Source organism: Adiantum capillus-veneris, chromosome 19, assembly GCF_014529385.1.
Source record: "Adiantum capillus-veneris isolate H3 chromosome 19, ASM1452938v2, whole genome shotgun sequence".
In the NCBI taxonomy this organism is placed as follows: Eukaryota; Viridiplantae; Streptophyta; class Polypodiopsida; order Polypodiales; family Pteridaceae; genus Adiantum; species Adiantum capillus-veneris.
Window position 1 is genome coordinate 35,851,254 of NC_140949.1, and position 144,179 is coordinate 35,995,432.

The window sequence follows — 144,179 nt, forward strand, 5'->3', positions numbered from 1 at the left end:
AATTGTTGAGCTTTTATTAGAGCACAACATCTTGTATACATATCATGTTGCCAAGTGTAGTAATTTTTTCCTAGGAATCCTTGTCTAGAAATCTATTGATGAACTTGTTCCCCCAAGTCAATATGTTCTACACTGCCACATGCTTTTAAGTAGCTGGAAAAGGTCACCCTATTCAAGGAGAAGCCTTTTCGATGCATTCATTCTAAACACATTAAAGCATTGATTCTGGCCAATTTGGGCACATCCTGTTAGAACTGCATTCCAAAAGATTACATTTTTTCACCAAAAGATTTAGGTGTTTTGCCAAGGGCATGGCAATTGGCATGCATGTCAACCTACAAAAGTTCCCAACACTACATCACTTCCAAGTAGCTCTTATGTATAGCTACCTATGCCTCTGAAACACCTCATCATGATTGCTATAAAATGTTTTTATGGTAGACAACACATAATAGTATAAAATTAAAACCTTAGATCACACGGCCTCCTCCCTAATTTGTACACCAATTATTGACATGCTGTTTTAGATATTTGAATATTGCTTTTTGTTTTTCTCTCCCTTGACTGCTCGAGCATACAAGACTATAGTTGCCTATGCCTCTAAGACACCTCATCATGATTGGTGTAATAAATTTTTAAACCAGACAACATATAATAGTATAAATTCAAACCTTACATCACACTGCTTCCTCCCTAATTTGTACACCAAATATGGGGCATGTTGCTTCTAAATATCTGAATAATGTTTTTGCTTTTGCTCTCCTTTGATTGCTAGAGCATATAAGACTAGGAGCCTTTGGAGGCAACAATTTCTTTTCAGTCCCTCGCCATACCATATGACCATCTCTAAAACAAGTTGCTCATGAAATTCATCTTTCAAAAAAGTACAACAAGAGCAATGCTTCATGTCAAACTCCCAAATGTTGTAGCTAGTAGCTTCTACTTGACACATTTTTGTGCATTCATAATATCCCTTTGGAACATCTGATGCGCATTTTACACCTTGTAGTTCACAAAAACATTCATTATTGATCTTTAATCATACATAAAAGAATAAGGCTAAGTCAAGTCTTTATTTGCACATTGGACACATTCCTCTTGACCCTAATACCTCCACTCTGTGCCAGGTCTCTCCTCTCTCTTCATTCCTGACCTCCCTTCCCCTATGCTTCAAACTCTCAATTGACTAATATCCCCTCTTTTTGAAAAAAAAAAAAGCATGATATTCACTCGAAATGCACACAATATCAAAATGATCTCTAAAGTATGTTGTTTGCTATTCTTTAGAATAAAAAGCTCAATCAAAACTTAGCAGAAATGGTTCTTTTTTTAAAGTTACATTTCATGCTAATAAGAGATGTGCCACAAGCAAGGCAATGCATGCATTTTACATTTGATTGTTTGGTGAGTGATTGAATAATTTTACAATCTATTGAAGACTTTTTTCATTCGACACTAATATTTGAAGATATCATTAGTATAATATGAGCATTAAAAAGATTTTTAAAAATGTTTTAATTCCAAAAGCTCGAAAACGAAAGCTCGCAAATATACAATCCCCCCAAGGGGGGAAGCAAGTAAATGGAGCTACCTGTAAATATAAATAAAGGGAAAGATCAGCAAAGGGAGGAATTAAAGACCGACAAACCATGACAATAGAGAAACAAACCACTAGAGTGTAAATAAGAAAAATTGGACCCCAAAATCTGCAAAGAGGTGGTTTTTTCGCTCGCCAATGCAAATCAGGGCATATCTTGAGTTGTACAAGTTCAAATCAACATCTAAAAAGACCAACAAGATATTAAAGACCAAAGCAAGCCCTTTGGGACAATAATTTGGTTGAAGGGCTACTAGTGCACAAAACAATCTAAGAACTTCTTGACCATTTTAAGTGGAAAAAACTCATGCCACAAGCACATGATTGGACTCCCAGACACTTGTACTACCCATTTGGGCACAAAAAGGCCAAATGTGCACAAAAAAAATTGAGCAATAGAGTGGGATTTGGGGGTCAAATTTTGCTCAAAGATGAGAACCAAAATGTCCAAAGGACTTATAGAATTGGGAAGGCAAAAAAAAGACACAAAATTCAATGTGTGTCTAGATTTATTTGAGCCCATTGGGGAATTAGAGGCCAAATTTGAAAAATATGGCCACACCATCAACTTCAATAGGCCCATTTTACCCTTGGGCAAGTGCCAAACTGCAAAAATTTGGTCAATGTGCCAAACCGATCTAAGTGTACAAAAGCAATAAGAGCATGCCAAAACAATTTGAGCCACAGAGAATGATGTAACATGAGTGCAAAAACCAGTGAAGGGTTTAAGGACCCAGTACTTGGTAGATGAGTACTTGGAGAAGGAGAACAAAGGGTTTTCTCACCATTTTGATGCCTACTGCTCATGGTACAGGGGTCCTTACTCTGCATTGGAAAGCTCTACGCGTTCCTTGCATGAGAGAATAAGGGGAGGTTAGAATTCCAATATTCAGCTACACAATCAACATCTTCACTTGGCATACCCTGATAAGTTCACCAACCTTGAAGTGCAGATCACCAATCAGTATACAACCCGAAACTTGGACCAAAAAGCACATACTTTTGACATGGGTATGACCCTATACTATGACCTCCTGTGGATAGCCTACAACATTGTCATCACACTCTAGAGAGAAGCTAAAAGCAAGAATAAAAGCTTCCTTGATGGATTCTTGGATTTGACAAGATTGGATTATGCTACACTTGAGCAAGTAAAGAATCTCCCACTACCCATTGTATTCCCAATGCAATATTCCAAAAGGAAGCTTAAAAGAGGAGCTAGAAAGATTAGGGCCATCCTCTTAAAGATCCCATATCTCCAAAGAAGCCGGGTCGGAAAGAGTTGATAGCCAACAAGAAGAGGTTTCTTCACAATCCAAAAGGAAGGTTGTCTCTTGATAGATGAGGAAAAATTACGAAGAGAAATTTGGGAAGACGCGGGGGGGGCGGGGCGGGGGGGGGGGGCCTAGAAGTCTTTTACTCTCTCCCAATTTGAAAACTCCCACCACTTTGAGCACTTTGGTGAACAAGTAAAAACCAACAAAGAGCCTCAAACAAATGAGGAAGCAAAACCATTGGCCACAATGACCAAATTACTTGTGGAAAGTCCATGAAAATTGTCGAGCAAAGGGGCACAATTAGTTGGTAGTGCTAAAGTCTTATGTCCATTGCATGAAGACAAGGAGGATGGTCTTTCAAGCTCTAAAAACAAGTGTGATTTAGTGCTAGATAGGGAGAATTCACCCTTCAACACTGTAGTGCCTACAAGCCTTTACACCCTAATGTTAGACTCCAGAAATGAGGGGAGGATGACTCTTTTGATGAAGAGCCCAAAGACCAAGCAAAAGGAAAAGTTTTAACACCACCACCAAGCCCTCAACCTAAAGATGAGCACAAGGGACCAAAAGAGGTGGAAAATGAAGCCCAAAAATACATTGTCGAAGAGTCAGCCAAGGAGTTGTCCAAAACTATCCATGGTGAAAATTCTAGATAGTACCACCTCTTACTATAGAAAAAGATAAGGGAAAATCCATCTTAACACATGACCTTGAAGGCTTGGCAAGAACAAAGAGATCAAGAAGCTGCTAGATAAAGAAGGTGAAAACTCTGAGCTGAATACAGGATAAGAAGGTGTAAGATGCCATGGGAAAGCTGATATCCACTCCTCCTTGTTGAAGAAGCTCTCCTACAAGCATGAATTCAAGACTTGTTGAAAGATGCAAAGTGGGAGAAGCTAAATACCTTTGGGGGAAGGATAGCTAGAGAGCTGAGGGAAATGGCGTACAAAAATGTTTATCTCTAAGGCACCACCCTCTCAAGAGCAACCATGAATTACCTTGGATACTACCCAAAAGGAGGGATCAATGCTAGCTCCCTAGTGCTGAAGGAACTACAAAAAGGATCATTAAAAACCTAAAGTGAAAATTGAAGAGACAAAACAATTTGAAATGGAGACATTAATAGACAAGCACACACAAATGCCAACTGTGGAAGAAGTCCTAGAGTTTCTAGTGCATATGGACTTCAGAGTCCAAGAGCTAACAAGAAAGATTTCCAATGTATTAAGGATAGCTTCCGAGGGAAAAGGGCAATTTCTATTGACTCCCCATTCAAGGGCCATCAATCTGGTGGTAGGAAAGATCAAGCCAGTCACCATTGGCAGAGGCCCTATTCTTAGAGATCTATTATCGTATGCTCAACCAAGAGTGGAAACACTAGGCCTTGTTTTGCTTGAATAGATACAGCATGCTAAAGAGGATAAGACAATATCCCTTACTTTGACTTTCCCTAAGGATGCGGGTGAGCTAGAGCGGCCAAGCTTACCAATGAGTGTTTCAATGACCACACAAAGCAGGCTATTTCCCTCGGTGGTCCAAAAGTACAATGATGCTATTGCACTCCTTTGAGTTGAAAAGGAAGTGGCCGTCACCGTAGAGAACAAAAAATTGGAAGCTGAAAGACAAAGGGAAAGAATAAAAGGTAAAATATATCATTGAGAAGATGTACAATGTTAGCAACAAGCATATGCAGTTTGATGAATGTCAAAAGCAGATCATGTTGGACAATCTGAAAGAGCAATTGGCGGCAGCTTTGGAGGTTGAAGAAATTTCTAAAGAGGATAACACATTACTGCAAACACAATTAGCTTCCTCACAACAAGTGTTGCTAAAGGTCTTGGCTATGAGAAGATGGAGGGACACAACCTACTCTACCAACGGTCCCTCTGAGTGAGATGTTGGCTTTGCGATAGTAGGTGGTTACCAACACTCAAGACCTCACCAATGTCCAACAAGAATTTGCAAGGCTTAGACAAGAAAACAAGGATCTAAAGGACAAGCTCATGGCAATGGAAGAGGCTGTTGGACCCAATAAACCAAGATGAAAAACTTTGCAAGGTGAAAATTACTACCAGAGTCATTGAGGCTGAGGTAGAGCTAAAAATACTGGCAGATGAGTGTAACCATCAAATCAAAGAGGTCAAGGAACTTAGAAATAAGATACAGTCTAATCAACTTTAGGTGAGCTCAAACCACCTAATATCCACTCAAGGATTTTCACTAACACATGAAGACCCTCTCACATTGGACCAAGAGGTAGTGGACCCATAGGAAAACAAACATCCATGGAAATATGTAAAAAAGGCATTTGATTCCCTTTCAGGACCCTATAAGGGACAAGTGGTAGTGGCACAAAATCTTGAGGACACCATGAAAGATCTACCCCTCTATCGGCTTGAGGATGACATACTTTTTTGGCCCATGGACATCCTTTGCATTGAAGATTAGTAGGAATGGAAAGATTTGGAAATAGACCATGCCATTCCCACTCGAAGCAAGTATGAGAGGCTAGCTGATCCAGCCAAATGTTATTCTAAATATCTCTATGATGGCCTGCTTGAGTGGAGAATGGAGTGGTTCTATTGCTTTCCTAAATATTAGCAAATCTCTTCTACTCTACTCAAAAACAGTGGATGGATCCCACATATTTCCCAAATCCCCATCACCATACATGGGAAGATTTGAGGGTGCTCGTACAGAAATTCCCCTTGGCACAATACTTTTTTGCATTTCCATCTGTACTACCTAGGAAAGTTCTCATTGAAGAACGGTTTCCAGAAGTTGATAGGGACATGATGTGAATGTATTCTTTTGGTACTAACATGAATTGTTGAAGGAGGCCGAGAGCTCATGCTGATGCACCCATGTTGTATAGACTAGCAATTGGAGAGCAAGGCATGGCCTTCAATCTCAATGACTTGATTGTAGAGGAAAGGATAGTGCAAGGAATATTACCATGGGTCCAATTTTTTCCAAGTCACTATCTCTTGGCCGTGGAAGAAATGGTACAAACATGCTCCCACACTATTTTGGAAGTCATGCTTCATTTTGTAAAGATACCAAGCCCATGCACCATCTAAACGCTTTGAAGAGGCTTTAGAAGAATGACCTCTCTATCTAGAATGGAAAAAGAATAAAGAAGATAGCAAAATATGTGGTGCATACTAGAAAGAAAGATGAAGAACACACTAAAATACATGATGAGATCAATCAGGCTCTAGCTTGAGTGTGCAGTGGCAATACCTACTCAAGCCGCTGCCAAAATTCGCAACAAGGCTCAATCCCAAATGCAAAGGATTGAGCAAGGAGAAGTAGAGAAGGCAAGGATCAGAGCAGAGCAACTGGATCCACGTGCTGCACTAAAGAGAGAAGACTACATATCTAAATTGGCCAAACTGGTAAATCCACCAATGAAGACAATAGTGGAACCACATGAATCTACCACCCAACAACAAAAGACATTGTCTCTACCACCTCCACCTCCATAAAAAAGGCCACAAATACTCGTTGAAGATCCTTTTTCTCTCCTACAACCAACATCGGAACCTACGACAAGCTTACACACATCACAAACATGAGCAAGGAGTGCAAAGTTGTAGCCTCCTCCAAAGGTTTAACAACATCCAAGGAATAAAAGCATCCAAGCACAAGAAGAAATGCATGGAAAAGTTGTGGATCAACTGCTAAGAGGACTGAAGCTGTAAGAAATGGACTAAAGCGACAAGAAGGTCCAAAGATGGCCACCATTTTTGCATCATTTTGCCCGCACGCCACTATGTGGTTACAACTTATCAAGCCAATGTAATTATGATATATAAAATCCCACTTTTTGGTATACAAACCCTTAAGAGTTAATTGGGGAGCTAGGAAAATTTTATTGTAATTATTTGGTACTCACAAAGCCCAAAACTAGGCACCAAAACCATAATTAATTGATTTTGACCTGCCAAAAGTGAACCCTAGGTTTTGAGCCCCATTATGATAAATATTAACTTTTAGCTCATTTTGGGGGTTACAAAGTTAGAGAGCTAATCACATCAAGCTTGCTTTGTTAACACCAAGGAGATTTCATAACTGCCTCATCCACTCGAAGGAGCTGTTTACTTGTATTCTTTTGCTCGCACATGCTTCCTTATGAATAGAACCAATGCTTCTCCTCTCTCTTTTTCTTTGTGAAAATATAGAGGAAGTATCTAATCAAGTTTTTTTTGTCATTTTGAGTGCTTGATCATTGTGTCGTGCTTCTTGATTAATATGTAGTGCCATAGGTTGTGCATAATACTATGAAGAAGTGGGTGACGGGCTTGTTTAGTCATTTGTGCACACACATTGCTTTCTTAGTGCATACATGGAGTAGCCACATCATTTTCATCTTGCATTGAACAAGGACCATTGAGCATTTGACGGTTTGAGAGTTTCACAAGTAGGAAAGAGTAGGTATAGTTTTCCAAGGCGGTAGGTATAGGAGTAGTAGGTGCGGTTGACCTTACAATGTTGCCAATATGCATCTCTCAAGACCACCATGTAGTGGCGTGTGTAGATAGTGTTTTCTCTCTAGGCTAGGGTCAACTTCCAAGTTCGTCGGATTGACAATTTTGTCAGTTGCAATGCTATACTACTATGGCTACAAAACCTTCTTTTGGCACCGAAGGACAAAGCTTAAGATGTTGCATGGTTGCTTGCATTGCATGCTTCTTGGATTGCATATTATCTCGACATGTAATTGCTTATGCCTACATTTTTTTAGGCATTTGGTGTGTTGCAAAAGGTTTACACGGTCAATCATAGTCACGATGAGATTGTTAGTAAAGAGCTTTTTGGAAAAGAACGTTGTGGCTGCTACATTGATGAATATGTGAATTATTCATGAAAGCACAAAAGTGCTTGGCAAGCTTCATTGAAGTTGTTGTCTCTTGGAGTGCATTGATTGTAGGATAGGAAGTATGAGTAGCATGAGGGCATTTTCAATGAATGCAGAGTGAGGGTATCTCTATAGATGCAATCACCTATGCTTGCCTCTTGAATGTAGTGACATCGTTCAAAAAGTTGACATGAGAAAATACTGTTACAAAGTAGAATGCTCTAATAATTTTTTCTAAAAATTATAAGATATTGTGGATTTGTACTACATCTGTCATTTCAACAATCATGGTGACTTTTTGAACATGTAAACGTTCTTTTTGTTATTTTTTGTAAAAGTAACACACACACACACAAACACACACACACACACACGCAAGAACAAGGTTTTGAGAAATATGAATAAAGAGAGCCTCATGCAGATTTGCTTTGTAAGTTTGTCTCTGCATCTTTATTTCAGGGAAGTGAAAGGAGCAAAACAATGGCTTAAATAACTTAAAATATGAATGGCACCCAAAGTATCTTCAACATAGATGGAGACACAAAATGAGCAACAAAAGACCATCTTGAACTTATTTCCACTCTTTTCTTTTTGTTTTGTGCATTTGTAGATACCATCGATAGACCACATGGTTAGACTAATCTTAATCCAAGAGTTTTAAAAAGTGTCTCCCAAACCAATAAAAGCAAGAATCATGGATCTATTACAATTTCCTACCCCCCCCCCCCCCCCCCCCCCCCCCCCCCCCCCCCAAGGTCATGGGCTAGTGTGAAGTAGGGCTTGGGGGTTGCTTATATATATGCATATGGTTGGGTGGAGAGCCAAGGCTTCAGTACCCTATGCCTTAGAGTGGTATCAAAGCTATTTTTAGAAAAAGGATGGTGTGGCCTTGGGCATGCACATGCAACCATGGAGAGGAGGATATTGAAGAAAAGCTTGGTAAGGACCCTCACACACACACACACACACACACACACACACACACACACACACACACACACACACACACACGGTTTGTTCGACCTCTGCCATAGCTCGCATGGATGGGCATGCTGGTTTCGTGCTAGCCAAAGGAAGAAAAAAAAACACTTCTACAGCATAGCCATCTGACCCTCTTGCAGTGTATTGGCTCTCTTTTCTTCTTTCCCTTGTTGCCTGCACCAGAGTCCATAGCCATATCTCCATTGGGTTCACACATAAACCCAACTTTGGGCCAAAATTTGGGCTAAGGTATGGTTCCCACTGATCAAAGGTGTCGCAATAGGGGTCGATCAAAGGGGGTCGGTCAAAATCCATTAATCTTGTACTTGTATTGGATTTGAGCTCGGAATCAAAGAAGTAACATTGGAAAATTTTCAAAATTTTTAGAATTTATATGAAAATTACTATACGCTATTACTTGTGCCACACATGACTTTGAGCAATAATCAAGTGCCGCAAGGATCATCGTTTGGAGGAATTTTGCAATCGTAATAAGCAATTTCGGTGAATTATTTTGACTAGTTGGCGCGATAAATTGCCACCTAGTGTTGCGGTTGATCTTCTACTACTTTTACTAGTGCAGTTTGCGAGGAGGGTCTTGATACAAGGTATTACTTTTTCCATTGCTCGCACAACACATGGATTCAGACATAGACATGCATCATACTTTCAATTTTGAAAACCCTGCACCAGTTCGCCTCCTGTTGCCCTTCAATTGGCTACTCTCATGGAGGGTGCACACACGACAATTGGCCAAGAAGATAGCATAGAACCATGTGATATGCAAGAGCATAACAAATATGCATGTCTGTTTCAGAGTCAAATTCTGCATAGTTGAATGCTAACATAAGCAAAATGTTTGATTTGCTTGTGCAATTCATACAATTGTTGGCCAAGGGCCCTGTTAATGAGAAAACTAGGTTTTCTTTGGCCCGAGTCTACAGGAACAAGGTTCCAATTTGGATGTGTTGCCCCTTCTCTCTTAGAAAGAGATGGATGATTTGTTAAAAAACACCAAGCCACTAACTTTTTGAGGGGAGGAAAAGGAGCGCAACAAAGATACGGTGAGCATATTCATGAGCAAATGGGATGCTATTATGATCTTAGACGAACATTGGATGCAATCAAGACACTACAAACAATTCACACTAGAGGATAAAGACTATGAATGGTGGATGTCATTCAAGGAGAAGGGCATGATACCATGGACATGGGCAACCTTTGAGGACGTGTTTAGAAAAGAATTTTTGCCCACCAATGAAAACGGACATAAATTGGACTACATTGGACAAGTGCTCTATGCGTTAGCATAAGACACTGCTTCAGTACATTTCACACTACCGCGATGTGATCCTCAAGGTAGAGGGTTTAGACACCTTCCGAAAAGTGCATGCGTTCATCTGTGGGTTAACACTAGAACTTAAGAAGTACGTTAAAACATAAGATCTCAAGACTCTTGAGGAAGTTATAGTGTAGGCTCATATCCATTGCTTAGCACACACATGCTTGACACTTCACATGCAAATGCACGAGCATCTCATGGTCATAATAAGAGAAAATTTGTGGTACTTGGATTTTATGCATCCAAAAACCCCAAGCATCTGTCCAGTGAAGAGTTTGAGAAAACAAAGAAAGATAAGCTATGTTTTAACTGCTTAGGAAGTGGACACAACAAAAAGGATTGGCGCAAGTGGAAATTTAGTGCCCAAGGTAAGTAAAAAGAAATACACATGGTGCAATTGCTTCCCCTAGAGTCCTCTTCTTGCTTTTCCAATGTGGAAGTAACACATACCAAAGTGGTGCACTTGTGGTGTCTTACGGGCTCCATGTGGCACCCGACCTTTGATCCACACTTGCTGGTGCATATGTATGGGTTTGTCCAAGGTCAAATGTTGAGAACCTTGGTAGACGACAGTGTGTCGCATAATTTCATTTATAAGTTAGTGAAACGGCTCAATTTGCGCTAGACCCCTGGTTCCCACTGCTATAAGATAGGCATGATTAACGGGCATGATGTTGAGGTGTGGGATGCACAAGTAATGGGCGTACTGTTGAAGATTCAAGGGCATGTCCTTAGATTTTCAATTCATGAATATGTATCGAACAGATGTGGTACTGAGTCGAGAGTGGTCATACGGGTTAGGTCCTCATGAAAGCTTAGCTGTGAGCATAATAGTTTGATGTTTGAATCCAATGGTGTGCATGTGCTATTGTTGGGGGGAAAAGATGTAGATTCCTCACCATTTATTTGTACGGTCAAGCTTATGAAGCTCTCTTCTTAAGATGAAATAGAAAGAACTCTTTTTGTGCTACTCACTGTGTCTTTTTTGTTGAATATTGATAATGGTTTAATAAATAATGCTTCCTCAATGTTGCATTGTTCTCTCTCTTCTCTTTTATCTCTTGCTACTTTTCTATCACGAGAATAGGCAAATGCTGCTAGTTAATTAAAATTACTAGTAATGGAATACAAAGATGTGTTTCCAGAAGATCTACCACTAGGATTACCGCCGACACGTTCTGTGAAACATGGCATAGACATGGTTGCAGATAGTAAGCCTGTTAGTAAACAACCCTATATAATGAGTTATTGCGAGGCTATTGAGGTGGAATGTTAGCTTTTTGACCACCTCAATAGAGGGTTCATTCAACCTAACTCTTCACCATGGGCCTCTCCCATTTTGTTGTTGTTGAAGAAAAAGGAAAATAGTATGTGCATGTGCGTAGACTATCGTGGCACAATCGTGGTTACAATTAAAATTAAGTACCTGCTACCACGAGTGAATGAGTTTTTTGATAAACTTACCCATGCTCGTATCTTTACACAAATAGATTTGCGATCAGGGTATCATCAAGCACGCATTAAGCTTGCTGATATACCTAAAACTATTTTTAAAGCAAGGTTTGGTTACTAGAATTTTTTGGCTATGCCCTTCAAGTTGACCAATGTGCCAGCTACTTTCATGACACTTATGGATAGTGTCTTGAAACCGTATTTGAGCAATTTTGTTATTGTCTTTCTCGATGACATCCTAATGTATAATGCCTCTAGGAAGAGCACTTACAACATCTGAAGCATGTGTTTGAATTACTACAGCAAAACAAATGATATGCAAAGGAATCCAAGTGTGACTTTCTATACAATGAGAATCACTATTTGGGGCATATAATTTCAGTTTTGCCGGCCCTCATATGGATAAGTCAAAGTGGATGTCATTTGTTAATGGCCTTCTTCCAAACATCTGGAAGAACTTTATATTTTCTTGAGATTTGGAAGTTTTTACCGCCGGGTTGTTAACTATGCTCGCACTGTTGTTTCTTAGTGAAAGTCAAGGGAAAAAAACTTTCAGTGGGGAGAAGTTGAGTTTTGATGCTCTCAAGGTTGCACTAGCTACAACGGGAAGGCTAATTGCATTTGGAAGCAAGAGATTAATTTTTGCACAAGATAATTATTTTGCTTATGAAAGAAACTCTATGCAATAGTGTCCGCTTTGAAAACGTGGCAACATTTTTCGTATGGGGCTCAATTCAAAATTGTGTTTGACCATGAGAGTATAAAATGGTTTACACAACAACTTGATTTGAAGGGTCAAAAAGCCAGATGGGCTGAGATTCTTTGAGAGTATGATGCAAAGCTCCGATATCGCAAGGGACAATACAACGTGATAGGTGATACTCTTAGTCGTATGTTTGAAATCAACTCGCTTCTCTTTAGAGAGCTTCAAAGAATCTTTAAAGGGCAAGTATAAACATTATGAAGCATATTTCAACGTGCCTAGCCATGTCAAAACGAGAAATCCTTGTCACTGGTAGAGTATGATGTAAAGCTCCAGTATCGAAAGGGATGACTCAACATGATAGGTGATACTCATAGTCGTATGTTTGAAATCACCTCTCTTCTCTTTATAGAGCTTCAAAGAATCTTTAAAGGGCAAGTATGAATGTGATGAAGCATATTTCAATGTGCCAAGCCATGCCAAAATCAAGATTCCTTGTCCTCACTGGTAGTGTTTCTCTTTCCACCACATCTAATTCTTTTGAGGAGGATATGCAAAGATGGAAGAATTTTTCATAGATGATGGGTACCTACTCCACAGGGGGAGAGTTTGTGTACCAATAGACATAGACAAAAAGCAATCTTTTACCTTTGCACTCTGGTAGTCATCCGGTTTTTCATGTAAGTCGTTTATGTAAACGCTTGTATAGGGACGACAATGTCATTGACCAACAAATTTTGGGTTGAATTCATTGAACCTCCAACTCAGTCGCATGAACCCGAGTGCATTTAAAACTATCATGATTTATGTACTCGTCACAATGTGTGTCACGATTTATGTACTCGTCATAATGCATGCCGTAAAGCATTAAATAAGTGGAAAGACCAGTCTGAAGAAGGTAAAAAACATTAGTTTTCTTGAGAAGAAATTTCCTTCCTTTGTTTTTGAGGATGAAAACACTTCTCTAAGGGGGAATAATGTTAGGCCATGAGCTAGTGTGAAGTCGGGCTTGGGGGTTGCCTATAGAAAGATATAGGGTTGGGTGGAGAGACAAGGCTTCATCATCCTATGCCTTAGATCCCCACCCCTCTCACGCACACATACACATCCCCTTCTAGTTTTTTGGATTATCCTAATTGTGGGCTAGATGAAGGGACACACAATCAAATCCGTGGAATAAAACACCCAGGGAACAGACCCTTATAAAGCCCAACCTCTTTTGGGTGACACTAACATGTTTATACCTTTGGGACTCTAGAATAAAAAACTACTAAGACATCCCCCTTAATGGCTTACACATCTATAGTGTACCATGCAAGAAAGAAATGTCCCACTCTTTATAATCATACTACCCCACTCACAGGAGTGTATATGGGCAAGAAGAAACCTTTTTCAAGAAATGGTGGAGCCATGGCACCCCAAGAACTCGTATTCAAAGAATTGGCGAAAGAGGAGCGCTATTACTTAAGGGTTGTCACTAGGGATGCGTCTACTTGCATAATTTATGAAAAGTTGCTTGGCCCCTATGCCTTCTCCGATGAAGATTTCCAATCATGTTTTCCATGAAGTCTTCGTTTTTCTATGCATGTAATTGGTGTACACTTGCTAGAACATATGGGTAGGGCTCTTGACACTTGCCTTTCACAAACATAACCAGACTTTTTGTGTCTAGTTTGTGATAGTGGTAAGGATGCATCTACTTGCATAATTTATGAAAAGTTGATTGGCCCATATACCTTCTCCGATGAAGATCTCCATTCAGGTTTTCCATGAAGTCTTTGTTTTTCTATGCATGTAATTGGTGCTTGCTGGAACATATGGGAAGGGCCCTTGACACAAGCCTTCCACAAACATAACCCGACTTTTTTGTGTCTAGTTTGTGATGGTGGTATGTAATAGGCCCCACCCTTGCTTCGTGCACGAGTCTCTCTCTCTCTCAATCCCCAAAGTCATGTCTCTTTCTACCTTGGTGATCTCTATTCTCCACAGGTGCCTTGTTCATGTGTGTGGGATTGTAGGTATTCGACATTGGAATCGAGGTGTCCACCAGATCATGAGCTAGTTCTTGTCTTCATTGCATCTTTTGCTGCCACCTTTGACACTGCCGACCAAGTCTTTAGGAAAAGCTACTTAATTTTTAACATTTGTAAACGACTCTACTTGGAAGGTGTGGGTTTACCCTCTAAAACATAAGGATGAGGTATTCTTCACATTTGAGAAGCTACTTGGAAGGTGTGGGCTTACCCTTTGGATGAGGTATTCTCTACATTTAAGAAGCTCCTTGCACTTGTTAAGAATCAACTAGGTAAAAAGCGTAAGGGCTTGAATACTGATAATAGTGGGAAATATGTCTCAAAAGACATGATAGGCTTTTTGGCCATGGCTTTGTACACCCTTGTTTCTTAACAAATGATATGCTGTTTGGCTTCTATAGTGTCTCTTGCCCCTCATCCCCAGGTCTGTATAAGAGTGCATTTAGTTCACAAACACACACACGCACAAAACCTTGTAGGACTTTAAACTCACTTCATTGGGTCTCAAGTTAGTGTTCCATCAAAATCCACATCGAGTGAGTGGTTTAACCTGTATTCTGAATTTCAAACAAGTTGCTGGTACTCGTCGCCATCGGAATCCAACTCGTCCGTAGGTTGAACGCGAGCGCTCGTTTTTGCTCCATTACTTCCATGCACAGCTCAGCCATAGTTTATTCAGAAGGCAGGATAGTCTTTCAATGCGGATCCAGGCAAAGAGGGTTACTGCGAAGCTTCTTTGTGAGTTTTTTTGTAAAGAGTAGGTTGTGCTCTTCGGGTTAGCTTGCCAGAATGCAGAGCAATACGAGCAATGCAGAGACGCAGGAGACACAAAACATACCCACTTCATCGATGCTGTGGGTTAGAAACCTCAAGAAGTATGTTGGGTCTGGAACAGGATTGGGTTCGGAAGCGCTGATGGGTATGCTCATTCTCGCTCTTCAATTATCAAATCACGTTTTTTGTTGTCATGGTGAGTATAACAGTTTGGAAATTAACCTTTAGAAACATCTCCCCAACATTTAAGTTGTTATTGGACAAATTTAAGTGTCTTTGAAGAATACAATGGGACACACAGATGCGTGTTTGTGTGCATTCCTTGGGCCTTCCTTCTCTTATTTAGTCCAGCATAATTTCATATATTGTTCCAATTTTCTTACACAGTTGGGCTGAGTAAAGCTGGAGTATTGAAATTTAAAGGATGAAATTCTGTGAATCATTTACATTATTAGGCAGGGCACTTCTTCTTGGTGTGTGGTTACCGATCTATGATACTCATGTATGCATCTTAAGTTGTGTTCCATTGTTATAATTGGTTATTGTTTTGTGACTTCCCGTGAAGGTGAAAGCCATTCAGAGAACTTTGATACTTCTTCGAACTTATGAAATCTTTTCCAGTTACTTATTATCAGCCATGTAGTTTCAAAGTATCCCTAGCATACCCAAGCTCTGTTCTTTTGCAGAGCTAGAGACAAAAAGGATACTGCTGGAGGTTTTTAAAGAAAGGCAACAAAAGAATGCACAATCAGGGGCTCTTCCTACTTTTTATAAGAAGGTGCCCATTGCTAATTTTGCTTAGTCAAGCATCACCCAAATGTGTGCCTTTTTTTGACTGTTTTTCTCCTAGCAGAAACCAGCTGAGGGATCCATAGGCGGTAAAGTTCAAAGGTTGGCCAGATTTTCATTTTTAAAGGTAAGTTTCATACTTGCTGTGCTCTAAGATATCTGAAAATCTTAAGCCAATAAGCTTTTATTGTGCAGAAACAAACAGAACAACTTCTAAATGCGGATGATTTGGATACTATGTGGGTCTGTTTAAGGGAAAACTGTGTGGTTGATGATTCAACTGGTGCTGAAAAGGTCAATTTCTCAAATTTGAAATGCTCTCTCTTTATGTACATGCCTAGCATGGTTTTGTCCTTTAGAGTGTGGGCATGAAAAGTTGCAGGGTCACAAAATGTAGTCTATGCTCCAGCTTAGACATGCTGTTGGAACTATGTATCAGGGCCATGTTCTAAAACATACATACCTTGAGATTGATGACAAATCCCCCCTCCCCCTCCCCCTCAAAATGTTGCTATGAGAGGAAGGTTTTGGCGATCGACCTGACTGTTTTGAATGTGGGAAATTGGAAGAATTTCATTTGTGTGTAGCACTCTTCATCTGCTGTAGAGGCTGTAGCCTGTTTCAGCCAAGAGATCTGTTTCAAAACGAGTAAGCAGGGCTATATCCATCGGAATGTTCCTCAAAGAGTAAAGAGCGGAAGTGAGGTAGCAGAAAGAAAGGCATCCGGAGTCCAAGGCTGATTTTATGTGGGTTGCGGATGGGCACCATGGGGTAGATTTGGGGCTGATTTGCACATCTGAAGTGAGCCGAATGTGGGTTGCAAAAACTGAGATATGAGACACAAAAACGCAGCAGATTTTACACTTATAGCAGGCTGAAAATGATGCAACCAATGTGGCAAAGATGGGCAGGAGAGGACTCAGAATGGCTAATGGGGGTGCCATATGGAGGGATGCGATGGGCTGCCAATGCTGCCAACTATGGCTGACATAGGGCTAAAAAACACTGGGCCAGAGAGGGTGCGATCAATCTTTTAAACACATTAGCTCTTACACTTACAGCAGGCTGAAAATGATGCAACTGATGTGGCAAAGATGGGGTAGGAGAGGCATGGCTCCGAGAGGCTAATGGGTTAGATGGAGGGATGAGATTGGCTACCAATGTCGTCAGAGATGGTTGATAGAGGGCTAAAAAACACTGGGCTAGAGGTGGTTCGATCAACCTTTAAAACACAAGCAGATGGGCTGGCGACAAAGCAAGAAAACGCCCTAAATGGGTAGATGCTAGGCGTCTTGGAACTTATGTGAAAAATGAGAGGTCAGGAGCTGTTTTTATAGTGCTAATATGGCCTAGATGTCTATAGCCAATTGCCATCCGGTCATAAAGTGATGACGTGGCGTGCCCAACTGGAAGGAAAATGGCTGTGAGGACAAGAAGAAACTGATCCTAGAAGAACTTGCAGAAGGTTTGGGCATAGGGTCTAAAAAGGGATTGGGATTTAAAACTTCTAACTCAACAACTTAAAGATCTTGTGTAGCACCGGCCGAGGTGCCAAAAATCAAAAGCTTGATCTTTGGAGGAGATTTCTATAATTGCATTGACAAGGAAGCTGTATGAAATTTTGCGTTTTGCGCTGCTGTGATGATGTGGCAGGCTGTACAGATTTCCGCGATTTTGTTGTTGGCAAATTTTGGGAGTTTACGTGAGCTATTGACAGGAGTTGCCTTTGGGGTTTAGTGCTTTTGGCTTTTGGGGTCTGCTTTTGGGCATCCCTTGTAATGTTCATAAAGACCCCTAAGTTTCACACTGTGGCAAGCTGATGATGTGGTGACCGTACGGATCCCCGCAGTTTACATTTACTGCTAACGTGGCATCACTGTACGGAATTTCCGCGATTTGTGTTTCTGTTGCTGATGTGGCAGTGCTGTACGAGTTTCCGCTTTTTGCGCTGCTGACTTGGGCAGTTTCAATGCTAGCTTTTTGGGTGCAAGTGCTCTTAGAATTAAGTGCTTTTGGATATAATGCTTTTGGGCATCCCTTGTACTCTTTATAAGTGTCCTATGGGCTAGTCTTCAGGGCATTTGGACGCAGAGCTTGAAGAGTTGCTCCATCGGGAGTTGTACCCACTTGAATCAATAAGAAAGAAATACCGAAAGGGGCGTTAGTCTTTGGGGCCAACGCGTCTTGGCTCGGAACTCTGTCGCGTCGTGTCGTCTCTCTGAGATATGAATTTTTTTAAAGTGTTAAAGTGTGTAGATTGCCGCTTTGTTTGTCTTTCCGTCCGATCACTCACCGAAAGTAATTACAGTGGTATCAGAGCGTCAGAATTGTGCTTTTCTGAAAGCATACCGGTCCTACCAAAGAGCAGGCGGAGCAAGATTCTACATAAATTTTCTCTATCAAAGAATCTTAGTGTCCCTGCCCCGGACTTACTAGCCTCTCCCACTCTTAGTCCATTGTGCATCGGGTGCGCTCTTGTCTTCATCGCTTTGTCTTAAAGGGCATAAGCCATAAAGAATCCAAGATCTTATCGACATGGACGGAGAATAGGTTGACCACAGTGCTCAACAAGAGAATCCTTCTAGCCTTTCTACGCAAAGGCAACGAGATGAGACCCATGCGCAGTATGTGGTCCGACAATTGGTGTACTTGGCAGAACAACAAAAGAAGAACCCGACAGATGGTCGAATTGATTTAGAAGCCCTGCACAATTACTGGGGCTCTTTAAATCCTCCAGTGGCCATAGTTGTCTCTCAACAGGTTCCCCAAATGTATTCTTCTATACCACAAAATCCTCTGGGGCTTCGTCTCAACAGAATTTTGGGGATGCCTCTCAATTTTTAGGAGGCATTTTTAAGCATATGGCTTTAGGAGAACGTTCTCGTGCTGCTACGGAGATTTTATCCATAGTTATCGGGGAACGCCCATTTTTTGGGGGGGGGGGGGGGCACGGGGACGGCGTTTTGGGATCAAGTCAAGCCAAGAACGTTTCGGAACGGCTTGCCGTTTCGGATAAGCAGTTGATACCGGAACGGACTGCCCGGAACGGTTCGGAATGGGCGAATTTTCAGGTTTTGTTCTTGTGAGCCAAATTTTCGGGTTTTGGTTTTCTATCTTGTGAGCCTCTGTCTTATAAAATGCCCCTCCCTCCACCCCTTGCCTTCACAATGCACACAAGGCTCAAGCTTTCAAGGGCCAAGCAGAATGTTCTCGTGCTGCTACGGAGATTTTATCCATAGTTATCGGGGAACGCCCATTTTGGGGGGGGGGGGCACGGGGACGGCGTTTTGGGATCAAGTCAAGCCAAGAACGTTTCGGAACGGCTTGCCGTTTCGGATAAGCAGTTGATACTGGAACGGACGGCCCGGAACGGTTCGGAATGGGCGAATTTTCAGGTTTTGTTCTTGTGAGCCAAATTTTCGGGTTTTGGTTTTCTATCTTGTGAGCCTCTGTCTTATAAAATGCCCCTCCCTCCACCCCTTGCCTTCACAATGCACACAAGGCTCAAGCTTTCAAGGGCCAAGCCTCAAGCTCTATCCTCTCGAGTCTCGACTCTCAAGCTCTAGCCTCTTTCAAGTTCTCAAGTCTACATAGTACAAGCTCTTTCCCTATCTCTCTCGAGCTCTCCCTTTGTCTCTCTCTCCCTCTTAAGCTCTCAAGTCTACACGGCACACGTCGTGCCACGTTTGCCATAGTAATGTTGAATTGTCTTCAAATCAAGGTTTTTGTCAGTATTAGAGTCAAAGGAGTCAAGGACTCTAATACTACTAATTTTCAATCACACAAAGCTAAAAATTGCATTATTTGGGTGTTTTTAATGCCTCCCGTTGTGCGCCATTCCCGTTCCGAACCCCTCCCCGTTTCGCAGGGAGGCCCGTCACCGTTTTCGTCTGCGTTGCGGGTAACTATGATATTACCTTTTGTCCCTTGGACGTCCACCTTACACTACTACTCCCCCTCCACCACCCGTGGCCCATGTCCCACCTACATATGCGACAAATTGCCACGAAGTGATGATGTGGCATGACCAACTAGAAGAGAAATGGCCAAGTGAATGAGAGAAATTGAACGGACTAAGGTATGGTTCATACTACTTCAGTTTTCAGACCTACCACAGCTATGGGCGGCCTTTCCCCCTTGGACGAGAGGGATGTCCGTGCACTTTTGCGTCGATTGTGGGCAGGCTTCGAAGCTTTGTCCCCACCATTCGGCAACCAATGGGATTCACTGCAGGCTTTGGCACATTGTTGCTTCTTCAGCTGTAGATTTTGCTTTCGTTAATGGGGGCTGTCCTGTGTGAATCAAACTGTGCTGGAAAAGGCAGTGTCTATGCGCGCGCTGCGGTAGTTTGAATGCACCCTAACTTGAAAAACTTATGAAGCACCGGCCGTGGGGCCTGAATCCCTAAAAGATAGAAGCTTGAACCCTGAAAGAGATTTTTGTAAAATGCATTGACATGCTGACTTGGCAAATTGTACGGGCTTTGCTAACGTGGCAGATTGTACGGACTTTCGCAACTTACCTTGGTAGTTTTTTTGCAACTTCAACGCTAGCTTTTGGGGACTAGAGCTTTTGGGGTTTAATGCTTTTGAAGTGATTGCTTTTGGGGCTCTGCTCTTGGGCATCCCATGTACTGCTTATAAGAGCCCTTGGAGCCTCACTCTGCGGAGCATTTGGACGTTGAGTCTGAGAGCGGAGGACCCTCGGGAGTTGTACCTTGTTGGGATCAATCAATAATAAAGAAACATCGAAAGGGGCGCCAATCTTTGGGGCCAATGCTTGTGGGCATGGAACTCCCTGTGCTGTATCGACTCTCTCTCTCTCTCTCTCTCTCTCTCTCTCCCTCTCTCTATATTAAAGTACAGTGGTTTTGAAGTTTCTATTCGTGTGTTGCTATTGATTTCTCGCTTGGATTGTCCAAGCCTGTAACACAGATGGATAGCATCACCACTATTACTACTATTCGGCACCTCAAACTATGGATGCTGGGCCAAAACCATTTAAAGATGGGGGTGCTCCAATAAAGTTTTTCGCATTCTCAGGCGTCCAGGATGCTCTCAACACTCTCAAATTTCTATAGCAATTTGACATCTTGTTCAGTAATGGGAACTTTACTGAAGAATCAAAGTTTCTCAGAGTTACATCTTTTCTCAAGGATAGTGCATTGTAAGGTGCAGCGGAATGAACGTTGTATTTTTCTCAAGATTAGTGATCTTTATTTGCTCAAGGTTCCTTTTAGTTCTTAGGGAAGGAGAGAGCCTTCCGTCTTTATGGAGAGTGCTATGATCACGAACAAAGTGAGTGGATATTGTGCGTGCAAGTGAATGAGACTGAGAGAAGGAGAGAGAAGAGATACGACACCCGAGAGGTTGTAAAACCCTCCTCCGAAGGCCCACTCTCGTCGGTGAGAGTGGTCTACTTGATTGCACAAAGGTGTACAATGCGTATGCATGGACTATGCGGATGACGACGACGACTTGGTGGCTGAAATCTGAGATCTTCAAATCGCTGAATTTTGGACTGTTTCGGTGGCTGAAAATGACTGTTTTGGTTGCGTTTCCTTGGGCTAAAGATGGGGGAACTTCTGCAACCGATCTGGGATGTATTCGCTACCTTGCTAAAGGCTGAAAATGCTGTGTATCTGCAGGTTGGGGCTAAAAGTCAAAACGCTGCAGCAAGGCAAAAACGCCAGCAAAAACGCTAGCTTGGCTGAAATTGCTGATGTCAAAACGCTGATTCTGCTGATGCTTTGCAATCCCAAAAACGCTGGGCTTTGGGGGTTGCCTGAAGGGGACACAAACGCCATGAAATGGGCTGATCTGGCGATGGCCGATTGTGGACAAAAACGCCAAGAGAAGGGGACCTTATGGCGATGGGTCTGATGCTGAGGGGGGTACTGCTGAGAAGTTGCCTGTTGAGCGGGAAGCTCCTGCTGCCTCTTCTGCCAGAAAGTGCTAACTTGGGTTTGCTTATATATTAACTTAGCAAAATTGCCCTACCTACTTTTGTAGGAAAGTCACTTAAAAATAATAAGTGAAAATCCCAATAAATAGGAAAATAGGCTAAATGCACTGGAAAATTCCCCTAACTGATGCTAATGGATTCTGATGGGAATTCCGATGATCATGCTGTGTGCAACCGGAGGATATGCATCTATGCTAAGTGACTTGGCATGCACGGTCTATGAATAGACTCACAAAAGTGCCAGATCACTGCTAATCTAACTTGACGGAACTGACTGAATCCTGCTGTGGTGTAGCTTGTCCACGGACAGTCACGTGACATGCATTGTCAAGGTTGGCTACTTTGGCAAAGAAACAAGACCGGCCCAAAACCTAGATCGATTTCAAGTTAGCATTCTATCCAAGCTTTCTTGATGAGACATTCTAAGTAGATATAATTGCAGCATGGTACTGGTCTCAGGATGTACCCCTCGGACATGCTTCCAATTTAGAACCAAAGAGTTTTGGATGCCTATCTGTCACAAAGTGATGATGTGGCGGATAGCAGAGACCCTAATTTCTGCTAGAAACCCTAAAATTCTTGCAAATCGTAATTTATGCCAAAAACCCTAATTTTTGGAAATCGTGGAGCTGTAAAAAAATAAATATATTTTGGAAATTTTGAGCGACGCAAATCTCAGCTTTTTTGCTATGATTTGGGAGAAAGAGAGAAAAAGAGAACTTGCTTTTTACGGACTCTCATTGAGAGAGAGAGAGAGAGAATCTGCTTTTGCTTTCAAGCTTTTGGGGCTTTGCTTTTGGGCATCCCTCGTAATCTTTAAATTAGTGGTGAGGGCCTCACTTCTCAGAGCATCTGGACGCAAAGTTTGAGAGTGAAACCCTAACCGATCTCTTGTACTTTGATGATTGATTAATACAAAAAGAAATATCGAAAGGGGCGCCAGTCTTTGGGGCCAATATCTCTAGGCACGGAACTCCGTCGGGCCAATGAAAAATCTATTGTGATTTGTGAATTGTTTGAAGTGGTTATTTGGTGCTGTCGTGATTGATTCTTGACTTGGAGTGTCCAAGTCTGTTACAGTGGTATCAGAGCACGGCCGATTTCTCTACTACGGGAAATCCGATCCCCAATTTTTTTTCAGTGGCACCTATGGCTTCACGCAAGGATTAGTCGACTCCCTCTGCATCTGGAGATGCGGGTAGGGATCACAACGAAGATTCAGACAGAGAGTATGGCATGCCTCGGCCTACTCAGGCGGAGCAAAGAGAGATGAAGCGTCGTCAATTGATCGGCAATGCAACAAAGATGATGCTCAATTTTGCGAAGGATCCGAAATTGACAAAATATATGAGCGAGACTTCTTTTTAGGAAGTGCATGCACAGTGGCAGAAAACCACTACACCACCCCCGAAACCCACTCTCAAGAAACCTTCTGCTCCGAAGAAATATTCAGAGAAGGAATTAGAAGAGGTGGTTGATGCACGGATTGCCCAACTTTTTAACGTGCAAAAGAAAGCCAAAAAGCACGGCAAAAAGCAGAAAAAAGGACTGACTTCCCGGGATATTTGGGTCGTCAGCCAACTTTTGATAAGGCAAAGAAACAAAAGAAGCGTGTTCGATTTGAAGGAGTACCCAGTTCTTCTTTTTCTTCTTCTTACAGTTCTTCTAGCTCTTCAGATTAAGCGAAGAAGACAGAAAAGGTAAAAAGCGAAGCAAGAAACAAAGCTTCGGAAAGGGCAAGAAAAAGGCAAAGAAGGCTAAATCTCGCCCAGAGCCTGACAGTTCTACTGAGGACTCGTCTACAGACAGCTCAGATTCTGATGACGGAAACTTTTATGCGAACAAGAAGAATTTTTACAAAGCCAACCAGTATGACTTTCTCGAAGATAAAAGCAAGAAAGTCTGAGAGTTTAAGGAAGGTGGCCACTCGATCAAGTTTGATACTTTCTCAGAATACTCAGATGCTTTGAAGTCTTTGTCTTTTATACAACAGTTTGACATCGCTTTCACGGGAGGACGCTATGTAGAGCACTCCAAGATTCGGAGAGCTACCTCTTACTTTAATGGGAATGCTCGTACTTGGTGGTCCACTCTTCTTTTAAACAAGACTGTGCCAGTTAAATGGTTGAAATTTAAGAAGCTTTTTATTTCTTCTTGGTATATGAACGAGATGTACGAGCTGCTTGGAACCATCTTCGGATGACCAAGAAAGATACAATCAATGCTTATTGTGAAAGATTCTGGAGCTCTTTTCTACCCGCCTCTTCATCTTGTTCAGAGAACAGATTGAGCGGTTTACCTTGGGTCTACCTACAGAGATCCGAGATCACTGCTTGGAACAGAAGTAAGCTTCTATTCAGGATTTGATGAGTCATGCGAAGCGGGGCTTTGCCATTCACTCTAGCAGTCTGACCTACCCCACAGATGAGGCCGTGACACAACGAGCCGAACAGACTTCTGGTAATGAAAGTAGAAAGAAAAAGAACCCAGAGAAAAAGGATGCACCACCCAAGCTTATTCTGAGGAGAGAGCTCGCTTCATTAGAGAGGGGAAGTGCTTTGGATGCGGGGAACATGGACATATCTCCGCGAAGTGCCCTAAAAAGGCACAGAAAGAACATAATGATAAGAACGACAACAGGTGTTGCTAAATTGGCTTTATCTGACATAAAAATAATTCAAAATGAATTATTGGATTTATAAGTGAGAGGGTTTTCTCGCTTGGAACACCAGGAAAAATAATTCTAAATGAATTATTGGAATTTTAAGTGAGAGGGTTTTTCGCACCGGAGACATCCGAGTACAGAGTATTCCTAGTGCGTCATTCAAAGTAATGATGGGAGCACTGAGAACGGGAATATCTGTAAGGCCACCAGGAATGGGTACTTCTGATGCGTCACATTGGATGGGTGACAGGGAGCATCGGAAAGAAGTATCCGACCATCCGGGAACGGACATCTCTGATGCGTCATAGGATGGGTGACATAGAGCATCGTGAAGGAGATTGTACCGTAAGTTCGAAGGAAAGGACTAGGTAATGGGTATTCCTGATGCGTCACAAGGTGGGTGACGGTGCATCGGAAAGGGGATATCCATAGTCAAGAGGAAATTCCGAACTGTGTTGGAATTGTGCACAAGGAAAAAGCAAGCACTTGAATGAAGATGGGTTCAGAGGAAACTTTGAGGAAAAACAGATGCTTTCTGAGAAAGCGGGATTGCTTTTCGGGAAAGCCACTGCTTTCCCGCGAGGAAGTCTATGTCTGCATTGCAACTGTGCATGTGATTGCATCCAGGGACGCCTGGGAAGTGCTGTGAAAGCATTGTTTTTAACTTATAAGGTTTTATTGAGTTTTTGGGCAGGTTCAGACTATTTTTAAAATACGCCGGCCGCCCACTTAATCAGTGGGTAGCCATCTGTAAATAAGGCAACAGATCAGCCAGCGTTTTCTCTCTCTCTTTTTCTGACAGAACAGGGAAAAAAAAAAGAAAAAAGAAAAAAGCAAAAAGGAAAAAAAAAAAAAACGGCCGCGATCTCTACCGAGCAGCTATTCGTGCCCGTGGCTAGGAGCTATAAAAGCATCACATGCCCTCACTCAGAGGGGAGGACCAATCTTTGCAAGGAGGAGATGCTGCAGCAGATTTCAGCCGTAAAGAAGACGTTGCCGGTGATGCCCATGGCTGCCCCAAGTGTACCAGATGTCGCCAAGACCCAGTGCGCGAGTTCCCTCGCGAAGAAGTGCCTACGAAGCGTGTTTCCATCGCGACAAGTTGCTGTTTTTCTCTGTTTTCAGCCCATAAACGTCGTAGACGGGGCTGATTTACGAGAAGGAACCCGAGAACACACCTCTTTTGTGTGTAGGATTGGAAGAGAGGATTTTCTATGTAGAGATCTCTTCTGGGGAATTTCTTTTTTCGAGAACCGAGTTGCGTTTCGAGCGTCGAGACTTTGAAGGTAACGATTTTCATGTTATGATCTTTGAGTATTTGATTGCAGGTGTACTTCCTCTTTGTGAGGGAGTAGGAGCAGAGGAAGGCACGAGCCTCTGCAGGAGAAAGCGCTCTTAGGAACTAGAGCCAGATCAGCCCAAGGGTTTCGTACCCGAGTTGGGAAGTAGATCCACGGATCGGAGAGAGGTAGTCTCTCAAGTTGCGATCCGGAAGTTGGGATTCCCAAGTAAGGACTTCGTGTCCGGGAAAGCAGAGTTGTTCTGTGGGAAGAGGACTCTGGAAATAGAGTTCTAAAAGAGAGTTGCAGGGATGTCATGCCTTGAGTTTGGAAGGTGAGATCCAGAGACGAGAACCTTGATTCTCGAGGAATTGGAATAAGGAACGGAAGTTTCTTGGAATAGGGTTTTGCCCTAGGAATCGGAAGTTGAGGCTTCCGGGAACCATCAAGTCTTATTCTAGAATGAACGTGGTAATACGTTCGGTTCAAGTGCTTGTATAGACTTCTCCTCAATAATAAAGATACTATTACGGGGGGGGACCAGTCCATCTTCTCGTCCCCAGTACTGTGTCGATCTTCTCACTTTATCTCTTTCTCTCTCTCTCTATCTATTTCTCTCTATGTCCTCTGGCTTCAATATTAAGTGATAAATTTTATTTATTCGAGTATATTTTATATTGCTATGCGCTCCCGTTTGTGACATTGGTATCAGAGCATGGTCTCCTCTCTTTCTTTGTAAAGGAGGACGACTCTGGGAAGATACGGGAAGAAGCCATGACAAGCCAAGAGAGAAGTAAGCAGGCGGAACCCTAAGTCCTGTTAGGAAAAGCTCGCAGAGTTGGAAAAAATTTTTCTCTCTATAAGAAGTCGACACAAGACTTGGGATTCTCTGAGAAGGCGACAAGAGCATGATGCTCAAGAACCTAGAGAATCCAAGGAGCGGAACGCTTGAGATCCTTCAGAATCCAGAAAATAGCCATGAACGTCAATCAAGAACTATAGCCATGAAATCCCGTCATTTCGGGAACTATATGAAGAAGGTCTCTAGAGTCTAGACCTAGGAACACTCCAGTGACCAGTCAAGTTTGATACTTTTGACGGAAGGGAAGATGTCCTGAAAGCTACTTCTCTCATTCGACAGTTTGAAGTTGCCTTTGCAAACGGCAATTTCTGATAAGCGTCGAAGGTGAGGCATGTGACCAAACACCTCAAGGGGATTGCAAGTACTTGGTGGTATACCAAAGCTCTGCAAGGAACTTACAACAAGACTTGGATTCAATTCAAGGCTCAATTTGCGGACAATTTTTTTTTTCCTCTACACTTTGAGGAAGGCATCTAAGAAGATTGGGATCGGTTTGCCCAATAGGAACACGAGCGAGTCAAAGCAAGCAGTGGTTCACTCTTGCGAAGGTAGCTCCATTCTTGATCCTCTCTAAGGAAGGAAAGATGAACAAATTTAACGAGACTTTTGCCCAAATTTTGTAAACCCATCTGCAAAATACTTTGCAGCAGACGGTAGAGTCAGCAATAAAAGCGGAAAGTGTATACCTTAGTGTACATAGAATCCAATCCCCGTAGTGGGACGGGAACCATTGAACACAGAAAGTTTGGAGTAAGGGAATTCAATCTAACTCGTGGGTTCTTGAATAGAAGACCCTCGAACTTTAATTGAGAGGGTAGGTTTTCAATCAAAGTTACATCCTTGCGGAAATCATAAAGTGCATTGTGCTTGTTTGCTCTTTTGCACGAGGTATGGTTATGTCTAATCGGGACTACTTACTCTTGAGTGTTTATGAGAGCAAGATCAAATTGAAACATTGTTTTTGGAGATGAATTGGTTTGCTTGACTAGCCGGAAGGTCAACTATTGATCTGGTATCCGGTAATTCTTGAACAGATTACCTGCTACTGCGGGTAGGAAATTATGAAGGAACTATTATGAGCTTTCTAGCAAAGAAAAGCTTTCATTAAGCTTGAATAGTCTTTAAGCCCACACCCCCTACCCGGTAAGGGAAGATATGGTAGTGCTTTTCGCACAAGTGAATGAACACTCTCTTTACGAGGGAAGGAACGAGTGACGACTACGGCCTGTGCTCGAGGAATCCAAAGATTGAAATCCTAGATTATTTGATGAGCAGGTTTTGCTCTAAGATCGAGCCAAGGGATCGTCAAGTTGAGCGTCTTCTCTCTAAGGATCTTACGAAGGGAAGGTAATTTCCCATGTTCACCGAAACTCTAACACAGCTTAAGAATTATGTACACTTTTGAGTACATGGAATAACACACGAAGATGCAGACCTATGCCAAGGAACTGGATGAGAGTTTGTTATACTCTCTTGAGCGCCTTTTTGCGCGCAAGGATATTCCGACACGAGAGTCTCTATTTGAGATGTGTTCGATAGAAGGAATTTGAGTTTCTCTACGGAGAAGAGGTTTTTTGATGGTTGTTAATCATTGAGTACGCTATGTGCTTTTACCATTCCAGTAGCAACTTTTGGTTGCGGTATATGTTTCTCCATGAGCAGGTCAAGTAGCATTTACACGCTACTGGAATAAATTTGAACTATTTTGTTCGTAAGAATATAATTCGCCAACCGTTTCAAAATGGTAAGGATTACAAATGGGAGAATATCCCTGAGAATCAAAGAGGGTTCGCTCTATTGTGAACCGGGTTTGAACGTACGTTCAGAAAATGCTATGGCTAGAATCCTATCTACCTGAGGTTTTGCAAATCGTCATTGATGCTCGTAAGGTGAATCATTTATTATGATTTTGTAAGGAAGAGACGCTAATGGGCGTCGGGAAATCACTGTTGGTGGTAATAACTCGCAGGAGGAAACGATTGGAAGGAAGTGCTGTCGTGCACAAGGAATCTTCGGACTGAGCGACGGCCTAGAACAAGAACCTTCTTTAAGGTGATCGCAAATTGTGGAAGAAAGACATCGAACTTAATACTCTATGACTTGGCCATTCCCTATGTGGGAGGACACAAGAGGTTTAATACCCTCTGGACTAACAACGTAGGATTATGTGCAAGGACAAATACCTAGATTGATTTCTAGGAAGATTATTCTTCTCGAATTTGTTTGAGAAGATAGAATCAAGTTAACAGAGTCTTAGATAAGGAAACTTTGGATCAGAACAATTGGCCTACCCAAAGCCAAGGCCCGGAATAAGAACTTACTTTGGTAAGATGACACACTTGTTCTGCCATAGGAAGATTCACATGAGCTTAATGCTCTGGACATGCCCTATGCGGGAGGACAGAAGAGGTTTAATATCCTCAAGACTAATAGCGCAAGGTTATGAGCAAGGACATAGACCTAAATTGATTTTTAGGAGGATTATTCTTCTCGGGATTGAGAAGGTGGAATTGAGTTCACAGATTCTCGGAAAGACGCGAATGATGAGTTCTTACATGGCTCGTAAGTTTGATGAATGGTGAAGGATATCCTCGAGGTACTAGAGGAAGCATATGAACTGGTAAGGTAAGTATTGAATTATGAATTTTTTTGTTTAATTTACTTTTTACGTTCTCTACTGAGAAAGGACCAGCTCAACTCACCATCGAGCAAGATTTGGAATTTGTTCCAGTTTCTCCCCGCCAGTTCAGTTAGACCTCTACAGTTGAGGACAACTGTTTATAAGTGAGAGGGATGTTGCTAAATTGGCTTTATCTGACATAAAAATAATTCAAAATGAATTATTGGATTTATAAGTGAGAGGGTTTTCTCGCTTGGAACACCAGGAAAAATAATTCTAAATGAATTATTGGAATTTTAAGTGAGAGGGTTTTTCGCACCGGAGACATCCGAGTACAGAGTATTCCTAGTGCGTCATTCAAAGTAATGATGGGAGCACTGAGAACGGGAATATCTGTAAGGCCACCAGGAATGGGTACTTCTGATGCGTCACATTGGATGGGTGACAGGGAGCATCGGAAAGAAGTATCCGACCATCCGGGAACGGACATCTTTGATGCATCATAGGATGGGTGACATAGAGCATCGTGAAGGAGATTGTACCGTAAGTTCGAAGGAAAGGACTAGGTAATGGGTATTCCTGATGCGTCACAAGGTGGGTGACGGTGCATCGGAAAGGGGATATCCATAGTCAAGAGGAAATTCCGAACTGTGTTGGAATTGTGCACAAGGAAAAAGCAAGCACTTGAATGAAGATGGGTTCAGAGGAAACTTTGAGGAAAAACAGATGCTTTCTAAGAAAGCGGGATTGCTTTTCGGGAAGGCCACTGCTTTCCCGCGAGGAAGACTATGTTTGCATTGCAACTGTGCATGTGATTGCATCCAGGGACGCCTGGGAAGTGCTGTGAAAGCATTGTTTTTAACTTATAAGGTTTTATTGAGTTTTTGGGCAGGTTCAGACTATTTTTAAAATACGCCGGCCGCCCACTTAATCAGTGGGTAGCCATCTGTAAATAAGGCAACAGATCAGCCAGCGTTTTCTCTCTCTCTTTTTCTGACAGAACAGGGAAAAAAAAAAGAAAAAAGAAAAAAGCAAAAAGGAAAAAAAAAAAAAACGGCCGCGATCTCTACCGAGCAGCTATTCGTGCCCGTGGCTAGGAGCTATAAAAGCATCACATGCCCTCACTCAGAGGGGAGGACCAATCTTTGCAAGGAGGAGATGCTGCAGCAGATTTCAGCCGTAAAGAAGACGTTGCCGGTGATGCCCATGGCTGCCCCAAGTGTACCAGATGTCGCCAAGACCCAGTGCGCGAGTTCCCTCGCGAAGAAGTGCCTACGAAGCGTGTTTCCATCGCGACAAGTTGCTGTTTTTCTCTGTTTTCAGCCCATAAACGTCGTAGACGGGGCTGATTTACGAGAAGGAACCCGAGAACACACCTCTTTTGTGTGTAGGATTGGAAGAGAGGATTTTCTATGTAGAGATCTCTTCTGGGGAATTTCTTTTTTCGAGAACCGAGTTGCGTTTCGAGCGTCGAGACTTTGAAGGTAACGATTTTCATGTTATGATCTTTGAGTATTTGATTGCAGGTGTACTTCCTCTTTGTGAGGGAGTAGGAGCAGAGGAAGGCACGAGCCTCTGCAGGAGAAAGCGCTCTTAGGAACTAGAGCCAGATCAGCCCAAGGGTTTCGTACCCGAGTTGGGAAGTAGATCCACGGATCGGAGAGAGGTAGTCTCTCAAGTTGCGATCCGGAAGTTGGGATTCCCAAGTAAGGACTTCGTGTCCGGGAAAGCAGAGTTGTTTTGTGGGAAGAGGACTCTGGAAATAGAGTTCTAAAAGAGAGTTGGAGGGATGTCATGCCTTGAGTCTGGAAGGTGAGATCTAGAGGCGAGAACCTTGATTCTCGAGGAATTGGAATAAGGAACGGAAGTTTCTTGGAATAGGGTTTTGCCCTAGGAATCGGAAGTTGAGGCTTCCGGGAACCATCAAGTCTTATTCTAGAACGAATGTGGTAATACGTTCGGTTCAAGTGCTTGTATAGACTTCTCCTCAGTTATAAAGATACTATTACGGGGGGGGACCAACCCATCTTTTGGTCCCCAGTACTGTGTCGATCTTCTTACTTTATCTCTCTCTCCCTCTCTCTCTCTCTCTCTCTATCTATTTCTCTCTATATCCTCTGGCTTCAATATTAAGTGATAAATTTTATTTATCCGAGTATATTTTATATTGCTATGCGCTCCCGTTTGTGACAACAGGCCTGAGAGTTCGAGAGCAGCTGAGGAACGTGGCAGAAAAGGCAGATAGAAAAGCAGAACTGGTACCACATGGCGTGGGACTTGCACCGAATCAAATGATTGAAAGTACAAACTTTGCCGCTTTTTGGGGCAATGTGAAGGATCAGGAAGCTCTTTTGAAGGATCCAAGGCCAACTTCTTTTCACTTGGAATTGGCGGCTCGATTTGGAATTACGCCTGACAGACTGACGCCACAGGCGGAGGTAGTTCGACTGGCACCCGGATGGGATGGTACCATTACACCGAGCATTAGCAAACTTCATTTGCAATGACAGGGGTGTTCAGGGCACGCGAGTGACGTTCTACTCGGAATCCCTTGGTACCACCAGAACTACGCCTAGAAAGCGACTTTGACAAATGAAGGGCTCAGAGATTGTACTTGATGAACTTCAGATTCTTTACTCATTCTCTTGGGAGAGAACTGAACGATGGATAAAGGTTGAATATGTTTTGACCTGATCAAAAGAACGCCAAGATTTTTCTCCACACTCATGCCGATTGCTTTTAAGAGGGCCTGAAGATCATACCATTGACCTGATACCTGGAAGCACGTCACCGAACCGGCCACCTTAACGTGTGAGCCGAGTACAGATTGAAAAGATTATGAACCAAGTGAAAGACCTCTTGGAAAAGGGTCTTGTCCAGCTTGGTACTTCACCGTACTGCTCTTCACTGTTGTTGGATTTGAAGAAAGACGGATCTTGGAGAATGTGCATTGATTATAGAGCTCTCAATAAAACCACCATCAAGAACAGATTTCCGATTCTTAGGATCAATGATATACTCAACAGGTTACAGGGATCCTCGTGCTTTAGTAGGATTGACTTGAAGAGTGGATATCATCAGATCCGAATCGCGTCGGAAGACATCTACAAGACAGCTTTTCGGACGACTTTTGGGTTATTTGAGTTTTTTGTTTGGTGATGCCTTTTGGTTTAACCAATGCTCCTGCGACATTTAACCGGATGATGGACATGATTTTTCGAGAGTACATGCTATTTGTTGGCACTTTCTTTGATGATATCATTGTTTTCTCCAAGAATGAGGCAGAACATAGAGATCATCTGCTTCAGAGATACACTTTTTGGGACACTTTGTCTCAGCAGCAGCAGGAGTGCAAGTGGATTCAGTGGATTCGGCCAAGATAGAGACTATACGTGATTGGCCCGATTGGAAGAATGTCCATGAAGTTGGAAGCTTCTTGGGACTGTGTTCGTACTACAGGCGGTTCATACGAAAGTTTGCAGAGGTTGCTTCCCCTTTGCATATCTTGACACAGAAAGGAGTCCCTTTCTCGTGGGGATCCACAGAAGTGACTGCCTTTCAGACATTGAAAGAGAAATTGACTACGGGACCAGTTTTGACTTTGCCGGACTTGCAAAAGTCATTTGAAGTATATTGTGATGCTTGTGGTTGTAGTCTGGGTGCGGTTTTGATGCAAGAAGGCCATGTCATTGCTTACGGGAGCCGATTGTTCTCTAGGCCGGAGATGACAGCACAGATATATGAGAAAGAGCTTTTGGCAGTGATCCACGCTCTTACTTAGTGGCGGCACTACCTACTCGGAGCGGATTTTACTGTCTTTACAGCCCATCAGAGTTTGCGCTACTTCTTGTCACAGAAGCAGTTTTCGGAAAAGCAGATGCGGTGGGCAAACATCTTATCACAGTTTCACTCCAGATTGTCCATGAGCAGGGACAAAAGAATGTGGTGGCAGATGCTTTGTCTCGAAAGCCGTTGGATCTGGCTATTTCCGCGATGCATCATAGGAGCTTCGAGGAAATGGTCGATCAGTATGCCACAGATACAGATTTTGCAGATATTTTCACACGGATACGGGATGGGGAGACAATAGCTTGATACTCCCTTCGGGAAGGCTACTTGATGAAAAAAGACTATGTTGTGCGTTACACAACTGTTGAGGGAAAAGGTTATGACTGAATGCCACTATCCACCTTTTACGAGTCACCGCGGCATTGCTACCACCATGAAGGAGGTAGAGAGATACTTTTTTTGGCCGAGACTCAAAAAGGATGGGGAAGAGTTTGTGCGCAGTTCCTTAGTATGCCAGAAGGTCAATTTTGACAGGCATAAGGCACAGGGATTGTTAAAGCCTTTACCCATACCCACCTGCCCTTGGAAAAGTCTTGAAATGGATTTCATTTTTAATATCCCGAGAACACAGAATGATCACGATGATTTTTCGATTACATGGCACGTCTGAGACGATTGTCTTCGACAGAGACCCCAGATTTATGAGTTTGTTTTGGAAGGCAATTTGGGAGAACATTGGCACGCAGTTGCAGTTCTCGTCATCGTTCCACTTGCAGACTGACGGGCAATTTGAGATTGCCAATTCAGTGATTTTAGATTTATTGAAGTCTTGTATCTCGGATCAGAAGACTCATTGGGAAAAGAACTTACCTTTGGTGGAATTTGCCTACAATAACATGATACACTCTTCGACGGGGAAGACGCCATGTGAGATTGTTGAAAGTGCTGCGAAGGTTCCATCCTTCCTGAGCACGAAAGATTAGATATTTGAAGCGACTTGAAATTGAAGGAGGATGATTGGGTGCTCTTACGTTTTGAGAAGGCACGCCTATGAAAGAAAAAGGGAAAGGAGAGGGTTTTTTTCCAAAGCTTAGTATGCGATAGATACTACGGACCTTTCCAGATCACTGAGAAGATAAATGATGTCTCCTTCCGATTGAAACTGCCAGATCTTGGAGGATTCACAATGCATTGTGTGTGAGTGTCTTGAAACCTGTTAAGGGTGATGTGCCTGATGAGCAACCCGAAGTGGAAGAAAACGAGGAGATCCTTGTTCCTGAACAGATTTTGGCACATAACGATATAAAGAAAGGTAAAGTCCGAAGGCGGTTCTTGGTTAAGTTCAAGAACTTTCGTGCATTTGATGCGAAGTGGATGGAGGAGGAGGACCTAGCAGATACTTCCTCGGATTGTGAAACTTTATCTCGATGTTTTGGTTTAGCATAGTCTACTCCAAACGGAACCTAGAAATTCAGCTTGGCCGAAGATTTGGTGCAGTGGATGCACAAGAGGGGAGTTACTCCGCTCCTTTGTCAACAGATGCCTTGATTTTGATACTAAAGTCACTGATGTTTCTTTGAGCTTCAGGGATACTGAGAGCTGACAGTATTCTGCTGGATGACTTTATGAAATGGAATTCCTGATTATGATACACTGATTTGTTCTTGACTTCTTTTGAGTGCAGGAACTGATAGACGAAATGACTGCAGCATTTTGGTCTACTTGATCTCGAATAGACATGGTTGCAATAGGGGTTAGTCAATCGGACATTGATGAGGTCCCGATTGGGCCTAGATGTGATTGCTAGCTACATTGCTGATAAATCATGGTCTAAGATCCGTATGAATGTTGAATGTCATGTGATGTCCTGTGATGTCATGTGATGTGACTGTCGATTTGGTACATGTGCTAGATGTGTGTCCCTAGTACGTAGGTACTAACAGTCAGTGTTTGCTAAGACGGTGTTGGGCGCATTTCTGACACCCCGTTTTTTGTAAATTTGTATATACGGACATGACGCCCGATGTTAAAAGGGCGTGTGGGCTTTCTTATTGTGGGTTTTTTAGCTTGCTTTAGCAAGCACATGTACATGCACTGCAAGTCGCTAGTCTAGTGATAGCTGTCGGGCTACTGTAAGTGCCCGTGAGTGAGTTTTTTGAAGTGAGCCTTGTATATAACTTAAACTCATGTACAAACTAAAAAAAGTTCAGCCAAAGATCAGAAATTTGCAGGTTTTAGCTCGTTCTGTCTCCTTGGTGCTCTTGGATGCAGTTTTTTGCCCCGACTAGCCTTCTGTACATGTAGTCGTGCTGGGACAGCTCTCTGTTCGCGTCAATTTTGCTCATGGGGGTGTATGGAATCAATTTTAGTCATCTTCAACTTTCTCGCCAGTCATTTTTCAAGCTTTCTCTCAAGCTTTAAAGTGCCCCAATTGGAGTTGTGCTCATCAGGTTACGGCTAGTTCTCTGCAGGGTTATGGCTATGGCAGCCTAGTGGCAAATTGTGTGTAGACAGATTCGGAGGGCATGTATCTATGAATTGTGGAATTGATATTGAAGTTGTGGGTTTGTGATGTTTGATTGTGAAAGGAGAGGCTCTTGTCTTCATATGCATTGGTCGGCGTGTGCTGTAAATCCGTGCTTTGACAGGGTTTTGTTCCTATGTGACATAGTCTCTTGGGTGGGCGACGATTAGTAAATTCCCAAGGGTCTACTCCTATTGGACTTGTGGTGTTTCAAAAGGATTTTTCGAAGATTTTGGTGTCTTATAGTTCTCTTTCAACGCTCTTGGGTGACATCGCTATAGAGGTGTTCCAGTTTACTTGTTTCCCAACAGTGTTTTGGTGCCCGCCACCGAGGAATCGCTTCAAGTTACCTTCAATTTACAGGTTTTGAAGACATGGTGTTTAATTTTCCGGAGTTTAGTGGGAAATCAAATGAAAGTTCTAAAGGTTTCATTGAGAGAATTGAGTTTGCTTGCCTTCTTGCTGACAAGCAAGACCCAGCGTTGGTGCTACGAATCTTCTACTTCTGTTTGAAGGGAGATGCTAGGGAATGGTTGGAAGGCTACGAAAAGGAGCTACAATCAGCCCAACCTCCTCAAGTCATGACTTATGAAATGGTAAGGCATGCTTTTCTTACACACTTTCAATTGGTGGAAGACCCACAAAAGGTATGGCAGTCTATTCAAGACTTAGTACAAGATGAAGGCCAAACCATAGAAGACTTTGTCAAGGCATTCAATGCGTTATGGGCAAAGTGGTGTACATCTTTGGGGGCTGAAATTCCTCCAGCCATGTTGAAGAAGGACAGGTTTCTTGCAAGCTTGAGGAGTAACCTACGCTTGAAGGTAGAGCTTAAGCAGCCAAGGACCTTTGAGGAGGCAGTTGAAATTGCAAAGAATAAAGAGTGGAAAGCAGAGCGTCTTCATCAACTTGGAATCAACGTGGAGCCAAAGCTTGAAGTGAAAGCGGTAGAGCAACTAAGGGTCTCATCAGGGAGCCAGGTTATGATCAACAAGCTTCTCATGATGTGAATGCCTTTCGCAAGGAGATGCAAGAGGTTGTAGGTCTTATGAAGAATCTTAGTGTGCATATGATGGGAGGTGGAAGAGGTCAAAGTTATGGATATGGACGTGGTTATGGAAGCAATGAGGGTTATACAGGTGGTAGAGGAAGAGGCATGGCTGGAAGAGGGGATATGTTTCAATGCTACAATTGTGGTGAATGGGGTCATAAAAGCCCTCAATGTGACAAGCCAAAGAGAATGGGTGGCGACATGTTTCCTCTTCCTCCACAAATTCCTTCTCGAACTCAAGATTATGGTATTGAGATTAAAGGGGAAGCAGGACCAAGTGGATTGACAGCAGAAGAGAAGGGCAAAACAAAAGTGGTAAGCATAATCCGTTTGGAGAAGAAAGAGGATGATTTGGGAGCTATGGTCATGCCTGTAGGTAAGAGGGTTACAAGAGATCATGACATGAGTGATGCAAGTCCCAACCATAAAAGAGGGAAACAGGTTGAAACAGGTACAGGTAAAGAGAAGAAGAAGAGAAAGCCCAGGAAACATTACAATGCATCCGACTTTCCTTTGGGAGAAGGGCAACCAAATTATAGTTTAAGGGCTGATTTGGTGGGTAGAAAGGCTGATGTTACCTTTGGGCAACTCATGGAGATGTGTCCCAAGTTAAAGAGGCAATGGAAGCACGTAGTCAACCCCATGAAGAAGGAGCCTGCAAGGGGGTCAGTGAGAGTCTTGTCTTTGAATGAGCTACCTGATATATGTCCTACTATGGATGCATGGCATAAGAGGAAGTGCATTGGAGAGGCTTATATTGATGGAGGTGCACAGGTATGTGTTATTACTCAAGCTTGTGTATCAAAGTTGGGACTCAACATGGTGAAGAATTCAGGTTTTCGCATAAAGCTTGCCAACCAATCAAGGGTGAGGTGCTTGGGAGTTGTAAAGGACTTGGAGGTGGATGTATTTGATGTTAAAGTGCTGGTCAATTGCCATGTTATGCCCGCGGGTATTGGTGCTTTCCCTCTCATCCTTGGAAGACCATGGTTACAGGCAACCAAAGCTATACAGGATTGGGGAAATGGTACTATCACTCTCTACAATAGAAGGGGTGATAAGAAGAGGTTTGACATGGCTAGCAAGCAATCTTTGGATGCTGATTTTGATGAGAAAAGTGATGAAGAAGAGTACTCAAGTGAAGAAGACAATGGGGATGAGGGTAGTGAAGTGGAAGATAGCAGCGATAGTGATCTAGATGTTTCCTCCTTGTTTCTTGAAGAAGATCATGATGAGAAACAAAGATTTCCTGGCCTTATGGAGAATGAGGATATCTCTGGTCCTGATGAGCAAATTGAAGAGTTGATGCAACCCAAAGTTCAACCTAATGTCAAATAGGAGCTGATACAAGGTATGTTGTCTTCCGACTTGACTAGTCATGAGAAGGGTGAGTACCTACATATGATACAACATTTCCCCATTTATTCATCACTTCTTATGAGGAAATTAGAGGCTTTAAGGGAGAGGAAATCCACATTCCAATCAAGGAAGGAGCTCAGCCCGTACGCCAAAAGCTAAGGAGAATGGGACAGGTACAACTTAATGCTTTAAAGGAAGAGGTAGACAAGCTTCTTGAAGCAGGTTTCATATGTCCTGTGAGCACTGCAGAATGGGTGAGTCCTGTTGTTGTTACACCCAAGAAGGATGGAAAGTGGAGGATATGTGTTGATTTTAAGCCTCTAAACGCAGCCATGAAGAGGGATCCATACCCTCTTCCTTTCATAGATGACATACTTGATTCTATTGCAGGGCATGAGAGGTATAGCGTATGTGACGGATTCTCTGGATATTTTCAGCTCACCTTGGCTTTGGAAGATCGAAAGAAGACCACATTTATCATGCCATGGGGATGCTTTTGTTATTGTGTGCTTCCTTTTGGTCTTATGAATGGCTGTGCGTGGTATCAAAAGTGCGTCAACAAGGTGTTCTCTTCCTTTCTTGGCAAGTTTGTGAAGGATCTTATTGATGACTTTTGTGTTTATAGCTCTAGAAAGGATCATTGTGCAAAGCTTGGGATGGCATTGAAGCAATATGATGAAAGTGGAGGTCAACTCAACCCAAAGAAATGTCATCTTGCTCAAGTAAGAGTGAAGTTTTTGGGGCATATGATCTCAGAGAATGGGATTGAAGCGGATCCTGACAAAGTGAAGGCTTTGGTGCTCCTCCCATCACCTAAAGATACAAAGCAACTTTCTACTTTTATTCAAAAGGTGAAGTATATGGCAAGGTTCATTCCTTTGTCCTCTCAACTTCTTTATCCTCTACAACAAGTAGCAAGGTTGGATCCTCTACAATGGACAAATGAATGTGAAGAGGCTTTTCAAGGTATCAAAGAGGCTCTTGGCTCTCTTCGTGCTATGCAAGCTCCTAATTGGGATAAGGAGTTTTATGTGAATCCATCAGTAGGTGAGGATGCTATTGGAGCTATGCTTCTTCAACGAGGTAACAATTCCTACTACATGAAGCCTATCTATTGTGCTAGCAGGGTGAAGCTAGAGGTGGAGAGAGGCTATACTGAGGTGGAGCTCATTATGGTGAGTGTGATTTATGCATGTAGAAGGTTTAGGCACTACCTTCTCCCTAAACCATTCACATTCCTCACTAGCTACACTCTTCTACCTCAATTGGTGAATAGCCCTACTTTGTCAAAGAGGCTCATGAAGTGGATTGTGGAGCTACAGGAATTCCAATTCTCTTTTCTTGTTGAGGAGAGTACAAGGGCTACATTGGCTGATTTGCTTACCTATAAGGAAAGCCCTCTTCTTCTTAAGGAGGATGGAGTGAAGAAGCAACACATGGAAGCTCCTGACATAGACAATGCCTATCTATTGTTTTTTGATGGCTCTTACAGGAAAGCGCATGGTGAAGCTTCAGGAGGTGTGGTAGTTTATGATCCTCAAGGTGCTTTTGTAACTAAAAGGATTTTGAAGCTTACAACACAAAGCAACAATGAAGCTGAGTATGCTAATTTGGAGAAAGGTCTCAACCTTTGCCTTGAGCTTGGCATCCGTCGTGTGAGGGTAAGAGGTGATGCTCTCTTGGTGGTGAAGCAAGTACTTGGGGTGTGGCAAAGTAAGAATCCAAGGCTGAAAAATATGTGTTTTCAAGTGAAGAATCTGCTTAAGCATTTTGAAGCTTGGAGTTTAAGGCATGTGGACAGGTCTCAAAATGAAGAAGCACATGGTGCAACGCAAGCTTCAATTGGGCAATTGTATGTGATAAGGGCTGATTCTCCTCTTTATTTGCGAAGGGAAGCTTTAGAGAGGGAGGAAGAGTTTCTACAAACAGGTATGGTTCCATCAGAGTTGGAAAAGCCAAAAAAGTACGCCTTCTTACGTCGTGCCAAAAGGTATGTGCTACTTGGTGATGCCTTGTATATGAAGGGGGCTGATCTTGTGATGAGAAAAGTGCCTTGGAAAGAGGAAATTTACAAAATTTTAGAGGAGAATCATGAGGGTTCTTGTGGTGGTCACTTTGCTGCAAAGATCACTTTGCATAAAGTCTTGCAGGAGGGTTATGTGTCGCCAAGTGTTCAACGTGATGTTCATCATTGGTGCAAGTCTTGTAAAGAGTGTCAAAGCATGGCAAATAGGGTTCTCAAATCAGAAATTAGAGGCACCATTGTGGCTTATGATGTGTTTGAGAAGTGGGGTATTGATGCAATAGGTCCTCTACCTATGACAGCTAGAGGCAAATGTTACATACTTACTGCTGTTGACTATCTATCCAGGTGGACCGAAGCCAAAGCTGTTAAGCACATCACGAGTAAAGATGTTTCCTTATTTATATATGAAGATATTTGCTGCAAATTTGGCATGCCATTGGAGTTACTTTCTGATAAGGGTCCAGGTTTCAGGGGAGAGTTGGTGGATTATCTATGTGAAAAGCTTCATGTGCATCGCAGGTTTACTACTCTATATTATCCCCAATGCAATGGCATGAATGAAAGGTTTAATGGAGAGCTCATAAGGATGCTTACAAAGATGACAAGAAACAATGTGAAGACTTGGGATTTAGAGCTACCTTGTGCTCTATGGGCTTATAGGACTGCCATCAAATCAGGTACTGGTTTTTCTCCCTTCCATCTAGTTTTTGGCAAAGAGGCTTTACTTTTTATTGAGGTGGAGATACCATCCTTGAAGATGATGCTAAAGCTTGAAGAAGAGCCCAAGGATGCATTCAAGGAAAGACTTTTATATTTGCAATGTGTACAATTGGATAGGGTGTTAGCTTTTGAGCATTATGAGCAGGTCTTGAAGAAGAGTCAAGCAAAGGCAAATGAGAAGGTAAAGAACAAGGACATCAAGAAGGGTGACATGGTGCTTCGTTACAATAGTAAGCTTGATAGCACTTTTCAAAAGAAATTTCAAATCAAGTGGCAAGGTCCTTTCTTGGTCTTAAACAGGTTTCCGAATGGCACATATCAACTTGCTGACTTGGATGGTACCCCGCATAAAGCACGTGTGAATGGCTACAGGTTGAAGAAGTATATTGCAAGGTTGATGACTGTGATTGAGGATGAGCCTTCTTTTGAAGAATTTGCTGATCATGTGGTTAATGATGAAGATGAGTTGAAGACTCCCTCATGTGGTTTAAAGGATCTCTTTTGTGCTGCTGATCATGAATGATCTAGCAGCCTGGGGTGTGGCAAACTATGTTGGGCGCATTTCTGACACCCCGTTTTTTGTAAATTTGTACATACGGACATGACGCCCGATGTCAAAAGGGCGTGTGGGCTTTCTTTTTGTGGGTTTTTTAGCTTGCTTTAGCAAGCACATGTACATGCACTGCAAGTCGCTATTCTAGTGATAGCTGTCGGGCTACTGTAAGTGCCCGTGAGTGAGTTTTTTGAAGTGAGCCTTGTATATAACTTAAACTCATGTACAAACTAAAAAAGGTTCAGCCAAAGATCAGAAATTTACAGGTTTTAGCTCGTTCTGTCTCCTTGGTGCTCTTGGATGCAGTTTTTTGCCCCGACTAGCCTTCTGTACATGTAGTCGTGCTGGGACAGCTCTCTGTTCGCGTCAATTTTGCTCATGGGGGCGTATGGAATCAATTTTAGTCATCTTCAGCTTTCTCGCCAGTCATGTTTCAAGCTTTCTCTCAAGCTTTAAAGTGCCCCAATTGGAGTTGTGCTCATCAGGTTACGACTAGTTCTCTGTAGGGTTATGGCTATGGCAGCCTAGTGGCAAATTGTGTGTAGATAGATTCGGAGGGCATGTATCTATGAATTGTGGAATTGATGTTGAAGTTGTGGGTTTGTGATGTTTGCTTGTGAAAGGAGAGGCTCTTGTCTTCATATGCATTGGTCGGCGTGTGCTGTAAATCCGTGCTTTGACAGGGTTTTGCTTCTATGTGACATAGTCTCTTGGGTGGGCGACGGCTAGTAAATTCCCAAGGGTCTAGGGTTTAGGGTCTTGTGGTGTTTCAAAAGGATTTTGCGAAGATTTTGGTGTCTTGTAGTTCTCTTTCAACGCTCTTGGGTGACATCGCTATAGAGGTGTTCCAGTTTGCTTGTTTCCCAACAACGGTTTATGGCTTTTGTCAGTTTTGCAGGTGTAATTGCGGTCGATTACAATGCTTCCAAGAGGGGGGTATGTCACAAAGTGATGATGTGGCGGACAACAGAAACCCTAATTTTTGCTAGAAACCCTAAAATTCTTGCAAACCCTAATTTATGCCAAAAACCCTAATTTTCGAAAATCGCAGAGCTATAATTTTTTTTTATAAATTTTTTTTGAGCGACGCAAATCTCAGCTTTTTGCTATGATTTGGGAGAAAGAGAGAAAAAGAGAACTTGCTTTTTACTGACTTTCATTGAGAGAGAGAGAGAATCTGCTTTTGCTTTCAAGCTTTTGGGGCTCTGCTTTTGGGCATCCCTTGTAATCTTTAAATTAGTGGTGAGGGCCTTACTTCTCAGAGCATCTGGACGCAAAGTCTGAGAGTGAAACCCTAACCGCTCTCTTGTACTTTGATGGTTGATTAATACAAAAAGAAATACCGAAAGGGGCCCAGTCTTTGGGGCCAATATCTCTAGGCACGGAACTCCGCCGGGCCAGTGCAAAATCTATTGTGATCTGTGAATTGTTTGAAGTGGTTATTTGGTGCTGTCGTGATTGATTCTTGACTTGGAGTGTCCAAGTCTGTTACACTATCTGCCAATTTTCACCTTTTGAGACATTACTTTTGCAGAATAGATTGAGAAGTACACTGTAGGCCTACCTTTTTCACTAGGAGACGAATGTATAGGAAAAGCGGTCTCAAATATGCGACAACTTATGTCACATGCAAGAGTGAGCTATCTCATTATGAAGAGAGAAATCCAAATCCTGGCTCCTCTACCCAAGATACCCCACAACCTAGAGTAGGTACAATTTCCAACACTCCTATTGGAAGGCTCACTTCTGAAGAGATGGCACAGTACTGATCATACGGAAGGTGTTACAAATGTGGCCTTCACGGTCACATTACTTGGGATTGCCCAGAAAACCCCAATAACAAAAGACCCTCTACGTATGAAAGCACAAGAAATAGGAAGTCTCGACCTTCAAGTGGATTGATTTCTGACTTGATAGGTGTTCTTCCCGTTTATGCATCCAATGAACCATGCAGAGCGATGGGGAAAGTTAAAGATGAAGATGCCCTTATCCTCTTTGACTCAAGATTTGCAAAATTTTATCTCCCCGGAGTTAGCTGCAAGATTAGGTATGAAGAATATGCCAAGGGGGCATAAATTGAAGCACAAATGGCTAATGGAACCTATACATCATAGACATTGCTGATTGGATCACTTCGATTACAAGTGCAAACATTTACAAATATAGTTAACTTCTTACTTATGGATTTGGGAGGATGTGATGTTTTATTGGGCATGCCATGGTTTTACAAATACCATGGCCGATTTGACGCCAGAGAACGAACTATCCAATTGAGGTACAAGAACAAGGAATTGGTGTGAAACTTCTGAAATCAAGCTACTTAAGGAGCGACAACAAATTAAAAGAAAGAACTATGAATTTAAATTAGAATGAACTTGGAATTTGGTTGTATGAATTTATGATTAATAAAGATTAAGATTATGATCTTGGAAGTGAATAACATTCAAGCAAGATAGAGTGTTCTTCTATAGACATTGGCTAAGATCTTGGGGGTGTGATCGACATCCAAGCAGGATCCAATCCTTTTATAGGCGTTGGCTAAGATACCGGTCTAAGACAGTTTTTCAGACGCACTCGAGGTGTCTGTAGCTAGCTTTTATGTGTGCACGGCCATCATGATTATTTGTGAGATTTTAAGTTGCACGAATGTTAGAAGTCTGAACATTTTTGTATTCTGTAATCAAGGACGATTGCTTCTATTTTAGAAGGCGGTATGTGACGGGTTCTAGGGCTAGTGTTTCTGCATCAAGGTCATAGACGCATCTGATCCATGCGTTCGTTTTGCCAGTCACAAATTCACTCTCCCAAGGAACGTGGTACATGCTAATCTCTTGGTCAAAGCCAAAGTCTTCCGTGTCGTGAATAGTTCTCTCTATGTGGTATTTGCATCCATGATCATCTGTGTGGCAGTAAGACATCTACTTGACCTTCGGGTCGAGGGACTAACTTGAGTGTGTTTTGCAGACTTTGGTCCAGGGGCCTAAACCCTAGAGAAAGTATAAGCTATTTCGCAGGTGTAATCCTTTGGTCAAAGCGAGTCTTCTATGTTGTGACTAGTTCTCTCTATGTGGTATTTGCATCCATGATCATCTACGTGGCACGAAGACATCTAATTGACATACGGGTCGAGGGACTAACTTGATTGTGTGTTGCAGATTTCGGTCAGAAAAGGTAAGCTGTTTCGTAGGTGTGATCAAGGACGATTACTTTTCTTTAAGAGAGGGGTATGTGACAAGTTGATGACGTGGAGACCATACGGATCCCCGCAGTTTACGTTGGCACCACCCTACGAAATTTTCGCGATTTGCGTTGCTGTTGCTGACCTGGCACTGTTGTACGGATTTTTGCTTTTTGCGCCACTAATTTGGGCAGTTTTAGTGTCAGCTTTTTGGTGCAAGTGTTCTTAGTGCTTTTGGATATGATGCTTTTGGGGCTCTGATTCTGGCCATCCCTTGTACTCTTAATAAGTGCCCTATGGGCTAGTCTTCAAGGCATCTGGACGTAGAGCTTGAAGAGCTGGTTCCATCGGGAGTTGTACCCACTTGAATTAATAATAAAGAAATACGAAAGAGGCGCCAGTCTTTGGGGCCAACGCGTCTTGGCTCATAACTCCGCCGCGCCGTGTCGTCTCTCTCAGATATGAAGTGTGACATACCCCCCTCTTGAAAGCATTATAATCGCCCTCGATTACGCATGCAAAACAGACAGAGGCCATAAACTGTCTTAGCAGACAATGATTGTTAGTACCGACGCACTAGGAACAACACATCTAGCACATGTACCAATTGACAGTCACATCATAGGTCATCACAGGACATCACTTGACATCACAGGACATCACATGACAAATCACAGTCAAAATTCATTCCAAATCTCATACCATGATTAATCGGCAACGTATTTAGCAATCGCATCTAGATCCAGTCGGGAGCTGACAAATGCCCAATTAACTAATCCATATTGCAATCATGTCTATAGACCGAAATGCTACAGTCATTTCGTCTATCCGTTCCTGCACTTACACAAGTCAAGTACAAATCAATTAGTATCATTTTCATTATCGGGACTTCCAATTTATAAAGTCATAGAGCAGAATATTGTCAGTCTAGCAGTATCCCTGAAACCGAAAGGGACATTAGTGACTATATCAAAATATCGGGGCTAAACCGAATGCTTCAAGGTAAAGTTCCACAATGTGAGGAGTATCTGCTAGGTCCTCCTCCTCCATCCACTTCGCATCCAATGCGGGATAGTTCTTGAATTTAACCAAGAACCGCCTCATCACTTTACCTTTTATCTTTTTATCTTTATGTGCTAGTATCTGTTCTGGAACGAGTATCTCCTCGCTTTCCTCCACTTCGGGTTGCTCATCTGGCTCTCCATCATTGGGCACATCGCCTTTAAAAGGCTTCAAGAGACTCACATGAAAAGCATTGTGAATTCCAAGTATCGGGAACTTCAGTCTAAAGGAGACATCATTTATCTTTTCTTTTATCTAGAAAGGTCCATAGTATCTCATGCCAAACTTTGGAAAAAGCCGTTTCTTTGCCTTTTTCTTTCTTAGGCGTGCCTTCTCAAAATGTAAGAGCACCCAATCGTCTTCCTTTAATTTCAAATCGCGACGGTGTCGATCTGCTGCCTGCTTGTGTCTTTCCTGGACGAGGGAAGAGGGTTCCTCTTCGCAAGACAGAGAGGAAATTCCTTATGTTCGCCCTGCCAAAAAGTGGTCAAATTAGGGCTGATTTTTTGCTGCGTTTTTAGGGGTTGCAAGTATGAACCAAGTTGAGATAGGAAGAGGTCTCACGGTGGTAGATTGGCCACTAGATCTCCTGCGGGAGTGATGTGGGTTTGCTAGGTGACACATGCTTGCCGATTCTCTGAGGTGATTGCTTGGATTCTATAATGCATAGGTAAATCATCTTGAATTTGAGTTTACTTGGTTGTGGGTGGTACATCACAGTGTTGTGGAATTATGCTCGTTTGCAGAGGCAAGAGCCTTTTGCACACGTAAAAGTTAAGGGATAGGTTGCAAGATGCTATCTGGTAAAGTTCAAGAACTATCCATCTATGGATGCAAAGTGGATGGAAGAGCATGAACTGTCAGAGTCACCTAATGTATTGCAACCTTACCTTGAGGCCTTTGGGTTACAACCTACGTATGTCCCAACCCAACGTGGGGGTAATGATAGAGCTAGCACATCAAATGTACTCATGGATTCAGTGCAATAGCTGTTTGACAAAAGTATGAAGGTCTCATTAAGTCATTTGTACACATGTTTTGACAGTCTTTCTTGCGGATACATGCGATGATAAAAGGGTGCTTACCACAATAAATCATCTATGGCATGTATATATGGTACGCAATCGAGGACGTTTGCGATTTTAAGAGGGCGGTATGTCACGAGGACGTGGCAATTGCTAACTTGAGTTGTTGGTTTCTTTCCGATGATTTTTGTTTAGTTTTTGGGACCCTCTTTTTGAAGTTGCAATTGGTCGAACATTGTATCGCCAGTGTGGAACGGCCGACGGCCGAGAGTTTCACCTGCAGTCGAGAAGGGCAAGTCACCACAAGTTGGTTGGGCCAATTGGCACTAGAATCCGAGCAATAAAAGGGTGTCTAGGCTCAGTTCAAAGTCATTTAGGCCCCTCTCTACACTTATAAGTCAGCGGGTACGGAAATTAACTCAAAAGGCATAAGGGACACATGGTGGCTCCAAATGATTCTGCCAGATCTGCATGAAGAGGGGGCAAAATTGGGAGAGGAGGCTGATTTTGTTAAAAAGTGCTATTGTGTGTGTGACTAGTGGGTGCAGGTGATCACAGCTTTAATAGAAAGCTTGCCTTCTCCCTTGCTCCACGTAGCGTGACGATTTGCTCTCGCGCATCTCTCCCCCCCCTTTGCACATATGGTAATGCCCCACTAGTTGGGCTTCTCAAATGACCATGTACAGTTCTGGGGGTTTATGCGTGTTTGCCAAGTCAAGAGTCTTCTGTACAGGAACCGGATTAGCTAATTGCTAATCCCCTTTAGGTACGCACAGTTCCATCGCGAACGAGTGCGAAAACGGAGAGTTTTCTCGCGTGAAAACTCGTCTGATTTGAAATCGAACTGTCCCACTTCGTGCGGGAGCACTTGAGACACGCGTAGGCGTGCTCGTTCAGCTCAAAACAGTCCAAAACAGAGAATTACAGCTTGCTGTGTTTTTCAGCAGGTTTAGGGTTTCGCACTTAAACTGCAGGGAATCGCCAGGGGAGCTTCAGAAAGGCCTTGGGATGCGTGTATAGGGCAGTAGGCACCTAACAGTGGCAAAACATAAAATTAGAGCATGCTGAAATTGACTTGCAGCTCACTAGAAAGCTTCCATACCGCAAGGTAAAGTGACCTTGATGTGTACTTTTGGCCTACAGGGATTTTTGTGCCGTTATGTTGGCGAAATTGGGTCAAAAAACTTGCAATTACAGCCATGGACAGGTTTGAACAGCTTGGTGAGGGTTAGGTGCAAGCGTTCGGATCGTTTATTTGCCAGGGGAGCCTTGGGAAAGCATTGGGTGCTTGTACAGGACAGCTTAGAGAGATTTCTTGCGAGGAATCTCGTCTAATTCAAGGGGCAAGTGACCCTACAGGTGCAAGAGCTCGAGTGTTGTCCACGGAAGTGATCAACATGCGGATTAGAGCGTCAAACACAGAATTCAGCGAGCTGTAATTTCTTGCCAGGTTTTGCAAAGTGCTCTAAAGTGCGTGGAAAGTCAATGTTTACTTGGGATTTTGTCCGTGGAGACTTCTAATGTGGTTAAGTTGCCGAAATCGGGTTAGAGTAGAGGAATTTCGGCCCGATAAAAGTGGGACAGCTTGTAGAAGTTTATAGGTTTTTCTCAAGTATAAGCTGTCTGCTTGGTAGCGCTCTAGTTGCCAGGCAGTGGTTTGTCTTGAAGTGTTGAATTCCAGTCACATGCTTATTCATGAAGTTCCTTTGTGTCCTAAAGTCTAAAGTAAAGAATTTTGGGTGAATGCCAAAGTCCACCGTCCTTAGAGAGAGAGAGAGAGAGAGAGAGAGAGAGAGAGAGAGAGAGAGAGAAATGAAATGAAATGGAATGTTATATTAACGTCTTCAAAAGGCCAAAATGACAAGTGAGACCAAAATGTTACAAGCCGGTGAACCTGATACAATGTCTGAGTATCAAAAATAAAAAGGTATTGAAAACGGGGTACTATACAATCCTAAACTGCCATATGTGAACTAAGCAGCTAGTTGGAACTGTGTAGGATATGAATAGAGAGAGAGAGAGAGAGAGAGAGAGAGAGAGAGAGAGAGAGAGAGAGAGAGAGAGAGAGAGAGAGAGAGAGAGAGAGAGAGAGAGGATCCACAAGGTAGACACGGAGTGGCGAGTTCCACTTCAAGAGAATTGACCCCAAAATCTTGGCGCCCCTTTCCGTATTTCTTTTGTATTGCTTCACAAAGGTACAATTGCTAGGGCTCAAGTTCTGCTTCCACAAACCCTAGAATACAAGAGTGAACCCCCAAAGTACATATTTAGTCATCAACTTCCTAGAATTATTGCTTGAGATGCCACGAAGGTTCTAAAGTGCGATTTCCTTTAAGGGTGAATGTGTGCCTATCCTGGATTCATCTAGGTATATATGTTCTATATCCACAAAGCTAACTTATGAACTGTAAAAATCTTGGAGTTTATTTGGGCTATTGGTTCTGCCTTCATAGTTTGGTTTGAATTACATTTTTAAACCTAACTTGAGCCAAAAAAACGTGTGTTGTTTTTGGTTATTTCTCATAAAATTGGCATTAGATCACCCTAAAGTACATCTTAATGACCTCTAAAATTCTACATAGCTAGCATAGGTAGTTCTAAAGGTATTGTTATACTTCTAAAAAATGGAAAGCCTATGTATTGGAAGCTATGGCCCATTTTATGAAAAATTCTCTGCGCTGATTTGCTAGTAAAATTTACATTTTGATGAATATTTTGGAAGTTTTTTTGTAATCAAAAGGCAATTTTGAGTGTGCTTATGGAGTGCTCAGTATGTAACCTTCTTCCTTGAGTTTTAGGGCACCTAACACCCTAAATAGCAAACAACACACAGATGGGAGTGGGTTTCTGTTTTACTAGAACTGGACTCATTTTAAGTGAATACTATGTGGTCTTCAAATTGCTAAAATTCACTCAACAAACATGGTACATTTCAAGCTTAGGTCCATATATAAGCGTATAATTCCAATTTGGCACCAACTTGACAGGTTTATATGCCATACTGAAGGCCCCATTATGGAAGTTGTTTTTTCCTGAGTGCAGTTTTTGTACTTAATAGGTGTGCTCCAAATTGTCTTAGGGAGGCATGTTTTGATGCTTTCTATACTTGAAGATGAAAGTAAAGAACCAAAGTGTGTAAAGTGGAAGCATTTATAATGGTAATGATAGGTGTACATATAGAAACATTGATGATAGGCTAACAAATGTGAAAAATGCACTTTTTTTGTACTTAATTCTATGTGCATAAGAAACTTTTTGTGCCTACAACAACCATTGACTTTGGTGAAGAACTCATTGATGTTTATGGGAAAAATAGGCTTGTTGCCTAGGTATTTTTGTACTTTGTGTTGTAATGGGAGGGCACTACATGCGAACTAGAAAGAACAGACTGGAACATACTTTTAGCACTTCAAGACAACTAAACACACACAAACTTTTTTTGTAATCTATTTGATTGATTTACTAGTGGGAAACCTCAAAGTGAGGAAAACCCACCGTAATGTACAAGGGGAAGAACACAGAACTACTCAGTTGTACAGAGTAGCCAGAAGCATTCATAGGAAAGCCGATGTATCACTGCGGTGATATCACCAACTTCCAAAGCAAACCGTAACGATTGCCTAAGGGAAAGCTTGAAGAGTGGGAACTGGTCTGCATGAGTACAATGAAACATGTAAGCATTACGCTGACTCCACAGGGTCCAATAAGCCTAGTATCTAACCCACATAAAGAAGACCGCAAAACGTTGTAGTGTCGGTGAGAAAATGCCAAATACCCAGAACCTTTTGTGAAAAACAACCCCAAGAAAGCAGAGCCGCATACAGGCCAATGCACGGCGAAGGAAGTCTCTAGTAATGCAGCAATCCCACAGCAAGTGGCAATTATTCTCTTCTGCAGTGGAGCAACTGTAAGGTGCAGCGGAATGAATGTTTGAACTTTGCTCAAGATGAGTGCTCCGAAATGTGCTCAAGGTTCCTTTTTGTTCTTATGGAAGGTAGAGCCTTCCGTTCTTAATGAGAGAGTGCAATGATCATAACAAAGTGAATGGACACTGTGCGTGCAAGTGTATGAGACTAAGAGATAGAGAGAGACGAGAAATACGACACCAGAGACGTTGTAAAACCCTCCTCCGAAGGCCCCACTCTCGTCGGCGAGAGTGGTCTCCTATTGATTGCGCAAACTGTTACAAAGTGGATGCATGTGACTGATGCAAGTCTAGGCTAGATCGACGACGACGACGGGGATGGCTAAGCCGATCTAAGGGCTGAAATCTGCTACTTTTTATCTGCTGTCCAAAAACGCTAATGGGCTGAAATCTGCTGCGGCTGAAAACGCAGGAGAAAACGCTACCCTTGCTGGTCTTTATGGCTGAAAATTGTCGGTGCTTATCTGCTGAAATCTGATGGTTCTTAGGGCTGAAAATTGATGATCTTTACCTACTAAAAATCGCCATGGTTGAGGGCGATTCTGACATGCTGAAAACGCTAAGGCTGCCGATGCTTGGTATGATGTGACTGAAGCAAAAACGCTTGGCTGAGGTCTTCTTGCGGTGGAGCTTGTTGATGGAAACGCCTAGGGACTGAGGTTGATGAAAACGCTAGGGGTCTTTGCTTGGAGGAGGAACATCCACCAAGGTTCTTGCTGAGAAGTGCTTGTTGGGCAACGGTGCTCCTGCTGCCTCTTCTGCCAATTAGTGCTAGTCTAGGTTTGCTTATATACAAACTTACTCAATTTGCCCTACCTACTTTCCAACAAAAGTCACTTAAAAATAATAAGTGAAAAATGTCAAAAATAGGCAAAATAGGCTAAATGCACTGGAAAATTCTCCTGAAGGATTCTGATGGGAATGCTTATGATCATGCTGTGTGCAACCAGAGGATATGCATCTACACTAAGTGTCTGGACATGCACGGTCTGCGAACAGACTCACAAAAGTGCTAGATCACCTCTAAGTCTAGACTGACTGGACTGATTGAACCCTTGTCGTGTTGTAGGTTGTCCACGGACACATAGGGTTGGATGTGTCACGTGACATCCCCTCCTTTTCAAAGTCAGGTATTGGTACCGAACTTTATGGCGTCGAGGGAGATCGCCAATAGCATCCGGAATCTTGGAAGGGACTCGTCGCCGGCCCACTCGGATGTGTGGGTCGTGCGGTACTTGAACTTCATAAAGGTCTGCAACGCTTGCTTCTTTGGGCCGCGCCGAAAGCGACACTAAGTCTTCTGTGGCTCTTTCGATGCTTCAACTTCGTGAAAAGTCATGCTTGTGTTTTCTTCAAGAATCTCCATGGCGGAAAATTCCTGAAACCATTTCCAACACAAAACCATGAACATACCTATTCCATGGAAAGTGACTGGAAAAAATCTTGTCTTCCTCAAAGATTGTGCATGCAATGTAGATGAACAAATAGACGGAGTGCCAAACCGTTCACCACACACGCAAACAATGAGATCGAATCTTTCTCTTCTGATCTAAAGCAATCAACTGTGGCAATTCACAACGGAAATGCCCTTGCTTGGTGCTCATACTTTCATGTGTTCGTTCTATGAATGTGGCATGTCAAGGAAGAGACATAGAATGTGACTTCCTTACATACATACTTTTCAGCTTTTCATGAACAATCCGCATACATTCGTGCTCATTCATGAGTGAGACGAGCTCAACGTACAATATGTCATGCCTAGTAAAAGGGATCACATAAAGACGCTGACTAAAATACAGGAAACGATCACGAAAGAAACACTTGAACAATGCGTGCGTATCAATCATGCGAACACATAATACTTCCCGTGAGGGTACTTTGGACCTAGGCTCGAGAGCCATGATCGATCCTTCGTGATTGATCGAATCTGCAACGAGGTTAGCTTCGTTAGAAAAAGCATCCACTAACACATCATCCTTGTGAACAGTCACATCATCTTCATGAAAATCCTCATGCTTGTGAGAAATCACATCTTGATCATCATGGAAATCATCATGCTTGTCATTGCCAACCAAATCATCATGCTTGTCATTGCCAAGCAAATCATCATGCAAATCATTGGCATTCAAATCATCATGCTTCTCATAATCATGCAAATCCTGTGTGTCATGCTTTGGAGAAGGAGAGACTGAGAGAGTCTCCTTCTCCTGAATCCGTTCAATCTTCGCCTGCACATTATCAATGAGAGAGGGAGAGTGAACAACTTCCTCTCCACGAATGACAATGGGAGAGTCACTTTTGGCATTGAGAGTGAAAGTGTTAGCCTCCCAATCAATGAGAGGGTTAAGCTCACGAAACCATTTAATGCCCAAAATCATATCACATCCTGTGAGAGGAGAGACAAAAAAATTTCTACGGTAAGCAGCTTGTTGAACTGTAAACAACACACCAAGACACTCTTGCGTGATGAGAGAGTCCATACCGGGAACAAAGCCAGAGACCTCGAGAGGAGATTTCTGACTAACCTCTAGGCGGGCTCTCTCAACAAGAGAGAGACTGATCACATCATGCATACTACCTGGGTCAAACAATATGACAAAACGTTGCCTCGTCATATGACCATAACATTTAATGAGAGAATCATCAATGGGAGGGTCAGGAGAAACTTGGGGCACACTCGTGTTATCAATAATTGCATTGACAGAGGAAGTGGGTTTTGTGGATTCTTTAGATTCATTCGATTCAAGCTTAGGACATGTTCTTTTTATGTGACCCTTAATGTGACAATGAAAACAACGACCTTCCTTAGAATAAGTGCTTTGCTCTTCCGACGTGATGTATCCTCCTAAAATTCCTTGTGCTACCTTTTCATTTGGAGTGAGCTTAGGTTTAGCAATTGTGTTAACCTTACCCTTAGGTTCATTGGAAGAATTCTTTTCTGAGAGACTGTTGGAAGATTGGTTAGAAGAGTTACCATTCTTACCATTCTTATTTTGAGGGTTCTGAGGGTTTGAGAGGTACTTGTGGAAGTCTTGTTCTCCTTAGGCTCTCCCTTGTTGTGCTTCATCTCCTGTGCGAGAGCAATCGCTACCGCCTTGTTGAGATCGATTGGGTCGAAGACTTCTACATCAAACTTGATGTAGTCGTCTAACCCAAAAAGGAATGCCTCTTTGCGTTCATCATCCGACTTGCGTAATTGGGTACCTAGTTGCAAAACACGATTAGAGAAAGACATAACCGGCATCCCATTTTGCTTGAGAGCGCGCCGATCGTCCTTCAATCGTGCGAGGTACTCAGGTGGCATAAACCGCGCCTTGAGCTTGTCCTGGAAATCAGCCCAATTAAAAGAAAGGGGCGTGAATTCGTCGGCTTCCTCTAGGTGCGCGGCTAACTGTGTCTCTTGCCATGCGTGGTACCAATTGATGGCATCATCGACAAGGTACATGGTTGCCGTCAAAACTTTGCTATTTCCTCTCTTCTTAGTTGTCGCAAAATAAGCATTAAATTGATGCAACCAAGAATGAATAACCGTAGCATCCATCTTACCATCATACTTACTGAAAGTCAATTTTTTTGTGAGGACTGGGTTGTTGGAATCCGCATCGTGGCTTGCGCCACTTGAGGAACTCCCACGATCTTTGGTTGGTTCGGACTTCAAGGCAAGTACTTGTCGAACAAATTCTTGAGTGCGGAGTTCTCTTTGAGCCTTACGCTCGGCCTCCAAGGCCGCTCGTCTTGCTTCAGATTCCTCTTGTCTTTGTGCTTTCCTTTCTTTTCGTTTAACGGGCTCGCGTTCCAAGGCAATGCGAGTCGCTTCTTGTTGTATGGCAATTCTTTCGTTGCGTTATTCGTGCTCGCGTTCCAAGGCAATGCGAGTCGCTTCTTGTTGTATAGCATTTCTTTCGTTTCATTCTTCGCGCCCGCGGTCCTTTGGTTGTCGTTCTACTTTTCTTTCTAGTTGTGCCATCATCTCCATCATTGACTTGACCATCACCTCCATAGAATTTGGTACAACTCGTGGCGTAGATGGGGAAGGGGGAGGGTCGGGAAAGCCTCCTGGTGGGGAAAACTCTTCTTCGCCACTCCCATGCTCATCACCTGTATGTGAAGTATCCATTCCGCTTCGGGTGATGACCATGCACTATGATCTTTGGTTCTTAAGTTCACGAGGAACTTAGGTTGTTGAGAGTCTGGGGTTCTTGAGGGTCTTGAGGTTCGTGCGGGTCTTGAGGTTCGTCTTTCGCTTGCAATCTGTGTTAGAGAAGGATCTTCTCTTCACCCGAGTTCTGCTCTTTTCCGCTGGTGCACACCTTGGTGGCCTTGCCCTCACACCAAGGTTGCTTTTTCCCACCTCACGTCGATTGGCCGGCCTCTAAGTGCACGGTCCGCTCTTAATGAGTGAAAAGAGGCACAAGGGGAGGCTGGACAAGCCCTTTTTTCCTGGGATTCCTGTCACTAAACAAAAACACGATATCGACACGCCCAAGCGAACTTGGGTTCGTGCGATTGCAACAAGCAAAAAAATTCTTGTGATTCTTGTGGTTCTTTCCTTGAGTGATATAGAACACTGCCAAAGCTCTGATCCCAATGTTAGGTGCAGTGGAATGAATGTTTGAACTTTGCTCAAGATGAGTGCTCCGAACTGTGCTCAAGGTTCCTTTTTGTTCTTATGGAAGGTAGAGCCTTCCGTTCTTAATGAGAGAGTGCAATGATCATAACAAAGTGAATGGACACTGTGCGTGCAAGTGTATGAGACTGAGAGATAGAGAGAGAAGAGAAATACGACACCAGAAACGTAAAACCCTCCTCTAAAGGCCCCACTCTCGTCAGCAAGAGTGGTCTACTTTTGATTGCACAAACTGGTACAAAGTGGATGCATGTGACTGATGCAAGTCTAGGCTAGATCGACGACGACGACGGGGATGGCTAAGCCGATCTAAGGGCTGAAATCTGCTACTCTTTATCTGCTGTCCAAAAACGCTAATGGGCTGAAATCTGCTGCGGCTGAAAACGTAACCCTTGCTGGTATGGCTGAAAATTGTCGGTGCTTATCTGCTGAAATCTGATGGTTCTTAGGGCTGAAAACTGATAATCTTTACTTGCTGAAAATCGCTATGGTTGAGGGCGATTCTGACATGCTGAAAACGCTAAGGCTGCTGATGCTTGGCGATGATGTGACTGGAGCAAAAATGCTAGGCTGAGGTCTTCTTGCGGTGGAGCTTGCTGATGGAAACGCCTAGGGGCTGAGGATGATGAAAACGCTAGGGGTCTTTGCTTGGAGGAGGAACATCCACCAAGGTTCTTGCTGAGAAGTGCCCGTTGAGCAATGGTGCTCCTGTTGCCTCTTCTGCCAATTAGTGCTAGTCTAGGTTTGCTTATATACAAACTTACTCAATTTGCCCTACCTCCTTTCCAACAAAAGGCACTTAAAAATAATAAGTGAAAAATGTCAAAAATAGGCAAAATAGGCTAAATGCACTGGAAAATTCCCCTGAAGGATTCTGATGGGAATGCTTATGATCATGCTGTGTGCAACCAGAGGATATGCATCTACACTAAGTGTCTGGACATGCACGGTCTGCGAACAGACTCACAAAAGTGCTAGATCACCTCTAAGTCTAGACTGACTGGACTGATTGAACCCTTGTCGTGTTGTAGGTTGTCCACGGACACATAGGGTTGGATGTGTCACGTGACAACAACTGACGCAAGAGGAGTGGCGAATATGACGCGTCCTAAGAAAAGGCCAACAGGAAGCACTCCAAGCAAACAACGCCAAAGAAACAGTCGCTCCTTGAAAGGCAAATGGCTTTTCCACAAGGCAGAGAGAAGCTTCTTCCACCAGTGATCAGATTTGTGCATGTGCCAAAGGGCATTGCAATGATCAGCAAGCCACGATTGTGGTAGAAGAAGAGCATAAATTCGACCTGCAAAAATATCTCGAAAAGGCGTTTCTCGAAGATCCCAATCAGACATGCGATCACCATCAGGTAAAGGTGAAACTGACAAAAAGTCAAGCAACATACTTTGAAGTTCTCTCCAAAACTGACGGTAATGCATGCCCCATCCAAAACGGCAAGCGGCGAAGGGAAACTCAAAAGTATATCTAGCCTCATTGACTACATCCTCAACCACACAATTACCACGGCCAGAGAGAAAGTAAGCCTGGCGAGGGGAGCGGTCGACCAACGTAAGAGAGAATGCTCGGCTCCAATGGAGACTCTCCAAACGAATCGAATCACCTTCTTGCCGAAGATTCCATGAAAGATGAGTCGTAACCTCTTCCAGGCAGACACTAAAGTGGAAGCAAGAGGACATCCACGAATGTACCCTTCCATCTTGCCGAAAACCACCTCCCAGATAGATGGTTGCCAATGGCCAAAAGAGGAAGTAACGACATGCTGACCAAGGTGTGCAAACATAAGAGTCCAAGGCTGAATTTGTTGCGCAAGTGTAGGCAACAACATAGCTTTTCGAGCAAGAACATGCCTGCGCAAATCCAAGATGTTAAGGCCACCCAGGTGTTTAGGAGTGCAAAGCTTCTCCATAGACATCAAGCGCAAGCCTTTTTTCTGAGCATGGGTCCCCCACAAATGGGACATAATGTTCGACATAAGAGAATCAAGACAACGACGAGGCCAATTCATCAGTGGCAAAAAGAACTGAGCACTAAACACACACACACACACACACACATGTCACAGAGAGAGAGAGAGAGAGAGAGAGAGAGAGAGAGAGAGAGAGAGAGAGAGAGAATCCACACGAGACACGGAGTGGTGGACTTCCACTCTGAGACACCACTGGCCCCAAACCCTGGCACCCCTTGTGGTATTTCTTTATATTGCTTGAGCAAGGTACAACTCTATGGCTCTTCTTTGCTTCTCTTGTGGTTAGAATGCCAGAGAGAGAGAGAGAGAGAGAGAGAGAGAGAGAGAGAGAGAGAGAGAGAGAGAGAGAGAGAGAGAGAGAGAGAGAGAGAGAGAGAGAGAGAGAGAGCCCAACACACTTGCTTGGCCTACCAAAACCATTTCACATGAAAGCATTGAATCCAAAAGCATCTGGTCTAAAATCTGGCGCCAAAAAGGCTGATCCGTGTTTGCGCTGGCACATCAGCATGCTCACGCAATTTCTCTGAGAGTGTGTGTGTGTGATGTGCTTTATTTTAGGGTTTAGAGGGCAATAATTGAATAACTCAAAGAAATCCTCATGCAACTTAATAATCTGAATGAGGAATGCAGAAAACCGAAAAGAGTTTGTAAAAGTTACCAAAGGGCTACAAGATGTTCTGAGTAGTGACAATGTCTCTCTTGCATTCAATGATTGTTGAGTGAGGTTCAGTATTTACTTTTTTATTGGCTGCTGTACGTTTATTTGTATCATTCAACTGTCTTTTTTTGACAGATGAACTATGAAGATTTTTGCCATATTGCAACAGTTTGTGCAGAGCAAATTGGTTCAAAGTGCCGTCGTTTTTTCTGCCCATCCAACTTCATGAAGTTTGAAAAGGATGAATTTGGAAGGATTGCAATTTTGCCATTCTATCTTTATGTAATGCGCACGGTAAGTAAAAATATGTCTTTTCTGAATCTTTTACAAACAACTTGAAGCCTTAAAGTCCAAAAAAGCATATGCTTAGCAGATGATTGGTCCATTTCCTGATAGGTCTCATTAACCCAAGCGCGTATTGATATGAGTGAGCTTGATGAGGATGCAGATGGTTTCTTACAACCTCAGGTATTAAACTTCTGTTTAGAAATTTTTCCATTTTCGCTGGAAAGATAGCGAAATGTTTTTGGGGCTAGTTACAATGGATTATGGACTTCATACAGACTCCATAAAGTAGCGTACAAGGAATTTGACTTTTGGTTGTATGTTAATTAAACATTTGGTTAATCTCTAAAGACTAGCTATGTAAGAATGACATAGAGATAAAAATCTAGAGTCATGTTCGGAGTCTGAACTAACCATGTAGATCCTACAATGCAGATGTTTTCTTATTTATTCTGCTTTTGTATTGAAGCAAATGAAGTTATGAGACGTTCACACTATGTAGTTTTACATTATCAAAGTTTGTGGTTTAGGCTGCTATCAAAAGTTTTAGCGTGCAAAGAACAACTTATGAATCTATACAGGCTGGTTTTTGCTAGCAAATTGGGCAAAGAGGGTGTGGAAGGATTAAATTGTAAAATATAACTGCAAACTCGACAAAATGTTGCTTTTGTGTTGAAACGTTCTGAGTGTGCACATCATTAGAGCTATGTTTATGGAGGATGGATTGGGTTAGGTTCAGTTAAAGATCAGCAGGAAATCCATGGCTATGATGGCATAAAACATGCTTGAAATATAATCTTACTATAAAAGTAAGTATGGAGAGAGAAATGAAATGTTATATGAAATGTCTTTAAAAGGCCAAAATGACCTATGAGACGAAACTGATCCAATCCTCGTGGATCTAATCCAATGTCTGGGTACAAAAATAAAATTAAGTAAAGTGAAAGACTAAAACTAAAAGAGTAAAGAGAGAAAGGTGTGTACGTACGAGGACTCCAATGTATGCTTGAAACAGCCGCTCATTCTGATGTAATGATAGCGTAAGTATATGCGTGCTTTACATTGTTGGTTTGCACTCGACAGTGCCACCTTTCCAATTTTGGATACCTATAATTTACCTAATAGGCCTTAGCATCAAATGTTCCCCCCTTTGTGCTTGGCCTGTCATCACTAATTTTAATGTAATTAGGGATCTGATGATCCAGGCAAATTCCCCATTCAGTCTCCTATCAAATTATACGTTGTGGTGCAACAAGGGTGTGGGAACTAAGTGATTCCCATGTTACAATATGTGTTGCAAGTAATGAGCTATTGCAGCAAAAGATGCAGATGCATCATACTTTTCAACTCGATTTAGTTATATGGTGGATTTGTGACGATTGACTTGACAAGATTTTTTTTTCTTCCCTCGTTTCCAAACTCTTGCAAATTGTGTATCGATGTTTGTGATTTTTTCTATAGTCTCTCCCTTTATGCTTTGTGATTCGGCACCACTTTCTTGGACAATTCATGTTCCTTGGAGGATTTGCTCTTATGCTTACAAAGATTGTGTCTATGGAGACAACTTTATCTCCATTCTGGCAATGCTTTAATGTTATAATGAAATATTTAGTTTTAATTTGAGTTCCATACACTTTATAATCACAAAATTGACTATTTCATTGATTAGCTTGTTGTGTTTATTGAATTCTTTTTGCTTCTTGAGGATCTAAATTATGCTGTATATAATACATACATGATTTTGTAGAGCTGCATTAAAACTTTACTTTTGAGTGTCAGGTGTTGTTGTAAAGTCATTGCTAAGCTCCCCCCTAAAATGCATGGCGTTTTGATCACCGTCAATGACCTTCTCATTGTTGGCCTTTGGGGTGTCACCAAGGCTTAACTCTGTATCCCATTTCTTATAAGGTTTGCACAGTATCGAATACATTAGATTGTATTCCGAGTTGACCCTTGAAGTTTTTGAATAGACCTTGTGATGTCATTGTGACCTGTGGAGTGTCTTCTTATGCAACAATGGATCCCTTAATAGTGTTTTTCTTATCACAGCTGAGTGTCTCTTTTTGTGCGGGAATATGTCACAAACACGTGGCATGGCATGGCCTTGGACACAATTACAGTGGGGCAGCAGAGCACACACACACACACACACACACACACACACACTCCCCGGTCGGCAGACATTGCTGGAAAAAGCGCTGACATGCTGATGTGGCATATCGTACGAACTTCCGTGATTTGCAGCGCAAAAGACGGCAGCAGGCTGACGTGGCATGGCTGTACGGAAATCTGCTTTTACGCCAGCTGAATTCTACGCAAGACAATTTGAGAAGCTTTTGGACTCAATTGCTTTATTTTGAAAAGCTTGAAAGCTTTTGGATTACTGCTTTTGGGGCTCTGCTTTTGGGCATCCCTTGTAAACATATAAATAAGTGGGCAGGGCCCTCACAACTCAGAGGATCTGGACGCAGAGTCTGAGAATGAGAACCCTCCCACTCTCTTGTACTTTGAACACGGATTAATACAAAAGAAATACCGAAAGGGGTGCCGGTCTTTGGGGCCAACATCTCTAGGCACGGAATTCCGCCGGGCCGTGTCAAATCAATTGTGAATTGTGAACTGTTTTGAAGTGAATCTCTGCTGTGTCGCGGTAGAATCTTGACTTGGAGTGTCCAAGTTGGTTACAGTGGTATCAGAGCGCGGCCGATTTCTCTTCTACCGGAAAATCCGATCCTTTTCTCGTTGCACTTATGGATTCCAACAAAGAACAGTCGACTTCCTCTGCATCTGGGGATGCGGGAAGAGATCACGAAGAAGATTCTCACGAAGAGTACGGCCCACCTAGGCCTACTCAGGCAGAGATTGAAGAGATGGAACGTCGACAATTGGTTGACGACGCGACAAAGATGATGATCAATTTTGCGAAGGATTTAAAATTTGCAAAATTTTTGACTCAGACGTCCTTCGACGAAGTGCACACCCAGTGGCAAAAAGTCATAGAGCCACGCCTCAAACCGGCACTCAAGAAACCTCCTACTCCGAGGATGTTTACAGAGCAAGAATTGGAAGAGGTGGTTGATACATGGATTACGCAACTTTTTGACTCGAACAATAAAGCTAAAAAGCACGACAAAAAGCAGAAGAAAGGAACTGAGTTCTCGGGTTATTTGGGTCGTGAATCTACCTTCGCCTCGGCAAGAAAGCAAAAGAAGCATGTGCGATTTGAAGGAGTATCCAGTTCTTCTTCTTCTTCTTCTGACAGTTCTTCTAGCTCTTCGGACTCGATCAAAGAAGACAGAAAAGGGAAAAAGCGAAGCAAAAAGCAAAGCTTCGGAAAGGGCAAGGAAAAGGCAAAGAAGCCTAAGTTTCGTCCCGTTTCTGACAGTTCTACAGAGGACTCATCTTCAGATAGTTCGAACTCCGACGATCACAGATTTTACGCAAAGAAGAAGCATTTGTATTAAGCCAACCAATATGACTTCCTCGAAGATAAAAGCAAGCTCAAGAATTTAAAGAAGGTGGACAGTCAATTAAGTTTGACACTTTTTCTGGATTTCGAGATGCTTCAAGGGCTTTGGCCTTCATATAGCAGTTTGATATAGCTTTCTCTGGAGGGCATTACTCAGAGCACTCCAAGATTCGGAGGGCTACCTCTTTCTTCAAGGGAAATGCTCGAACATGGTGGTCCACCCTTTTATTGAACAAGAAAGTGCCAGTTAAATGGCTGAAATTTTAAAGGCTTTTTATTTCTTCTTGGCTAACTTGGGAGTACGAACGAGATATACGAACTGCTTGGAATCATCTTCGGATGACCAAGAGAGATTCTTTGGACGCATATTGCGAGAGATTTTGGAGCTCTTTTCTACCCGCTTCTTCATTTAAGAAGATCTCGTTTAAAGAATAGATTGAGCGGTTTTGTCGCGGACTTCCTACAGAGATCCAAGATCATTGCAGAACTCACATTCTATTCAAGAATTGATGGGTCATGCGAAACGGGGTTTTGCCATACATTCAAGTAATCTGACTTACCCCACTGATGAGATCTTGACTCAGAGAACCCAACAGACTTCTAATAATGAAAGTAGAAAGAAAAAGAGCCCACAAGAAAAGAAAGACAAGGATGCACTACCCAGCTCACTCTTCGAGAGCGGGCCAACTACATCAAAGAGGGGAAGTGTTTTGGATGCGAGGAACATGGGCACGTCTCCGCGAAGCGCCCCAAAAAGGCACAACAAGAACAGAATGAAGACATGCCAGAGAGTTCGAGAGCATCCGAGGAACGTGGACGAAAAGGCAAGATGAAAGCAGGACCTTCCTTGGACGAAAAGGCAAGATGAAAGCAGGACTGGTTCCTGATTGCATGGGTACTGATCCAAGCACGATTGATGAAAGTACAGAACTTTGCCGAGCTTGGGGAAATTGAAAGATCAAGAAGCCCTGATTTTCTTTGATGGAGGAGCCAAGGCCAACTTCATTTCACCTGAATTGGTCACGCGGCTCGAGATTACACTCGATCGGATGGGACCACAAGCAGAGGCAGTTCTAGCGGCACCCAGCAGGGACGTGGCCATTACACCTGTCGTTGGCAAACTTCGGTTGCATTGTCAAGGGTGTTTGGGGCATTAGGATTTCTACATAATGCCCTTGGAAGGTTGTGATGTCCTCATGGGAGTCCCTTGGTACCATAAGAACAACGCGGTGGTCGATTATCGGGCAAAGAAAGCGACATTGACTACTGAAAAGGACCGAATCATTGTACTTGATGTGAAACGTAAGGGCGAGTCTGTCCCTATTGTATTGGCTTCGGTCATTTCGAAATTAATGAATTCCAGTCTGTTTGTTACTCGATGTTTTTGAAAGAGTTAAATGATGAACATAGGACAAATATGTCGAAACTTGATAAGGAACGCCAAGATTTTCTCCACACTCATGCCGAGTGCTTTTCTGAGGGTCTGTCAGGCGAGTTGCCACCAGCTTGTCCTGAGGATCATACCATTGATCTGATACCTGGAAGCACACTACCGAACCGGCCACCCTATCGTGTGAGCCAAGCCCAAAATGAAGATACGATGAACCAAGTGAAAGACCTCTTGGAAAAGGGTCTTATCGAGCTGAGTACTTCACCTTACTGCTCTCCGGTATTGTTGGTTTGGAAGAAAGACGGATCTTGGAGAATGTGCATTGATCATAGAGCTTTCAACAAAATCACCATCAAGAACAGATTTCCGATTGCTAGGATCAATAATATTCTAGACCGAATACAGGGATCCTCTTGTTTGAGCAAGATCGATTTGAAGAGCGGATATCATCAGATCCGAATCGTGCCGAGAGATGTGTACAAGACAACTTTTCGGACGATCTTTGATTTATTCGAATTTTTGGTGATGCCTTTCGGCCTTACCAATGCTTCAGCGACCTTTAACCGAATGATGGACACGATTTTGAGAGAGTACGTATCTTTTGTTGGCACTTTCTTTGATGACATTATTGTCTTCTCCAAGGATGAGGCAGGACATAGAGAACATTTGCTACAGGTCTTTCAGGCATTGCGAGATCACAAGTTGGTGATTAATGCAAAGAAGAGTGAATTTTTCCTACTAGAGATACACTTTTTGGGACACATCGTCTCAGCAGCAGGAGTGCAGTGGACCCGACCAAGATTGAGACTATACGTGATTGGCTCTATTTGAAGAATTTCCATGAAGTTAGAAGCTTCTTGGGCTTATGTTCTTACTACCGGCGGTTCATTAGAAAGTTTGCAGAGGTTTCTTCCCCTTTGCATATTTTGACACAGAAAGGAGTCCCTTTCTCGTGGGGACCCACAGAGGTGACTTCCTTTCAGACTTTGAAAGAGAAATTGACTACATGACCAGTTTTGGCTTTGCCGGATTTGCAGAAGTCATTCAAAGTATATTGTGATGCTTGTGGTCGTAGTCTGGGTGCATCCTTAATGCAAGAAGGCCATGTCATTGCCTACGAGAGCCGATTGTTTTGAAGGCCGGAACTTACAACACATATATACGAGAAAGAGCTTTTGGCGGTTATCCATGCTCTTACTCAGTGGCGACATTACCTACTCCGAGCCGATTTCACGGTCTTCACAGATCATCAGAGTTTACGCTGCTTCGTGTCACAGAAGAAACTATCGAAAAAGCAGATGCGGTGGGCGAACATCTTGTCACAGTTTCACTTCCAGATTGTCCATGTGCAGGGACATAAGAACTTGGTGGCAGATGCTTTGTCCGGACGCCATTGGTTCTGGCTATTTCTGCGATACATCATAGAAGCTTCGAGGATATGGTCGATCAATATGCCACATATAGAGATTTTGCAGATATATTCAGTCAAATATAGGATGGGAAGGTAGTAGGGGGATATTCCATTCGAGATGGCTACTTGATGAAGAAAACGATGTTATGCGTTACACAGCCGTTGAGGGAAAAGGTTTTAACCGAATGCCACTGTCCACCATTTACGGGTCACCGTGGCATTTGATATCACCTTGAAAGGTGTGGAGAAATACTTCTTTTGGCCGAGACCATAGTCACATGGGGACGGGGACGTGGCGGGTCCCGAGGACGGGGACGTGGCAAAATAGGAGATGGGAGACGCGATAGGGGACGCACTTCAAAAAACATTAGGTAGTAGGCAGGCTTTAAAGTTTAAGGGCCAAGGTTCAAGGCTCAAGCCTTCAAGCTCGGAGAGAACGAGAGAGGGGTAGGCTCCAAAGTTTCGACTTCGGCTAGAGAGAGAGAGAGAGAGAGAGAGAGAGAGAGAGAGAGAGAGAGAGAGAGAGAGAGAGAGAGAGAGAGAGAGAGAGAGAGAGAGAGAGAGAGAGAGAGAGAGAGAGAGAGAGAGAGAGAGCGGGGGGGGAGGGAGGGAGGGAGGGAGAGAGAGAGAGAGATGGCCCATGGATGATGGGACTCAGGAGAACTTAGAAAGCTAGAAGGGTAGGCTTGCCAAGGCTAAGGCTTGTGTGCCCTTAAATAGGAAGCCCCCCCCTCAAAACTGGCCATTGACACTTGAGTTTGAATTTTGAATTTTGAAAAAAGTTGCCGCCCTCGTCCGTCCCGCCCCCTGCCTGCGTCCCATGCTGCTCCGTCACCCGGGACCCGCGTCCCGGGACGCCTCCCGCTCGCGTCCCTTGTGAGAAAACCCCCGCGTTTGAAAAACACATCCCGTCCCCCGTTCCTGCGTCCCCCGGCACATCCCAGCAGTTCAGGGCGTGGACGATTTTGTACGCAGTTGCTTGGTATGCCAGAAGGTCAAGTTTGACAGACATAAAGACAGGGATTGTTATTTACCCATTCCCACCCGTCCCCGGGAAAGTATTGCTATGGATTTTATTTTTGATCTCCCGAAGACACAGAGTGGGCACGATGGTGTCTGGACTGTTATTGACAGATGTAGCAAGCAAGCTCATTTTATTCTAGTGAAGAAAACAGTCAAGCCAGATCATTTAGCGAGACTGTTCATTGCTTGGATATTCAGATTACATGGCATGCCTGAGACAATAGTATTTGACAGAGATCCTCGATTCATGAGTTTGTTTTGGAAGGCTATTTGGGAGAACATTGGCACACGGTTGCAGTTCTCGTCATCTTTCCACCCGTAGATAGATGGGCAATCGGAGATTGCAAATTCAGTTGTTCTGGATTTATTGAAGTCTTACATTTTGGATTAGAAGACTCAATGCGATTTGCCCTTGGTGGAATTTGCCTACAATAACACGATTCACTCTTCGACGGGGAAGGCACCATTTGAGATTATTGAAGGTGCTTCGAAGGCTCCACCCTTCTTAAGCACGAAAGATAAGATTTTTGAAGCCGGCCAATACAGGAGGGACTTGGACACAATTTTTGCCAACGTCCGGGAGGCTTTACAGAAATCTCAAGAAAGACACAAAAAGGCAGCAGATCGACACCGTCGCGATTTGAAATTAAAGGAGAAGAATTGGGTGCTCTTACGTTTTGAGAAGGCACGCCTGAGAAAGAAAAAGGGAAAGGAGCGGCTTTTTCCAAAGCTTAGCATGAGATACTATGGACCTTTCCAGATAAAAGAAAAGATAAAAGATAAATGATGTCTCCTTCAGACTGAAGCTACCGGATACATGGAGGATTCACAATGCTTTCCATGTGAGTCTCCTGAAGCCTTTTAAAGGCGATGTGCCCGATGATGGGGAGCCAGATGAGCAACCCGTAGTGGAGGAAAATGAGGAGATACTTGTTCCAGAACAGATATTGACATATAAAGATAGAAAGATAAAAGGTAAAGCGATAAGGCGGTTCTTGGTTAAACCCAGGAACTATCCCGCATGGATGCGAAGTGGATGGAGGAGGAGGACCTGGCAGATACTTCTCAGATTGTGAAACTTTATCTTGAAGCATTCGGTTTAGCATAGTCTACTCCGATAGAACCCCGATTTCAACATGGGCGAATCTAGTGCAGCGGGTGGTAAGCACAAGAGGGGAGTCACTCCGCTCCTTTGTCGACAGATTTCCCCTATATTTTGATTTGATATAGAGTCACTGATGTCCCTTTAGGTTTCAGGGATATTGCTGGGCTGACAGTATTCTGCTGAATGACTTTATGAACTAAAATCCCCGAAAATGATACTGATTGATTTGCACTTGACTTGTTTGAGTGCATGAATTGATAGATGAAATGACTGTAGCATTTCGGTCTGATAAATCTCTATAGACATGATTGCAATAAGGATTAGTTAATCGTGCATCTGAGAGGTCCCGCTTGGATCTAGATGCGATTGCTAAATACGTTGTCGATTAATCATGGTCTGAGATTGGAATGATTGTTGAATGTGATTTGTCATGTGATGTCGTGTGATGCGACTGTTGATCAGTACATGTGCTAGGTGTGTTGTTCCTAGTGCGTCGGTACTTACAATCAGTGTGCTAAGACAGTTTATGGCCTCTGTCTGTTTTGCAGGCGTAATCGAGGGCGATTACAATGCATTCAAGAGGGGGGTATGTCAAAAATTGGTGATGTGGCATGGCATGGCCATGGACACAAATACAGTGGGGCAGAAGAGCAGACACACACACACACTCCTCGGTTGGCAGACATTCGCGGAAAAAGCGCTGACATGCTGATGTGGCATACCGCACGGACTTCCGTGATTTGCGGCGCAAAACGCGACAACAGGCTGACGTGGCGTGGTTGTACGGAAATCTGCTTTTACACCAGCTGAATTCTACGCAAGACACTTTGAGAAGCTTTTGGACTCAATTGCTTTATTTTAAAGCTTGAGAGCTTTTGGATTACTGCTTTTGGGCATCCCTTGTAAACATATAAATAAGTGGGCAGGGCCCTCACAACTCAGAGGATCTGGACGCAGAGTCTGAGAGTGAGAACCCTCCCACTCTTTTGTACTTTGGATTACTGCTTTTGGGCATCCCTTGTAAACATATAAATAAGTGGGCAGGGCCCTCACAACTCAGAGGATCTGGACGCAGAGTCTGAGAGTGAGAACCCTCCCACTCTTTTGTACTTTGAACACAGATTAATACAAAAAGAAATACTGAAAGGGGTGCCAGTCTTTGGGGCCAACATCTCTAGGCACGGAACTCCACCGGGCCGTGCCGAATCAATTGTGAATTGTGAACTGTTTTGAAGTGAATCTTTGCTGTGTCGCGTTAGAATCTTGACTTGGAGTGTTCAAGTGGGTTACAGAAAAGATCCCTCTTTCAGTTTATAATTTGTTGAATGTGCTACAACTTTTGTTTTAAGAGGGTCCACTGTACAAAAGAAAGGGGGAGACCCTCCCATAATCAATGGCACAAGGACAATGGCTAATTCATGAAATTTTGGGGGGCGGGGGGGGGGGGGGGGGGGGGGGTGCTTGTGGACACAACGGTCTGTTGTAAAGAAAGGACCTGGCTGCTGCAGCTGAATGAATGCCTGGTGCTGTCTTCCAGCTCTGTTGAAGCTGCCATGTATGCTCTGGGAATGTAAATCAGCTCAAGCAAGAAAACGCATAGTCACTGTGGGAGGCTGCCTTACAAACCACAGGCCAAGGCTATTGAATAACTTCCACCTGTAGTCTTTCCTCTCTGCATTCTGTTGTCCAAAATTAAGGCATCTGGCGTTGCTAAGGATGTCCCATCTGAAATCTGATTCTTAGTCTGTCCTGCTCTTTCTCATTCTGTGAACCTTGGGCTATCTGAAAGAACGGAACCCATCAAACAAAGTACCTCAGCCATTCATCTGCCGTGCCTGTGGGTAGTGACAGTCCCAAAGATAGTGTCTCTGGGTCTCCTTGGGGTGCCCACTGTAACAAATTGTTGACGTGTCAAAGCCCTAAAGAATGGAGCCAACTTGTAGATGCTGGCCAAGGGGCCTAAACCCTAAGAAGAACAAGTAACAGGAGAAGAAGTCCTACCAACTTATGGGGACCTCGTATGATGGGGCCCCAATGACATAAAGGGATTAAAATAAAGCAGGACTCACACACACCCACGCAAAGCTGATGACGTGGCAGCTGTACAACAGATTTTCGAAAATTGCGTTGGCATGATGACGTGGCAAGTTGTATGGATTTCCGCGTTCTGCGCTGGCTGATGACGTGGCAGGCTGTACGGATTTTCGTGATTCGGTTTCAGGATGGAAAGTCAGTCGACTTTTCGAGCTCGACTGATGTCGAGATTGCTTTTTAAGTTTGAAATGTGTTTGAGAACTTGTTTGGTGATCCTGTTTGCAATTTGTTTGAAATGGATGATATCTATTTTGAACGTGTTTTGGTGCCGATTTGAAATGTTTGACTCTGGTTTTGATACTGGTTTCATTGATTGGTGATTTTACTCCCGGGTGGAGAAGTGAGAAATATTGTTTTGGTATTGTTTGAACCTCCGAGCGATGAGACCGATGCCTGGGGAGCATTTTGTTTTATACTAGAAAACATCCAAACGACGTAGGCCGATGCTTGGGGAGCGTTTGGTTGTATGCTTGAACCTCCACGCGACGCAGACTACGATCTGGGGAGCGTTTGGTTGTACAGTCCTTTGAGCTCATGGCCCGGACCTTTTTAGGTTATTTGCGGGGGGAGCGACGAGGTAGTCGTTGAGTAGCTTCATACCGCAGACCGTTTGTCTCGGGGGAGTACTCAGTGGTGCTGTTTGTTATCTTGTAACATGCATATGTAAGCATTTGTGTTGCATTGTGATGTACCAACTACTGAATACTCCTAATTGGATGAGATTGCCTGGGTATGAAATTTTAGTGCATCAAGACACCCGTGGAAGATCAGTTCGGTCTGGGTGTCATGGCTAATTTTACTACGCCGGAATATCAAGAGTTCGGATCTGGACGAGAGGAGAAGCTAACTCCTTGATCAAAAGAACAGAAAGGAGAAGCTAACTCCTTGATCAAAACAGCCGAAAGGAGAAGCTAACTCTTTGATCAAAAGAGGAGAAAGGAGAAGCTAACTCCTCAATAAAAAGAGCAAACTGATTGTCCCTCGGAATGACCCTTGGAGTTTTTTTTTTGAGCTAACTTGAGTTGTTTTGCAGATATGCTGTAATCGCGGACGATTACTCTCTTTCAAGAAGGGGAGATGTAACAAAGTGCTGACGTGTCAAAGCCCTAAAGAATGGAGGCAACTTGCAGATGCTGGCCAAGGGGTCTAAACCCTAAGAAGAACAAGTAACAGAAGAAGAAGTCCTACCAACTTATGGGGACCTCGTCTGATGGGGCCCCAATGACATAAAGGGATTAAAATAAAGCAGGACTCACACACACCTACGCAAAGCTGATGATGTGGCAGTTGTACGGCAGATTTTCGAAAATTGCGGCAGCATGATGACATAGCAGGTTGTACGGATTTCCGCGTTTTGCGCTGGCTGATGATGTGGCAGGCTGTACGGATTTCTGTGATTTACGTTGGCAGCTTTTGGCTTTGCTTTTTGGACCAGAAGCTTTTGAGTTTTGAAGGCTTTTCATTGTAAGTGCTTTTCAGGCCAAGGGCCTTTAAATATGAGGTTAGGGCTTCTTCTCTGGCATGCTTCTTGGAGAGGTGCAGAGTCTGGAGTACCACCTTGTACTGTGTTGATGCAATATAAAGAAATACCGAAAGGGGCGCCAAGGTTTGGGGCCAATACTCTCTGGGGTGGAATTCCGCCACTCCGTGTCGCGTGTCGTCTCTCTCTCTCTCTCTCTCTCTCTCTCTCTCTCTCAGTTCAGTTGTTAGTGAAGTGCTAAAAGTCTGTTCTTTTCTATTGGCACGTGGTGCCCGTCTTGTGACACCCACACCCGGGGCAAATCAAGGGATGCTTGTTGGGTGCGATCCAAAACCCAATGATGTTTCTCTGTGTATGCCCGTAAATAGACTTGGACACTCCCAAGTCGAGAATCTACCGCGACACCACAAAAGATCACTTCAAAACAGTTCACAGTTCACAATTGATTCGACACAGGCCCGACGGAGTTCTGTGCCTAGAGATATTGGCCCCAAAGACTGGTGCCCCTCTCAGTATTTCTTTTTGTATAATCTGTGTTCAAAGTACAAGAGTGTAGGCAGGCGCTCACACTCAGACTCTCCGTCCAGATGCTCTGAGTTCTAGGTCCTGCCTGCATATTTAAAGAGTACAAAGGGATGCTAAAAGCAGAGCCCCCAAAAGGTTTAAAAGCTGTCAAAAGCTGAAAATTAAAAGCTTTGAAAATAAAGCAAAAGAGGCTTTTCCTCTCTCTCTGAACCCTTGCCTAAAATAAAGCAAAAAGGGTTCTCTCTCTCTCTCTCTCTCTCTCTCTCTCTCTCTCTCTCTCTCTCTCTCTCTCTCTCTCTCTCTCTGTGCAATTGCGTAGAAAAAGCAACGTAAAAAGCTATGCCCAAAAGTTGCGGTAGGTATGCCCGCCAAAAGCGCCGCGATTTGCGGACGTCCGTACGGCTGTCCACCTGGCAAGTCGTCCGCCATTTCCAGGTACAGCCAGCCACGTTAGTATTTAGGGTTTCCCACAGAGCAGAGAGTGTGTGTGTGTACTGGGCAGCCATGTCACAGTTTGTGACATACCCCCCTCTTAAAAGCATTGTAATCGCCCTCGATTACGCCTGTAAAACAGACAAAAGCCATAAACTGCCTTAGCAGACACTGATTGTTAGTACGGACGCACTAGGAACACACATCTAGCACATGTACCAATCACAGGACATCACTAGACATCACAGGACATCACATGACAAATCACATTCAACGTTCATTCGGATCTTAGACCATGATTGATCGGCAATGCAGCTAGCAATCGCATCTAGATCCACTCAAGGCCTCATAGATGCCCGATGACTAACCCCTATTGCAACCATGTCTACTTGAGATCATTCAGGCCAAATTGCTACAGTCATTTCGTCTATCAGTTCCTGCACTTAAAAACAAGTCGAGAACAAATTAGTTTCATATTCAAGAATTCCATTTCATAAAGTCATACAGCAGAATACTGTCAGCTCTTAGTATTCTTGAAGCTCAAAGAGACATCAATGACTCTAGTATTCAAAAATCAAGGCATCTGTTGACAAATGAGCGGAGTAACTCCCCTCTTGTGCAACCCACTGCACCAGATCTCCGGCCAAGCTGAATTCGGGGTTCCATTTGGAGTAGACTATGCTAAACCAAAAGCTTCAAGGTAAAGGTTCACAGTCTGAGGACTATCTGCTAGGTCCTCCTCCTCCATCCACTTCGCATCCAATGCAGGTTAGTTCTTGAATTAACCAAGAACAATTAACCAAGAACGGCCTTCGTACTTTACCCTTATTCTTTCTGTCCTTATGTGCCAAAATCTGTTCAGGAACAAGGATCTCCTTGTTTTCTTCCACTTCCGGTTGCTCATCAGGCTCCCCATCTTCGGGCATATCACCTTTAAAAGGTTTCAAGAGACTCACATGAGATGCATTGTGAATCCTCGAAGTGTCGGGCAGTTTCAGTCGGAAGGAGACATGTCACCAGCGTGTGACTACTATCTATCCTTTTTGTTGATTTCTTTCTTATTATCTATTTACTTTCACTTTTTGGAAACACCCCTCGGGAAATCTAACTGCCCTGCATTGCATAGCTAGTGTGGAACTGTCCAGAGGGAGTCCAGGCCTGAGGGCAAGAGAGCACTAAGGTTGGACAAGGACTATGGTTAGCCAAGTGGGGTCATTGACTAGCCAAAGTGGAATCCTTTGCTACAGAGGCTACATTTCAGTTTTGGATGTGGCCACAGTGTACAAAGAGGGTCGGATGACCTAGAAAGATATAATGGCAGCATCTCCTAAAATTTAGGGAACTGCTATTTTGGGACCTGAAAATGTCTTCGCGTCATTACGTGCAGTTTGACATGGGGATCATTTTGTTACTCTGTGACCAAGTCAACAGAGGCTGCAGGTGAGATATTTTTAGACCCGAGGGTCTAAAGCGGGAAAATGCACAAATGAGTGACACTTGGCACTCTGAGGCCAGTTTACTACTTATAGAGAAGGCAAAAACGTGATTTATAGCTGGGAGGCTCATTTTGCAAGTCTCTGTCACAGGTTAAGAGCTATGGAGTGCTTGCTTTCCCTCTTATGCACAGTGCGGTGCCAGGAGTGATGCCCTGCACGCTACGCACTGCCCTCTCTCTCCCCTTTGGCAGTATGTTATGCCCCTCTAGTGGGCTCTTCATTTGACCAATGTACAGTTGTGTGGGTTCATGCGCGATTGCCGAGGCAAGAGCCTCTTGCACAGGTACTGGATTAGCTAGCGGCTAATCCCCCCGCAGGTACAGGTGAATTCGGAGAGGTTTCACGCCAGAAATCTCGTCCGATTCAAAGGGCAAGTAGCCCTACAGGTGCGGGAGCTCGAGGACTTGCTAGGGATGCGACCGGCACGCGAAACGGAGCCCGAAACAGTGAATTACAGCCTGCTGTGTATTTTTGCAGGTTTAGGGTTTTGGCCCTAAACGGACCCTAATACCCCCAGGAGGTTCGGGGACGCAAGGGGACCGCTGTACAGGCGATCTGGCGTATTTTCAGGGCTGAAAACAGAGAATCCAGCGTGCTGCAGATTCTCGCCAGGTTTTGTAAAGTGCCCGTATGCGTCGGGAAAGTCGGCCAATGCGTGGGAATACTGACTGTGAAGGGTTCTAGTACAGTTATGCTGCCGAAATCAGGCTGGAACAGTGGAAATTCAGCCGAGTTTGTGCGGGGCAGCTTGTAGGGAACCACAGCGTTTATTCCCTCTTTTGAACAATAAAGAAATACCGAAAGGGGCGCCTAAGTTAGGGGCCAATCTGGTGTCTGTCTACTCATACAGGTGCAATCTAGCAGCCTGTATCCCTCTCCCCTTTGTTGTGTCTTGAAAGTACAGGTAAAATAGACGACTAATAATGGGTGAAAGCTAAATCAAGGTTTAAAGTAAAGTCTACCGCCCTTTTTGGATTGAACAGGCGGGTTTCATGGTTCCATCGACGGGATTAAATCACTTTTTTCCATAGAAGTGAGCCTTGGTCAATTTTCGGCTTGAAGACACAGGGGATCATAGACGAGACACAGGGAATTGTAATTATGGCTGACAGACCAGATGATGTGACTGAAGAGGTTTCCTCTTCACAGGGTCAACAGACACATGAAGTGGGTGAGTCCTCAAGACCACCACAGACAGATGACGATATATTCAGGACCCAGTTGGCTACTGCTGTGGCTATGTTCACACAAGTAATGCAGAACCCAAGGTTTTTAGCCTTTCTGCAACCTCCTGTTCCGTCTCAGCAAGTTGGGTCACTGGATCATATTCAAAAGCCTGTTAAGGCTCGAGCACAGGTGATTCATACCGCACAGTCAATGGAAACATCTGTACACTTGACGGAGAACATGCAGTCTCCACAACCTGTGCCTAAGGTGCAAGAACAGGTGGCTGAGATGCCAGTTTTTCAAGCTGTACCAATTCAGCCCGCCACCTTTCAGCAGCCTATAGCTGGTTCTAATGGGCAGGGAAGCAACTTACAGGCTATGCAACAGGTCTTCCCACCACCTTCAGTACACCCTGGCTATTTTGGAGGTGGATCGGTATTTCAGAGCATGGCTGGTCATGCACCTGGAAATCAGTTTTATACGCCAGGAACAGTGTTTGCGGGTGCTCAAACGATGATGCCTAACCCCATGTACAGTGTCATGGGTATGCAACCAGGGTTTCAAAGCACTCAGGGACAATTTGGGATGCCACAAGCAAATTTTGGTATGGCTGGAATTACAAATCAGCAGCCAAATATGGCATTTCCAGGTCAAGTTAATAGCGGCCAAGGAACACAGATGAACCCTATTAGTGTTCCCATGTTTCAATCACTTCCATATGACAATTTAACGCCGCTGGAGAGGCCAACTCCGTACAAAGAAGGTGGCAAAGGAGTGTCATTCACGACCTTTACAGGGTTTGATGACAGGAAGAAGGCTCTTTCATTCCTCCAGCAGTTTGACAAGGCCTATGCAGGGGGAAACTTTACAGAGGCTTCAAAGGTCCGCAAGGCAGCCACTTTCTTGACAGGGAATGCGGGACAATGGTGGACAACTTTATTGCTTCAAGGGCAAGCTCCGTCCACATGGATTTACTTCAAGCAGATTTTTGCAGCAGCATGGTTATCTGATGATTTCGAAGCAGATGTCATGACAGAATGGCACCAGCTTAATGCTGCCACTTGCAGAAATCTGGATGATTACAATCGGAAGTTTTGGAAAGCTCTACTTCCAGTAACTTCCTATAGGTTTGTGCCATTGACAGAACAGATTGAAAAATACTGTTGTGGCCTACCCAAAGGATTGAGAAAATACTGCACAAAGACCAAAGTCACTACTTTGACGCAGCTCATCGAGGTAGCAAACACTGGCAATGGTTTGCTCAAGGGAGAAGATTGTGAATTTAACACTGGCGTCAAGGCAGGATCAGGCAAGAAAAATTCAGCCAAGAAGCACGTTCCCAATGAGGCTCCTAAAGGGACTCAGGAGTCAGCCAACGCAGGGAAAGACAAAGCTACGGCTGAATCAGAAAAAGGACCAGCAAAGAAATGGAAAAGACGTTTTCCTCGCAAGTCAGAAGAGCAAAAGAAGGTCCTGAGGACAGAGAACAAATGCTTTATATGTGAGCAGCCTGGCCACATTGCTTACAACTGTCCTACAAAGAAAAGGCCAGCTGATTCTGAAGACAAGGAAGACAAGAAAGGAAAGAAGCCCATGGCTGGTCTAGTGCCAGATATGGTGGGCGACAAGCCAAATTCAGATGCAAGTGAGCTTTGCAGAGCATGGGGAAAGGTTAGGGATCAAACAGTGCTTATCTTCTTTGATCCAGGTGCCAAAGCCAACTTTATTTCCCCAGAATTGGCTTCAAAGTTGGGAATCAGACCTGAAGAGATGGGGTATACAGCAGAGGCAGGTTTGGCATGTCCTGGCCATACAGAGGCTGTGACACCCATCATTGGAAAGTTGCGTCTACATATCCAGTCCTATGTAGATGCTGAAGAATTTTACATCATGCCACTGGACGGATGTGATGTGTTGTTAGGTATTCCTTGGTTATTTCGTGTACAGGGAATCATGGATGCCTACAACAAAAAGATCACTGTACAGAGCAGGGGAAAGACTCACATTCTGGATGTAAAGCTTAAAGGGGAGTCTATTCCTACTGTATCAGCTTCTGCTATTACTTCTGTAATGAAAAAGCATCTTTCTGCGTACTTGATTTTTGCACGTGAAGTGTCAGATTGTGATGAATCAAATTTATCTGTGCTAGATAAAGAAAGGTCAATGTTTTTACAACAGTATAGTGACTGTTTTTCCGATTCATTACCGTCTCAATTACCGCCAGAGAGACCCGAGGACCATGCGATAGATTTGGTGCCAGGCAGTAGCCCACCAAATAAGCCTCCGTACAGGGTTAGTGCGGCTCAGCAGAAAGAGATAATGGGCCAAGTACAGGAGCTGTTAGAAAAAGGGCTGATTCAGCCCAGTTCATCTCCATTCTGTTCTCCAGTATTGTTGGTGCAGAAAAAAGATGGCTCATGGCGTATGTGCATCGACTACCGTGCACTGAACAAGAATACCATCAAGAATAGGTTCCCTATACCTAGAATTGATGATATTATGGACAAATTAGAAGGAGCAGCTATGTTTAGCAGGATAGATCTAAAGAGTGGGTATCATCAGATCCGCATTAGATCAGAGGATGTGCACAAGACTGCTTTTAGAACGACGTTTGGCCTTTACGAATTTTTAGTGATGCCCTTTGGTCTCACAAATGCTCCTGCTACGTTCAATAGGATGATGGACAGAATTTTCCGTCCACACCAGCAGTTTGTTGGTACATTCTTTGATGACATGATAGTCTACTCAAAGAATGAAGAGGAGCATAGGCATCACTTGGCCATTGTGTTCAAAGAGCTACGCAGTCATAGGTTGCTCATCAATGCAAAGAAAAGTGAGTTTTTTCTGGAAGAGATTCACTTTCTGGGACACATTGTCTCAAAGGATGGTGTCAGAATGGATCCTGCAAAAGTTGAAGCGATCAAGTCATGGCCAAATTTGAAGACGGTGCATGATGTCCGAAGCTTTTTGGGACTATGCTCCTATTACAGAAGGTTTATCCGAAATTTCGCTGAGATTGCTTCACCTTTACATGCTCTTCAAAAGAAGGCAGTCACCTTTAGATGGACACAAAAAGAGATTTCAGCTTTTAATCTCTTAAAGGAAAAGATGACTTCAGATCCAGTCATTGTGTTGCCAGATCTTAGGAAGTCATTTGTGGTCCAGTGTGATGCCTGCGGTAGTAGCATTGGTGCAGTGCTAATGCAAGATGGCAGGGTAGTAGCCTATGAGAGCAGAATTTTGCAAGGGCCAGAGATGACCATGCAGGTCTATGAGAAAGAGTTACTGGCTGTGATTCATGCGCTCTTAAGTTGGAAACACTACCTGCTAGGTGCAGATTTCGTTGTCCAAACGGACCATCAGACCTTGCGATACTTCTTGACACAAACAAAGTTATCTGAGAAGCATATGCGATGGGCAAATATCTTGTCCATGTTCCATTTTCAGATTGTGCATGTGGAAGGCAAGAAGAACGTTGTGGCTGATGCCTTGTCTAGGAAGCCACAAATTTCAGCTGTGTCGATTCCTTATCATCATGAACTTGATGATATGAGAGAACAGTATGCAAATGATGAAGATTTTGCAAGGGTCTTCGAGCAACTAATGGATGGACAACGTCATGAACACTATCTTCTTAAAGACGGGTTCATGATGATGCATGGCAGATTGTGTGTCACAAAGCCATTGCGACGCAAAGTTATGGAAGAGAGTCATGTCCCACCGTATGCAGGGCATCGTGGTATCGATGCTACAGTTAAAGCGGTTGAGACATTCTTCTATTGGCCTACATTGAGAAGGGATGTGGATGCCTTTGTGCGAGAATGCCTAATATGCCAAAAGGTCAAGTTTGACAGGCAAAAGGCACCAGGGTTATTGCAACCACTACCTATTCCAGATAAACCATGGGAAAGTATTGCTATGGATTTTATCTTTGATCTTCCAAGAACGCAGACAGGAAATGATGGTATTTGGACCATTATTTGCAGATTCAGCAAACAGGCTCATTTTATTCCTGTCAGGAAGAAGATAAAGCCAGATCAGATGGCACGCTTGTTTATGAGCAATATTTTCAAGTATCATGGCATGCCACAGTCGATTATTAGCGACCGTGATCCACGCATGACTAGTTTGTTCTGGAGAGGCTTGTTTGAGAATATGGGTACCACGCTCAAATTCTCTTCGTCATTTCATCCTCAAACAGATGGGCAGTCAGAAGAGGCAAATTCTACTGTCCTAGATTTGCTGAAGTGCTATGTGTCAGAGCATAAAGGAAAGTGGGAGCAGTATTTGCCATTGGTGGAGTATGCATACAATAATACAGTGCATTCATCAACTGGCAAGGCACCTTTTGAGATAGTTGAAGGTGGCAAGAAAGTTCCTCCCATACTGCATACAAAGGACAAGATATTTGAAGCAGATAAGTATGTTCAGGACATGGATGAAATGTACAAGAAGGTCAAAGTGGCCTTAGAAAGGACTCAGGCAAAGCAAAAGAAAGCAGCTGATCGTCACCGTCGTGAAGTGGTATATTCACTTGGTGATTGGGTGCTTTTACGTTTTGAAAAGGCAAGGTTAAAGAAGATGAAGGGCAAGGAAAGACTGTTTCCAAAGCTCAGCATGCGTTACTATGGGCCTTTTCAGGTATGCGACATAATCAGTGATGTTGCATATAGGCTGAAATTGCCTGACAGTTGGAAGATTCACAATGCGTTTCATGTGAGTCTTCTCAGACCCTATGTGGGTGATGTGCCAGAAGATATGCCAGCTGAAGATCAGCCGGAAGTCGAGGAACTTGACGAGATCTTGCTCCCTGAACAGATTTTGGCACACAAAGAAAGGAAAGTGAAAGGCAAGGTTGCCAGGCGTTACTTGGTAAAGTTCAGAAACTATCCACCAATGGATGCTAAGTGGATGGAAGAAGGTGAACTTGCAGAGTCACCAACTGTGTTATCACTTTACCTGGAAGCCTTCGATTTGCAACCTACCTTGACCCCTTGAGTTTCAAAGCTAAATGGATTGTCAGTGTGACAATGGCTTCTGAAACAAATGATGTACATGGTATTTAAAGTGAGCTCAAATGAAATACCTGTTACATGAATGTTAGAGCTGTACAGATTGTCAGTTTGGCAATTGCTCTTATGGAATGTCCAAAAGTTTGATTAGTGCTATAGAAGTGAGTATTTCTTGTCAGTTTGTCAAGGATACAGTGATTGCTTCTATTGAAGAGTACATGTGTAACTGCATTCTTAAACTGTCGGTTTGGGTATGCTCGAAAGTGTTACGGGATCCAACGTGTACTATAAGACAGTGGCAAAATGTGCAGCTACCATTTTGTCATTGGAAAGTTAGTGACTCAAAGCAATGGCAGAGTGCGAAGCTACCACTATGTCATTGGGACAGGGTTCACACGCAGGCAATACATGAGTCGACGAGGTGTTGAATACACCAGGGTTGACAATGAGCATGTATGTGTCGTATATGTGTCGACATGTGTTGAATACATCAGTGTTGACAGTAAGCATGGACGACATAGATGCAAACGAGCACGTTTGAGATTTCAAGAGGGGGGTATGTCACCAGCGTGTGACTACTATCTATCCTTTTTGTTGATTTCTTTCTTATTATCTATTTACTTTCACTTTTTGGAAACACCCCTCGGGAAATCTAACTGCCCTGCATTGCATAGCTAGTGTGGAACTGTCCAGAGGGAGTCCAGGCCTGAGGGCAAGAGAGCACTAAGGTTGGACAAGGACTATGGTTAGCCAAGTGGGGTCATTGACTAGCCAAAGTGGAATCCTTTGCTACAGAGACTACATTTCAGTTTTGGATGTGGCCACAGTGTACAAAGAGGGTCGGATGACCTAGAAAGATATAATGGCAGCATCTCCTAAAATTTAGGGAACTGCTATTTTGGGACCTGAAAATGTCTTCGCGTCATTACGTGCAGTTTGACATGGGGATCATTTTGTTACTCTGTGACCAAGTCAACAGAGGCTGCAGGTGAGATATTTTTAGACCCGAGGGTCTAAAGCGGGAAAATGCACAAATGAGTGACACTTGGCACTCTGAGGCCAGTTTACTACTTATAGAGAAGGCAAAAACGTGATTTATAGCTGGGAGGCTCATTTTGCAAGTCTCTGTCACAGGTTAAGAGCTATGGAGTGCTTGCTTTCCCTCTTATGCACAGTGCGGTGCCAGGAGTGATGCCCTGCACGCTACGCACTGCCCTCTCTCTCCCCTTTGGCAGTATGTTATGCCCCTCTAGTGGGCTCTTCATTTGACCAATGTACAGTTGTGTGGGTTCATGCGCGATTGCCGAGGCAAGAGCCTCTTGCACAGGTACTGGATTAGCTAGCGGCTAATCCCCCCGCAGGTACAGGTGAATTCGGAGAGGTTTCACGCCAGAAATCTCGTCCGATTCAAAGGGCAAGTAGCCCTACAGGTGCGGGAGCTCGAGGACTTGCTAGGGATGCGACCGGCACGCGAAACGGAGCCCGAAACAGTGAATTACAGCCTGCTGTGTATTTTTGCAGGTTTAGGGTTTTGGCCCTAAACGGACCCTAATACCCCCAGGAGGTTCGGGGACGCAAGGGGACCGCTGTACAGGCGATCTGGCGTATTTTCAGGGCTGAAAACAGAGAATCCAGCGTGCTGCAGATTCTCGCCAGGTTTTGTAAAGTGCCCGTATGCGTCGGGAAAGTCGGCCAATGCGTGGGAATACTGACTGTGAAGGGTTCTAGTACAGTTATGCTGCCGAAATCAGGCTGGAACAGTGGAAATTCAGCCGAGTTTGTGCGGGGCAGCTTGTAGGGAACCACAGCGTTTATTCCCTCTTTTGAACAATAAAGAAATACCGAAAGGGGCGCCTAAGTTAGGGGCCAATCTGGTGTCTGTCTACTCATACAGGTGCAATCTAGCAGCCTGTATCCCTCTCCCCTTTGTTGTGTCTTGAAAGTACAGGTAAAATAGACGACTAATAATGGGTGAAAGCTAAATCAAGGTTTAAAGTAAAGTCTACCGCCCTTTTTGGATTGAACAGGCCGGTTTCAGACATCATTTATCTTTTTGGAGATCTGGAAAGGTCCGTAGTATCGCATACTAAGCTTTGGAAAAAGCCTCTCCTTTCCCTTCTTCTTTCTCATGCCTGCCTTGTCAAAACGTAAGAGTACCCAATCATCCTCCTTCAATTTCAAATCGCGACGATGGCGATCTGCTGCCTTTTCTGTCTTTCCTGAGATTTCTGCAAAGCCTCGCGGACCTTGGCAAAAGTAGTGTCCAAGTCGGGAGTGTACTCATCAGCTTCAAAAATCTTATCTTTCGTGCTTAGGAAGGGTGGAACCTTCACATTACCTTCAATAATCTCAAATGGTGCCTTCCCCGTCGAAGAGTGTATCGTGTTGTTGTAGGCAAATTCCACCAAAGGTAGATACCTTTCGCATTGAGTCTTCTGATCCGAGATGTAAGACTTCAATAAATCTAAAACCACTGATAGCAATCTCAGATTGCCCGTCAGTCTGCGGGTGGAAAGATGACGAGAACTGCAACCGCGTGCCAATGTTCTCCCAAATTGCCTTCCAAAACAAACTTGTGAATCTGGGGTCCCTATCGGAGACAATCGTCTCAGGCATGCCATGTAATCTGAAAATCTGGGCCACAAACAGTCTCGCTAAGTGATCCCGCTTGACTGTTTTCTTTACTGGAATGAAATGAGCCTGCTTACTAAATTTGTCAATAACAGTCGAGATACCATCGTGACCACTGTGTACCGGGAGATCAAAAATGAAATCCATTGCAATACTTTCCCATGGGCGGGTGGGTATGGGCAAAGGCTGTAATATTCCTTGTGCTTTATGCCTGTCAAACTTGACCTTATGTCATACCAAGCAACTGCGTACAAACTCGTCCACAGCCTTCTTGAGTCTCGGCCAAAAGAAGTATCTCTCTACCGCTTTCATGGTGGTAGCAATGCCGCAGTGACCCGTAAAAGGCGGGCAGTGGCATTCAGTCATAACCTTTTCCCTCAACTCTGTGTAAAGCACAACATGGTTTTTCTCATCAAGTAGCCATCCCGAATGGAATATCTTGCTACTGTCTCCCCATCCTGTATCTGTGTGAAATGTCTGCAAAATCCGTATCTGTGGCATACTGGTCGACCATATCCTCGAAGCTCCTATGATGTATGACGGAAATAGCCAAAACCAACGGCTTCCGAGACAAAGTATCTGCCACCAAATTCTTCTATCCCTGAACATGGACAATCTGGAAGTGAAACTGTGACAAGATGTTCGCCCACCGCATCTGCTTTTCCGAAAGCTGCTTCTGTGACAAGAAGTAGCGTAAACTTTGATGGTCTGTAAAGACAGTGAAATCTGCTCCGAGTAGGTAGTGCCGCCACCGAGTAAGAGCATGGATAACCGCCAAAAGCTCTCTCTCATAAATCTGTGATGTGAATTCCGGCCTTGAGAACAATCGGCTCTCATAAGCAATGACATGGCCTTCTTGCATTAAGACGGCACCCAGACTACGACCACAAGCATCACAATACGACTTTTGCAAGTCTGGCAAAGTCAAAACTGGTCCCGTAGTCAATATCTCTTTCAATGTCTGAAAGGCAGTCACCTCTGTGGGTCCCCACGAGAAAGGGACTCCTTTCTGCGTCAAGATATGCAAAAGGGAAGCCACCTCTGTAAACTTTCTAATGAACCGCGTAGAGTACGAACACAATCCCAAGAAGCTTCTAACTTCATGGACATTCTTCAAATCGGGCCAATCACGGATAGTCTCTATCTTGCCCGTATCCATCTGCACTCCTGCTGTTGACACAATGTGTCCCAAAAAGTGTATCTCTGGTAGGAAAAATTCACTTTTCTTCGCATTAATCACTAACTTGTGATCTCGTAATGCTTGAAAGACTTGAAGCAGATGATCTCTATGTTCTGCCTCATCCTTGGAGAAAACAATGATATCGTCAAAGAAAGTACCAACAAATAGGTTGTACTCTCTAAAAATCGTGTCCATCATCCAATTAAATGTCGTAGGAGCATTGGTTAAGCCAAAAGGCATGATAAAAAACTCAAATAACCCAAAAGGCGTCCGAAAGGCTATCTTGTAGACATCTTCCGGCGCGAATCGGATCTAATGATATCCACTTTGCAAGTCGATCCTGCTAAAGCTCGAGGATCCCTGAAGTCGGTCAAGTATATCATGGATTCTAGGAATCGGAAATCTGTTCTTGATGGTGATTTTGTTTAGAGCTCTATAATCAATGCACATTCTCCAAGATCCTTCTTTCTTCAAAACCAACAACACTGGAGAGCAATACGGTGAAGTACTAGGCTGGACAAGACCCTTTTCCAAGAGGTCTTTCACTTGGTTCATAATCTCTTCGTTCTGGTCTTAGCTCACACGGTAAGGTGACCGGTTCGGTGGTGTGCTTCCAGGTATCAGATCAATGGTATGATCTGCAGGACGAGCGGGTGATAACTCGCCTGGCAGGCCCTCTGAGAAGCAATCGGCATGAGCGTGGAGAAAATCTTGGCGTTCTTTATCAAGTTCAGACATATTTGTCCTATCCTCATCACTCAACTCTTTCAAAAAGATCGAGTAAACAAACAGATTGGATTTCATTAATTTAGAAATGGTAATTTAGAAATGGCCGAAGCCTATACAATAGGGACAGACGAAGATGGTTCCAAGCAGATCTTATGTTGCGTCCATACTCTTGAGTCAGCCAAGAAGAAATAAAAAGGCTTTTGAATTTCAGCCATTTAACTGGCGCAGTCTTGTTTAATAGAAGCGTGGACCACCAAATTCGAGCATTCCCAAAGTAAGAGGCAGCTCTCCGAATCTTAGAGTGCTTTTAGTAATGCCCTCCTGCGAAAGCGATGTCAAACTGCTGTATAAAAGACAAAGCCTTCGAAGCATCTCTATAACCAGAAAACGTGTCAAATTTAATTGAGTGTCCACCTTCCTTAAACTCTCGGACTTTCTTGCTTTTGTCTTCCAGAAAGTCATACTAGTTGGCTTTGTAAAAATTCTTCTTCTTTGCATAAAAGTTGCTGTCATCAAACTCCGAACTATTGGTAGGCGAGTCCTCTGTAGAACTGTCAACCACGGGGCGAGATTTAGGCTTCTTTGCCTTTTTCTTGCCCTTTCCCAACCAATGCTTGTTGCTTTGCTTTTTACCTTTTCTGTCTTCTTTGCTCGAGTCAGATGAGCTAGAAGAACTGTAAGAAGAAGAAGAAGAAGATGAAGAAGAAGAACTGAGTACTCCTTCAAATCGTACACGCTTCTTCTGCTTTCTTGTCTTTTCAAAAGTAGACCGACGACCCAAATAACCCGGGAAGTCAGTGCCTTTCTTTTGCTTTTTGTCGTGCTTTTTAACTTTGTTGTGCGCGTCAAAAAGCTGAGCAAAATTCGTGCATCAACCACCTCTTCTAATTCTTGCTCTGTATACTTCCTGGGAGTAGAAGGTTTCTTGAGAGCGGGTTTGGGGGGTGGCGTTGTGGTCTTCTGCCACTGCGTGTGCACCTCTTCGAAAGAAGTGCGGGTCATATATTTTACCAATTTTGGGTCCTTGGCAAAATTAAGCATCATCTTTGTTGCGTTGCCGATCAATTGTCCACGCTTCATCTGTTGACACTCTGCTTGAGTAGGCCGAGGCGGGCGGTACTCCTCGTGTAAATCTTCGTTGTGATCCCTTCCCGCATCTCCGGATGCAGAGGGAGTCGACTGGTCTTTGCCTGAAGCCATAGGTGCGGTGCCGCGTAAAAAGGATCGGATTTCCTGTAGGAGAGAAATCGGCGCGCTCTGATACCACTGCAACAGACTTGGACACTCCAAGTCGAGAATCTACCGCGACACCACAAAAGATCACTTCAAAACAATTCATAGTTCACAATTGATTCGACACTGGCCCGGCGGAGTTCCGTGCTTGGAGATATTGGCCCCAAAGACTGGCGCCCCTTTAGTATTTCTTTTTGTATTAATCTGTGTTCGAAGTACAAGAGTGCATGCAGGCGCTCACACTCAGACTCTGCGTCCAGTTATGAGGCCCTGCCTGCATATTTAAAGAGTACTAAGGGATGCTAAAAGCAGAGCCCCCAAAAGCTTCAAAAGCTGAAAATTAAAAGCTTTGAAAATAAAGCAAAAGAGGCTTTTCCTCTCTCTCTGAATTCACCCTTGCCTAATATAAAGCAAAAAGGGTTCTCTCTCTCTCTCTCTCTCTCTCTCTCTCTCTCTCTCTCTCTCTCTCTCTCTCTCTCAGCAATTGCGTAGAAAAAGCAACGCAAAAAGCTATGCCCAAAAGCTGCCGCAGGTATGTCGGCCAAAAGCGCCGCGATTTGTGGAAGTCCGTACGACTGTCCACGTGGCAAGTCCTCCATATCCGGGTAAAGCCAGCCACGTCAGCATTTAGGGTTTTCCACAGGGCAGAGAGTGTGTGTGTACTGGGCAGCCACATCACAGTTTGTGACAATGCCCAACCACCAAAAAGTAGTAATTATGCAAGACTAGTGGCTAGACTAGAGGCGAGTCAAAAAACCTTTTGGAGCCGATGCTAATGCTGAGCTGCTGCTTGGACGGCCTTCTTGCTTGCCATCAAAATATGTCGCCCAGATTTGCAGTGTATTGGAAAAAAGAAACCTTAGGGTGGTTGGGTGAGGCAAAAGGATCTTGTCACAGTCACTCTCTAGGGTCCCACTATAGCTGAGCTAAAGGCCAACCTCTGAAGGCCCACAACCTCCGTTCTCCTTTGATTCCCGCCTGAGGATCAAGGACCCACTGTTGTGCTGCCGCTGCGACAACTCTAATCCTCTAGAAAATGCACTCTAAGACCTGCATGGCCGACGCCCACCTAATATGAGTGCGCTTACGCTCACGGTGCTCCTTAGAGAAAAAGCACTGTCCCTCATTAGTACAAGCTCTGTCCCTCATCAGTACAAGCTCTGTTGCAATCAACGCCTCTAGCTGTGTGAACGTTCCAATCCAATGTGGGACTTGGAGCTCAAAGGTATATAACAATGTGCTGGAAGTGTTGCCTGGATGTCTTGCTGCGTGGTTAATTCTCCTCGAATGAGGCTCAATATGGCCAGTTGGACATTCTTGGGTATGTTGCAAAAGCAAATCCACTCCCCATATCTGTTTAGGTCTAACTCTGCGAATGGTTTCCAAGCTACATAGGCCTACTGATTAACATATGACCATGCTCATCTATCAGCGTAGCAAGGGGCTCCAAATCAATGGCTTGCCAAGTCGCTCCTCCATGTACAATGGTGTTGCTTGAAGAGGTAGGTCGTCTCCTCTTCAACAAGCTAAAGGCAAATCAATCATCCTATCCTTGGCTCAACCCGACCCTGCATACTTGTTTGTGTGGGTCTCTAGGTGCTGTGGGCCACTTCCTAGCGGAATACGAGCTTGGAGTTTGGTCAAAAGAAGCTCCTGCCAAGGCTCAACACCCTGGAGGAGATTTACAAACAATGAGTTTTCCTAGCAAGCGCCAGGACCGGTCTCTGAAAAGTAGGATCATAAGCTCAAGACCACCTTGCGAGATGAGTAACCGTGGTGTGTGCATGCTGATCCTATATGCCCGATCATAGAAAGTTCCAATAAGCCGTTGAATTTGGCTTGTACGGGAGCTTGAGAAGATCCAAACTGAAGTGGCATACCGCAATGTCTCTGAAAGCAATTGATTCCACCACAATCTCTAGGGAGAGGTAGGCTGTACTCTAGTGTAGAAGCTTCCTTTAGATGCTTGAGGAGGGGTGCAATCTGTCGCAAGGTTGCATAATACCGTGAATTTATCGTCCAAGATGTAATATTCATACGAGTATGTATTGGTCATCGTACTCTTGTATTGGTTCTTGACCCGCACAAAGGTCAAGGGCATAGTATTGCTTAGCCTTTTGGCTCGACTAGAACTCTAAAAATTAAGTGCTATTCCAAGAAATTTTGCTATTGCTAGAGAAACAAATTGTCTTTTGTAATGTTATACAATCCTTCAAAAGCTATTGATGCCCTCCTCTCTATAACCTTGGTAAATTTGTCTTCTGAAAGCCATAGAGAAAGGGATTGCTAGTTTTGCAGTAAAGTTTGAGGAGTTTGTAGGAGGTCAAGGTGTTTCTTCTCCATTGGAAGTTTGTAGTCCTCAAGAAAGCTTCTTAGCTTCTTGCACTAGGAACATTTCTTCAGGAAGGAATAGCTTAACTTCTTCTGACCTTTATGCTTGTGATTTTGTTATTGCCTGTGTAGATAAGTATACTATTAACTTTGTTGTTATGTGCAAAAAGTTCTATTTAAACTGCTCATTAGGTATACTCAACTTGAAGTATACTCCCTAACTTACAACGGTTGTTATCTCTTGCTGCAAGAGGTTATCTTGAAACATCACGACTTTTGTAAGTCTTCTGGTTTGAAGTGCCATTCTAAATTGCCCTTTTTGTACACCATTTGGAAGTTCCACAAGAACACTATCAAACCTGGATTTATGGTCGCTTCTTGTAACATTTCTCTAATAGAGGTTTCCAAATAGCTAAATTTTTGTTTAAAGCCACTTTGTGTGGTGTTCGTGAAATTTGGAATTTTTTTTTGAAGGAAGCAGATGTACCTTCTGATTCCAATTGGATCTTAAACGATTCTTATATGAGAAATCATCTCCAATGTTTGGACTTCACAATGGTATATACAAGTTTGAGAAGGATAGGTATAAAGCGTTGCTAGTAGAAAAGTAAGCTTGGCACCTTGACTTTTTCTGGCTAAAAGATAAGAATGTAGACATTGACAAGGGAGGAAGAGATTTACCAAGATTGTAGATGACATTCTCTAGTAAGTTTTCTTTTGCTGCTCACTCATGCCATCTTATTTCTTAACTTGTTGAGAAAGGATACTTGTTCAAACAAAAACCGCCTTGCCATTTTAACAAGCTCTGTGCCTAGTTAGGAAGCACCTTGCCATGTCAGCCAACAGTTCTCCAGCTCGTCCTTTGCTAGAAGCTCCTTGCTACATCACCAAACTGCTCAAGCTCCTCAAGCAAAGCTTTTTAGTCAGCAATTTGTGACATTCCCTCCCCTTAAAAGAAGAGTAATTGGCCTCGATTATACCCACAAAAACTGAGCAATGTGTGAGAAGACAGTGACATCAGGCAGTCATGTACATGAGCACGTCGTCCAAACAATACGCATTATGGCGCGCACACCATGAAATATGCCAATTGGATCCACATCATGTACAAATGCTTACAACTATCTTGTCTAGAGTTCTATCGGAACTCGCTAGGCGCACTCCTTCCCCATGGATCTCTCACTAAAACAGATTAGCCAACATCCACATCATGTACAAATGCTTACAACTATCTTGTCTAGAGTTCTATCGGAACTTGCTAGGCGCACTCCTTCCTCATGGATCTCTCACTAAGATAAACTTTCACATAGAGCCAAATTGGCTCATCCCTGGGCCTGGCTTCCGGAAGCTTGCATTTACTTTGGCCTAGCTCACACCTCGAGGATTATCGTTCCTTACCACCAGCCCACACCTCAGGAATGGTGGCTGTGCGTGCACTGCCTAGGATCTTTAGCTTTAGTGTTGCTATCACACAAGATAGCGCACAAATGAGCCAAGAGTCCTATATATAAGACTCTTGTAACACCTGAACCCAAGGTCCTCGTTCACATGTGCTTGCCCATCCCATGTGTAGGGATGTAAAAGTCTCATCATGCTTGGAATTGCAGCGATAACCTTGACTGGATGGCCACAAATTACAAAAGTGACAGGATAGAGTGCTTATATATCTTGTCAGTTTGTTGTGAGTGAAGTGTAATTTACAAGCTTTGCTATTCAATGGGTAGATATTCCGTTGTGGGACCAGAAGTTACTGGACCTTACAGCTTTTGGATCGAGCCTTCAAGCCTCAGATTACCCCTGAATGCATGCAGTGTCTTTGACATTTGCCTTGGACGTATATGTATGTTCAACCTGACAGAGGTCATCAAATTTGTTGACACTTGAATGGAGTTTTCACTCTGTAAGAGCCTCCTTTTGCCGGTATGCTTTACAGAAAAATTAGATTTCTTATGTAATCAAATCTCTGCTTATCTTCTCATGCATTTGAGTATCATTGAAATACAAATTCTCAAGGTGCTAGATTAGACATTGCCATCAACCTTTGCTGTAATTGGGATTCTTTTCAAACTTGTCTCGTTGCTACTTCAAGTTGTGGGCAATTGATGTCGAGGGGTTTCTACTTACCTTTAGAGGGGAAAATTCCTTCTGAAATGCCTTTTATGCTTTATTATGTGTTCTATTTATTGCATTTGTTGACTGCTAGGTTGAGTCTTGGCCTGTATCTCAAACTTCTCTTGTTGCTACTTCAAGTTGTGGGCAATTGATGTTGAGGGGTTTCTACTTATCTTTAGAGGGGCAAATTTCTTATGAAATGCCTTTTATGGTTTATTATGTATTCTATTTATTGCATTTGTTGACTGCTAGGTTGGGTCTTTATGATGGGAACTTTGTATTTAAGTGTTGTATTGTTTGTGTGTGTGTGAGCATGCGGTGATGATACTTTCTGGTCTGTGATGTCAATGGGAATGCTATAATACTTGTCAATTGTAAGCATCATAGGGCTTGTGGTTTTTAAGTTTGTGGATTACTATTGGTTTTATTATGTAAGAATCCCAATTCTTTCTTTTTCTAAGTGAAGGTAGTGCTATATCACACCATATTTTAAGGACATTTTTCTGGACTGTGCCGGAGGCGTACTTTGTTCTCCACATCTTTAACCTGAAGATCAGATTGCGGCTATACATGACAGTTTTAATTGTCTTGGAGCTGCAACTCTAAACAAATTTGCCTTGTAGTTGCAACTCCAAGAAGTTGGATGCCAGTAGTTTAAACAGCAGTCTTCAAGAGTAGGGTGTCTATTGTTTAACCAGTTGATTGCACAAGACAGTTAGACAACGTTAAATTGCTTGAAGGATTCAAGGGATTTTATAGCCTTGTCTTGAAGAAAGTTTTTAAAACCCTTCCATGATTGTTTGGTGAAGGAAATGGAGGCATACATCAGAGGCCTTATTCCAAATTTGGCACAGCTTCGAGACATTCCTGCCCCATTCTTGCCAATGTATTGTCGAATAGCTGCACGGAAGTTTTTCTTTTTCTGTGATCCACATAGACGAGGTATGCTATTTCTTTCTTCTGCATTCCATTTTTTATAGATTATAGTCCCTCCATAGTTGACACAGCATATTACAGATTTGTAAGGAGTGCATGGTCCTTGCAAGGTCTTTAGAGATCAAAGCTCGATCAAACAAAATCTGAATAAGAACACGTCATTTGTGTAGGTTATGATCAATGTAGGAGTTGTCTTGCACTCCTCTTGTTGTTCTCATCTGTGCATTAACAAGGAACAAACCTTTGCATTGATTGCAGGAAAACTTTGCATTAAGAAGGTGCTTCTAAGCAATTGCCTTGCTGAACTGATGGAACTTCATCAGGTGTGTTGATTAATCTAGTGCTCGGTCTTCGCCTGTTGATCCTAATCTGTCAGTGTCGCAGGGATGTGACGCTAGCTACATGCATAAAGTTTTGACTATTCTAATTGCTGTTATTCTTTCCCTTTCCCTCAAGACCTTTGGAATTAAGTATTGGATGTGTGCCTTCACCGTTGTTTAATGTTCAACTCTCAGCTGTCAGCTTCTGATTCAAGGATCTCACACTTACCGTACACATTAATATTCAGTAATTTTACTTGCTGTTGTTCTTTGTCAGGTGTCATTGAAAACTTCAGTGTAAATTAACTTCATGCAAATTAGGACTCAGAGCTCTGGTGCCTTGACTGTACCAAATGCTTATTTAACATTTCAGTTCTTGAGAGCCAGAATCTCACAGCTGATGGGTGCATTTAGATCGATCTAGTTTATGTCCTATCGTGCTGTTTCCATCCATCAAAGAGATATCTTTTGAATGCCTAGCAGACTTTTTATACTGTCTGGACAAATGGAGTGAGGTGGTTCTGGAGAATCTGATGAGATTGATGCTTTACAAGACAATCGGCAGCTGTGAAGAAAGAAGAGAAGTTTTTAAATCAAAATGTGTGGTTGAAACAAGGGGTTAATGGAATGCTGTGAAATGACTCTTCCCTTTTCGCTTTTGCATTTATAATAGGAGCAATATTTTTACTCCTTAGAACACTCAAATCATCACATAGTAGACTGTCTTGTCAGTATGACTTGCACGTATGCCGGGCTGGCTTTTATCATCATAGTACAAAGTGTTGGTACTTGAAGGGACACAGAAAAGCAACAAAACGGACTATTTACAAGATTCAGTGACTGGAAAATTACTGATAAGCTCACATTAGAAGTATGTCAAAAGGCTCCAATAACACAAATATGGAGTTTTATAAATTATACATCACTTGATTATACAAAAAGACGTGAACGAAATGACTAAGTAGACATGGAAGAATCTTTCTCACCTCAGCTCGGTCATGGCTATCGATGATGGCTGCTTGGTCATGGCTATCAATGATGGCAGTAGCCTTCATTGTGTTGTTTCCTGATCCCGAGCCTTTGTTTTTTCTTTGTTGGGGATATCTCTGCATAGAAGGAGAGGACATTTTACTTGTCTGTTTTAATATTAAACTAGAAAATTGTATGGTACAGGAGGTTGAGGACGAAGCAGCTGAAGGGGAACAGGCTGAGAACTGGTTCTCTCTAGGGAGTGCACAGAGGATATGTGGTAAGGTGTTTCAAATTCTGGTTTACATTTGTTGTGAGCGGCCTGAAGTTCTTTCATGCTCCATGGCAATATACTTTTCCATATGAACTTGTTTCGAAGAGGTAGGTGATTTCTGCATAGATGCCTTGAGTTCTTCACATTTTCTAATTTGCTTGACAATTTTTTGGATCACAGATGTTTTCCTTTCATTAGACAAAGACATGAACGGTACGTTAAGCAAGCAGGAACTCCAGGAGTACGCAGAAGGGACACTGACAGACATCTTTATTGAACGAGGTTAGTCTTTCAACTTTGGTTTAAACTTGTAATTGTTGTGTCAGAGTTGGTCAGCTTTCATGGAATCTAAGTTTCCATTTGCATGCTGCTTGCTCTTTATATGTCCATGTAGTAGCAGAGTAGGGCTTTGACATAATTGGTTATGAATCATTTGAGCATGCAAAGGAACAATGTCCAACAGGTTCACTTTTAAAATCCAACTGCCAATTTTTTGCTTAGCTAGTTGGAGCTATGTAATTTCTTGTTGCTGGAGGATGCCAACTACAAAACAGGAGGTGACTTCTGTCTATTTTGGTGTTTACCAGCCCTTTCCGTATTTTCTTGCAGTCTTTGATGAGCATGTGCGAAGAAGCAGAAATAGTGGAGGAAGTGGTCGTGAGATGGACTTCGAAAGCTTTTTAGACTTTGTTCTGGCATTGGAAAACAAAGATAGCCCAGAAGGTTTGACATATCTGTTCCGATGTCTGGATTTGCAGAACCGCGGATTTCTCACAACAGCTGACATCCACTCACTTTTCAGGCAAGTGTTCAAGAATCTGATTGAATTGTTATTCCTCTTCTGAGTAATTTTATTTTCTCCAACGACACCATATAATTTGTTTTTAATGGGAGGCTCTCATTTGTCTAAAACGAGCTTATTAGCTTGGGAGAAGTCAAAAAAGCTTATCACAACTATAGAGCTTTAGAGCTTTACACGAACTCTGCATAAATCTTTTGGCTTTAGAATAGTACTGTTGATGCTCTGTGGTTGTCTCTGGGGCCATGCTTTTTGTCTGTAGCTATGCGATCCTTCTGAGTTATCCTCCAATCATATTTTTTCTTTGAAGGAAAAAGTTTGTACTATTGGTGTCTTACCTTACAATGGATTGCACCATAGAGTAACTCAGTGGGGGTTTACCATCTTCTTGTAACTAGCAGTTTGAGTAATGGACCCTCGGGGGGTTGGCATAGAGAAAATAATCTATGTTATGTATGTTCAAAGGGTATATACTTAAACACACTGAGGTATATAACCCCCTTTTTTTGGAGAAACTTACAGATTTACTCCGGGATGCTGTTGAGTATTATGAGACATGCTGCATACTTTTTCTTGTTGAATGAAGGTTTTTTTTCCAATACCTTGCAGAGATGTGCATCGCAAGTGGATTGAGGGTGGCAATTATGACCTATGTATAGAGGATGTCAGGGATGAGATTTGGGACATGGTGAAACCGCAAGATTCTTTAAGAATCACCTTGCAGGACCTGCTGCAGTGCAGACAAGGAGGCACTGTTGCCAGCATGTTGACAGATGTTCGAGGATTCTGGGCTCATGACAACAGAGAGAACCTCCTTCAAGAAGAGGAGGAAGTAGAAGAGGAGGAGTGACACACACACACACACACACACTTTTGAATAACTTTTCTCTGATATTTTTACCTTCCTCAGGAGGGACGCAATACAGTTACTGCTTTGGTTCATTGCCTATACCTTCGTCAGCATGCGCCTATACGCACCTCCTCTGTAAGTGACTAATGTAACTTATGTATCAGTTTGCCCAAGGAGTAGCAGGCGAGTCCAGCAATCTTCTCACCCTATATCCACCCCCAGAATCTGGAATGTGTGCATAACAAAAACACCCAAAAGTTCTAAAATGCAAGACTGAAGGCTCCTTAACTGAGTAGACTTCTTGAGTTGTCATGCCCTATAAATCCGTGTTGAAACTCTTTAAATGTAGAGGGAATGAACTGTAGAGTTGCAACCCAGCTGATGTTTACCCTGCACGGCTTTGTAGACCTGCCAAGTTGGCATCTTCCTCATTGTTCTGTCGTTTGGCATTCCGAAGGGAGGCAGCAACATGTAAAACCATGTCCAAATTCGGAGTCAGGGCTTTGATTTGGGGCCAGTTCACAGGAGATGAACCGTGAGGGGTCAGGATGCCGTAAGGCATTATCATTGTTCTTTGTAAGGGGAGTGCTTTGTGCTGAATGCGTCGAAACTAAAACGTCTCCAAACTACTTCATTTCTTGGTCCTCCGGATTGGGTCATGCTATTATAAGCAAGCATCCAGTGATCCAGAGAGGAATTGGCAGTAATTTATGTTTTGTGAAAGTAATCATATTCATTCCATTTGGCCCAGTGTCCTAACAAATTTGGTGTAGCCACGTAAATTTGTAAAGCATTTTTCTGGATTCTAGACCAGTATGGGTGTTCAGAAATGCATGTCTTACAATCATTATGTAGATGGATCTAGAATGGTGTTTTGAAGGTTTCTTAGGGCCATGATGTGAAAACTAATAAGTTGGTAATCAAGGAGGTAATGCCTAAGCACTGGAGAAGTGAGTATGTTTGGATGTAGAAATATTGTAAGGAGCTGGTTTTGACTTCGGCGCCAGGCTCGGCATTTTTCTGATGCCTCGGCAGAGAATGACATAGCATAAGACATCATATTAAAATTGTGTTTTGAATTTAGTAGTGCTAAGTATGGCGCCTTGACCTTATTGCCAATTTTGAGACTCTCAATGGCTTGTTTTTCTTTTGTTTCTTCTGGTTGCTTGATATTGGCTAGTGGGAGGCTTTTTTCGGCCTTGTGATTTGACCTTGGATCTTTTCTTCACGCAATCTTTTGTCATGCGTAGTATCTCCACGTCTACATCCTTAGGTGCGAAGCTAACATGTTTGACTCAGCTTTCTGTTGTATAGTTCATTTTGTCATTTTGCGTATTGCATTATCTTCAGACACTTGCTCCGTCGGTTTTTACCCAGTGAGAGACTGTATGTTGGTACTAAACCAATAACCACACGAGATTTTGTTGATGCTCATGAAAAGGTGATATCCCAAAACATTATACCCTCACCAGTGAATTTCAACTCATTGAAAGTAACCTCGATGTAATGCAGGACGGCATGTCTAAATTATCCTTGATCTGATGAAGAACTTCCCTTTCTAATTGATCAAAGAGCATGCAGAGCTGATGATGCCCGTCTTTGGTCCGGATTGTACAAGAACATCTCGAATCCCCAATTTCATTTGATCCAATACTTACTAGTTTAGCATGTTTTGTTGAAGAACTTCTCACATTCACTTATCCGTGGCATAAGGTAGCAGGCATGAGGATAATTGCTAGTGATACCATATCTTAACTTCATTGTCCACATGGTCCACCTATTGCTAGTGATACCATATCTTAACTTCATTGTCCACATGGTCCACCTATTGAGAATGATGGCCCCTTATCTTGCTAGGTCACTCACATAAGGTGTTATACATAGCCACTACTTATGTTGTATTTGTTTTGTAAAGAAGAAGAGGATTTCAATCTCCGCCCCTGTTCTATGGACTTTTGGTGTTTTCTTGTAAGAGCTAAACATTGATCCTTGTCTATCTTTATGCATGGTACAAGAGCTTGGTGATGGCCAAGGACTAGTAAGTAGCAAGCAAGAGCAATAAAAGAAGTGGTTGACCGTAATGGCTTTTTCATTGTTTTCATTCCTTGTTGGTATATAAAGCTTTCTAGGATTTTCTAAAGGATTCATGTAATAACCTTCAATTTTGGCAATATCTATTTGAGGTTGTGTCAGTTGGGATTCTATTTAGCTCAACCCTTGGATTGAAAATTTCATAAAGGGCATATCCTAGCCATCATTTGAAGCTACAGTGCATTTGCATATATGAACACTAAAGCACTGGTTTTTGAATATCTACTTTTGTAGTGATGGAAAAAGCTAGATGGTTACTATAATTGTCATTGTTTTTCAATAGCATGATGAAATGACATATGGTTGTTATTGCAATTGTCATCGTTTTTCAATAGTAGGGTGAAGAGGATGTCAATCTCCACCTTTGTTCCATGCTGTTTTGGCGTTTCCTTCTCTATCTTTACACATGGTATAAGAGCCTAGTCATGGTCAAGGAATAGTAAGTAGCAAGCAAGGGCTGTAAAAGGAGTGGCTGAGGGTAATGGGTTTTTAACTGTTTGTGCCTTGTTGGTAATCAACCCTTCTAGAAAATTTTAAAAGGCATTGGCAATAATCATTGATTTTGGCTTAGCTAATCCCTTGGATACATATTTTCATAAAGGCACGTTTGAGCCTCCATTTTGGAGTTCTAGTGCTTTTGCATGCAGGAACTCTAAAGCTCAAGTTTTTGAATATCTACTTTTGTAGTGATGCAAAAAGCTAGGTTATTACTACAAAATGTCACTATTCTTAATAACAAGGTGAAATGACATATTAAGTGTGCATGCACATGATGCCCACATTTTTGGCAATGTTGTTTTAATACACTCCAAGTTTTTAGAATTACAGATTTACTAGAAATATGTATGGTAAGGATGGAATCAATGATATTCTCAATGAGGAGTTGAAAAAGAGAAACTTCTATCCTTGGAAGTTTATAATTATCAAGTTTTTTGATGGGAAAATGCTATTGAGACTTATGTTAAAGGCTATCAAGAAGATGCACTAAGGTTGTTGTTGGATAATCCTTCTCCCCAATAAGTGACAGCTTTCAAGGATTGGAACCAAAGAACACAAAATGTGATGCACTAGTTATCTAAAATTGTGTTGGACACAATAATTGGGTACATATAGGATGCCGTTTTTCTAAAAGTGGCATGAAATAATGTGGTCTTGATAGATATGACTAATACAAAAGCAAAGAAGTTGTAGATGAAGACCAAGGTTGGATACAAACTAGAAGAAGATTTGTGAATGGTTGAGAAGGTAGATATATGTGACTCCCTTGCATCTATTGGTGTTATTGTTGATGATGATAAAAAGGTGGAAGCCTTCTTATGTTGAGTGCATGAGATTCAAATCCTCCTTCATACTATATTTTGAGTTTTATAGATCTTGTGTCCATGTTGATTATTGTTGAGAAGAATATCGGTGAAGAATCATGTTTGCAAGTTGCAAATAATTTTGAAGACGTTTTATACAAAACCAGAGCGAGAGGTAGAGGATGAAGTGAAAAGGAGATGAATATGGTTGAAACAACCGGAATCAAGGCAATCAAAAGATGTTTGATTCTCAAATGCAAAAAAATGAGGAAATTATAAAGGCAAGGGAACCAAAGAGGTAAAAAAATAAAATTGAAGAAACAATACAAAGAAGAATAGTAGGGGGTCCTAGAGGCAAGATCCTTTTGAAAGTGAGTTTTCACAAAGAAGGCAACAAAACAATTATCCTACTACTAGCAAGGATTTGATGAGCTAGAGAGATTGTTTGGTGTGCAACAAACAATGATTGCTATATATAGTGCGATATGAAAAATGTATGTAAATGTGGTGACAATGTATGGCATGTAGATTTGGATCATATGAAAATTCTTGGTAAATAGTTGAAGGACTCACAAATTTTGGAGTCTTGGTTATTTTGAAAAAAAAGATGTTATTATTGTACATTGTTTTGTGCATAGAGGGAATGCACTATTAATGTGATGGATGTCAAAGTGAAGTCATTTCTGAAATACTTTATATACCCAACATTACAAAGAATTTAGCTTTTATTGGACAAACATTGATCAAGGTTTGTAGGTTAGGTTCAATTTAAATGGAGTATTTGTTAAGACAAGAAGAATGGAAAGAAACTAACCGCATAGAGAGACAAATAAATAGATAGACAGATAGATTTATTATCATCCTCAAAGGTCACATATGACCCATGGGACCAAAAAAGGCATATAAACATTGTTTCCTCTCCCATAAAAGAGAAGGAGATCATTGCCACAATTAGCAGGGGTGCGAAGGGTCAACAACGTGGTACATGGAGGCTTGATGAAGCAACCTTAGGAAAATAAAAAAAGAGATAGGTGTGAAGTACGAGGTGGGCAGTGTTTGAGTGCAGCACCCACAGGCCTAGGAGTCTGAAACTCTTGGATGATTGCCCGTCCGCCTTGGTAGACTATGCACATATCCTTTGCACAAGCCTCAACCACTTTTTGAGCTCTTCTTCTTCAATTTTGAGTTGCACGCGTGTGTGTTTGTGCATGCGCAAGAGGGAGATATATATATATATATATATATGTGTGTGTGTGTGTGTGTGTGTGAGAGAGAGAGAGAGAGAGAGAGAGAGAGAGAGAGAGAGATAAGGTGATATATTAACATCTTCAAAAGGTCAAAATGACCTATGAGACCAATCCGTTACAAATTGGTGTATCTCATACCATGTCAAGGTATAAAAAAGAGATGCGAAAATGAATCTAGGAGTGCTACTAGATGGAACTGTGTGGGGTATGTGTGATCACTGATACGGAAGGTGATATAATGGTCATGAGTCTTTCCTCATATGTACTCTGGATGTCAAGATAGTATGGCTCGCATCCCTTGATGTAGTCTTCGCCAATGCTGTTAAGCTCCTCTCCTTAGTCACGGACGTCTTGATCTCCCTAGCTCCAATGCTTGGTCAATGAGAGTACCGCGAGCGTGAGTATGAGATGAGTTTTGTAGTGGTGAGTGCTCCTCTCTGTGTCTACTGTCTACTGTAAAGAAATTGGTAATCTGTCTGTGGGATTGTCTCTCCTCAGATCTCCTTAGTAAACTGTCTACGTATTTGTGTAACTCAAGAGGTACAGTCCGAGGCATCTATGGTCTTGATAGCTCATGACTCTGGACAAGGGTCTGAAGCCATCTCTGAATACATAGTGGAAGCCACGCTGTATCACATAGTACATTGTGCACGGACATATATAATGCATCTCTATCTCTGGCTCTGTATGACATAAGCAACATATCATGCTGGATGCTGGTATCCCTCTAAATCTACCAATCTCAATCTCAAGCTGGTGGGAAGATGTCCGTATCGGATCAATGGCACACCACAACCCATGAGATAGATGTGTATTCATATAATTGGATCGAATCACAAACTCATTCCGTGTGAGTTGGAGAAGATGCTCTTTAAAGAAATCCATCTTTGTACCCAGCTCATGTGTCGGTTCTATCCATGTCCTCCTAGTGTCCAAATGGTTAGGTCCTGGTGAATGATTCTAGTAATCTCCGCTCGTGTAAAAGACATCGATGGTGCATCAAGGGAGTACTCATAGGGAAGTAAGTTTTCCATGCTGAATCCATGTATTTGGAACCATGATGACATCTGTGCATACCAACATGATATGTCCCCTTATAAATCTTACTGTATGGAGGACTCGAGGGCCAATTTGGCATATCTATCTTTGGTAGTATCCCATAAGCTGTGCATAAATTAGAATGATCTGGTAAGCTGCTCTACCTCCATGGGAGGGGGGGGGAGGGGTTGCTAACTCTGCTCTAATGATCTTATGTGGCATAGAGGCCTTGGCTCTAATCAACCAAGAGATCATATATATATCAAGGGCCTCTCCATACTTCTCCACCCATCTTGATCTATAGAGGGTCCCCAAACTTAACCCCATAGAGCATAGCTAAAGCTACTAAGGTATCAAAGAGCCAGATTTTTTTTCGGGGTGTCTGAAATTGTACCTACAAACACATCCTCTCCAATCCTTCCAAGGCAACATACGCTCGGGTCAATCTAGTCTGTGCTGCTCCCTTCAAAGAAAACCTTGGCCAAGTGAAGACTCCCCAAGGTAAGTGCATGCATCTATATACTCCACAATCTCTTGACCATTAGTAAATGTAGGTGTGTGATCTCTTGATCCACTACAACGTGGTGTTAAACACCATAGCCTCGGTTTTACCAAGGTTTATAGACAATCCACTATCCTTTGCGAAGCTATCTAGTGCATCCAACTGTCGTTGCATACCCTCTAGTGAGTCGGATATCAACGCAATATCATCAGCATATAGCAATAATGGAATCCATTTCCCTGCCAATTGGGCACCTCTATCACACTCTTTGTCAATATAATTAGACACCTCATCTACATACATACCAAATAGAGTAGGAAACAATGAACATATGCAAATTTCAAAATGACCTATGAAAACAAAAAAAGTTACAACCATCGTACGTGCAATACATTTTTTGGAAGAAAAGTGAATATAAGATGATCTAAGAACTAGTAAAATTAAATATATGCAAGGAGGGTGACAAGGGGCATCAAATAGTGAAAGGAGGCTATAATTAAGGTATCAAAGTGTAAAGAGGGGAGGACACAATTCAACAAGAAGTAGAAGAGGAATCATGCCATGAACTATCACATGGGTCTCTGCAATATGGTATCTATCTCCTCCTTGGTTAAGAAGCAAGCACGCCTCAACCGGTATCTCGTCATGATAGCTGGATCCTCCTCCTTAGGTGGAATCGATAAAATACTCCTTCCTCAAATTGTAGGCCGTCCTGAGTGTTTTATCTAAATGTATCCACTAGGATGCCTGTTGTGGGAGCCTATATCCTGCGTGTCAAACTGGCGTGCAGAGAGAGAGAGAGAGAGAGAGAGAGAGAGAGAGAGAGAGAGAGAGAGAGAGAGAGAGAGAGAGAGAGAGAGAGAGTATGATTTGTCTACAAGTGGATGAATTAGGTGAGATTGTCTTGAAATTAATGGTAGGCTTACCATGTAAAGAAAGAGTTAGATAAAAAGGGAGGTCAACAAGAGAGAAAGTGAGAAAAGAGAAGGAGAAAGAAGAGAGAGAGAGAGAGAGAGAGAGAGAGAGAGAGAGAGAGAGAGAGAGAGAGAGAGAGAGAGAGAGAGAGTTTAGAGAGAAGGAAAATCGAGAAAGACAGTTGGAAGGAACAAATGAGATAGAAGACAAGATTTTAGAGAGAAAAAATAAGATCTAAGAGAGAAAATATCACCAATCTACCTTTAATCCTATTGGTTGTACCGTTAGAATGGATATTCTCTGTTCGGTTTTCTCAATTCAATACTGAAATATGTCAAGAATTTATCCTGAAAATTTATCAACATATTTTAGTTTCTTTTTTAGAGCTAGTAAAAAGTACTCTTGTAGCCAATCTATAGTAAGTGATGTGGATGGTTTTCCTCCTGAAAGATTTAAACATCCATGGGATTTCTTAAAAGATTTTGCTAGTAGAAGGAACATGAGAAGTCTTTTTTTCACGAACATATAGATGAGAGAAAGAAAGAACGAACACACATAGACACACACACACACACACACACACACACACACACACACACACACACACACACACACACACACACACACACACACACACACACACACACAATAGTACTTTAATACCTCTAACTTATTAAGTCACAAAATTTCTAAGCTTCAGTCTGTTGAGTCTTCACCATGGGACTTAGCCCTTCTGGAATACATGGGATATGCCCTTTCAATAAAGGGTGGTAGCGGTTTTTTTGCCCTGGTTAACAGTAACACACACACACACACACTCTCTCTCTCTCTCTCTCTCTCTCTCTCTCTCTCTCTCTGATTAATCCCTGCTGACTTGGCACTTGGGATTCTACTACCTCCTATGCTCTCCACCTTGGGGCGTGGCCTTTCTAATAAACATAACTATTACATCGTGGTACTGCCTCAGGTTAACCCGGCTGTGAAAGCTTTTGGGGATTTTCTTCATTACACCTTGCAGGTGACCGCACCATCTCTGCTGGGGATCCCTCCACTCATGGCTACCTGCACGATATGCTAATGACAACCTCCCTCCCTCCTCTATTTAAAAGGTGAGGGTGCAACTCTGCCCCTCACTTAGCTTTGGTTGTGCTCCATTTTTTTGCATGAAATAGGATCGCGTGTCTGTGTCTCTACTGCACCAAAGTATAGAGCTCACAACACAAGTAACTCAGGTCGGCTACTCTTACCTATGAGTTTTTTGTGCACCTCTATTTGGCAGTATTACTAAGCTGCTCTCAAAAGCATGGCACCTAGAATTGATTTCGCACAGAATAGTAAGGTACATATTGTGGGTTTTTTCAAAGCATTAATCCCATTACTGTGATTTTGGTTGCTACCAGTTTGCGTTATTTTTGTTCTGACAGTTGAGGTTTTAGGGTTTTTTTGGTATGCTTACTACTTGCTACCGCTTGTAATCTTGGTTTGTACCTACTAGCTACTGTTTGGTTAACTAACCACTTGGGTTGGCTGTAGCTTTGCCCGGTTAGTGGGTACGACCTGAAATTGTTCTAGGGCTTACTAACATGATTGGAGAATTGGCCGGTTACTGTTGCTTTTTGCATGGGTAAGCCTTGTGTATTGATATGTGATAGGAGCTTGAAAGTGGGTGGTGTTGACCCACCCTCTGCACACTGGTATTGAATAAATTGATGGATGGTTGTGCCCGGTGGCACGCTATTTCTATATCTATACATTTCTTTATGGTCAGGGGTAAAGGGTAATACACTGCAACGTTTTGCTTGCTCACTGGCGGATGTTGTTCCCTTTAAATGCTTGGAAAATGTTTTGGTTTACTGCCTACCGCTGCTTTGGTTGGTTATGTGAGTAAGTATGGTTTGAACCATTGCGCAATGATACTTCATTTTTTGGTATGGGAAGCTGCCTCAACTGCATTCCATAACGCTATTGGTTTTTGTGGAATTGCCTCTTATTAATATTTACATGGGCTATAGTTTTTTTATGGAGGAACAGTGCATAGCCCTGTTGCATACGGATGATGGGGTTGTTTGTGGCCCAACTTTTTTTCAAATTATTGGTTGAATGACTAAACCACCATGATGGAATACTACAAGGATCTTGTGCGCGTCTGTCGCACGTGTCAATGCAAGGAACTTGCCGATACACTGTGTGCGAGCCACAAATGGCTCCAAGCACACAACAAGCCTAAACTAGTAAGCTCAAAGATGGCGATGGTGTGTCACTCACCGCTCTACGCTTGCTGTCGTGGAATATTCCTCGCCGTGAAGAAGAAGGAGCCGTCGCTGTGCCGCTCTCGACCGCTTTGCCACCGCCGTGCCATCGTCACAATGCTCGATCGCACACACTCTCTCTCTCTCTCTCACGCATACACACACACACACACAAAGAGGTGAAGAAGAAGAAGATGGAGATGGAGCAAGAGCACTCTTCAATTGCACAATGAAAGAATGAACGAATTTTAGGTTTAGTTGACTTTTATATGAGCTCGCCCCATTCACACTGGGCGCCCATGCTTAGCCAACTAATCCCTTGAATGTTCCAGTTAGAGTGCGCCTCTCATCGGCGATCACTCTTACCCTTTTCCTATTGGACCGACAAGCCAAGTACCTGACTCTACCAAATAAATAATACGGCGTCCGTCTTTGGTGATAGGAATGTGCATGAGGGTTAACATGCCCCCCTTCCTGATGTAGATTCCGTGCTCGGAAGCTATTGAGTTGAAGCTCGTTCGTCGAGGTGGAAGAGCATTTGAGATGAATGTCTTTAGCGTTCTTCAATCACTGCAAAATCAAACAACATTGGCACAGTAATTGCATTCTCATATACAATTAAAAAGCATATGCAGTTGTAGACAGACAATTTGATTGGTAACATAATTTTAAACCATTTGTTAGCAATAAACATTAAATTGCAATATAATCAAACGCATAAGCAATTGTAAAGATAAAAAATGAAACAAGTATGGGGTCGCTAATTTAACGGTCGAAAGGTACTAAAGATCGACTATTAATACCATGGGCAAGCTTCTCAATTTTCTCTGGTCAATTAAGTTGTTTAATCGCGAGAGCCAAGTATTTCATGTCCGAGGGCTGACTAGAGGCTATACCTAAAAGACCTTGTAGTTAAGCTACGATAAAAGGAATTTCTAATGAAATCATCGCCTAACTGATTACCTTTTCTTTGACCCCCCAAAGTCTTTTCACAGTGATTCAATTTTGATGTGCGTGCTTATTTTGTATGCCTTGGGTTTTTTGCTTTTCAAGGAAAAGCGCCTACACTGGGAACCTCTAGGGCTCTAGTACCATAGGCGATACATGTGAGTGGAGTACCAAATCAAGCTAAGGTTTCTCTTCCAGCTTAAGATTTTACATTGTGGCATTTTGATTTTTTGTTTGTTCGTTTTCAACATTTTAATTTGGTAACTTTGGGGGGTCATATAACACTGTTACCCTCCCCAGGCTCATCACACTAGTAAACTCCCTTTATAATACTTAAGCTAAAGGTCTATAGGGACTAAGCCCACTAGAAAGCCCTAGTACATTTCACACAATGTTGCTTAAATCGGATTAAGAACCTAAGTAACCATTGATTATTAGGAAGGCATTCCCCATGGTATTAAGAGAAGATCTCTAACACCTAGCTTGGTCAAACTAGCTTAGTCGGAGTGCTTGACTTTTAAAACTAGACAAGTGATTATGACAAAAAATTACATTGAATTAAATGTTTGATACTAAGAAAATGTGATGGATATTATGCTATCAATCACAATTAAAGCAGACAAACATGGAAGCAAAAAGATAAGGGGCAATGCTAATGGACAAGAAACACCTGCTTGTGTTGATGGTCGCGCTTGATTTGAAGTGTAAATGAGAGAAAGATCCCATGAAGGTCCAAATCCTAACAACAACAACACGTTCGTGTACACACTAGGAAACACAAAGAATACCTCTAGGAGGCACATCAGTGGGAAGAAAGAACTTTGCTAATCACTAAACTCTAAAACAGAAACACTCCTATTGTCCTAATCCTACCTACCCTTCATCACTCGAGTGATGAGGATCAAAGGTGTTTGATGCCATAGGTTTCTGTTTCAGTGTACCGGATGTGAATGTGTAGGTCTGGATCAATGTTTTGACTTTTATTGTGCATACTCGTTTGCTAATTGCTCTTGCCTCTTTATTATTTTTGTTTTTTTGTGAGTATAAGGCTTTATATATACATTCCCTAAGATTGGGAGATTGAAAGGTCAGGGAGGAAGGTTGAGAAGGGAATGAGTGAATGATGACTGTCAGCAAACACTCCCTCCTTCCTTGGGTAGATCATACCGTTTGAAATGTGCTTGTCACTTTTTGAAACCAATTGTTCCAAGTTGTTATGGGTGAAGGCTTTAACCAATAGTTTTTGACCGCCCTATGCGTTTCATCTAGTTGCAAGGGTGGTAAGGTACTCTTCCACGATTTTATTTGCAACGTTGTTGTAGGTGGTGAACTTACAACGGGAGGTGCAAACTCTTTTTTGCTTGTATGGATATGTACAATTGTAGGTGGAGGTTGTGTCGAAGCTTCTATTTCTGTATAGGAACTACACGAAGAGCAAGAAGCTTCATTTGATTTCCCTGTTCCTGAGCTAGATGGAACAAATCGTTCTTTCTTCGGTACCCAAACTAGCTCTGGAGCAGGTGTGTAGCATTCTGTGATTTTTTTCTTTTCGCGATCGTTGATTCATTTTGGAGATACATAATTGGGCTCACAATGGTCATGTGACAAGTAAGAACACAATCTACGTTTTGGCACCCAGATTTGATCATTTCCTTGATAGTAGTCTTGGGCTTCTAATAGTCGTTTAGGAATCCACCGCCACGTTTCCTTACATTTTTTGGAGCGAGTGGGACGTTTTTTACAAGGCTTCTGTTTTTTAGCATCAACCATGGTCGCTAAAGAAGCTTTAGGGACCCACTTGTATTTTTTCTTTGTTATATTAGGATGAGTCTTGTTAAAAGCTATATGCATTTCTTGTAGCATATTTAAGGGTACAGACATTTCATCCCCCTCAGGTGTTACCCATGTCGTCCCCCGGTTTCCCCAAGTGTCTATGGTTGATGCTAGGTGGACCCAATCCACATTGTCCGACTCAGTCATCCCAGGTAGTACATCCATATAAGGAGAATCTTCTCCAACATCAGTGTCCGCTTTAAACGTGTAACAATACTGCAATGGGGCCGAGTGAACTGTGGTGTCAGATCTATGATCAAATATAAACTTGTTTCCTAGAGGATGTGCTCGACCAGTTACAAGATCCACTCGAATGACAGAATCTTGGAACTGCAGGTAGACATGGTTTTTAGACCAGTCATGCACCATTTTTGCTTCCCTCATGAAAGGACGTCCTAAGATCATCTCTGATGCCATAGTGTGCTTGGAGAAATCCATAACAATGAAGATAACTCTTATTTTATGTCCAAAGACCTTGATCTTGAGATCTTCTAGCATCCCAATAGGTTTAACAATAGACCCATTGGCCATCTTCACTACAATGGTTGTGGTCACAAGGTGAGGTCTTCCCATAGTTTCCCAGCAATTTTTAGTCACAATGCTAACCCCAGTGCTACCATCAAGGATTTCCTTCACAGTTAATCCCTTAGTAGTGATTGGTATGGTCGCATTGGATTCATCACCCTCAAAGTATTGTTCCAACTTGTTAACATGTATTTCTATAACAAGGTTCTCATCTAGGTTGGGTTGTGGATCTAAGTGTTCCTCCTCTATTGGCATCTCCCCAGCTCCATCCATCTGTGCAAATTGTGGTAGCCCAAACTTTAGTTCTCCATTGAGGAATGCTCAAAGAGCTGAGACTAGCTCAGGGTCTTTATATAGTTTGGGCATGATGGTGGTTATGACTTCTGAAGACATGAAATCCATCAATTTGGCAATGTTTAACGGCACCTTTTGGGCTTTAGTCCCTTGACGTGGGAAAGATGTGATCTCCATTTCTTCGATAGGATCATGCAGTCCCTCTGTAAACATTCTTTCCATCAAGAAGTGAGTACGCCCACTTTCCCATGACTTTAAGTCACTTTCTTCTTGGATGACACTAGGTATGGCTAAGGGTCTACGGACTTGGTGAGGTTGTTGTTGTGTAGGGAACACGGTGTCTGTAATTGGATCTGCCTAGGTGCTGGTTCTAGATCCCTTTGGGTATCTTCTACCAAACTCCTTAATTGCTTGACTCGCTCGATCTCCTCTATAGGGTTTGGATAAGTTCCTATCTTCTTCTTGGATCCTGGCCATTGTGGCTCATGAAGATATTCCTTGTTGGTTTCTATCTTAGTGGACGTTTTGGTCTCCATGGTTTCACCTGAATCAGAATCCTCTTCAATGTCGTTCATATATATGGGGTCGTCACCAGTCGCTATGTTGGGCTTTGAACTGGGGTCTGACTTCGCTGCTTTTTGCGATCTCTTCCTTCGTGTTTTCTTCTTTTTTTGAGATTGGGCAATTGATGCCGTGTCTCTTTCCTCAAGAATATAATTTTGTTTTTGGAGCATCGATCGTGTGAGTACGTTTACTGGTACCACATGTGTACTTTGTGATGGCTCCTCAATAACCTCAATCAAGTTTAATGGCGTGATCTTCTGTGTATTTGAATTATTTGGACATTGGGCAATCAAATGATCTATGCCACATCGATTACACATGAGTATTGGCATTGTAGACGTGCTTGCTTTATTGGTTTGCATTAGTGTGGCGTTATTTTGTAGCCTAATAGGACACTCAGCTACACGATGTGGACCTCCACACTCATAGCATTGAAGAGGTGGTCTCTTAGCAGTGTAATTGATATTTTGGCCTCTTGCCGCAAGAGCAGCTACTTGATATACAGGTTTGACTTGTCCCCAATAGTCCTCCATGTAGTATTGTGTACTTTCTTCAAGCACATCCATCCCATAGGCAATATTAGGGTCTATATCTTCCTCACAGCCTTCCAAACAAGCAATAGATGACTCACAAGCCACTTGATTCACTGAAGTGATTCTCGGATGTGGTGGTTGCGGTCCTAGCACTGGAGGTGGTAAGGGTGTTGTTTGAACAACATTTTGGGCCCTAGGGACCATGTGTTGTGACGTTTGTTCAAGAGGTGGGGCCGGCATTAATGCAGGCACTCAAGGTGTGTCTGTCGATGCTAAGGTTGGTCTATTGGCCACCGCACGCTTAAATACTATGCAATCCTTAGCTTGATGACCATATCTCCCACATGCATTGCAGTTCCCATTGAATTTTACTCTAAAAGTAGGGCATTCACTGGTACTATGCGGTCCGTAGCATACCGAGCACCATTATTGCTCCCTTCTTGGATACATATGATTGTTTTGCGGAGCACGATTATCTCTAAGACTCTCTTGAATGGCCTTGGTGAGATCTGCTAAAATCATTTCAGATATCTTTGGCTCCTTAGCAATAGGCTTTAGGATCATTGGCTGATGCCCTGATGCTTGCAAGCTAATAGATTTAGGCTCAACAGACACTCTTTCTCCTTGAATCATTAAATTATCCTCCAATTGGATCGCATTGGTGGTGACTGCTTCCCAAGTGGTGATACCTCTAATGACTAGGCCATTGTAGATATCCTCATGTCGTAATCCCCTAATGAATCTATCAAGCAATTGATTATTATTTGAAGCGCTCATTTGTATTACAACGAGAATTCAAATGCTTCAAGCAACTAATAAAGTCTCTCACCGACTCTCCTTCCTCTCGTTGGGCTTTCTGGAGCTGAGAGGCTACACCCCAAAGTACTCCCTCTCATATGTATTCTTTCAAGAACAGTCTCCTAAGAGTAGGGTAAATTTTTTTTTCTTCCACCCTCAGGGTTCTATACCAATCCCCATCCTTTCCACTTAAGGTTAGGCTTAAAGCATTACTCTTATGCAGGTCATTGTGTTCTCCTAGAGAATCGCATATTTGTTCAAACACTTCGATATGCTTTCTCGCATCCCCGTCTCCACTAAATTTTTGTGTGAGCTTGGCTATTTGTACTGTTTTACTTCTAGGCTCTCTATCAGGCATGTTATGCATATTCTCAGCAATAGATTGACCAATAGCTTGAGAAAATGTTTCCACATCACCTAAGTAAGGAAGCACCGTGGGTGAAGGTGCTCCAAAGACTACATGTGGACTAGGTATTGGCATTGGACTTGGTGCATAGGAAGCCCTTGGATTCCACATTGGGTATGATGTTGTGCCATGGGGTGGCCCAAAGTTTATATGTGTAGCCTAGGCATAGCAGACGTTGTATGTGACATGCTAATGCTAGCCGGTATAGCCCATGGAAATAAGAACTTGGGTGTTGTGGTTGTGGAGCATAGGTAGTTGAAACAATGGGAGGATTAGGGGCTACATGAGTACGAGGACCCATGGGTGTATACGATTGGTACACACTTGTAGGTACTGTTGTAGGCATTGAGCTACCATGTAGCGGTGCTTTACTAACAAATGAGGTCCATGGCGTGTTTCTTGGCATGCCCATCATTGGGGTAGGCATGGTAGCCGTGGTGTCATCAAGGAAAACATGAGCTAGACTTGGAAAGGTAAAGCTATCACTTGTGGGCTCAGATTGCACTGAGACCCCTGGAGAAACAACATATGGAGGATCCATCGGACTTACCGAGGGAGTCTCCATTTGCGATAAGGTTGGTTGTTTAGTCTTTCTTGTATCCAAGAATCTCATGAGACCCGTTGAAGGAATGTGGATCCCCTTGTTCTGTCCCTCTAACTCAATGACCCTATGGATGACCTCACAAACTCTTTGTTGTTGATCCTCCACACTAGTAGCACCCATTGTGGATTGTAGGACATCTAATCAACCCACGTGATAGGTGTGACCTGTGTATAGGTCGGTTAGAGTTTCCGTTTGTAGTTCGTACTCCTAGTTTTCATTTAAGAACGCTCCATCTAGGATTGAGGTGCTAGGGGTGTCCTTAGAACTAGATGCAATGTTGCTTTCTAGGGGTTGGCCCTTAGCGGTTGCTAAGTTAGGAGCACTCGATTGCTCTCTTAGCAAGGATATTGACATAGGGGCTTTCGCTTTTAACTCTCTTCATTGCTCCGCCTTACGTAAGATCTCGACTTCCTTTTCCCTAGCCGCAATGATATATCGCTCAACCTCTTGCACTTCGACAAGGCTTCTAGCATCGGGTAATATGACCTCGGAGGGAAATCGCTCTGAAGAGTGAGGAGGTGCAGTGAATGAAGTATTCACGTGCACATTCTCTAAGGCCATAGGGTCTACGTTGGTCATGAATGGAGAATTTACTTCCCCACCCCCCTCATTTACATCATTAGCTCCATGTTCGGAGCGAGTGGCTCTACTAAAGGTTTCCTTCAAGCGGCTAAGCACGCTCGGCCGGACCGCGGGCCCATGGCATGCATGTCTTGGCTTGAGCTATCGGGATTAGGCATTGGGAAACCCTCCATGACGTCGTAGTTAGAGGAAGAGTCACTAGCTACTATGTTCGGGTCTTGGTTTGTACTACCTTGGGTCCCGCCGAGGACCCGGAACCTAAGGTAGGTGGATAATAAGAACTCGCGTAAGTCAAAATTCTCTCTAGTTCCTCCGTCTCTAGCACACGACCAGAGCGCAGATGCATGTGCCTTTGGCACCCTACAAGCGTCGCCGGCGAATAACCTCGAAGGTTAACTGCTTAATTTTTTAGGCGTCCCTTTTCAATCGTTTTTTTGATAGTTTTTAATGTTTTTTAATGATCGGTTTTTTGATTAAAGTGTGTGATAGCTCAAAACGAGCGTATCACTCAGAGGGTTGCGGTGTGATTTACAGCACAATGTTCGGTCACCTGAAGCTTTGTTGGTTCTCCAGAAAGTCAATTTTTAGCTACGTGTGAAACTAAAATACGTAATTTTAAAGGGCGACTGAGGCTTGAGCCTGAGTGTGAGCTTGGGCTTGGGTCTGGGAGATATTCTTGATCCCGGTCCTACCTTTTTTTTTTTGGGGATAAGGTCGCCACGGCCTGCACGCGAGCACACACACACTCTACCTACCTACTTACAACTAATACACCTACTGTTACACACTAACACACTTCATTAGCTCTAACAGATCTACTTCCTGCTTATTGTACTTTGCATTACACAGAACTAACAACCTTAATACTAAGACCTTATCACATAGAAAACACAGTAACCTTTCAAAACTTCATTAACAAAGAAATACACAGTAGCAACACAAAATCCTTCTTCTCAACACACACACCTTCCTTCCCTACCTTTCCTACAATTGAAATTGCACCACAAAAGAAGCACAGAGTGACATTCAAGCTTAGTGTATGGCATTCCCCGGCAACGGCGCCAAAAATGTGCGCGTCTGTCACACGTGTCAATGCAAGGAACTTGCCGATACACTGTTTGCGAGCCACAAATGGCTCCAAGCACACAACAAGCCTAAACTAGTAAGCTCAAAGATGGCGATGGTGTGTCACTCACCGCTCTACACTTGCTGTCATGGAGGATCCTCGCCACGAAGAAGAAGGAGCCGCCGTTGCGCCGCGCTCAACCGCTTCGCCACCGCCGTGCCGTCGTTGCAATGCTCGATCACACACTCCCTCTCTCTCTCTCTCACGCATACACACACACAAAGAGATGAAGAAGAAGAAGATGGAGATGGAGCAAGAGAACCCTTCAATTGCACACATGAAAGAATGAGTGAATTTTAGGTTTAGTTGACTTTTATATGAGCTCGCCCCATTCACACTTGGGCAACCATGTTTAACCAACTAATCCCTTGAATGTTCCAGTTAGAGTGCGTCTATCATCGGCATACACACACACAAAGAGATGAAGAAGAAGAAGATGGAGATGGAGCAAGAGAACCTTTCAATTGCACAAATGAAAGAATGAGTGAATTTTAGGTTTAGTTGACTTTTATATGAGCTCGCCCCATTCACACTTGGGAAACCATGCTTAGCCAACTAATCCCTTGAATGTTCCAGTTAGAGTGCGTCTCTCATCAGAGATCACTCTTACCCTTTTCCTATTGGACCGACAAGCCCGGTACCTGACTCTACCAAATAAATAATACGGCGTCCGTCTTAGGTGATAGGAATGTGCGTGAGGGTTAACAGATCTCTTTTTCTTTTGGAAAATTTATAGCATAATGCGAAAACTTTCATAGTTAGATTCGTAGTTTAACTTGATTCAACAAAGGCGCCTTGCCACCTAGGCGGGCCAAAAAGATGTGTAAGGTAAGTAAACTAGTGGATTTGGGTACCATGGTGGGCCTAAACTATACCCAACTTATTACAAACAATTGAACTAGCCGATGGCTGGATTGGAACTATAAAACAATTCTTAAAAAACTTCATATGATGATGCCTTCATTGATCTAGGAAGATAAAATTGTGATAATAAAATTAGGGGGATTCAGACACTTGGATTAGAAGGGGTAATGGCCTTCTAATCAGAATGATATAAAATTCCTTTCTGCTTAAAAAATTTAGGTTCTTTTAGAAAAACATTTGTCTACATAATTACTATGGACTTAGCTTGTAAAGTTGACTTTTTTAAAAAAGATGGACATGAATAACAATTGGTATAGTCCATTGATACCTGTAAAACAGATCCAAGGCTAACATATATGTTGTCTTGTTTTGATGGATACAGGTAATGACTCTATCTTATCTTGGAAGGTTTTTTTGGCTTTGGCAAGCCGTCCTACACTGGATTACACATTCACTTACTGCTTGGGAAGGTCTTCTGTTATTTGTATACTAGAATGAGACCTCATTCTTATTAACAGTGTACAAAAATAATTCTAAGACTGAGTTGTTTTTGTACTTATCATTTCCTTTTTCTAAAGCCAATTGTCTTTTGAATGTAAAAAGTTCAATTATGTCATATTATTTATGGTAAAACAGCTACACACACACAATACTGATACTGGTACTGGTACATGTTGTACTGATACTGGTACTACTACTACTGGTACTAATACTACTATACTAGACTAGTAGTACTGGTGTTGTATATACTGGCACGAGTACTGGTACTACTAGACTATACTGGGATTGATACTGGTGCTGTACTAGTACTGACACACACATACACACACATAGTACTGGTACTACTATACTAATACTGCTATACTACTATACTAAAATGGTAGTACTGGTGTTGTACTGGTACTATATATACTGATACTGGTACTTCCTAGTACTACTAGACTATACTGGTACTGATACTGGCACTATACACTATTGGTACTGATAGTGCTATACTATTATATTGCTATACTAGTACTGGTAATAATGGAGTTGTACTGGTACTGATAATTACTAGTATTGGTACTCGTACGTACGTGCACGCGCATGCACGTGCACACACACACACAATATTAATTTAACTCTGGTTAGCTAGAACTCACTTGTTGATTGATGCTAATACCTTTACCCAGCTTGACCTAAGGCCTATTTGGACATGGCTTCCCATAATGCTTGAGAAGATGGCTTTAATTTCACTTTGATTGCTTCTTTTCTTTGACCATTATCGCACCGTTGAGAAGTAATTGCTTTTGCCCACTATCATGTAGCTTTTGTAATTGGTTTTCAATGTGCTTGATAGAGCTAATGAATATATTGTCTCTTTTGTATAATTACCATGGTTATTTACCTTGCTACTTGGGAGAATCTTGCTCTATGATGCATGATGAAGTTGATGGATATAATATTGTGCGACTACCATAAGCTTGTGGTGGTTTGCCTTGCAGTTTCTACTACCCTTCTTTATGCTATACTTATTGAAGCTACTTACCCTCCTAGAAATTTAATAGGGCTTTCCTCAAGGATGAGCTTACTTTCTCATCTTGATCCTTGATTTTTTTTTAACTTCCTTCGACTAAACTATACTTAACACTAGAATGGTAACATGACACTTTTATGTCCTTGGACACTTTTGTGTCCTCCTAAGTGACCATTTTGCTTGAATTATTTGAAGAGTATGAAAATGAATTTCTAGGTGCTATATATCCACAAATTTGCCTTATGAGCTGAAAAAAACTTAGCATTTTCTTTTGAGTATCGATATCACCATTAACCTTACTCTTGCACAACATTTTTGAACCTAAACTGTGTGAAAAAACGGGTCCTGTTTTTGTTTTTTTTTTCATTTTTTGGCAACTATACCACTCTAAACTTCATGTTTGTGAGGTTTAGATGGCTAGAGGTTAGGCCTTCATAGTTCTCAACATGTTTTGATGCTTGTAGGGAGAGCTAAGTGTTAAAATTGAAAGTTATGACCAATTTACAAGAATTGCATAATTCTGTTTTTTTGGCCAAAATTAGCACTTTTATGATTTTTTTGGTGGCTTTCTTCATATCCAAATTCAATTTTGATTGTGTAAGTGTAATGTATAACATGAAGCTAATCTTCCTTGAGTTTTGGGAGACCTAATATGCTATATAGCATAGTATATGATGATGGTTGAGTTTTTTGATTGGTGAAGAATACGATACATTTTAGAGTAGCAAGTATAACTTTCTCAATATTACTAGTTTCTTAGGCCATTTGTGTGTATTTTGTAGGTAGTAACCATATCTAATCATAGACTACAAACTTGGCTAGATATTGAGTAGTTTCTATGGGTTTCTAGAGGTCATAATGCTAAACCCAGTTTTTTCATGTTTGCTGTATTTAGCACTTTATCATTGCCCCCAAGGTTCCAATTGTAAGAGATCCATTATCCTTTTTACATGCTCCATGGCTCGTTTTGAATCCAAAGGCCCAAAGGGAACTAATAAAACATGTATATAGTATCTGTATTGAGCGTGACTATAGAAACTTTGATGATAGGTCCGCAGAATGGCAAAAATGCAACTTTTTTGTACCTATTTTTTTTGCCCAAAAAAAAATAGTGAGGTAAAAGCAACCATATGTTTTGATCACCAACCCATTGAAGTTAACGGGGCATTTTATCTCATGTCCTATAAAAATCCCCACTCTTATTTATATGCAATCAACCATAAGAAATTGTTGTTTTGGGCAAAATGCACTAGTCCATCAACTTTGGAGGCTTGTAGTGAACAAGGTATGAGAAAAATTACAAGTTTCTCATTTTTTCCATATGTAGTAGTTATTGAACTACAAGCTCATGAAAGGATTTTTCAAAATGAGTGGATCTACTATGGTTTTGGAAATTTTTCCCAAAACCCTGAAAGGACACTTTTATGTCCTGTTAGGTTACCATTCTAGTGTTAAGAAATTCTCAAAATTTTCAAAATTTTTTAACCTCCTGTTCTTTTCTCACTCCCCTCTACCTTGATTTTTTACGAGTAATGTTCAAAATACTGCCATAGCCTACCAAAGTGGAACAGGCCTCGAGTAGAGATTTATATTATTTTTGTGCTTGGTTGGTGGGAACCCACCTTGTGTAGATAATTTGTCCTATGATGAGTCCATCTTGTGGGAACTTCTCTTATTATCTACCGCTTTAATTTATTGGGTACAAACTATGATTATTGTTTCCTCAGTTCCAAGCCCCTCTAAGTCCTTTGCCTACACTAATTCTTTGTTTCCCAAGCATGGCATGATTTTCTCCAGCTCTATTTTGCTACCACCCTTGAGCTCTCACATTCCCTTCTCCTTCACCCTCTTTATGCTAAGCTAATGCTAGTCTACCTCTGCTCCTCGTAGGCTATTGGTAAACATTCAAAGCAACATGTTAACCCTCATAAGTTACTGTACCCTTATGTGAATTCTTCCTATGTATATTTCCTGGATTTACTTGCAGACTCAATAGATTTGGAGCAATAACCAATGGCCCTGCTCGTAAATTCCATACCATACTTGTAGGATCTTTTGCTTGTACCGGTGTTGCTTGGGATTTGGTATCCAACTGGTATCTGCTTTCAACCTACTGCTAACATCTATATAACAAGTGAGGGTTTTATTCCCTCACTTATCCTTGCAACACTATTTGAGTGAATGAGTTTGATGGTGGTTTTGCATCTTCGTTGTGCTTGTCCGCGTCTTGCATCTCTATCGACTTGGAAATAATGAGAAAACTGCTGCTCATGTTATTTTTTACAAACTGTTTATGTGCAGATTATTTTAAAGACCTTATGTTATGCATAAATGAGTCTTTTGATACTAAGGCTTGCTAAGAGAACATTTTTTTAACCTACCTCTTTCTCGAATGTTGTTATAAGTTGCATCTTGATATGTTACATTTGATGTGGATGGCCTGTGTGATCCTAGATTGTGGCAAGTGATGCTTTCTTTACTGCCTTGGTGTAACTTTGGACATAGTATACTTATGAAAAATTTGATGGATTTTTGGCACTAGCTTTTATTGTTCTTGCTTGCCTGACAATACAATTTTTATGATACTTTTTCTGATGGGGCTTGGATTTTGTTTTGTTCTTTATAATAGTTTCTTGCTGGGTATTTATGGAGCCTTCTAATGATTGGTTTCACTTTGTCCTGTTTGATCTTACCTTCTCTATCAGTAGTATTGTATGTATAAATGTATAGCATCTTGGATCGTACCACTCATATAGATCTAGCCAAACTTTGTAGTTGTTGCCTTGCTTGGAAATGATAATATCGTAACTAAATTATACTATGACATTTGAGCTTGCCTGGCTCTCATTATGCTTTGGAATTTGCATCTAAGAAACTGAGTAGGTGACTCCTTGAATTTCGTTGGCTCCTTTTAGTATACAATACTCATCTAACAAGTCTATCCTTCTCTAATAATTGAATATTGCTAAACACTTGCAAATTGACTCTCTATAACGTGTGTATTGGGATATCTACATTACCTTGGCTTTTTGGCTTGACATAGAAAATAGCTTTTTACTTTGGTTATAAGTTCAAAAAAAGAAAAGGTTACTGAACTTGATGGTTAGATTTTAATTCTTTTTTGGAAAATTGAAAATTCATGCCGACAGTCGTAAGGTTTTGGTCTGATTTTAACTTGATATGGGAAGATAATTGGTTACAATCTACTGATTCAAAACTGTGATATCTAAATTGAATATTGTTTTAATAAGAAGAATGATTGGACGGACATTTTGATAAAGATCTCATCCGACTAGAGAACCAAACTTATATTAGTATTGGTTTTCAAAATTGTTAAAGGAAGATTATCTGTAGTAATAAGATGTAAAATTTTAGAGTTAAATACGATCGGATGGACTCTTCTCCTTTATGTGATTATAGCTTAGTACTTTAGAAACTGTCAACGATTTTTTATGACATTTGTGTTGGATTGTGAAGTAAGGATATGGGTAGTATTCACTTGTGCAGGATTTGATCTTTTTCTCTTGAAGTCTGACTGGATTTGGAATACTCAGCTAGCTTGAATTTTAATGACTAGTAGCTTCTACTTGCCCCACCTAATTTGGTCTTTATTCACTTGTTCATGACTTGACCTTTTTCTCTTGAAGTCTGAGTGGGATTGTAATACTCACCTAGCTTGGATTTTGATGACTGGTAGCTTCTACTTGCCCTACTTGATTTGGTCTTTATTACACATTCATAGCAGAGCTTTGCTTTGATTTGATTTTTTAGAAATAGAAAATAAGTAAAATTATGATGGCTTTTGGCTTTGTGCTTGCTTTTGAAATCTCCTTGCACACTGTATGGATAATTATCAAGACTTGCTGCTGCTTCTCTGCATTCATAAAAAATTCAAATTTTTAAACATACTAGCCCTTAGAATCTATGTATTTTTGTGGGTATAGGGCTTTTTTTGATATACTAGTGCAACTTAATCTTATGATAAGAATCCCTAAACTAGTGTACACTATAAGATTGGTTGCATTTCTAAAAATACTAATGGAATACTAGATGATTCTCGATTGTTTGACTTTGATGTTGCATGATACTACTTAGATGACTCTTTGCATAATACTGGTTGAAAAAAATTCAGTCTTGCTGACTCGTACCTCTTCCTTTGTCGTATACTATTTTGATATAATCTTTTTCTGTGGAGTGATCAGAAATGGATGTAAACTTACTTAAAGTCTGGATGCTTTACCAAAGATCCATCTTCTAAAAACTCTAAACCATGGATTTGCTTTGTCAATATTTAAACTTGGAATACTGATGAAGTCACTTCATAGCGTTTGTATTCATATGCTGGTTCTCATATATGGAGGCATTACCATATGATACGCCTGGGTTTTGGGTTGGAAATTTGAATACACCAGTTGGTATAGGAACATAATGATGTTTACCTAAACTCTTTTGAAAACAAATAATAGAATGTTGCATAAATCTTGTTGATATATGTGATTGTGCAAAAATTATAAAATGCAAAAAAATAAATTTCTTTTTTCCACTTGCATCAAGAGGGGTAATTACCTTTTGATGAATTACTACTATTGTAGAGGAAAGTTAATCTATATGATTAAACTCGAATTATGTAAACTTGAAAAGTGAATAAAAAACATTTACAATGTATAAAGCCACTTGCATCAGAAGGGGTGATGGCCTTTTGATGATTACATAATCTTTGAACACAATAACATTTCGGATAGTAGTTTAAGTTAAAAGAAATTTACGTAGGACAATGATAACAACTAATAGGTTTGCTGAAACTTGTAATACGTATTCAAAACTAACGAATTTGTTGTCTTATTTATATGGATACATGTGAGAATGCTATCTTTACTTAAAAGTATTTTGGCTTAGTTGTTGTTCGACTTTGAAGATCCCTGCTAATTGAATCTAAATGACCTCTTCAACTCCATTTCTTTTGTATAGGATCATTGGAATGATGCCTTATTCTTATTATATTGTACAAAAGTGAATCTAAAATTGAGTCATTTTTTTCCAAAATCTTTGACAACTTATCTAAAACTAGTTGTCTTTTGAACGTTATGTTCTTTTGTGCTCAGTTTTTCACTCTCTCTCTCTCTCTCTCTCTCACACACACACACACACACACACACACACACACACACACACATAGAGAGAGAGAGAGAGAGAGAGAGAGAGAGAGAGAGAGAGAGAGAGAGAGAGAGAGAGAGGGCAAATAGGTGGTGAATGAGAGAAGGAGAGGATACATAGACAAGAAAGTGCAAGAGAAAGGGATACAGAGTATGAGATAGTCCAAGGAGAGTAAAGGGTGGAAGCATGTATGCAAAGAGGGTTCCCATGCAAGCGAGAGCATTGGCCACAAAAATACGAGTAGATGAAATCAGTGCGATACAAAAGTTTTTTGCGTGCTGATTAATTTTTAATTTGAATTCCTTTACCTTTTATCCCTTGTAGGTCCAAAGTTAGCCCAATAATAGTGTTTTGGTCCCAAAAACCCCATTAATACCCAATAAATTGGAAAATTTGTGAGACTTTTTTGATGTGTAGAAAGCTTGCTTGTGATTGCTTTTGACTATTATTTTTTGCTTTTTCTTGCACATAAAATCCAATTGATAAAACTCGAGGTGCCACAATAAGCACAATAATTGGAGACAAATTTGTGCACATAGGCATATAAGACTCTAATTAACCAATTCCAATGCAAATTTCGGAGATAAAATTACCCAAATCTATGATTAAAATATCCAGTATTGTTGCACACACACATGACATTTACTCATCTAATTTGTGTAAATACATACTTATTTTTGCCAATTAGCAAGCTGAGAAACTCCATAAAAAATTAGTTACAAGATCAGTGCTCAAATCTACGCCTAGTGCATGCACATACTAATAAAATAAGAAATGAACCATAAACTCTTACGTGGTGGACTCAAGAATGATTGATACTTGAAATGAGTTGCTTAGTTTTGCTTTGAGAATGAGGCCTCTCATAGAGGCCAATAGCTTGGCTATCTCCTCCTCTAAAGTTTTCACCCTTTAGGAATAACATTTTCTTTGACACCCCCACTTGATGCCTAAACATTTAGCTTGAACAATGTCAACAAGAATTTAGCCTCCCCCCCCCCTCCTTTTATCTAATGCTTGCCTATCCTCGTTTAGGCAATGCCATAGTGGTGTAGGTTTACAAGGTATTTTTTCTCTAGGCTACAATTGTTCCCTTTACACTTGCCCTATATGCAAATATCACATTGGCTTATAGGCATTGAAAATGATTTTAGGTTACAACATTTGCAGTCATTGACCGATAGTCCATCTTTGATACTTGCAGCGTGGTGATATTTTGCTGAGATGTTCATCAGTTTGGGATCTTGTCAACTTAAATCCCATGTTTGTATTTTCTTCTCGATGCAATAATTTATTTGAAATGGAAATGCATTTTTGTACAAAAACGTGCATATTTTGTGCATAAAATGAATGCAAATGGGCATGTGAGTTTTCTAGAGTCCCATCTATCACTTCTATGTCTATGAGAGCACATCATAGAGTTCTTGTGATGTAGTCACACCAAGGTGTGTAGTCAGCAAAGCCACCCTCTTATGATTGCCGGTGATTGTAGATGAGTTATTAATTTCCAATGAACGTTTCATTCAAGCTGGCTACATGTTGCACCTTTGATTGAGCTAGTTGTGCTAGGCATAAAGAAAACCTCAACTTGAAACATAGCCTCTGCCTTTACCGGTTTCTTCACTTCCTCTGCTAGTGTGATTTCCCATGATTTTGCAACATTAGGAAACAAAAACCTTGCAATTTTCAACAAGGATATCAACAAAAATTACTTCTCCAAATAGTGTACCTCTTCTTGGTTTCTTATGGCTGCTTATGCTACATTGCAATTCGACTTGTTTGGATGCTTTCCAAGGCTGTAACTATGCATCAGTGTATGTTGAGCTTCTACAAGTAGCTCTATCAAGCTCAACAATACATAAATCCTCATATCTCTCACATAGGAAACCCCTAAGTGTTCTCTCAATGAAATCTTGGAAAGAATATTGAGAAATCACTTGTAATGCTCTAATAACTATACACATCCAAAATACATACACTTAAGAAAATGCACACGTAGACCCTAACTAGGCAATGAGTTGTAAGAGAGCAAGAATAATTTACATATGGACCTTCCCTTGGTGCCAACCTTGCTAATGCATAGCCAGTGTTCGCTAGTTTGCCATGGACTATATACACACCAACTTGCAATCCTCACTTAATTCACCTACCTAAGGCTTTGATACCATGTTCAAACTATGGAGGATCTAGGTAACTCTTTTGTTTTTTTCTTGCAAAACTCACAATGATGAGCATAATATATATATGCCTCCCTATGGCGACGATCAATTCCATGGTTTTTTGTATAATCTCAGTGAACCTAGCTGTTTCCAGGGTGTTCTCAAAAGCTCAAGAGTTTGTGGCCTTCCGCACGTGTTTGAAGTAAAATAATTTGATAATCTGCATGTCGACAAGTAGCACATGACTCTTGCAAACCATCCCACCTAGGAAGAGGTTGTTCTTGAAAAATCCAATCTTCTAGGTCTTCTGCACCCACGTGCAAGTCTTTGAACAAGTGAGGGAGGTCCTCTCTAACCATTCTACATTGCAATCATCTATCAAGACCAATCCCTTTCGCTTGAATCTTTGCACCTGCAAATAATGCTCCCCATAGTACTTTCCAAAGAATAACCCTTATCTCAGGAGGAAGAATAGGGCCCTATATGTTCTTAGCGATAGACACCCATCTTGATTCTTGCCATTGTATGCCCCATTGTTTAACATCAGAGAGAACCAATCCAACGAGATCATAAGGGTGTTTTACACCTCCTTCATTTGCGGTTTGAGGAAATGTTTTTCCTTTGGCCACCGCCATGCCTTCCACTCGAAGTTGGATTCACAAGAGGGCAGCCTACCTCTGTCAAGCCGTTCCAAAGCTCTACTGGCAAGAAGACTTTCAATCTTATAGAGGTGGAACTAGGAGACCAATTAATCCATCCCTTTACAACTTCTGTTGTTGCTATCCCAAAGCTGACCCATACATCTAAGTCCTTTGTTACTGATCTTTCTGGCAATTTCCCTCCAAAACGGATTTAGCCTCAAACTTCTTGCCTTAGACAACCAAGGGGACTAGTGAGGAATAGAATTGTGAAAGTATCTGGTCAATTCTCCCCATTCCAAGGCCCTGGTTACTCAGTTGCAATTTCAAACTAGTTCGCTAGTTGTGCCACCAAGTTTCAGGACTGCCCACCGAGGGGCAAATAACTTTTTGTAACCTCCAGCTCTTTCCACTGACCGCCTTGCAAGCGAAGTTGGACCCTATCTATCATGTCCTTATTCATGATAGCTCATGCATGATCTTGCGTTGTAATTTCTACCATGAACTTGGCACACTGGGACTTCACATGAGTACAAGGGTTAATGATCCCAATATCGCCTTGCTCAAGAGGTCTTGCTATGGAATCCCAATTTGGCCATTGCCACAATCTCGCATCTTTAGTATCGTTTTTCCACAAGAATATTTTTGCAAGTTCTAAGAAATCTTTCCAATTACACTTGGATAGCTTAAGAAAGGGCCTGTTGAAGGCTATGTAGGGGAGCATAATTGAATCAACCACCTTCACCTGACTCAAAAAGGGCAGAAGCACGTACTCCCATCTTTGCATCTGGCTCCTCACCTTATCCAAAACCCAAAGGAATCTTTGCTTGTGGGTAATGTCCAATGGGCCCCCTAGGTGCCAAAAGACTTGTCCTTTTGACACTATCTCCCCCCGGTGGATTATAAGGCCAAATTAATTGATTCATTTTCTGTGAGCAAGATCCATCTAGATTTTTGAATATTGCACTTTGACACTAATTCCACAGTGAAAGCTTGCACAATCTCCAAAGCCTTTCTGATAACTTGAGGGCACGCTTTGAGGAATATAAGGGAGTTGTTTGCAAACAACTTCATAAGAAGTTGGTCATTATTAGGAACAGACAATCCTTGAATCTCCCCTCTAGCAGCATGTCACCAAGGGATGAGATTCAATGGAAAATAACAGTGGCTAAGGAATAGCCTTGCTTGATTGATCTTTTGACCCATAAATCTTTCATTGAACAAGAGCTCATATTGGCTACCCTCACTAAGGATGCTCACTAGGCAACACGTCCATGGTCCAAAGCCTAAAACTTTCATGACATCTTTGATGAATGACCAAGTGATCCTATCATAAGCTTTGTCAAGATCTAGTTGGAGTAGAACACACTCTTGTTTAGTGAATGTTGCATACTCTATGCCGACAATGGCAACCAAAATGTTATCATAGATTGATCTCCCCTTGATACAACCATGTTGGTGGGGAGTAATACCTTTTCCAGAAGGGGAGAAAGCCTTAGGGCTATTGATTTGGCAGTTATTATATTGGCCACTAACATCATAGTGATGGGGTGCCAATGTTTTAGTTGGGAGCAACATACCCGTATTTTGGATAGGGTTGATGAGGCCTCTTTTAATGCTTGAGTCCAGACCTCCCTTGATTAGGGCTTGGTTAGCCAACTTTGTTATGGGGGACTTCAAATCATCCTAGAATTCTTTGAAAAACTCGATAGTCAAGCTGTCCCAACCTGGAGATTTCTGTTTACCCATATCTTGGAACGCAAGAGAGCATTCCTCCTCATCGAGAAGGAAAAACAATTTTTTAACACTTCCAAAAAGATTAGCTCTTGCTTCACCTACCTCTAAGGAGTTGGGCTCAGGTTGGCCTATAATTTATATTAGGTGATCAAGCATCAACTGCAACATTTCATCAGGGTCATTAATATCATTTCCTTTCCCATCGATGAGCTAGTGGACAAGGCCCCAATTTCTCTTGACTTTGAGAGCCCTGAAAAAGTGAGCTTGATTACCCTCCTCCATTAATAGAAATAATCTCCACATTTGAGAATCCCTTAACTCAATAAAACCTTACAACGACCCTCAACAATAGGCTTTGCATATTTCTCTCAATACATAAAACCGTATAAGATTTTACATCAACCATCGAAACCTTTTTTTGTGACCCTCAAGATCTTACATCAAATATGCATGTGAAAAAGATTGCAGAAAGCATATGCTATGAAAACCTATGCGCAAAATAATCGACAAAAGTAGACCACCATGCTGTCTGAAGTAGATATCTCCCAAACCGTGCGAAATTCGGAAAAGTTTCCTTCTACAAAGTTGTAGAGCATGCAAAAAGGGTTAGAGGGAGGGGAAATCAACCTAAAAGGCTGATTCTGACCAAGAGAAATTTGATCTGCAAAATATGTCGCCTGTCCTATCCGACCTGCAGAGTGACGTATCTCAAAATTGGTGAGAATTTTGAGAAAACTTTCTTCTACAAAGTTGAAGAGCACAAAAACTCAAGCAAAAATGCATGAATCGAATTGAATAAAAACCTTTGGATAGACCAAAATAGATTTGCAAAGACATGCTGAAGATTTTGTTTCTTCCCCACCTGCTTCCATGTCGAGCTCCAATGGTGCTCTCCAATCCTCAAGCTCTGATACCAATTGAAGTGCATGAGCTAGAGTGTCTGTTTATGTGTGCAACAATGAAGAAGAGAGAAGAAGAGAAGAGACATAGGTTGTGCTTGACTCCAAACACAATAGTGTTGTCCTTATTGTTTTATGTAGAATGAATGGTCAATGCTAGTTCTCGGTTAGTGTCGGGTTTCCCAACACTTAGGTGTGGCACATTGGGCTTTACTACCCCAACATGAGCTATATGAAAGTGAAATTTCAAAAGAAAATTAGCCCAACTCATTTGTTTTTGTAAGCTTGGGTTCTTAGAGAGCTTTGATGGTCTGCTTGTATGATGGAAGGTGTCCTTGCACAAGTAGTGCTTCCACAAATCGAATGAATGAACATACTACAAGGATTTCTTTTTCATAAATCCTAAGTACTTTCTCTTGTGGATGTAAGCGGTGACTTTCATAAGCAATGGGGTGTTCTTCTTGGGAAAGTAATGCCCCAATGCTATCATCACATGCATCACAATGGGCATAAAAAGGCTTCGTAAAATCCACTAAAACCAAAAGATAATTTTCCATAAGCTTTTGTTTGAGATCATCAAAGGCACGATTCTCTCTGATAGGTCAGTGATATTTAAATTTTTTCTTAGTTAAATCATAGAGTGGCCCGACTATTATTGAGAATTTCTCTAAGAATTGTCTATAGTTAGAACACATGCCTATAAAGCTTCTTAGCTCATGAAGTTCAGTGATTCTTAGCTCATGTAAGTTCTTTGGTTGTTGCGACTCTAAGTTTATCAAGCACCATACAAGTTCCTTATTTATAGATAATATGACCCAAGTATCATATCTCACTGAGAAAGAATTCACTTGTCTCTCCATTTACATAGGGCTTGTTAGCACACTGTCCTTCAAAAACCACCTTTAAGTGTTCTTTGTGTTCTTCCAAAGTCTTAAAGTGGTTATATCATCAAATAATACTCTTGTGTATGCTCTGTGCTTTTAAAAAGATGCTCTCCATCAACCTATTGTAATCCAAGAGCATTGGTAAGGCTAAGGCATTATTAGGTATTCATACAACTTGAATTGCATACATAACCGGGTCTTATGTCACTAGGATCAATCCTTATTTGATGGTAGCCACTTTTACGATCAATTTTAGTCAAGTAGGAAGAACCTTGTAGCTCATCAAATATCTCCTCTATGGGAAAAACTAGGAATTGACTCTTTATTGTTCTTTTATTTAGTGCACAATATTCCATACACATATAGTAGGACCATCCTTCTTTTGCACTAAAAGCACAAGTGAAAAAAAAGAGATTAACTTGGATGTACTATTGCCTTTTCTATGAGCTTATTAACTTGGAAGAGAATCTCCTCTTGTTGTGCGAGAGAAACAAAATAAGGGGATCTATTTCCAAGCACTAGCTCAATCTCAAGTCATGATCCCCTTTTGAGGGAGGAAAGTCAATTGGGAGAGAATCAAAAAAGAAATCACTATATGATTGACTAACTCAACCAAATTCAAGCTATGAGTAGATCCAAGATCAAAGACAATGAAAGCACTTTGATCTCTAACCCTACCCCATGCATAAGATAGTTGAGTATCTTCTTGATTGACCTCTATGGGACAAGAGACACATGTTTCATAAGGAGAATCCATCGTGAAATTCCTTGTGATATGTACGATAGGTGTGCCCTTGGTCTCCACACTTAAATCACTGACTCTCCTTCTTATCTTGTTTTGCCCCTTGTACCCATCTCTTTCTTCTTTTTGTTGACCTTGTGATCTTGAGAAATGCAATCATTGTAGAGAGCCTTATCACTCTTCTCATATGCCTTATCTTTATATGGAATCTTGTTGATAAAGAATATTCTTGATAGCAACCACGGAGTGGTGGATGACTTTTGAGATCTTTTTAGGCTTTTGCGCATTAAAGTATGTGCGCATAACCTCCAAAATCCCTGCAAAATATTTTTGCTTTTGATTTGAGAATTTGATATTTTTGAAGACCGTGGCTTTGAGATGGCGATCCCAAAATCTTGTCCACATACTTTTGAATCAATTCCCCCTTCTTGAACATTTTCTTCAGCTATAAGCACATCGTCTTTGGCTTTGTCCATTAAGAATTGAGATATAATAGCAATTCTACACTCTTTCCAACTCTTTGGCTTGGTCCCTTGGGTTTGCATACTAACTCACCATTGACAAGCAGATTTTTAGAGGTACATAGCTACATGGTGTAGCTTAGATTTCACAATGAATCTCTCACCTCCAAAGGCGGCATCAAACTATCAGACGAAGTTGAGGACCTCATCCATACATCCATAAGTGTCATCAAAGGAAACAAAGGTCATGCTCTGGCCCCCTTTCTTGTACTTTTGAATTTGGTTAACTTGCTTCCATGCATGATATGTCCTTTTGCATTGCCGAGAAGCCTATGTTCCATTGCACTTGACATAGCTTCTTGGGAGTGAGAAGGAGGAATTGGTGATGAAAGGTCTAGATCTTCTCCTCATTTGATGGAAGCGACCTTTTTCACTTCTTTAACTCTTGAAATAAGAAGCGTCACTTTAGGAGATCTTTGCCCCTTTGTGGTGTGGTTAGAGAGCAATTAGAATGTTGTTCTTGAGAAGGTGGTTTCTCTCATTTGATAAACCTCTCAACATGTTCACTCATTTGTGGAGAACCTTGTTCTCGAGGAGGACTCCTTGTGGGAAGAACCATGCCATGTGCAAACATCAACCCTTGCACCAAGGGTTGTAAAGAGGGTTTCATGCAACGTTTGTACTAAATAGTTTATTGCACAAGTTCCTTGTGAAAGCTTTATCTTCCTCAAGATTGATTTCATGCCAATTAATCTCATTAAGTGGATTATTTTCATCGTTATCTTTAAATACATTATTCTTTCTTAAAAAAAAACAAATAGCTTGGAAGCTAGAGAAAAGAGAACTACCCCTAAAGAGTATATGCTAAGACCATTCTCTACCTTGTGTAAGAGAGAAAGATCTTAAGGTTAGCCAAAAAGAGCTAGCTCAATCGGTTGAATCAATTGACCTCTGTGACCCAGTTCATGGGTATGATTGTGGCTAAGTGATGCCCAAAGGCAGAATTTATAGCTTACAAGTGGGAATACTTGTACTTTACAAAAGAAAAATCTTAAGGTCTAATGCCAACCTTTTCTTTTCTCCAAACTCACAATTGTGAGTGGATGTATTGTATTTGCAAAATAAATGCACAACATAGCCTCAAGCTCTTTTCGAGCCTCAAGGGATTTTGTATTACATCGATAAGTTGTCACGCCTCACCAAGAGGCAAAAACCTACCCATATTGAGGTTAGCCCTAATCCATCAGAACAATGTTAATGGCCCTATACAACTCATCCAAGTCCTTTCTTTTAACAGTGGATACAATCAATTTCTTGCTTTCTTGCATGATCGTTGTGAAACTAGCAGAAGAGAGACCATTCTCAAAGACCCAATTTTTTTTGGCATTCTAGATTTATTTAAAGTAAAAAAATATAACAGTTTTCTTGCAAACCAGTAACACTTGGGTTTTCATCACCATCCCTCCAAGGAGCAGGTTGTCCTTGAAGAATCCTGTTTTCCAAGTCTTTTGCACCCATTTGCACACCTTTATTTCTAGGCCACTTATAACCAAGCATTCCTTGAAGAGGTGAGGGAGGTCCTCACTAGCCATTTTGCAACCCAAACATCTATCAAATCAAATCCCTTTGGTAGAAATCTTTACTTCTATTGGAATAACCTCCCATAACACCTTCCAAAGAAAGATCTTCATCATCAAAGACCATTATGGCTTCCAAATGTTATTTGTTACCGCCATCCACCTTGCCTTTGGTCATTGTTTCCCCAAAGCTTCTTGAGGGGAGAGGACCAATCATACAAGATCATTAGAGAATGTAGATATCCTTGGTTTTTGATTTGTAGAAGTGTCTACACTTTGGCCACCACTAGGCCTTCCATTTGAACCTAGACTTGCACACTAGCATACAATAATTTCCAAGCCCCTCCCAAACTCTGTTGACTAGTAGTCTTCCAATCCCATTGAGGTGGAACTAGGCAGCTAGGTGGTCTACACCTTTCTAGCTCTTGTTGATGCTATCCCAAAAATGTCCTAGTTGTCTTAGTCCTTTATTGTTGATCTTTCTAGCTATTTCTCTCTACAAGAGGTTTAACTGGTTGCTTCTCACTTTAGAGAGCCAAGGGAACCAATGAGTAATGGAGTTTTGAAAATACCTTGCCACCTCTCCCCATTCTAGAACCTCCAAAGCTCTAGTACACTTCCATATTATCTCGCATGTTGAACCTCCTAGTCTTAGGCTTGAACACCGAGGAGCGAGCAGTTTGTCATTCACCTCTAAGTCTTTCCATTGGCTACCTTTATAGAGAAGTTTTGCCTTGCCAATCATGTCCTTTGTCATGATAGCCCATGCATGGTCTTGCATGGTAATTGACAAAAAAATTTGGCACATTGGGCCTATGAATGGATAGTAGGGTTGAGAATTTCGATGCCTCCTTGCTCCACTTGCCTCACGATAGTCTTCGATGTGGCCCACAACCATGGCATTGAGTCTTTGGTGCTATTTTTCCATAAGAATCTTTTCACCAATTTTAAGAAATATTTATGATTGCACTTGGTTAGTTTAAGAAGCGAAGTGGTAAAGGCTATGTACGGGAGCATAAACAAATTGATCTCTTTTACCGTGTTCGGGAAAGGAAGTAACACATACTCCCACCTTCTCATCTTGCTTCTTATCTTGTCCGTGACTCATTGGAATCTTTGCTTCTGTGTTACGTCAACCCCAAACAAAGCATGCCAATGCCAATGAAACCTTAGTTAGCCTTATCTTGCTTTAAACATAAATTCACCTTAGCATAGATCACATTTTTAGGTGCACAACCAAGCATCATTCCAAATACATATTCACACTAACATGCTTATAACCAAAATTAAGAGGAGATTATTAAAATGATACAACACAAGATTGAGGGCTAGAATTCATAAAGCCTACCCCCCCTCTCAAAGGATTTTCATAACTCATGCTCTTTGAACTTGTCATAACAAAGAGAAGCTTCAATATACATAAGACCCTGGAAGTAAAGATCTCCATGACCCAAGGAACTTAGTTGCTTCTTTGATTGTCATAAGTCATTCTTCTCTTTTTCAAAGAATCAATGAATAATACTTTATATGTAAAAAAAAGGAGTGAAATTTATAGGGCTTTGGCTATAAGCTTGACAAGAAGAAGCTCCATAGTATAGTATCATATAAAATACTAGTAGAGACTTTTGAAATTCGAGATAGTATGCAAGAATCCCATTAGATGACCCTTGTAATCTCTGAATTAGCTTTTGACTTCTTTTACAAAGTTGTAGATCTTAAAGAGAAGAATTATCATTGAACAAAAAATTATAATCCCACCTTGTATGAGTGAGTTATGTTCAATTTAGTGAAGACTACTTTTTTGTTTTTCCCTAAAATAGTAACTTTGAATTTTCAAGAGAGGGTGGAAGAATCCAAAGTGTGCCAATATGAATACATAAATTTAGCCTCTTTTGGGATTTTTGAAGAGGCAAATGAATGTTTTAGGCCCTTATGCATATCCACATGCCCTTTTATCCACTTTGCCTTTTGTTGCCATCCACCATGAGGTGTACTTTTCTATTTTGAACCTTCTGAAATTCTTGTGAGATCTTAGGAAAATTTTTCATGCACTTATAAGGTGGCATACATCTTTTGGCACTTCCTTATCTATGAGTGCCATTCCTTGTATGTTTCATTGTCCTTCAACATCTAATTTATTTCTCTAGTATAGTCATTTCTAGAGAAAGAAAAGCCATGGTAAAGCTTAAAATACATCAAAATTAAAATCTGATGACAATACATTTGCATGTTGTGCAACAACCATGGTGTGGGGAGAGAGAGCAACCATGGTGAGAGAGAGAGAGAGAGAGAGAGAGAGAGAGAGAGCCCTGACTGATAGAATGTTCATGGCTGACAAACATTAATAAAAAGGTGGAAGATCTCCACCACTACCTTCATTAACAGTAAGGTTTAAAAAACTCAAAATAATCCATAGGAATCATCTACCTTCTTTATTCTTCTACAACTTGCTTCCAACAAAGAATTGTCTAAACCACCTCTTTTTGGTACATCAATTCATGCTTTGACCCTCCTTTTCACTCTATCTATCTTAGGGAAACCTTTCTCACTCATTGCTTTGCATAAACTTTGTCTAGTTCAAAAGACTAGAGTATAATTCTTTTGGGAAGGCTTTTTTTTTAATAAAATTTATAAAGGAATATCTTAGTTTCCAATTATTGTGAACAAAACCTTTATTAAGAACCTTAGTACTATTAGAAGGAAAAAGAAATGTAAGGGTCCTGTAGTGTAGTCAGATGTTGCTCATGGCAATCAAACATGCTATTCAAAGCATTGCCATGAGCAACATTTCCTAGTCTCCAATAATGTTGATCTTCACATTATTGAGAGCTACTTAAAAGAAATTTTACTGTATTTACTAATCAAAATAAGTGATCAATCCAATAATGCTTGCTTTGAAAAGCTAGGTACAAGCATTTTAGATGCAATAAGATTATTATATTTATTTTCGAGTCAGATAGATACCTCAAGGCTCGGCACGGGGTTGATATTATTTTGTACATTTTTTCATGGAGAGTTTAACATAATCATAATCATACACTCACAATTTTAAGTTTGGCCAAATAAAAAGATTATTAAATCTATTAATACTACTTGATTAGATACTTACCTTTTAGGAGAATCTAATTGAAGAATGGTTCCCACTTTTAGCATACAATGCAACACAAAGAAGAAATCGAACCTCCTTTACTAGAAATAGCGCACGATTCACGCATCAAAGTGAGCTGACGAGAGTTCTTTGTAAGATTCCAGGAGTTGTTGGCGCACTTCCTTGACTTTGTGTATGCAAATTTTGACATATTGTTAAGATTGTACCGCAATGCAAAAAAAAAAAGATGAAATTAGAAAAAATAAAATGCAAAGAAACCCTTGTAGATGTATAAGTCAAAAGATTTATCATGAGACATGTCAAAAAAAAGAAAAAACTATATTTTTGAGAAATGGTATTTAATAAAGATGTCTTTGACTATTGAGCAAAAATAAATTGTTTGATTCACTAGAGATAAAGTAATGGAAAACTTTGCAATGATGGGAACCGGATTGCAACTTAGCACAAATTTTTTCCCTCCATTAAAGGCAACTTAATTGGAAACTACTAGCTATGAATTTTTAGCCCAACCAAACGCCAATTTGATTTTTGGCATGCTAAAATATGGAGATAGGTCTACATTCTCTTATATGTGTATTCTTTGTTTGCTAATAGAACGCCAATGTGATTTTTCACCTTGTGATAATATGGGAAAGCTACTTTAAATTGAATATTTTTCATTCAAGGAAAAGTTATTGCACTCGGTTAAAGTGTGAAGCTCACGGACAAGTTGTATGCATGCAGAGTACGACAAATTTTATAGAGCATACAAGTTGAAGTTCACTATGGCCTACATAAGGCTACGCAAAGAATTTAATAAAGGTTTCTTTGTGAGAGAAAACAAGAAAGCGACACTAATTTTTTTTTAAAAATTTATCATAATAAAATATTTTGTTTTAAAAAATATAAAATAAACTATTTAAATTACAATATATTTTAAAAACATAAAAAATAATGTTTAGAAAACCACTCGGAAACATTGTAGCGAATTGAGGGAAAACCACTTGGAAGCATTGTAGCAAATTGAAAATTCACTATGACCTACATAAGGCTATTAGGAATAATAAGAGGTTTCCTTATGGGAGAGAAAAATAGAAAGTGACATTAGTATTTTAGAACATGTGGTATCACGATAAAATATTATGTTTACAAAAATTTTTATAGCAATGAACTATTTAGATTACAATAGATTTCAAAAGAATAAAAAATAATGTTTGACACATACTCAATGTCCCTCTTTTTTAAGAAAGAGGTACACAAATGCCAACACCCCATGGTTACAAATGCCACTTTGTAACAATTTTGCGACCTTGACAAGTTTTTCTTGTGTGTGAACACAAATTTGCTGTGGCATTGCTCTTCACTAGATGCTGCCTCTGCACAGGCCCGTTGATTGGAAGTTGTGAACGGGGAACTCCATGGAGACTGGCCAACTCATAGCTTGCATATGGAGGTGGTGTTGTGGAGGTCCAATTCTCTTTCTTAGTACATGAAAGTGAAGCATCCTTAACTGCATTCGGGTTTTCCTCGGTAAATTGGCATGAATCCAGAAAATGTAGTCCTTCTTGCATCAGATCGTCAGCAACCTGTGCATTGACATCAAGACCACATGCCAATTCTTGAGTGCCCTCAATTAGACTCAATGTTTTCAACCCCGATGTTGGACCTCCATTGTCCGTAATTATGATCACCTTCGTGTACCTCAATTAGACTCGATGTTTTCAACCTCGATGTTGGACCTCCATTGTCTGTAATTATGCTCATTTAAAAATAAATTCAAAAAAAAGTTTATTTATCATTAGCTTGCCATCATGTGACACTAATTTGCAAGCTTTATCCAATGGTCCAAAGATTCAACCAAAATCCAACCCTTTATTAAAAACTACTTATGTAGTCCAAAAAGGTGTAAGAGGAAAAGAAAGATTGTGTGTGATCCAAAATTCAATGGCGAGAGAGAGAGAGAGAGAGAGAGAGAGAGAGAGAGAGAGAGAGGGACACAAATGTCAACACCCCTCACAAAGTCCTAGAAAAAATATTTAAAGAAAGTATTTTAAAAATTCAATGTTACTAAGGTTCTAATGTAGTCCACAAAAATACTTTTTTTTTGGCCATCTACTATTAAAACCTTCCATTTGTTTCCTTGATTAGGGTTTTGTCTTAAAGTTTCAAGATTATTTGTCTTTTATGTAGATGCGTTTCTCTTATATTGCTCCCTGTTCTCTCCACAATTGTGGCTTTGTCAATGGGTGTTGTGTTATAAAACCAATTTGGAAACATCCATGTATCCTTAGCTTGACCCTTGGTCTATTGTTTAGCAATGTTGCATTTGGTCTTTGTCTTTTTCTGTGTTCTCTTATGAGAATAGCCCATTGAATACCCGTGAGGAAATTTTGTTCATGTAGCATTAACAAATTTATTGTATTTCGTTGTGTACTTGAAAAGAAAATCATGGGAATAAAGATAAATAGATCTGAATTTGGAAGCATCCTTGTCTCCTTAGTTTGTTTAGTAATTTGGAATCATTCTTGTATCCTTAGCAATGTGCTTTGTCTCTTTTTATGTTCTCTAATGAGATCTCATTGAATACTCATGAGATATTTTTGTGCATGTAGCATAGAAATTCTTTTTGTGTCCATTCTGGTTGTGGTGAGCTTTTGTGAAATCATACAAGAGAGCAGAGTGAGGATTCACATGATCGGAGGCAAACAAGCCTCAGAGGACTGGTCTAGAACAATACATGTCATGATGACATCTTGTAATAAGTAAAGCCTAGGAGTAGTTGTGGTTTCTCTGTCAAGCGAAAAACTTGTAATCCTTTCACCCTCAAGGCTCGATCTGTTGGCTCGAGGTTGGTGTATATTTCTGGTGATAGTTTGTGTACTTGAAAAGACTACTCATGGAGGTACATTTAGAAAAAAATAGAAAAACAATCATGGAGGCACATCTAAAAGAAAATAATTTGTGTACTAATTATGGAGATGCATCTAGAAGAAAATAAGAAAAAAAATTTATGTTGATCTTTTTTTTGCAATTTAGCAGATTGCACCCAAATATATGTAGACTTGGCATTATAAAACATCAAAATAAAGGGACCCATCGAATCAAACAATTTTAACTATTAGCAGGAAGAGGTAGGTTTAATCAATGTAAGAAATAATTGAATTTCAAATGCACATCCAACTTGTTCCTATCTTGCTCCCTATTCTTTTACAATTGTGGCTCTATTATCCTTAGTTTGGCCCTTGGTCTATTGTTTATCAATGTTGCATTTGGTCTTTGTCTTTTTGTGTGTTCACTAATGAGAATAGTCCATTGAATTCTCATGAGGAAATTTTGTGCATGTAGCATTACCAAATTTATTGTATTTTTTGTGTACTAGAAAAGAAACTGAGAAAATAAAGATACCTAGATCTTTTTTTATTAAAAAAATTCTCATTTTAGCTTGATTTGAATTAACTCAAAACAAGGTAAAAGTTCACTATGGCCTTCATAAGGCTACGAGAAAAATTTAATAATAAAAAGTTTTTTTTAGAGAAAACAAGAAAGTAACTAATTTTTTAAAATATTTGCTATCACAATAAAATATTATGTTTCTAAAAAACGTACAATAATAAACTATTTAAACTATAATATTATTCTAAAAACATAAAAAATAATGTTTAAAAAATCACGGGGAAGCATTGTAACAAATTGAGAAAAAAATAAGGTGGAAGAGGACAAGAAAGATTGTGAGTGATCCAATATTCAATGGCCCTCTTTAAAGAGAGAAGTACACAAATGTCAACACCTCTCACAAAAACCTAGAAGAAATGTTGAAAAAAGAAGTTTTTCTCCATGTGGCACTAATCTGCAAGCTTTATCCAATGGTGTACAATTGCACCACAAATCCAATGCTTTACTAAGGACTCTTTATGTAGTCCAATAATACATGCACCAAAAACCCTGGCATATCCTTTGCATAAGGGTCATCCAACATATACAAACAAGTGAAAGGGTCATTGTGGCTTTCTAAAACAATAAGAAAGTGATAAAATCATTAGGTTGAATTTAGTTGGAATCAATGTTCGGAAGAGGATTGCCTCTACTTAGCCTTGAGCTGGTTGAAAACTAGTTGGTTACAACCATGGTAAAGGGAAGAACAATTGGTGAAATATGTGAGAAAATCATGCAAATTTTAAAAATTTTGTTAGTATTTGTGATTTTCTTCTTTGCGAGAGGAAATTCGGTGCACACGCCGCTTTATAAAAGAGACTTTCTCGAACATTGATTAGAATTAAGCTATAGAATGCAAAAAAACTCAAGCAGTGATGAAATAAAAATGAAAGGTGAAATAAAATGAACTGATTGTGTGTGTGTGTATACAGAATTCACTAGAATTATGCAAAGTGAAACTTCACTTTAGCATTCTAAAACAATAGAATGCAAGAAAAGTCCAAACATGGCATGATGTGAAATGAAAAGCGAAATAAAAACATCCATTTAATATATTAAAATCAAAATAACTTTTAAGGTAACTCTCATCATCACTGAAAACATTGGAAGTATCTCTAACTCAACTCTCCTCTAAGGCTTCTTTTTAGAAAGCCAAAAAGTGGGCTCAATGGAAGATACATAAATCTTAATTTGGAAGCATCTCTCTATCCTTAGTTTGTTTAGTAATTTGGAAACATCCTTGTATCCTTGGCAATGTTGCATTTGTGCTTTGTTACTTTTTGTGTTCTCTAGTCCATTGAATGTAGCATAAAATTTCATATTGTGTAATTTGTGTACTTGAGCATACTAATAATTTGTGTACTTGAAAAGACTAATAATTTGTATACTAAATCATGGAGGTACATCTAGAAAGAAAATAAATATACATAGATTTTTTTTTTAAATTCTAGCAAATTGCGCCAGAATATATGTAAATCTTGGCATTCTAAAACATTATAACGAAAAGAAACTGAAGCCATGTAAGGCTATGAAATGAAGGGAGTGGCAAGGAACCCATTGACAAACTAAAAGAAAACAAGACAATTTTAACTATTCACATGAAAAGGTAGGTTTAAACACTAAAAAAAAAATAAAATTTCAAATGTACATCTAAGTGTGTTCTCTTCTACGGATTGTTAGCGTAAAGTATGGCTCGTAAACATATAGCGCATTTGTTTTGCCAGCTGTTGGAGACCACAATACTCAACTGTGCAAAGATGTATCTTTCCTTTGTGTGCCTAATCAAAGTTTGAAAGCCAATCTTATTATACAATGTCAATAGCATTATTGCAATGTCTACATCAATGCAATCAAATATTAAGGGAGAATTATTCCACAAGGTCCATTACTTTAAGCTTTCAAAGTGGAAATTCATGAAGTGAAGGGAAGAATCAAAGTGAAGGTAAGAATCAAGTGTGATATGCATCCTATCATCTTAAAGTGAATTTTTTTGTCTTGATTGTCATGTCTCTTCTATACTCCTATTCACCACTCATTAAAAATTAAAAGAATCCCTCGTGTCTTGATTTTTTAAAGAAAACCTATTGAATGACCAAGATTTGTAAGAAGTGTAATGTTCTTATCGAGATTTATAACTACAATGCTAGGAGTCATCATTTCAAGCCATACAATTCACACTAGGTGCTAGCTTTCTAAAACAAGGTGAAGAGTAACGAAGGCCTACTAAAGATAAGACCCATCATCAAGGGAGATGAGAGTTATGGGGAGCGGGTATGAATTAGTGTTTACAATCATATGTCATTTTTTTAATTGTAATATAAATTTTTTATTGCCCATTATACACACATAGTCACAAATGGCTTGTATGTTATGGAGGGCCCCACTTAAACAAAAAATTGAAAGGCACGGGTATTCTAAAACAAAATAAAATAAAAAGAAAGTAAAATAAATAAAAAGATGCATTATCAAATTAAAACAAAAAAAAATTAACGTTTTCATAAAAAAAGGTAGTCCGATAGGTATAGGATATTATATAATTAATTTTTTTAAATAATTCTTACATTTTGCAAAAAGAATTATATGTAATAAAAATAATAAAATAAATACACATTAAAAATTTAAACAAAAAAACATTTTAATGCTTTAAATTAAAAAAAAGATTCAATAAACATAGAAAATAATAAAACAATTTAATGAAATAAAAGTTTTTGAAATCCTTAAATGAAAAGACCCTTTATCAATACTTCACATCATAGGATCAAGCTCCTATGAATATCTTGTTTATTTTTTCAAGCATGCCAAAAAAGTGAATGCAAGCTTGTATTTACATTCAAAAATCTATGATTTCTTTCTATTCACAAGACTTTTAAGCCCCTTAGGGACACTAGTTTAACAATGAAAATTGAATGACCTTCACCCTTGAGATACTAAAACCTTTATAGGCCAAAAAGTATTAATGGAATTACATCATACTAATTGTATGTATGTATTGCTATACAAACATAAAAAATAAGGTGAGGAGTAAGGGGGGATGAGAGTTATGGGGAGTAGGGTTTGAATGAGTGTTTGCAATCACATGTCATTCTTTTTGTGTTTTAATAAAGAACTGTATTGTCCATTATACACACATAATTACAAATTGTTAATTGTTGTGTTACAAAAAGCTTCATTTAAAAGGATCACATGAACATACTAAAACAGGATAAAATGATAATGAAGAAAAATAAAAACAAAAAGGTAAAGAGACCCATTAAAAAAATTAAACAAAAGAATATTTTAATATTTTTGTAAGAAAAGGTAGGTCTAATAAGCTTAGGAAATAATAAAAGGATATAATGAAATGGATTTTTAGAGTTGCAAATAAAAAGACTCTTTCACAAATGAAAAAAAAAACAATGAGTCAATATTTCACATCGCCGGATCAAACTTAATCCCTTAATACCTTGTTCTCTAAGGCCTTTTTTTAGTAGCTAAAAACAAGTCTTAAAGGAGAATAGAGTTAGAGATATGTTTGACTTGCATGTGAAGCATTGCATAATTGAAATATTTTTTTTTCCAAACTCACAAATTGTGAGTGATAAATGTATTAAAAACCAAAAAAGTTACATAGCAAAACATGCTCAATTGGAGCCATGGCATCAACCACCATCTCCACCACATTCAATCAGATATACCAAATACATTGGATGATGAAGGGTACCACCCTATAGACCAACTACCATAAAGGAACCTAGGATGACTCGGGGTTGCCACCAAGGAGTTAGCTCTGCCACAACACCCCCCTTGACCACCAAGCCAGTGTCCAAGAGACATAATATCTATCAAAGGAAAACTTCCATTACCTTTAATTTCATTTTTTCTTTTCTTTTGTTTAATCGGGCTAACAATGTTAGTCATAGTGCCCGAAATATGAACAACATGGCTGACAAGATCAAGTTTTTGATTCTGATTACCTTCAGTATTTGAGTTAAGTTGATTGGAATCCATCGTCACTCCCACTGTATTGGCAAGCGACTTTGGCTTATCTTGTGACTCTACCATCTCATACCCTGTCTCGATGTTGGCCTCATCAACAAGCGGGCCGCTGGGCGTCACTGGTCCATCTTGCATCTCCACGTGTGGGTGAGTAACGGTCTTCCGATCAGACTGGTGACAATAGTTCCTTGAGTTGGTCCTTTCATTTTTATGTATGTAAGGGTGGTTTTGCCTCCATGTAAAAAGCAGTGGCTTGTGAACATGTATGTATTGATGGGCTATATGGTGCAACCATATGTCTTTTATGGACCTATATGTCATCCATAGTGGGCTTGTTATAAGCATGGAGGAGTTGTAATTTTTTAATGCTCCCATTATTTAGTTCGGCTTTTAGGTCTTTATTTTAATTATTTGTCAAAGTTTGGGTAGGGCAATTTATTGAGGTTGCTCTATAAGCAACCTTGAGCCCCGATTGTATTCCCATCATTTTAATTATTCATTTGCCAAGGTTGATTGGTTTAGGACTCTCTCTCTCTCTCTCTCTCTCTCTCTCTCTCTCTCTCTCTCTCTCTCTCTCTCTCTCTCTCTCTCTCTCTCTCTCTCCCCTTGGTGTCTACGCTTTCGCATCGTCGACTTTACATGGTATCAGAGCCACGTGATCCGTGACCTTGGTAGAGCAAGGAGGTCCTAGAGAAGAAACCCCCCCCCTCTACTGGCGACATCCATTCCCTTGCCGGTGGCATCCAATGGTCCTCTATATAGCAATGTTCTAAAACACTCGCTAATTGGAGCCCATCCCATTTGCCACCTATGTCTTAAAACGCTGCGGAGTTTTTAGGTTGAACCCCCCAGTTGTCCTGCCTCACCATCTACTATAGTCTACATTTCAAAAAGTTGCGCTTTGCAGCACTAACAACGTCAACCTTATTTGTGGGGTGCAAGGCAGCGATGACCACTCTGTATTTCGAAACATTGGCTTGACCCGCGCCACTCTGTGCCAATCCCTCCCTTTGCCATGGCGCGACGACTGGGCAAACAAGACCCTTGCATTTTAGAATGTTGTTCCCCAACTTGCCTTGATAAGGACGACACAGATCTCCTCCATGCCTATTGTAACTCCCATCTTGTGGCCCAGCATTTCAAAATGTTGTAATCCAAAAATGGGTGGGTGATGTGTTGCCAGTGGAGAGTACAAAAGTCAGTTGTTTGGTGACTTGGAGATAAGGGGTTTAGGAGCATCTTTGCAAAGGCAACAAAGTTTTGGCAAAATTCAAGTTTTGAGAACATCCTGCAGCTTTAAGAGTGACTTGGAAAGGTGGAAACTGGAGCCCATTTTGTGTCAATCTCTCAGTGAGAGGGTGTGGAGCAGCCTGGAAGTGGCGAGGAGATTAGAGATTCTTTTTGCGGCTTCGTGAAATTGTATGGCCCTTGGAGTGAGAGAAGGAACTACAATATCCAAATCTTGTAACTTCAACATGGCCTCCCCTTGCTCGAGTGCCAACAAGATTGAGCGAAACCAACAAATGGCTATGAATAACAGATCGGCCACCATCTAGTTAACAACCTATGCTTGTCAAAATTTCTCAAGGAAATTGGCAAATTGTTTGGCTCGAGATTGTGAAAGCAAATGGTTGGTTCGCTAGAAGAGAGAGGCAAATGCACATCAGTTATTCATTTGCCAAAGTTAATTGGTTAAAGAGACTCTCTCTCTCTCTCTCTCTCTCTCTCTCTCTCTCTCTCTCTCTCTCTCTCTCTCTCTCTCTCTCTCTCTCTCTCTCTCTCTCTCTCGCGCTTTCTTCCCTTGGTATCTATGCTTCCGCATCATCGACTTTGATAGCCCGTTGGGGAGGGTATTACCATTCACAAGACTGCCTTTGGCTGGGTTCACGAAAAAATTAAAAATAAAATAAAGCATTGAGAGTTCATTCTAATTTCCTTCCATTGTAGAGCTATGATAATTAATGCCTTCTTCATCTCATATTTAACCTTCACGTCACCATTTTTGCAATTATCCTAAAAAATTGGAGTTCCTTCTTGAAACCAATTAAGGAGTTTTTGTGGAGAAATAAACTGACTGGTGGAAAATCTTGGCAATGGGATAAATGGGCGGCTATCTCTAAACCAAAAGCTGAAGGTGGGCTTGGCATCTTTGACCCTATCACTCATGACCTGCCTTTATGTCCTAAATTTTTCTGCACCCTTGCCATTTCATATGAGATCTGGGATTTCATGGCAAGGGAAATTGTAATGGAAGAACATATGAAATCTAAAGGTGGTTTATGGTCCAACCTCAACATACAAAACAAACGTTTTCCCCCCTCCGGTGTAAAGGCTCAATTAGGTGGATTTACTGGGAAGTTTATTGGAAAATGTTGTAAAGCCGCATATGCACTCAAGTGGAAGGAAGAGATTAGGTCTAGACATGTACGGCTAGGCATTGGTCTTTGTGGGGTCTCATAGTGCAAGGCTTGGGCCTTAATAACCATTGAATTGAAATAGCAAGGATTCTTAACAACAAGGGCTTTGACACCTTGGATTCTCTTTGGAATTATCAAAAAGTGAATTGGATATCCTTGGAGCATTTGAAGATATGCTGCAATTGCTCCAAGAGGAATTCCTCATTGAAAGGTTCTAGAAAATATCTCAAACCTAACCCTTCCTCCTTACTCCACACCTCTTGATTGGAAAGCTTGGAAGTGGGTAGGAGAAAGACTATTCTGCTTGTCCAAGACTAAAAAAATCTATGAAAAGCTCCGCTCTTCAGAGGTATGGATTGAACATCTTGATAGGATCTCGTCCAAAAAGTGGATTGCAAGCAAATGGAGTCAAGTTGTTGGAAACATCTGGAAGGCCAAATGTGAAGAGAGAGACAAAGTCTTCCTTTGGAGAGTTCTTTTTGGTCTCATCCCAACCGAAGATAAAGCCAAAGCTAGAGGTCTAGCCGAAGGTATTAGTTTCAAGTGCAAGCACTCCAATGATTCCCTCACGCACCTATTCTGGTGATGTCCAAAAATCAAAGTCTTCACGGGCACAATCTGCAAAGGATATACAGACATTTGGTAACTCTCTTGTTTAGATGCGACCTTGCTATGGGCTCCAAACACATTGAAAATTTGGATCTTCTTACTGACATATGCATAGTAAGAGGTACTATATTGAGAGCTATTTGGAAGTCCAAAAATGAGTTACTTTTTCAAAAGAAGTGTGATCTTCTTGATGCAAATGTTGTTTTGAAAATGTGCTTGTGGAAACTCCTTTGTAATAGGAACCAAAACTGCAAGATACACAAGTAAGGAAAGTGGCGGAGGTTCACCCCCTTTGATGTATTTTTCCTAGAAAACCTTGTGCAAAGGATATGCCAAGGCTCTTTGTAACCTTCTATAATTAATGAAATTCAAGCTTAACTGAGCACTTAAAAAGAAAAGAGTCTCGCATGGGTCCATTGTACTTTTCTTTTTTCTTTTTGGAATGTCTTTGCGCTAAAGGTGCTAGGCAAAGAAAAATCCCTTGGGTGTGGGACAGCCTAACAACGGAGTTCTTCTAAAAATTCTAGGTGGGGCTAAAGTCCTTGATCATGAAAATGACCAATCAAGCCCCTGTTTGTGAGGCCCTAGATTCAAGATTAATAGAGGCCTCATTAAACCCATCTCGAAGAAAATCTATTGCTAGTGGCCCATTACCATGATGTTAGTGGCTTACAAAATTATTGCCAAATCTATTGCCCTAAGGATCTCTCCCATTATGGATAAGGCTATCACTCCTCACCAACACAAATTCATCAAAGGGATATCTATCTACGATAATATCTTGGCGAACATTGTCAGAATAGAATACGCATCATGTATCAGGCAAGATTGTGTTTTGATTTAGCTCGATCTTAACAAAGCTTATGACAAAATTACACGGTCGTTCATCAAGGAGGTTATGAAGGCTTTGGGCTTCGGGCCACAATTGTGTTGGATAGCTATCACGCTCAGTGATCGAAGCCACTATGAGCTACTTTTTAACAACAAAATTGTGGGCATGTTCAAGGTCAAGAGATCGATCAAACAAGGTTTCCCACTTGCCCCTCTGCTATTCACCATCGGATCGCAGCCCTAGTTTCAATGGTAGAAGACAATTCTATGAGAGGGGAGATCCAAGGCTTGTCCCTCTCATAGAAGACAATTCTATGAGAGGGGAGATCCAAGGCTTGTCCCTGCCTAACAATGAACAACTCATATCAAAGTTGTTTGTGGATGACCCCCTCCTCTTCCTCAAAGCCTGTCCCTAGATGGTTACGAAAACTCTAGAGATTGTGCAAGCATCCACGGTGGCCTCAGGGTTGAAATGCAATGTTGAAAAATCAAGATTGATTTCTTTGTTAGAAAATGACTCTTTTGATTCATTGGTGTGGACTAGAGAGGTAGTGTCAAAAGGTAAGATATTTAATACACCTTGGTGCTCCACTGGGCGTTGGGTTACGCACAAGCAAAAACTCCAATGGGTTTTGGACAAGGTCGAGAGCAAGATGCAAAGATGGGAATACGTGATGTTCCCCTTCTAAAGCAAGGTGAAAGTGATTAATTCATTTATGATGCCATACATAGCCTTCACTACTCCAATTCTCAAGGTAGCTAAGTTCCATTGGAAGGAGTTCCTTAAACCAATGAAACAATTCCTATGGAGGACAACACCAAATATGCGACTCCTTGGCAATGGGCATGGTGGGAATCTGTTTGCGAGATTGGTGAAGCAAGAAGGGTTTGGGATTAACAACCTTGTTACCCATGCAGAGTCTCAATGTGCCAAATTTTTTACGACAGTTGCTCAGTAGGACCAGGAATGGGCTAATATATGATAAAGGCCATGGTTGAGAAGACTAAACTCCTCTCAGGGTGGCCAATGGAAAGGCCAGGAGATACATGACAAGATGATTGCCCCTTTGTGGTGCAACCTGAAAGGGAATGGGCTACTATGATAAGGACCATGGTTGAGAAGACTAAACTCTTCTCTCAGGGTGGCCAATGGAAAGGCCTAGAGATACATGACAAGATGATTGCCCCTTTGTGGTCCAGCCTTAAAGTGGGAGGACTAATGGAGAGCTAGTATGGAAGTGCAATAGAGCAACGGAGGCACTAGAGTGGGGAGAGTTAACTAGATACTTCTAGAACTCCATCACTTATTGGTCCCCTTGGCTCTCTAAAGCCGATAATATACCACTGAACCCTCTTTGGAGCGATAGTTCTAGGAAGATGTATAACAAAGGTCTAAGTCATCTGGACCATTTTTTGGACTGCAATAACAAGAAATGGAAATATATTGATCAATGGACTTCTCAGTTCAACCTTAATGGGACTGAAACTCTACTGGCACTATCAGAGTTCTTGAAGGGATACACAACCATTGTATTCCGGTGTGTGAATCCGAGTTCGAGTGGAAAGCCTGGCGGTGGCCCAAGTGCATGCAATTTGGGAAGCCAAAAACCAAGGTTTATATGTCTTTAATGGGCTTGGATGATTGGTTCTCTCCCCTCAACAAACAATGGGGTAAACAGTGGCCGAAAGAAAGATGGGGGGAGGTAGTGAAGAACATTTAGACCCCGCAATGGCCCTTGTCAATGAAGTGCTTTATATGGAAGGCTTTATTGCGGGTTGTGCCACCAGGGGTGGGAACTAACACTATAAGGTTCGGCCCAGATAGATGTAGTGGCTGCAAAATGGCTTGTGAGGATCTTTTCCACCTCTTCAAGATTGCCCGGCTATCAATGGCTTGGCGGGGGAAATATGCAAGTGGGTCCAAAGGACTTGGAAGATAGGATTCTTCAAGAATATGACCTGTTCCTTGGAGGGTTGAGGGTGAAAAGCCAAGCGCTCTTGGTAGCACACAAATCGTGAGGTTTTGCTACTTTAAAGAAATTTGGAAGGTTAGGAATTGCAGGGTGTTTGAGACGGCTATGCTAACTGCTAGCTTCACTAAAATAGTACTTGAAAGCAAGGAGTTGATTGTCTCCATTGGTAGGTGAAAGACATTAGATGAATGGTATTGGGCTGTCAACTCAGTTCTTTCATGATAGAACGGACCTATTGAGGGCTGGTTGGTTGGCTCTTGCAGAAGCCCACCGACGACGTCTATATCTTGAGGAGTCAAGAGATACATAAGGGTGCTTAGATATCTTCTTAGCCACGTCTACAAAGTCTATTCAACATGTGTTAGAGGTGGTCTCAAAATTCCATAGTTTTATAATTATTTATGCATGGTTTCCTTTGAATACTCAAAGGTTCCTTGATTTCCAAGTTTTTTTGAGATAGCAAAAGCGGATTATTTGGGTACAAACCAAAGCAGCTTGATTCTTGATTTCTTTTTCACCTAGATTTAGGTCATTCTTGTAAAACTGGATCTTCCAAGTCTTTCGAACCCATTTGTAGATTTTTCTCGTGAAACCCTCCATGGATTGGAACTCTATGAACAGATGGATGGGGTCTTAGATGGCCGCTTTGCAGCATGAGAATTGAGCATAGGTATGTGTCTATCCCTCAAGCTTCTGCGTTGAACCTTGTTGGTAGTGCCCACCATATTGCCTTCTAAAC

The 144,179-nt window shown here is 41.6% G+C and overlaps 1 protein-coding gene across 1 annotated transcript; it reads left to right on the forward strand.

The window, feature by feature from the left end:
- The first annotated feature begins 14,742 nt into the window (after positions 1-14,742).
- FASS (tonneau 2 (TON2)) lies at positions 14,743-93,672 on the forward strand. The gene is made up of 12 exons (XM_086490443.1): positions 14,743-15,165; positions 15,707-15,798; positions 15,874-15,936; positions 16,005-16,103; positions 57,814-57,972; positions 58,075-58,146; positions 89,593-89,725; positions 89,978-90,042; positions 91,213-91,288; positions 91,463-91,564; positions 91,892-92,084; positions 92,691-93,672. The coding sequence occupies exons 1-12, from the start codon at positions 15,036-15,038 to the stop codon at positions 92,929-92,931; spliced, it is 1,425 nt and encodes a 474-aa protein (XP_086346569.1). The 5' UTR covers positions 14,743-15,035; the 3' UTR covers positions 92,932-93,672.
- The last annotated feature ends 50,507 nt before the right edge of the window (positions 93,673-144,179 follow it).

Excerpts from the sequence above, each read along its gene's own strand:
- FASS (XM_086490443.1), top strand. The coding sequence starts at position 15,036 with ATGCAGAGCAATACGAGCAATGCAGAGACGCAGGAGACACAAAACATA. Across the intron at positions 15,799-15,873 it reads TTCCTACTTTTTATAAGAAG|AAACCAGCTGAGGGATCCAT; the intron begins GTGCCCATTGCT and ends TTCTCCTAGCAG. Across the intron at positions 58,147-89,592 it reads ATGGTTTCTTACAACCTCAG|GAAATGGAGGCATACATCAG; the intron begins GTATTAAACTTC and ends TGTTTGGTGAAG.